Here is a 144179-nt window from a genome sequence, read left to right as displayed (position 1 = left end):
TGAACCCGGTTTAGCAAGTAAAGACATTGATTCATAGATGACAAATCAGGAATCACAGTTAATCTAGGTATTTTATGTGCTCATGACTACTTTCAGTGTATGCGAACCATTAGTGACAGGTTGACATCTTGATATTTTTTTATTTCTTCATTACTTCTTTATGATATTAGGAGCAGGCTTTTGATTTTACCCTGTACATATTTCTCAAATTTGTCCTCTTATGTCATTGCCCAACTCAAGCCTTAGCTGTCCTCTCAGATTTTTGCAGTACAATCTTACCCTGTATTTCTTCTTCTACTCTTGAGTTCCTTCCCCACTAACTCCACACCACAGCCAGCATGGTCCCTTGAAACCAAATCTCTCCACATCAGTTCAGTCACCCTCAGTGTGCTCTATCAGAAGGGGGACAAAGGCCACCCTCTCAGCAAGATAGACAAAACCCACCATGTTCTGGCCTCAGCTCATACATTGTTCCCACTTTCTGTCAACCTTCCCACACACTTGATGTTCTAATAACATTTTCCTGCTGGATAGTTCTCTGTACACCCTAATTTTTCATGCATCTCTTCAAGCAGTTAATTTTTCTTGTGATATCTATCCTTCAATGTGTCTTTGCATAGATAATTTTGATTCATTTTTTTAAAAATAGTTCAGGTGTTGTCTTTTTCAGAAGCTCTTTCCTTGACTGCAGGTTAGGTGAAGGCTCTTCTATGTTCATGTGGGGTGTGTGTGTGTGTTTAGGTGTGTGCACCTGTGCTATCTTCCCTCCTCTAATAAAATCAGCAGTATTCAATCATGGGGATCCACCATGCCTACTTCCATCAAGTCAATCATCTTAATGTTTTGAACTAACTTGGATTAAGGGTTCTCCACTGGTGTGTAAATTCCTTGATGGTAGGGAACATGTTTTAGTTATCTCTGTGTTGCCGGTGTCTGGCAGGTAGTGAGTATTTTATTTAGGTCTCCTGACCTGATGTGAACTTTGTTGAATAAATAAGTGAATTTCTTGTTTCATGGGTCATTTCTATTTTTTCGTGACTTTTTTCTAAATGCTTATCTCAATTTTGTCACTCTAATTTGCAACTAATGTCTTTCTAGAACTTCATAGGAAGAAACCTTTTCATAATATTTATGAGGGTGGATCAAACATGATCTTAGGATGAAAAATGATAACTGAAATTTTGTGGTATTTCTTAAAGGAGTCATAATGGCCTTGGGCTAAAAATGCTTTCAGATTGTTGAGTGTCAAGCTGATATCACCTCTTTTTATGTTTATAGTTACTTGTGGATCAGACCTTTACCCACTTTAAAATTATATAAAAATATTCATTACTATAATTACCATTTTCATTTGTCAAGTATTTACTACATGCCAGACTTATATAAGGATTTTCACATTTATTATACTTAAATGTCCTGCTAAAAGATTCAGGAGGAATTATTCTCATTTTAAATATTGAAAGACTAGATCTCAGAGAGGTTAAGTAAGTTGTCTAAAGTTACACAACTTTGAGCTGCATAGTTAGGAGAAGCTACCCAGAGGAGGAGGAGGAGCGCAGTGGGTCACTTGGACTCAGAGCGGCCGCACCAGAGCTCCGGGCAGCTGTTGGGAGGAGGAGGTGCGCAGTGAGTTGCTTGGACTCGTGGTGACCGCACCAGAACTCCGGTGGCTGCCTGGAGGAGGAGGAGGTGCGGGCGGGTCACTTGGACTTGGAGTGACTGTACGGGGCTCCAGGTGGCTGCTCAGAGGAGGGGCCACATAGCCAGGCAATTAGGTGCAGAGCAGGGTCCCATGACCTAGGTGGCTTCTTGGTGGAAGAACCGCACAGAGACAAGCTGAGGGGCAGAGTGAAGGTTCAGGACTGCGGGCAGCTTCTCTGAGGAGGGGCAGCCTAAGGAGACTCCTCTGCGAAGGGCAAGGCTCCCAGGCCCAGGAAGGTAGGTCTGGGCCCCTGAGAATGTTGCAGAGGAAAGGTGCCCAGCACAGGTGGTAGTTGGGGATTGAGGGGAACCTCTAGGAGGGGAACTGACCAGCGGGACCTCCCCACTGGGTGAGTTTTCCCTGCCAGGTAAGGTTTTCCCACAAGGACGGTAAAACCAGAGACTCAGGCCCAAACAGGCCTTGCCTCAGCTCACAGCCTAGTTCCCCTTTGGATGACCATTGGTCAAAAAGTGGAGGCACCTCTGCCCACTATCAGGGAATATACCCCACCTGAAGGCCACCACCCCCTAGAGAGGCAGCTTCCTTGTGGAGCACCGCATTATCAACTTCCTCCAAGACTTCAGGCTACTGAAGGCTAAGAGGGGATATACTAGAAATCTTCAGGGACATTATAAGTCAATAGAGGAAATCTGCAATATCTCAGCAGTCCACTGATACCTGGACAATATGAGAAAACAAGGGAAGAAAATGTCCCTAACAAATCTAGATGTTACATCAATAAAATCCAATGACAGCATGGCAGAAGAAATGACAGAAAAGGAATTCAGAATGTACATAATTATAATGATCAGGGAAGCAAACAATGAGATGAAAGAGCAAATACAGGCATTGAATGATGAGATGAAAGAGCAAATGCAGGCATTGAATGATCGCACCAATCGACAGTTAAAAGAGCAAATACAGGAAGCAAAAGAGCATTTCAATAAAGAGTTAGAGATATTGAAAAAAAAAAAAAACCAAACAGAAATCCTTGAAATGAAGGAAGCAATAAACCAAGTTAAAAACTCCATAGAAAGCATAACCAATAGGTTAGAACACCTGGAAGACAGAACCTCAGATATTGAAGACACAATATTTAACCTTGAAAACAAAGTTGAACAAACAGAGAAGATGGTAAGAAATCATGAACAGAATCTACAAGAACTATGGGATATCATGAAAAGGTCAAATTTAAGAATTGTTGGGATTGAGGAAGGCTTAGAGAAACAAACCAAAGGAATGAACCATCTATTCAATGAAATAATATCAGAAAATTTCCCAAATCTGAAGAATGAAATGGAAAACCAAGTACAAGAGGCTTATAGGACTCCAAAGACCCACACCAAGGCACATTATTATGAAAATACCTAACATACAAAATAAAGACAGAATTTTAAAGGCTGTGAGAGAAAAGAACCAAATTACATTCAGGGGGAAACCAATACGGATATCAGCAGATTTTTCAATCCAAACCCTAAAAGCTAGGAGGGCCTGGAGCAACATTTTTCAAGCCCTGAAAGAAAATGGATGCCAACCAAGAATCTTATACCCAGCAAAACTTACCTTCAAATTTGACGATGAAATAAAATCCTTCCATGATAATCAAAAGCTAAAAGAATTTACAAAAAGAAAGCCAGCATTACAGAACATTCTCAGCAAAATATTCCATGAGGAAGAGATGAAAACAAAGAAGCAAATCAGCAAAGGGAGGAACTAGCCTAAAGGAATTGTCAAATAAAGGAGGAACCAAGTCGTGTCATAAATAAATAAATAAATAAATAAATAAATAAATAAATAAATAAATAAATAAAATGAGCCAAATGACCGGGAATACAAATCATATCTCAATAATAACCCTGAATATTAATGGCCTGAACTCATCAATCAAAAGATATAGACTGGCAGATTGGATTAAAAAGAAAGATCCAACAATATGTTGCCTGCAAGAGACTCACCTCATAGAAAGAGATACCCATAGACTAAAGGTGAAAGGATGGGGAAAAACATACCATGCACGTGGACTCAGCAAAAAAGCTGGGGTATTCATCGTCATTTCAGATAATGAGGACTTCAAGCCAAAACTAGTCAGAAGGGATAAAGAAGGACATTTCATACTGCTTAAGGGAAGCATAAATCAGCGAGACATAACAATCATAAATATCTATGCCCCAAACATTGGCTCATCCATGTATGTCAAACAAATCCTTCTCAATTTCAGAAACCAAATAGACCACCACACAATAATACTAGGTGATTTTAACACGCCTCTCTCAACTGGACAGATATTCCAAACAAAAATTGAACAAAGAAACCATAGATCTCAATAACACAATCAATAATTTAGACCTAATGGACATTTACAGAATATACCATCCAACCAAGAGCGAATACACTTTCTTCTCAGCAGCACATGGATCCTTCTCTAGAATAGACCATGTTTTATGCCACAAAGCTAATGTTAGCAAATACAAGAAGATAGAGACACTACCTTGTATTCTATCAGTGCAGATCTGGGGTATTGCAGATTTGCCCCTATAGGCTTATAGTGGCCCTATAGGTTTCCAAAACCCTTTCCTTAAGGGGAGATCAATATCAGCAGTGCCCAATTCAGACACTATGCAATCCTAGACCAAATAGCCCCTATGAGGATAATAACAAAATTGTCATAAATGACATAGAGAAACAAACCAAAGGAATGAACAATCTATTCAATGAAATAATATCAGAAAATTTCCCAAATCTGAAGAATGAAATGGAAAATCAAGTACAAGAGGCTTATAGGTCTCCAAAGACACAAAATTACAACAGACCGACACCAAGGCACATTATAATGAAAATACCTAACATACAAAATAAAGACAGAATTTTAAAGGCTGTGAGAGAAAAGAACCAAATTATATTCAGGGGGAAACCAATATGGATATCAGCAGGTTTTTCAATCCAGACCCTAAATCCAGACCCAGACATAGAATGAGTTAAAATATTATCGTCAATAAAACAAACAGATTTGCAATAAGGTCTGTAGTTTCTCATGGAGGACAAAGAGGATGCAGAGGGATGTAGAATGTGCTGTTAATGGAATAAGAAAAGAATATACAGAAGTTCTAGATAATAGAAAGGGTGAGAGTGCAATCAAAAGAAATTGGATGTTAGCATGCAAAAAAGGGAGAAAGAGACTCTGAGGGAACAGGTAAACAAAAGGAAAAGAGAGCAGGAAAAGTAAAGAAATAAAAACTTAAATTTTTTCAATAAGGAGAAAAAAGAAAATCTACAGTATAACAGTCATATAGTAATGAAACCTCCCAGTGTTCAGTAGCCTGATGCATGAGAGGTACCTGCCAATGAGCTTCAAGCCTCCAGCATGCGTCTCAGGATAGGATTTGCCCCACCTAAAGATCGGAACTACAGCTTCCGGAATTATCCAAGATGGCCGCTCTGTCTTTGAAATGGGTTGGCAAATGGGGAGCTGCAGCTCAGGGAGTGGACGTGGTCAGCTGGAGGTCCTGGAGGTGGGATGTGGTTGGTCAGGCAGGGGTCCTGGAGGTCCAGTGTGTTTGATGTGGTTGTGCGATCCTGGAGGCCAGGTGCAATCCGTCAGTCTGGGGTCCCGGTGATAGGGCGCAGTCAGTTGGTCTGGGGGTCCTGGTGGCAGGGAGCAGTCAGTCGATGTGAGGGCCCCAGAGGTAGGTAGTGATCGGTCGGGCTGAGGGATCCTAGAGACGGGGCTCAGTCAGTCCGGCCACGTGTCCTATGGGGCCTGGCTGTTGTCTCAAAATGGCGGCAGCCACGTGTAACCAAACCTGCAGGTACTGTGACAGAGAACTTCTAGGCAACAGCAGGCAGCTGGTGCTCCACTGGCGGTCAGCGATCAGTTTGCTGACTGCTGTCGGACGATCGGGAGGTGAACCTTGTGCCTTGGGTGATGGATAGGTGTAAAGCAGGCGATGGACAGGTGACAGGCAAGCAAATGGCGGATGATAGGTGCCTGACAGTGAGCAATCTGCACTCAAAAAAGATGTCGATATGCTGGCAGACTGCCGGTCATCACAGCAGACAAATGGGGTAAACAGCAGGGAATCGATAAGCAGCAAAAACTGCCTCACCTAGAAACAGATATCCACTGCTTGAAACCGGAGTTATGGAGCGACAAGGAACGCAGCCTCCCTCTAGTCCTCCATTCCATTGTATTCTATCAGATCATAATGGATTGAAATTAGAAATAAATGAAAGAGTAAAAAACAGAAACTACTCCAATACCTGGAGATTAAACAATATGCTATTATATGATGAATGGATAACAGAAGATATTAGGAAGGAAATTAAAAAATTCTTAGAGGTAAATGAGAACAAAGAAACATCATATCAAAATCTCTGGGACACTATGAAAGCAGTACTTAGAGGAAAATTTATTTCATGGAGTGCATTCAATAAAAGAAGTAAAAATCAACAAATAAACGACCTAACACCGTAGCTCAAAGCCCTAGAAAAAGAACAACAGACCAACACCAAAAGTAGTAGAAGACAGGAAATAGTTAAACTCAGAGCTCAACAAAATTGAAACAAAAGAAACAATACAAAAAATTGACAAAATAAATAGTTGGTTCTTTGAAAAAATAAACAAAATTGATAAACCCTTAGCCACACTAACAAAGAGAAGACGAGAGAAAACCCAAATCACTAAAATTTGGAATGAACAAGGAAATATCACAACAGACAGGATTGAAATACAAAACATAATTAGAAGCTATTTTGAAAATCTATACTCCAACAAAATAGAAAATTTCGAAGGCATCAACAGGTTTCTAGAGACATATGAATTGCCTAAACTGAACGAGGAGGACATATACAATTTAAATAGACCAATTTCAAGTAATGAAATAGAAGAAGTCATCAAAAGCCTACCAACAAAGAAAAGTCCAGGACCAGATGGGTTCTCAGCCGAGTTCTACAAAACCTTTAAAGAAGAGCTCATTCCAATACTCCTCAAAGTATTCCATGAAATAGAAGAGGAGGGAACCCTTCCAAACTAATTCTATGAAGCCAATATCACCCTGATACCTAAACCAGACAGAGACACATGGAGGAAAGAAAATTTGAGACCAATATCCTTAATGAACATTGATGCAAAAATTCTCAACAAAATTTTAGCAAATTGCATACAAAAACATATGTAAAAGATAGTGCACCATGATCAAGTGGGTTTCATCCCAGAGATGCAAGGTTGGTTCAACATCAGGAAATCAATAAATGTAATTCACCATATCAATAGACTTAAAGTCAAGAATCACATGATTATTTCAATAGATGCAGAAAAAGCATTTGACAAAATACAGCACCCCTTCATGCTCAAAACACTAGAAAAAATAGGGATAGTGGGAACATTTCTTAACATTGTAAAGGCCATCTATGTTAAGCCCATGACTAATAACATTCTAAATGGTGAAAAACTGAAAACATTCCCCCTAAAAACTGGAACAAGGCAGGGATGCCCTCTTTCACCACTTCTATTCAACTTCGTCCTTGAAACTCTAGCCAGAGCAATTAGACAGACCAAAGAAATTAAAGGGATATGAATAGGAAAAGAAGAACTTAAACTATTCCTATTTGCTGATGATATGATTATATACTTAGAGGAACCAGGAAATTTCACCAGAAAACTTTTAGAACTCATAAGTGAATTCAGTAAGGTAGCAGGATATAAAATCAGTGTTCATAAATCTAATGCATTTTTATACATAAGTGATTAGTCTTTGGAAAGAAAAATTAGGAAAACTACCCCATTCATAATAGCCTCAAAAAAATAAAATAGTTGGGAATCAATCTCACAAAAGAGGTGACAGACCTCTACAATGAGAACTACAGAACACTAAAGAAAGAAATTAAAGAAAACCTTAGAAGATGGAAAGATCTTCCATGTTCTTGGATAGGGAGAATTAATATTGTCAAAATGGCCATACTACCAAAAGTGCTACACAGATTCAATGCAATTCCAATTAAAATCCCAATGACGTACCTCACAGAAATAGAGCAAGCAATTATGAAATTCATCTGGAAGAATAAGAAACCCACAATAGCTAAAGCAATCCTTCACAGGAAAAAGGAAGCTGGGGGTATCGCAATACCAGAACTTCAGCTATACTACAAAGCAATAGTAACAAAAACGGCATGGTATTGGTACCAAGATAGAAAGGTAGATCAATGGTACAGAATAGAGGACATGGACACAAACCCAAATAAATACAATTTTCTCATACTAGACAAAGGTGCCAAAAATATGCAATGGAGAAAAGATAGCCTCTTCAACAAATGGTGCTGGGAAAACTGGAAATCCATATGCAACAGAATGAAACTAAACCCATAATTCTCACCGTGCATGAAGCTAAACTCATAATGGATTAAGGACCTCAGAATCAGACCAGAGACCCTTCATCTTAAAGAAGAAAAAGTAGGTCCAAATGTTCAACATGTCGGCTTAGGATCAGACTTCCTTAACAGGACTCCCATAAGCACAAGAAATAAAAGCAAGAATCAATAACTGGGATAGATTCAAACTAAAAAGTTTTCTCCCTTAGCAAAGGAAACTATCAGCAATGTGAAGAAAGAGCCTACAGAGTGGGAGAAAATCTTTGCCAATTATACTTCAGATAGAGCACTAGTCTCCAGAATCTATAAAGAACTCAAAAAACTCTACACCAAGAATACAAATCATCCAATCAACAAATGGACTAAGGAAATGAACAGACACTTCACAGAAGATCTACAAGCAATCAACAAACATATGAAAAAATGTTCCACATCTCTAGTAATAAGAGAAATGCAAATCAAAACCACCCTAAGATTCCATCTCACCTTAATTAGAATGGCGATTATCAAGAACACAAGGAACAACAGGTGTTGGCTAGGATGTGGGGAGAAAGGTACACTCATACATTGCTGGTGGGGTTGCAAATTAGTGCAGCCACTCTGGAAAGCAGTGTTGAGATTCCTTAGAAAACTTGGAATGGCAACACCATTTCACCCAGCTATCCCACTCCTTGGCCTATATCCAAAGGACTTAAAATCAGCATATTACCAAGATACAGCCACATCAATGTTCATAGCTGCTCAATTCACAATAGCCAGATTGTGGAACCAACCTAGATGTCCTTCAATTGATGAATGGATAAAGAAACTGTGGTATATATATACAATGGACTATTACTCAGCCATAAAGAATGGAAAAATTATGGCATTTGCAGGCAAATGGATGAAATTGGAGAATATCATGCTCAGTGAGATAAGCCAATCTCAAAAAACCAAAGGACGAATGATCTCGCTGATAAGTGGATGATGACACATAAGGAGGGGTGGGAGGGGTTAGTGTTAGGGATAGAGTTAGGGTTAGGGAGGGGGGAAAGAATGGAGGAAGGAAGGATTGTATAGAGGGAAAAGAGGGGTGGGAGGGGTTGGGGGAAGGGAAAAATAACAGAATGAATCAAACAACATTACCTTATGTAAATTTATGATTACACAAATGGTATGCCTTTATCCACGTACAAACAGAGAAACAACATGTATCCCATTTGTTTACAATAAAAAAAATACAATGGAAAACAAGACTAATAAAAGGCTTATATAAAATTGGAGATGAAAAAGGAGAGCTTACAACTAATAACACAGAAAAACAAAGAGTCATTAGGATTTATTAGCAACAGTATATGCTAACAAATTGGAAAACCTAGAACAAATGGATAAATTTCTGTATATATAACCCAATGAAAGAGAATCATAAAGACAGAAAACCCAAGCAGAAAATAACAGTGATGAGATTGAATTAATACAGAAAGTCTCCCAACAAAGAAAGGTCCAAGACTGGATGGCTACATTGCTGAATTATACCAAACTTTTAATAATGCCAATTCTTCTCAAACTTGCCAAAAAAATTAAAAGGAAGAGAATTCTTCCAAACACGTTCTATGAGACCAGCATTACCCTGATACCAAAACCAGACAAGGACACAACATGAAAAAACAATGTAAGACAATATTTCTAATGAACACAGATGCAAAAATTCTTAGTAAAACACTAGCAAATTGAATGAAAAAAATCATTCATCATAGACAAATAGGATTTTTACTGGACATGAAGAATGGTTCAACATGCATAATATCAACAAAATAAAAGGCAAAATTATGTAATTTCTCAATAGATACAGAACAAATATTCAAAAAATTTCAACATACTTTCATGATAAAATCTAAAAACGTTAGGTATAGAAGGCATATGTTTCAACACAATAAAGGATATATGTAACAATCCAGCAGATAATATCATACTGAGATCACATACTAAGATCTGGAACAAAAGAAGAATGTCCTCTCTTACCACTTTTTATTCAACATAGTTCTGGGAGTCTTAGCCAGAGCAATTAGGCAAGAGAAAGAAGTAAATGACATACAAATAGGAAGGAAGGAATTCATTGTCTCTGTTTGCAGATGATATGATTCTACATGTAGAAAAACCCATTGCTGGTAGAGTTGCAAATTGGTGCAGCCACTCTAGAAAGCAGTGTGGAGAATCCTCAGAAAACTTGGAATGGACCCACCTTTTCACCCAGTTATCCCACTCCTTGGTTTATACCCAAAGAACTTAAAATTAGCATACTACAGTAATGCAGCTACATCAATGTTTAAAGCAGCTCAATTCACAACAGCTAGATTGTGGAACCAACCTCGATGCCCTTCAACAGATGAATAGATAAAAAAACTGTGGTATATATATGCAATGGAATATTATTCAGCCATAAAGAAGAATAATATTAGAGCATTTGCAGAAAAATGGATGGAACTGGAGAATATCATGCTAAGTGAAATAAGACAATCCCAAAAAACCAAAGGCTGAATGTTTTCCCTGATAAGTGGATGATGATATATAATGGTGGTAAGGGGTGTGTGAAGTGAGAGAAGAATGGAGGAACTTTAAGTTACTTAGAGGGAAATGAAAGGAAGGAGGGGGAAGGGTTATGAAAGATGGTGAAATGAGACAGACATCTTTACCCTATGTACATGTATGATTACAAGAATGATATGATTCTACATCATGCACGACCACAGAAATGAAATGATGTATCCCATTTTTGTACAATGCATCAAAATACAGTCTGTAAAAATTAAAAAAAAAAATTGATTCCACTAAGACTATTAAAACCGATAAGTTCAGTAAAGTTGTGGAATATAAAACCATACACAAAGTCAGTAGCATTTTCACATACCAATAAAGAGACTGCTGAGAAGTAATCTATGAAAGGGATGCTATTCACAATAGCTACAAAACCAAGCCAGCTCTAGGAATAGATTTAATCAAGGAAGTGAAAGACCTTTACAATGAAAATGGCAGAACTCTGGTAGAAGAAATTGAGAGCATAAAAATTGGAAAGACCTCCCATTGTCACGATTGTAATAGTATTTTAAATGTTCATAATACCCCAAATGACTTACAGATTCAATGCAATCCCTATCAAAATTCCAATGACCTTTACAGAACTATAAATATTCTAAAATTCATATGGAAACACAAAAGACCTCAAAGAGCCAAAGCAATCTTGAGCAAAAGAACAAAGTTGGCAGTATCACACCACGTGATTTCAAATGTACTACAAAACATTAAAGATAAAACAGCATTGACATTTGCATAAGAACAGACACACAGATCAATGGAGCAGAATAGAGTGCGTTGACAACCAAGTGATTCTTGCCAAAAGCACCGAAAACAAACAAACAAACAAACAAACAAACAAAAAAAACAAAACCAAAACCAAAACCAAAAGCAACAACAAAAATAAACACAAACCCTAAAGAAAGGATAACCTTGTCAACAAATGGTGCTGGGAAAACTGGATATCCACACACCAGAAGTTGAAATTTGACCCTGGGGTTGAGGGCTTACCTAACATGTGTGAGGCACTGGGTTCAATCCTCAGCACCACATAAAATAAATAAATAAAAAGGAAGGTATTAAAAAAGAAAAGAAACTTGACCCTTATCTCTCACTCTGTACAAAAAGCAATACAAAGTACATCACAGACCCAAATATAAAACTTACAACTATGAAGCTGTTAGAAGAAAGCATAAAGAAAACCTTTGAAGACATTGGTATAGGCAATGATTGTTTTGGATAAGACCCCAAGGCACAGGAAATAAAAGCAAAATAGACAAATGAGATTATATCCAACTGAGAAATTTTGCACAGCAATGGAACAAAAAGAGTGAAGAGACACAGAATAGGATTTTTTTTTCAAACTATTCATCTGACAAAGGGTTAATTCCAGGGTTTGTAAAGAAATTAAAACATGCACTAAACAAATATCCCAAATAGTCCAATAAAAATGAGCAAAGGATAAGAACAGATACTTTTCAAAAGAGGAAATTTAAAGAGTCAACATTATGAAAAAATGCTCAACTTTATTAGTTGTCAGGTAAGTGCAAGTCAAAATTGCAATGAGATGTCATCTCACTCCAGTTAGAATGGCTATTATCAAAAGACAAAGCATAACGAATGCTGGTGAGTATGTACAGAAAAGACAACTCTCACACACTGTTGGGGAGAATGTAAATTAGTAGTCATTATGGGGAGCAGTATATGGAAGTTCTTTAAGAAATCAAATATAGATTTATCACACAATCTCATTGTCCACTACTGGGTATTTATCCAAAGGAAATGAAATCCACATATCAACGAGACACCTGCATGTTTCAAAATAGCTAAGATGTGAAATCAACATAGATGCTCATCAACAGATGAATGGATAAAGAAAACATGTATACACACACACACACACATATACAATGGAATATTGTTTAGCCATAAAGAGAATGTTATGCTCTTGTTTGCAGCAAAATGGACAGAGGTGGAGGAAATTATGTTCAGTGAAATTAGTAGAGGCAAAAAAAAAAAAAAAAAAAATTCCGCATGTTCTTTCTTATAAGTGGATGTTAAAGTTTATTGGAATTTATAATAGTGATTACCAGAGGCTGGGAAGGTCTCAGGAGGGGAGATAGTGTGAGGTTAGATAACTAGTACTCAAAACCAATTAGATAGATGTAGTAAGTTCTAGTGTTCTACAGAGTAGTGTGGTGACTATAGTTCACAATTACCTATTATATATTTTATGAATAATTGGGAGAGAGGAATTTGAAGGCTCCAAACACAAAGTAATGATAAAGAGATAGAAATATTGCCTTGATTTGATCAGTACATATTATATACATTTATTGAAATATCACACTATGTCCCATAATATGTACAGTTATGACTTGTTAATTGGAAAGTTTTAAATGTGGGACTGGGGTTGTGGCTCAGTGGTACAGTGCTCACCTAGCATGTGTGAGACCCTGAGTTAGATCCTCAGCACCACATAAAAATAAAATAAAGGATTGTGTCCACCTACAACTAAAACAAAATATATTAAAATAAAGAAAATTTTAAATGTGTTTAAGGAAATGGAAATGTTAACTACTCTGATTTAATCATTACACATTGTATACATGTGGTAAATTATCATGATGTACACCATACATTTGTATAACTAAAATAATAATTTAAAAATAAAATAAAAATTAAAATAAATAATTTGTGAAAGTTGTTTTATGACTTGGTTCTAGAATTTTTTCTTTCTGGTACTAAATTAAGTTTCCGGTTGTTGAGTTTCTGTCCAATGTGAGGGAAAATTTGAATGAATGATCCTTTTGAAATTTGAAAATTGATAGGTATATTGATAAACTGTGTTTGGGAAAAAACATTGACTAAAATGGTGAATTACAATTTTAAAATAAGACCTAATTGCCATATATGTGTGTGTATTATATATACACATACAGAAAATTATACTCAAGCATAACCTTTTGCCTTTAGAAACATCTCTATATATAATAGTACATTTAAGTATAGTTTATTTTAAAATGAGACAAAATTTAAAAGTTTGACAAAGGAAAATTGAACAATGGGGAGGATGAACTTCCTTTGACCTGGGATAAATGAGAAAGTGATTTCAACCAAAAATAACGTTTCTCCCTGCAGAGCAGGAAGGTAATATATGGAGATACCTTTGCAGCATTCCGACGTGTGCTTTCGGGATGCTGCCAGATGTTATATGTGCTCCAGGAGACCTCGCAGAATTGGGTAGGAAGCGTGGAATATGCTGCCTGAGCCACCGACGAGGGGGGACCGTGGGCCAATAAGGAGAGATTGCTATATAAATCAAGCACACACAAAGTTGCTGTAGGGGGGAGGCCAGGAGCCCCCAGATGCTTGCGTTAGTTCACACCGTCAAACAGGAGGCAAGGTTAGTTGGGGTGGGAAGAACCAGGTTCAAAACTGATTCCTAATTCCTTCCTTGTCCGCCTCCCTGAGGATGTTGGAGAGGACAGGCAAGGAAGCAGTTCAGATGGCCCTGCATTCAATTCAACTAAGTTTCCGACCTTAATGACATGACTGCATGGTTAGGAATCTGTTATATGCCATTCCTTTTTTAGTATTTATTATAAATGGGTTTATTTTTTCATTCCTTTTCTCCTCCTTCCCTCCTTTCCTACCTTCCTTTCTTTAGCTGTCAAACATGAATTTGCATTATCATTTTACTATGAGCCAGTGATGAAATAAGTGTCTTAGTCCACAAGGGACACGTGAATGGAGGTTAACATGCACAGCTTGTGGAATTCAGTCTAATGGGGAATAGAGTCAGTGTTTAAGTAAATGAAAAAAAAAAAAAAACTAACTGTATTATTACACATTGACTGATTGCTGTGCAAGAAGCTAACAACGTACAATGGTAGACAGAAGTGCCAAGGAGAAAACTATTTAGCGTGGTCAGGGACAACAGCTTTTAGGAGGAGATGTCAAAGTTCAAACTGATGATGAGGAAGGACCAGCCATTCAGAGAGGGAGCAGAAGATTCAAGCACAGGAAAGAGCATTAGCAAAGACTTTGAGGTCTGAACTCTTCAAGGTGCAAAGGAGCTTGGTATTTCAAGGTAACAGAAAGAAAAGGATTTTCTTACACAACTGGAAATTTTGTGAGCAAGGCAGAGAGTGTCACAAACTGGGAGGGTGGGTAGGTGCTTGTCGGATTATGCAGGGTCTTTTAAGGTGAGACAAGGAGCTTGGATTTTCTTTGAAATGAAATGGGAAGCCCTTCAAGGAGCTTAGGCAGGTGGGAAATATAAACTTTATATGGTTTGAAAAGAATGCTGGGGCTGCTGTTTGAGGAATAGGGGCAGGAGAAGCAAGGGGAGGGGAAAGAGGCTCTGCTTTGGTCTGGGTGAAGGACAGGGGCTGTGCACAGGGCGGAGGGGAGGATCTGTTTTCTTCCTGTCCTTCCCCCCACATCCGGTGAGCCCTCTGCCTCACTGACTACCTGGTTCAACAGTGATTGGAAATCATTGATCTACAGAGGGTAGGAAGAAATTGGATTGAAAATTTCAGGCACAAAAGAATGATTTGGCTGAACTGATCACATTCCTTAGTAGTTGGACCTGTACTTCTTCTAAAGTTAAAATTCTAGTTTGCCATATTCAAAAGACAATTTTTGATAATGGCAGTGTGTTTATTTAAGGTAGATAAAACTGTTTGCCACATGTTTTATTTAAAGCATTCCATGGAGGAAATAATTTCTAAATCCTTGACTTTCAATCTCCTGATCAACATCTCATGATTGAAAGTCAAGATGGAGGGGACAATACAGCAAGAGAAAAAGGACACGAGGAGCAAGAAAGAGCAAGGTGGATAAAGCCAATGATCAATGGCACAAAAATGAAAATAAATCATGTCCCTGTGCTTGATCTCAATTTGTTTTTAAACTATACCCTTTCTCTCAATGAAATATTTGGAAGGTGAAGACAATGGTCCTGTGCTTTTCAGGCCTTAGGCAGGGTGTGCTTCTGTATTTAATTTGCGGCAGTAACACATGCCCTGGTGGAGCACAGGCTTGATTATTGTAATTCTCTTTTAGTAGGACTTCCAGCAGGGCTTTTCTGTCACTTGCTGCTCATGCAGAATGCAGCAGCACATCTGCTGGCTGATTTGAGAATGGGCAATCATATTACCCCATCCTGTATAATTTGATATGTGTGGGTCACCAAGGACTCCGGCAATGTTTCTTTGTTTCTCTCTCTCTCTCTCTCTCTCTCTCTCTCTCTCTCCCTCTCTCTCTTTTTAAAGGAAGAAAATTACATTTCCTCTGTATCCACGCCTATCTATTTTTCACAATCATTTATCTTTTCTTAGGGAGAATTGGGTGGCATTTTACCCACTCTCAAGTCACATGTCATTTTAGGCTAAAGGTATCAATGCTGTTTGTAACTTGAAGGGCAAGAGAAAAGAGTGTGGGGAGGAGGAGTAAGGTTGTGAAGCATTGTTTTAATACATTTTATTTCTATTTAGTCAAACAGGATTATAGTCCACGAAATGAGGAAGACCTATTCTATCTTATCCTGTCCTGCCCTATATCCTGTCCTGTCCTGTCCCATTCTGTTCTTTTCCATTCTGTCCTCTGGCTCACTGATTCTCAAGTCTGACCGCAGCCTGCAAAGCAGAGCCAGCCGTTCCTGATGCAGCTTTGCGTGTGGTTTTGACTCACGTGACTAATGCGTACTGGGAAAAGTCGTGGATGCAGAGGCAGAGAAGTCAGGAACCATGAACCTGCAGACCTCTTTGGACCTCCAGGTGCCTCTCTGGAGCTCCAGATGGCTATTGGGCCTATGGTTTCCTTCACTGGCAAGTGCACTGAGGTTCAATTGGGCATGGGGGAAGAGTGGCAGGTGGCTCAAATGGAGGTATCACCCCCCCAGTACCCCAGGAGGTTGAGGTGGTTTAGAATGAATATTTCGAGGGGCTTCAATCATAACTATTTTCCGAACACTCAGTATTTCTCTATGGCCTCCTATGCATTTACCCTGCTTATTCTTTTGGTACTTTCAGTTGCTAGCGTCAATGCTAGTCTAACTTTTCAAAAGTCAACAACAAATTTTAGGGAGGAAAGAGAGCCCATGGGGAAATTGTAATTTTCGTTGTTAGAGGTTGGTGTAATTTACTCAAGGTAAATTCTTCATTTGGATGACTAACCATCCAAAGGGGAACCAGGGTGCAGGCTGGGGTGAAAACCCTAAACTTGAGACTTGAAGCACAACTCTAATTCTCATTAGTGTCTTTGTAGGTAGGTGATTTTGCATCTGTGATCTTTAGTTTCTTTGTGTTTAAAGTATTGAATTCTATCTATTTGGAAACCCTCCCTGACTAACCACATCCACAATTGTGGTGCTTATTTCTTACGTATTGCTATACGTTACTAGTTAAATTTATCTTTTATCTTTTTAACTAGTCAAGATAGTTTTTAAAGTCTTTGTGAGCATAGCACATAGATTCTATCTTTTGGTGCAGGCTGTTAAATTTGATATGGTGAATTGTACATGAGCCACACTTATCAGAGATTTGAACATTGATAACTGGAGGGGCCAGCTGACCTTCTTAATTGAGTAGCTCCCCTAATGATATTTGTAGGGAACCCTATATAAATCACTGTGCAATGTATACAGGCTTTCTCCAAAGGATTCAGCATTTCTCCAGGAGACTGGAACCAATTACGTACTTGGGAGAATTTACCTGCCACAAAAGTTGGCAACAGAGAGCAAGAAGCTGTGGGGAAGAATTTCCTTGGAGGATTTTCTCTAACACAGCCCTCCCTTTGACAGTTCTGCTTTCAACTGTAGCATGACTTAATAATGACAACGATGATGACAGTGGTAATAGTCATAGTAATAGTAACGGGGGTGACTGGCACTTAAAATCCTTACTGCAAGGCAGAACTGGGTCAGAAAATTTACAAATGCTATCTCATATGATCCTCACAACAACCCTATAAGCTAGGAATAATTATAATCCTTTAATAGATGAGGAAACTGAGGTTCAGAGACATTTAAGTTATTGTCAAGGTCACAAGTAACTTTCTTGGGGTCCCAGAGCTGGTGGATCTCGGTGTGGAGGAAATGTGAAGGATGACTCCAGTGTCTTGCTTTGGATTGCGCCTATGCTGTAACAAGCATACTGGAATGTAGAAAATAAAATATATACACTCATACATAAATGCGTGCATTTGTATACACATATATTTTGGGTACGGCTATTTTGTGATAATCTAGAAGGAAGGAAACTGATCATTAATTTTTGATATATTTAATTCTATCCATAGAATAAATTTTAAACTCATTATTATTTTTTCTATTCTTCGTGTTTGACCTTTCTCTTTCATGACATAGTTTGGTCCTTCCTCCCTCCTTCTTTCCTTCCTTCTGTCCTCCCTTCTAATAATTTGTCAAAGCAGGTAGAGGAATACCTTTGTAATTTGTATAGAGACCAGATCAGTGATTGTATCATTTTAGCAAACTAATCAATTTCTATGAGAAAATTGCAAATTGTTCACTTTAAGATTGTTTTGTCTTTTAAAACATTAAAGTGCTATATCTGAAGATATAGCTTATTCAAATACATTGAAAGCAATGTGTAAGCAACTAACAAAGACGTCATTAGAGTAAGGTTTAAGAAAATGCAAAGAAGGAGGAATCTAAGAAATAGGCATTTAAATAGATGTATAGTCCCACTGAGATCAGAGTGGTTCATAGAAAAAGTCGGAGAGCTATAATTAGTGCTAGATGCAAATAGTTAACACAAGGAAGTCTTATTTCATACAGCAGTGAAAGCCCATTCTTGCTGTGCAAATATCATTTGGGCTGAAAAACTATACAATGTCAGTCTCAGGTTGGTGATTGGAGAACATAATTCTTGGGACACTTCTCAACCAAGGAGTACTAAAGCTTTCAGATAGTGTGACTGTTCAAGGCAGCCCTTGGCTTCACAGACTTATAATGATATATTGCTGGGCTCCGTTAGGTAATAGAATTGGTTACTGGCTTTGGAGGCATTTCCCTTTGAATTTGGAATCTCCGAGACAGGAGTGTCACACTATTCTCACCATTCATTAAGAAATAAACAAGCCTCCAGTGTCAAGAGTCTACAGGGGCAGAGTGACCTTCAGTGAAGCCCTTGCTTCTTGTAGGGGACAGACATATGGCAATAAGACACTATTTTACAGTAGTTTGTTAAACAGTTAGATGAAACTGCCCTAGGATATATACTTGGAAGCAATAAAATATTTTGAAGGCATATACTAGAATCAGTCATTTTATGAATACTATGTTGGTTAAAAATACTGTGCAATACCCCAGCTTGTGACTTCTGCAGGGCATTTCCACAAGGGGGTCTGCACAGGTAGCATCTGGTAGATGCTGCTTCCCACAAGGGAGATATTTACCAAAATCAAACTTGAAGGCAAAAGCAGACTGCGTGTGAAGGAACTTGAGGAAATTGTTCTCTTCTTTGAGATCTGGAAGGGCAAGATCAGGGAAGATTGGACCTGAGACTTGGAAGGGAAGGTTGAGTTCAGAAGTATCCTATACAAATATACACAATGGAATATTACTCAGCCACAAAGAAGAATGAAATTATGGCATTTGCTGGTAAATGGACGAAACTAGAGACTATTATGCTAAGTGAAATAAGCCAATCCCCCAAAAAGCACAGGCCAAATGTTCTCTCTGATATGTGATTGCTAACGCATAATAAGGCAGGGGGAAGGAAGAATAGAAGTTCATTGGATTGGACAAAGGGGAATGAAAGGAAGGGAGAAGTGTGGGAATAGGAAAGACAATAGAATGAAATGGACATCACTTTCCTGTGTTCATATTCGAATGCACGACCAGTGTAACTCCACAACATGCACAACCACAAGAATGGAAAGTTATTCTCCATGTGTGTACGATATGTCAAAATACATTCTACTGTCATGTATATCTAAAAAAGAATAAAAGAAAAGAAGTATCCTATACAAGTTTTTAGATCCTTGTGGTTAATAGATGCCCTGTTTTTACAAAATAGCCTGTGAAAATCTCCAGGGAAATTTGTGTAGACCACACAGTGGGGCAGAAGTGTTCTGACAAATAGGATTGACAAATTTTCTTCTAATTCTTGATATCCCAGGTGACTCAAGACTAGAAAAGTTTTCAGCCCAGTAGAAGCTTTTAGAAAGAGCTACACTCAGAATTTTTGTTTTGCGATCTTATGGTTATTTTTCACATGTGATTAATTTTATTTTCTTCGAAAATTGTTTTTCAGTGTGCATGTGTGTGTTATCATTTAGGGAGATGGCCAACAACCTCACTGAAAAAGAAAATGTACAAAATGACTTGGATTTTAGCTCAGTTCTGACCTGGCCTTCTGTGGCTGTGGGCAAGTCACTTCCCTTCTTTAGTCCTCAATGACTTCCTCTGTAGAATGAGAGAGCTGATACAGTTCTTGGATTTGTAGGGATATATATAAAATACAGCATGCTGCATGTGTGTAAATATGCTTTGTTGTACATGGACTATTACGTTTCTACTCATCACTACGAGGTACCTACTTACGCAGGGCAGCGGGATGGAGTGTGGATCAGGGAAGAGGGGAAATTATATAATAGAGAGAACACTGCAAACTGAGGATAACTATGCACTGCGAATGAGGGGGTTATCAAGTCTCTTCACCTGTGACCCCCCAAATTACAAAAAAGAAAGAGAAAGAGAGTAGGGCCAAGCTAGTGGTTCCCAATTTTTTAACTTCATCAACTAGTTATGTTTCAAAAACTATGTTTGGGAATTGACAAAATTGTATTTATTAAGGACATTTTAAAATCAAGTATTTTTTACCTTTATTTTATAAGTAAAATGACATTTGAATGCATTAAAGTATAAAAAGCACATATTATCAAAATGAGTTCTTTTTAAAATTCAATCCACTCACTGTTTGGAACACTCATCTCATTGTTCTTTTTTTTTTTTTTTTTTTTTTGTTTCTTTGGGTTGATTAAATTAAAAAAAAGTCATCTCCAATGGTCACAAGTCCAGTGAGTCTTTTCCAGAATTACGTTCTATGATTCTTGTTTATATTTTCTGGGAGAGAACTGTCAGGTCAGTACTCTCCTAGGCTTGCTTGATATCCCGAGAGCTTAATGTCCAGTGTGCCATGGATCCAGGGCTGGAGGGGAAGAGGAGCTGGCTCCCCAGTGTCTTTCCAGAGGACCAGCTGAGCCGCCCGCTGTGTCTGGAAGGAGAGCAAGGAGGAAGAGTGCCTGTGCCTTTGGAAACAGGCAGTGGCAAGCACTGGGACTGAAACTTCGTCACCCTGCTGGGAATATCATCTCTAGATTGAGTTTTACAATTAGAATGGTATGAATAACATAAATAAACTGATGGTGATTTACCTTGCTTTTTAATTTCACTTCCTGGAGTTTTACGACTTGAGTTTTGTGAAAATCTCTATTACCAGTCGGCGGGTAGTCCACCCATCTAAAATTATTTGTTGATTATCTGAGAAATAATTTCTCCCCAAGGAAGTCCGGCAATGACATAGTGCCGATTTAATTGTTAAACAATTCTGCTTTTTTTTTTTTTTTCATAGCTTTGTGACCACGCATCCCCTTTCTATGTTCTGAGAGGGCTCAGTGACTGGAGCTAGCAGGCTAGCGCTGCCTGTGTGAATCAGTCTGCGCTTGAGTGGGAAAGCCTGTTTTCTGAGACTCACTTTTCTCCTTTGTGTTTGGGAGTATGATAACAACCACAGTTACCTCCTGGAGGGATAGATAAGAGCCTCTTTCTGCCCTATCATGATTCTCAAAAGTAATTGGGCTCACTAGCAATGTATATTTACAGTATGAGCTTCCATTAGCTGAAACCATAATTTTTTATGCAGAGTTGTAATACATATAGTGGCATAATAATAAATGTCCCTTAAGAGGGAACTAGAAAGCACCTTACATTATTCCTTTTAGCATATGTGAATCCTCTAAGCTTTGGGTTTTTTCTTGTCAGTCCATTTTGCCAGGCAAGAGGCCAAAGTTAGTCTTGGCCCAAAGGTACACCACAGCGGGAAAAGTTTGGGTAAGGAACATGTCTCCCTTTGTTTAAAGTCACATAGGGACCTTAAAAGGCAGTCCTCTGATGTTTATACCAGCTTACTTTTTCCCCTCAAAGTGGCATGTTAAGTCCATTATGTGGAAATTTCATTCTACTTATTTCATATGAATGAATCATTGTACCTCTTGTCTTTTTATCTTTTGAAAGTCCTGTCCTGGTAATGCAGCGGTTTTGAGAAATTGCCTCTTCATTCTTTGAAGAAAGGACCCATCAAGGGTGAAAACACAATGAAAGGGTTCAATAAAGAGTGAGAAAGTAGCAGCGTAGAAAACGTGATGTACGTTGGTTCAGCCGGGAGTTCCGCTCTCTGCTCTTAGGGTGTTTCTTCTTCTTCCTATGAAAGGAAGCTTGGTTTCACCAGAACTCTGCCAATGAAGCATCTTCATTTTGTCAATTCCTAGGTCTTAATTGATGAGATCATGTAATTTAAGTCATCCACAGCAAAAATTTTAAACCATTTAAAAAAATCTATTTAATATGCTTTTGTATGCCATTTGCTAAAATTTTGTTGAGAATTTTTGCATCGATGTTCATTAAGGATATTGGTCTCAAATTTTCTTTCCTCCATGTGTCTCTGTCTGGTTTAGGTATCAGGGTGATATTGGCTTCATAGAATGAGTTTGGGAGGGTTCCCTCCTCTTCTATTTTATGGAATACTTTGAGAAGTATTGGAATGAGCTCTTCTTTAAAGGTTTTGTAGAACTCGGCTGAGAACCCATCTGGTCCCGGACTTTTCTTTGCTGGTAGGCTTTTGATGACCTCTTCTATTTCATTACTTGAAATTGGTCTATTTAAATTGTGTATGTCCTCCTCGTTCAGTTTAGGCAATTCATATGTCTCTAGAAACCTTTTGATGTCTTTGAGATTTTCTATTTTGTTGGAGTATAGATTTTCAAAATAGCTTCTAATTATGTTTTGTATTTCAATCGTGTCTGTTGTGATATTTCCTTGTTCATTCCAAATTTTAGTGATTTGGGTTTTCTCTCGTCTTCTCTTTGTTAGTGTGGCTAAAGGTTAGAGTTAGGGATAGGGAGGGGGGCAAGAATGGAGGAAGGAAGGACTGTATAGAGGGAAAAGAGGGGTGAGAGGGGTGTGGGGAAGGGAAAAAAATAACAGAATGAATCAAACAACATTACCCTATGTAAATTTATGATTACACAAATGGTATGCCTTTATGCCATGTACAAACGGAGAAACAACATGTATCCCATTTGCTTACAATAAAAAAAAAAAAAAAACCTATTCTCTGCTCTTGACTTTTCACTTTCAATCACTCACCAGTTGTATGAGATTTTCTTTTTGAAATGTTTCTCTCCATTCTCAACATAACTAATACAGGCCCCTATTACTTCCTTCCTGGGCGTTAGCATGGTCCTCCTAGCTTGCTTCCTTGACCCCAGTCTCTTGGCCCTTCCTGTCTATTCTATGTACTTGAACTTAGAAAAAAGTACCCAATGCATCAAGTGTCAACTCTAGGACTTGGGTTTCTCCATGACTCATCTACTCCACATGCACTTATTGAGTATCAGCAATGCATTGGGCATGGTGCTAGGGCTTGGTTATAAGGAGAAGATACAAGCCAAAGTTTCAATGATTATTGATTATTGTAGAAGAGAGAGATACATAGCATACAAGGAGGTTCTGGGGTTGGGGAAGCCTTCATGAAGGATGTGATCTTAGAACCTGGTCTTGAGGAAGTGGGATTTGACATATAAAAGGGATTTTCAAGAAGGAAGTGTGCAAAGATAGACGAAAGAGCACCGGTTGAGAACTGGCGTTAATTCTCAGGTCATTCTGGATCACTTGAGTAGGAGTGGCTGCAAGTGGCTTGTGGGTAGAAGAGAGGCAGGTGGTAGTTGCCAGCCTCTCAGCAGAGGGCCTCAGGCCCAGCTCCTCCAGGTTCCTTCCTGTTCCGGGCCCTCACTCACAGGTTTCCCTCGCTTGGAATATGCCGTTTCCCTAGACCCTCTAAGGAACTGTCCTAGTTCTTTTGCCCTCTTCACAGGGCTCCATGTTTCTGAACTTTTTTTTTTTTTTTTTTAGTAAAATATATCCAACAAGGCTTAACCATTTTAGCCTTTTAAAATGTACAGTCCAGTGCCACTGAGTTCATTCCTAATTGTGCCCTTACCACCACCATTTATCTCAGAACCTTTTCACCTTTCCCTGCTGAATCCCTGAGCCCATTAAACTCTAACTCCTTGGTCCACCTCCCTCAGCCCCTGGTGACCACTATTCTGATTTCTCTCTTTACCAATTTGAAAACGCTAAGTGTCTAATATGAGTGGAATCATATTTGCCCTTTTGTGATTGGCTTTTTCGTTTAGTATAAAGTTTTAAAATTTCATCCATGTTGTAGTGTTCATCAAAATTCCTTTTTTTAGAGGTTGAGTATATCCTTTTGTATATATGTCCTACCTTTTGTTTATCCTTCATTTGTTGATGAATACTTGGGTTTCTTCCACCTATTTTGTGAATAATGCTGCTGTGAACATGGACGTAGAAATACCTATTTAAGTCCTTGCCTTCACTTCTTTGGGAGTGTTTCTAAACATATAAAAGATCATTTTGGTCTATGTTACACAATTTGTTATAGAGTCATTTATCATCTTCTGTTTTGCTGAAAATATTTTAAAAGATGAACACCTACAACGTGTGGGTGTGGGACAGGCAATTCATGTATAGCAACAACCATAATCACTAACATTTATTGTGCACTTAGTATATACTAGGCACTATTTTGCATTCTTTACGTAAGGTGACACATCTAATCCTTAGAATAACCTCATGAAAATGACGTTTATTAGCTCCATTTTACAGATGAAGAGGTGAAGGCATTGAGCAGTTATGCAATGCACCCAAGAACACCCAGCTAATGAGAGGTGCATATTATTAACTTTCCCAGCAACTCAGAAAAGCAGATACTATATTTATACTTATTCAGATGAGAAAATTATTTTTTGGAGCTATTAAATGGCACACCTAATATCACACAGTTAAAAAATAGCTGAGTTCAAATAAAACTTTGGTTTACCTGACTCCAATTCCCATGCTCTTTACATTGCAAAGTGTATTTTATTTTATTACTAGATCACACATTCTTGAGGAAGAAGATTTCCTTCTGATTACTGTAAATTTCTGAGCACAGAGTGGTCACTAAATACTTGATTTTTCATTGTTAGATTCCATAAGGGGATGAATATGTGGGATTCAAGGAAAGGATAGGGAGATTTGAGTTCGAGGATGTGGAATGGAAAGAAATAATTTTAAATAAACTTTAACAAATAAATTAGTGCCCAATTACCATTGTTTCTTAGAATCTAAAAGTATGTCATAATACATGGAAAGCAGTGTTAAATATGCTGCATGAAATGCATAAAAAGTCCCCATTGATTATTCACAAGAATTACATTGCTCTCTTGAATTATTAAAATTTGCTAATGAGATGAGAAGCAGACTGAAACTCCCATCAGGCTGCTGTTTCTGTCCCTGCCATGGAGGGATCTTTCTGGTAAAAGAAGAGAGCTTTGGGGGGAGTCAGGTGGGGAGGGATGTCTGAAAGGGAGCGTCAGTCAGTGTGAAGATGGACAGCCCCACTGGGAGGAGGATACACGTGAATTGAGAAGTAGGATCCATCCATTATATAAAAATAAACAATAAGCAACTTTTGAATCACAGTGCTGTATTTCCTTCTGGGATTCAAATGACTACACAAACCACTTGAGCTTCATTTTTATGGTTTATGAAGCTCAAGGGAATTATATGCTCATAATTTATAGTTGCTGGTTCCACGCAGTGTTTATAGCTCCGTATGCTATGTATGATGATATCGTGTGCATGCTGGTACACAGGGTTTAATTAATGACCTAGAGATTATCCTTGGCCTGACTTATTGATGTCTGTGTGTTGGAAAATATGTGCTCACATGCTGAAAACGAAGAGCAGTTTAGGGATGAGAGCAGTAGCCATGGAATTTGGAGTGAAATTTCATGCCACTTCATGGTTATACTAGTTGCAGATTTGGTCTTTGGAATTCTGCATGTGTTTTTCACCTTTCCAGCTCATCCCTTATGCTTTTGCAATAAGTGAAGCAATTAAAAGTTAAATTAGATTTTTTGAGTCCCTTCAATTTCTTTCCTGTATTTTTTGGAGAGTGCAATGGGTATAAATACAATTGACTTTTTTTTTTTTTTTTAGTTACTCTTTCTTTCAGAAGCAATTATCCTTCTCCATTTCCTGCAGTTGTGGTGAATCCTGCCATGGACCTGTGCAAGGTTGTCGTTGGGATGTGAAGAGAAGGTCAGGGTTTCAGGTTGCAATCTTTAAACATTTTTTTTTTTTCTTTTGAGTAGTTTTTACTGGAAGTAGATTTTAGAATACTAAACTGAAAAGTGATTAAGTGACAAATGGGGTACATCATTTCGTTTCTGTGGTTGTACACAATGTAGATTCATACCATTCGTGTAATCATACATGTACATAGGGTAATGATGTCCTTCTTTTCAGACAGACTTTCGTAGAAGCCTTTCTGTAACAATCAGGAGCTGCCCTTGTCCCTCTGACCAGCTGAGAGGCAGTGTGGAGCAGTCATTAAAAGGGTAAACTGTGGTGTAGACGGCTTGGGTTCAGATCCCAAGCTTTCCTACTTACTAGATGAGCAAGTTACTTAAGCTCTTTGTGCTTTAATCTCTCCATCTATGAGATGGGAATAATAAGAATAGATCCTACCTCATAGGATTATCATGAGGATTAGAGAAAGGAACTGTAAGGTCAGCACGCAGGATAGTCCCTTGCATGTATTCTTTCCCTCAGCTACTGGAACTGCTATTTGACCTATTCAGGCTCAGTGAAGCAACTTGAAAACCTCTGAGTTATGCAGATATTTTGTGAATACCTACTATGTGCCAGGCACAGTTGTAAGTCCTGGGGAGGTGGTTGTGAGTAAAACTAAGTTTCTGCTTTTCTGGATCTTATATTCTGGTTGTCGAGCACAGAAATGGCAACCTGTATCTGCAGAGGGCCAGATAGTAAGTCTTTTAGGTTCTTTGGCTGCCTTGAGATGGAGGGCAGAGGCAGACCTGTTAGGAGGTCACTGTGTTGATCCAGATGAGAGGGGATGTTGGTTCAGGCCACAGCATGGTGGTAGTGATAGATGGTGGAGGGAGAGCGAGGAGGACAGATTCTGGATATATACTTTGAAGGTGGTGCCAATGGGCAACCCCAGCAGTCTGCAGGTGATGTATGAAGAATGACAAGAATCAAGGACACTGTCTGCCCATAGGGCTCATGGGATTCCTAAGGCTGATCACTCAGCCCAAGAGCCTTCTTGGGAGAAGGGAGGTATGGAAAATGACTTACTCCAGTCCTGGCAGCAAGGGGTGTCTGCACCTGGTCTAGGAGGCACAGCGTTATCTCTCTTTTCCATTCGTGGTCATTTGTCTTCCTCTTGGATTAAGAACTTTTTCTTCAGTATTGGGGATTGAACCCAGGGCCTTGCAAAACCAGGGCCTTGCAAATACTAGGCAAGCACTCTACCACTGAGCTACAACCCTAGCTCTTGGGCTAATCTTTCTCCTCCTCTGACTCCACAGAGCTAAGTGCCCCTCCTTGCGACGCTTTCTGCATCGTCCTATTTTTACTTCCCCATCACAAATTTCCCTCACTCTTTTATAATTGCCTGTTTTCTGTCCTGCCACAGGAGAGCTCTTTGAGGACTCCTTGCAAAGTGCTTGGCACCTAGTAGGTGTTTAGTGAATATTTATTGTATAAAGAAATAACCAAAGCTTTTAAAACAATCTTTCTTCTAATGTTGGCCATTTGAAAATCTCATTGTTGTTCCTTGATAGTTTTTCTTCTTTCACTGATTTGCCATTCATATATATATGCCCTCCCCCTCCTTTTTAAAATCTTAGACTCTTTACTTGAGTTTGTTTCATGTTTTCTGTGCAAGAGTTTCCCCAGAAATTGCTCATTGAATGGAAAAGTCCTTTGATTTTCATTTTAAATTACATCTGTTAAACAGCCACTCATCAGGCATTTGATATTTTCAGCCCCTCTTTTTACTTCTTTCCATTTCTCCACAGGTCTCTTGGGGGGCATACAAGTTCAGAGCATCTTGAAATCCTGCCAGGTATGTGGCACGGGGACAGCAGTGTGTATTATAGCTGAGAGTGTGGAGTCCAGCTGGATAACAGGGTTTGCCTGTGCCCACAGCGTAAAGCGTCTGTATAGACCCAGTCCTCTCTTTTGCCATTACTCTCAGTTGAACATGTGCTACAAAACCACCAGGTGACAGCAATCTAGGCAACCATGCCCTGACTAAATCTCTTCAGGCTGAGGGTGCACCTGCCAGAAGCAACTTCAAGAACCGCTAGTCGCTGAAGCTGCAAATTCACATAACCGTTGCTTTTAGCTAAATTATTGCTCCAACTCCTATAAGTTCCAAAAGAAAGAAAGAAAGAAAGAAAAAAAGACAAAGTTGGGTTAGCTATATAATGGTTACAATATTTCTTACTTACTATGACCTGAAAGATGTTTTTATTCTTATTTAATCTGTAGCATGTTCCTTTTTGAGGGATATATAAGTCTTTTTGTTGTGAAGGGCTGTGAGCTAGCAGTAGATTATTTGTTGTTGTATTTTTGGATTTAAGATTCATCGATCATGGCCTCATTCTCCTGAATTCATTGAGGAAAACAATAGACAGTATTTATCGTCTGACATTGTGCTATTTTATATTTGATCTTTTATTTCATTCTCAAAATATTGAAGAATAGTACTGAGATAATTTCCATTATATAGATGAAAATGAAGTTAAATAACTGGTCCTGTGGTGATTAATTTTATGTATCAACTTGACTAGGCACAAGGACAGTCAGCTGGTGAAACCTTATTTCTAAATGTGTTCAGGAGGGTGTGTCTAGAAGGGGTTAACATTTGAACTGGTAGATTGAGTACAGAGAGGAACCCTCACCTTTGTGGGCAGGCACCATCCAGTCCAAGGGTGCATTTGCTCTCTCTGAGTGAGTTGGAACATCCTCATCCATTTTCTCTTGCTCTTGGACCTTGGATCTTTGGACTTGAAGTAGGATTTACCTCATTGGCTCTCCTGGTTTTCAGGTCTGTGGGCTTGAACTGGAACAATTCCACTGGCTTTTCTGTTTCTCCAGTTTGCAGATAGCAGTCCATAGGACTTCTGAGCTTCCACAGTCATTGGGCTGATTCTCTTTCTTTAAATCCATTTATGTCACCTCTCAGTTCTGTTTCTCTGGAGAACCCTGACTGCTATAAGCCCAGGACAAGATCTGTATAGCACAGGACATATTTGTAATATTCAAATGGTATTTCTCCATATCAAGAAACTGGGAAACAACAAGGATATAAACTTTGGTTTCCAAAGCCACAATTTGTAGGTCCGACATCTTTTAGGATATGATTCAGTGCACTTAAAAGGAATGTACTAATACTTATCTTTGTGGCCTCTAAAGTGTAGACACCATAACCTTTACCACCATTTTATCTACCATCAAAAGTATATTTAAATGCATTTTATTTTAGTTTGTGGGAACCTATCTTATCATTCCCTGCTTAATTGCTTCTCATTGCTTAGGCAGAAGACCAAACTTTGTTAAATTTAAGAGCATTTCTTTAACTCTTATCATGTATCAGACATTGTTCTAAGAACTTTACACCTCGACCCATTTAACTGTCCCAGGAAGGTACTCTTATCATCACCACATTTTTCAGATTGGTACACTGAGATGCAGACAGGCTAAATAACCTGTGTGCTCAAGAACAGTGAGTCCTCATGGTCTGGCCCCTGCCCACCCATCGACTTGGCCTCATCTCTCCCTGTCATATTTTCTCTCCCCTGGTCTCTTTTTCTTTCTATTTTTTTTTTCTTTTCCTTTTTGGTGTCTCAAATGTATGCAGTCTTCTTTGTGCCCTATGGTCTTTGTCTAAGCACACCTAGGTTGAAGGCATTCTTTTCTGTTCTCTACTGTTGAGTTCCCAGTGGTGACAATATTACGATATGAATGTACTTGAGTGTGGCAAGTTCTCATGACCACAATTCCGTGGCACGAGGGAGATGATGACCCTTCATGCAAAGGCCTGCAGGGGTGTTTGTCCCCATCCCTCCATACCTGAAGCTTCCTGAGTTATTCCCATTTCTGTTCGATGGAGGACGGGCACCCATCCAAGTGTCCAGGCCTGCCGCCCTGGAGCTTCCTGGACTCCTCTCTTGCTCCCACATCCCACGTCCCCTCCCCCATACTTTCCATCAGTGCTACTGGACAGCCCATCTTGAGTCTAAACACTTCTCTTCTCCGTTTCTGAGTTGGTCCAAGCCCCTCTTTCCTTTTGCCTGGACCTTTGAAACAACCTCCTTTTCTTGTTCTTTTCAACATGTTCAGAATGATGATGTCACTCCCCGTGCCCATCTCCAATGGCTTTTTGCTTCCTTCAGAACAGAACCCGGTGTCTTATCACAGCCACAGAAGTTCCTTGGGCCCGCAGCTCTCTGTGTCTTCATTTTCTTTATCTCACTGTCCCACTTGCTGCCTTCAGGTCTGCTGGTCCCCTTCCTTCTGCTCCAAGTGCAGCCACACAACCTCTCCCTGCAGAGACTCCTGTCTTCTTTGATTTTCTCTCATCAAGAACATTTCCCACAGCTGCTCATGGCTGTTCCTTCTTGTTCATGTCTCTACTCAAATTTTATCTCCTTGGAGAGGCTTGTCCTGCCCTTCTTGTTCTCTGTTCCCTAACTCCATTTTCCTTCAAGACACCTACAGTTTGTTTTTTTTTTACCTCATATTTATTGGCTTTCTGTTCTCTCTCTAGAATGCAGGCTCCACAACATTAAGAATTCATCGCCTAGGAAAATACCTGGCCTATGTTGAGGATTTGTTGAATACTAGGAATGAATGAGTGAATAAATGATTGACGAATTAAAAATGAATATACAAGAAAGTAGGATGTTTCCAAATTAAAAAAAAAAATGACTTCTAGTGAGAGAAGCATAGGATAGTAGGAAGTCTGTCTATGCAAACAGGAAACAAAGTGAGCCTGCGGTGAATGAGTCCTATTCACCCCCTTTTGTTGTCCACTGATGGGACCCTTCCTAATCCTATTGGTTGGAGGTTTAGGAAAAGCACCTACTTGGTCATTATTGAGCAGAGAAGCTGTGGTTTTCTACATTTCCCCTGTGCTTAGGATCTCGCTGGGGATGGATTTTATAGAAACGTGGAATGTTATTCTCTTCCTGGGAGTGTTTAGAAGGCATCAAGAACCTATTTGTCCACTAGGGAGTAAAGTCTCTCAGGAGAAGCTTAGTACTTTGGCTGACTAGTACAGCCTTTCTTAAAGAAACTCTCCAAGGAATTTCTGCTCAGGTCTCACAGGGTAGAACAGTGATTTGTAGTAGTTTTTGGTCTCTTTTATTCTAGTTCCATCTCCCCCCATTGATTTTGCCATTTGTGGCTTATAATGGAAATGAGGATAGCTGGTACAGATGGAGCAGTTATTAGACGCTTCTATCTTGTAGTTGGGGGTACTCCTGGGGAATTAGCTGAATGGGTATTTGCTTTTTTAACTCTTCTCTGGATTTCAGCAAGTTGGGGTCTCCTGGAAGGTGATCATCAATTCTGTGGATTGGTTCATATTGTACAATGTGAAAACATATGAGTTTGAACCATTCCCAATGCAAGAACTTCAAGGGGAATATAAATTTATGAATTATGACAATTTACAGCTTTAGAAATACACTTTGCTAAGACAGGATGAAAAATATGTTAGATTCCCTCCACCTAATTCTTTAAAAATTTTTTTTTTTTTACTTTTATGGACTGCATTTTGATTCATTGTACACAAATGGGGTACATCTTTTTGTTTCTAAGGTTGTGCACGATGTAGATTCATACCTGTAATCTTGTAATCATACATGTACATAGGGTAATGATGTCTGTCTCATTCTACCATCTTTCATAACCCCCCTCCCTCTCATTTCCCTCTTTGAAATTTAAAGTTCCTCTATTCTTCTCTAACCCCCACCCCCATTATATATCATCATCCACTTATCAGGGAAAACATTTGGCCTTTGGTTTTTTGGGATTGGCTTATTTCACTTAGCATGATATTCTCCAGTTCCGTTTATCTGCAAATGCCATAATATTCTTCTTCTTTATGGCTGAATAATATTCCATTATGTATATATACCACAGTTTTTCTATCCATTCATCTGTTGAAGGACATCTAGGTTGGTTCCACAATCTAGCTACTATGAATTGAGCTGCTATAAACATTGATGTGACTGTGGACAGACACTTAATAGAAGAAGATATACAGGCGATTAATAAACATATGAAAAAGTATTTAACATCTCTAGTAATTAGAGAAATGCAAATTAAAACAACTCTAAGAATTCATCTTATTCCAATTAGAAAGGTTATTATCAAGAACACAACTAATAATAGATATAGTTGTGGATGTGGGGGGGAAAGGCACACTTTTACATAGCTAGTGGAGTTGCAAGTTGGTACAGTCACTTTGGAAAGCAGTGTGAAGGATCCTCAGAAAACTTGGAATGGACCCACCTTTTGACCCAATTATCTCACTCCTTGGTTTATACCCAAAGGACTTAAAATTAGCATACTGCAGTAACACAGCCCTCTACCTAATGCTTAAGGAGCAATGAATGAATGTTAATTTCGCTGAACTTTGATCATGACAGAGGTGTCATAAAGAATACTGCTATTTATTTTGCCTGAAGAGAACCCAAGTCATATGTGATAGCATCTCATGCATAAGAGTTGGTCTGGAATGTGACTTTGATGTAGAAAAGTAAGTGAAAAAGTCCTGTGGAGTTATAAAGCAAGAGACTCAAGCAGAAACCTGCATTAAAGTCAGGCTCTTTAACATTTTCTAAGATCCTCACTGATTTCTATTTAGTATTCTGTTCTTGACATCTTCAGTTGTCTTGTTTCCAGAGCAGTTAAGAAGCAGCAAACTGGAAGAGGACAGAGGAGGTTGCAAGTCAAAGTCACACTGGTGGAAGGAGGGAAATGACAGCTGACAGGTTGACAGCTGAGGAGGTAACAGCAAGCTTAATCAGAAGAGCAGGATGTGGGACTCCTGCCACTATCTAGGAATTGTCAAGTTTTGTCTGTAAGGCCAGGATACACTCAGTGGGGAATTGCTTGCAGGTGTGACACACAGGAGGTGGACATTGGAGAGAATGGCTTGAACTCGGAAGATGTGAGTATCTAGAAGTTGCATAAATTTGCCAAGTCCAAGTGCTACACCTGGGGAGGAAGCTAAGATACAAAATGGAGCAAATATTGCTTTGTTGAAGCCAGATGCTGGAAGATAAGGAGACATGGTTTCCAAGGTGGGTGAGCATAACTGAAAATGTAGAGAGGTGGACTAAGGGGCATGTGATGGTTAGGTTGTTCAGAAACTAAATGAGAAGAGTTTGGGTGATCAGGTTCTTTTAAATAGCTATTTCAACAATCTGGGGTAGACTAGTATTTTCAGGGTGGACAATGTACCCTCGAGGAGGGAACATGATGATCTTAGAGTATGTGATTTGCATAGTATATATGCCTTTTTATACAAATAGAGAAAGTAATTAAACTTCAGTCAAATAAAGGTTGACAGATATTTGGGGTTGTGCTCAAATCAAGTACGAAGTAAACAGTGTTTGGAAATGAGCGACCTACAGAATAATATGGGCCCATCAGTCTGCGTGAATTCTTTCAGTTTCCTGCTGCCAGATCCTCTGCAGACTTATCTCTATCCACAGCCTGTTTTCATTTTCAGTTCTACTGCCACAGAAAAGAAGATATCTTCCAGTGGGAGGAGTGACCTTCTTGCCCTCTTTCAAAGGTGGTTCTTCCTCCTGTATTCAGGGTCCCAATTCCACCAGTTAATTTTGAAAACTTTCTTCCTACATCTGTTTTCTCTCCCTCACTCACATATTTTTTTCCCCTGCTCAACTTATGTATAGTTTTACAATCTAAGAAATATTAGTTTTCCACCTTAAGAAATATTCTCCAACTCCCCATTCTAAATCTGTAATCTTCTTTTAAAAAATATTTTTGTTGTAGATGGACACAATACCTTTATTATACTTATTTCTATATGGTGCTGAGGATTGAACCCAGTGCATCACATGTGCTAGGCAAGCGCTTTACCACTGAGCTACAACTCCAGCTCCTAAATCTGTTATCTTTTTTCCCTATCACACCCTGTTCATCCCAAGTTTTTGCAAGAAAATGCCAGGCTGTCTTTCCTTTCTCCCTTCCCTTCACTTTCCCTGTTATCTCAATACTGTCTCAGTGTTCTATGGAAGCTGCCCTGGCTTTAAACTCGGGTCCTAATTACCAACAATCACTTTATAGCAAACCCAGGGTACACATTTTAGTTAATTTCTCTTCAGCAACTGAGCCATCCCCTTATTTTTGGATGCCTTCTCTTAGTCCACCACTATTTGTTAGCACTTATGACCTAGACCTACTTTGGAAACAATCTCAAGTCAAAAAATGACAAACGTCATCTTCGTTCTAAATTGGTTCCTCCAACTATATCTCCCTACCTTCTTTTATTTTATTTTATTTTTAATTATTTTTTGATTCATTATACACATTTTTTGATTCATTATACACTTTTCATTTCTCTGGTTGTACAGGAAGTAGAATCACACTGTTTGTGTAATCATACATGTATACAGGGTAATGGTGCTTATCTCATTCCACTATCTTTCCTTCCCTCTGTCCCCCCCTCCCCACTCCTCATTTCCCTCTACACAATCCATCTTTCCTCCATTCTTCCCTTCCCATTTGACGCCCCCCCCCCTATTATGTATAATCATCCACTATTAGAGAAAACATTTGGCCTTTGGTTTTTTGGGATTGGCTTATCTCACTTAGCACGATATTCTCCAACTTCATCTATTTACCTGCAAATGCCATAATTTTATTATTCTTTATGGCTGAATAATATTCCATTTTGTATATATACCACAGCTTCTTTATCCACTCATCAATTGAAGGGCATCTAGGTTGGTTCCACAGTCTGGCTATTGTGAATTGAGCAGCTATGAACATTGATGTGGCTGTATCTCTGTAGTATGCTGATTTTAAGTCCTTTGGGTATAGGCCAAGGAGTGGGATAGCTGGGTCAAATGGAGGGTCCATTCCAAGTTTTCTAAGGAATCTCCACACTGCTTTTTAGAATGGCTACACCAATTTGCCATCCTACCAGCAATGTATGAATGTACCTTTTCCCCACATCCTCGCCAACACCTATTGTTGCTTCTATTCTTGATAATCGCTATTCTAATTGGGGTGAGATGAACTCTTAGGGTAGTTTTGATTTGAATTTCTCTTATTACTAGAGATGTTGAATATTTTTTCATAGATCTGTTGATTGCTTGTAAATCTTCTGTGAAGGGTCTGCTCAGTTCCTTAGCCTATTTATTGATTGGGTTATTTGTATTCTTGGGGTAAAGTTTTTTGAGTTCTTTATAAATTTGGGAGATTAGTGCTCTATCTGAAGTGTGTGTGACAAAGATTTTCTCCCACTCTGTAGGCTCTCTCTTCACATTATTGATTGTTTCCTTTGCTGAGAAAAAGCTTTTTAGCTTGACTCTATACCATTTATTGGTTCCTGCTTCCTCCCTACCTTCTTGAAGGCTGGCACCATCTATCTGGTCTATCACTTGGGAGTGAAACTCAGCCCTTTCTACTAATGAGCCAGTTGAAGGCATTCCTTATTTCTGTTACTGTGTTTTTGATTTCTAGTGCTTCCTTTTAATTCTTAGAGTTTTCCACTTTCTACATACATTGCCTAACTCTTCTTACATGTTGTCTACCTACTTTTTCCTTTAGATCTCTTAACATATCAATCATAGTTAAATTTCACTTATGGCAATTCCAACATCTATGTCATATGAGTCTGATTCAGATGAGGGCTTTTTCTCTTTAAACTTGTGATTTTTCTTGCCCTTTTGGAATGCCTTGTAATACTTTGTTGAAAGCAGGACATTGAGAAATAGGAACTGAGGTCTCAGGGAGAGGATTTATGTTAATCTGGGTAGGAGTGAGTTGTGTTTGATTTAATTTTAGTTGTAGGTGTCAAAGGCAACAGTATGCTCTTGTCTTTGATTTTGTTCTCTTTCTCTTGGCTTTGAGGCTTCTCTATATACTGTTCCTTGGAGAAAATCTGGGTCTTATACCTTTTTCAGCTGTAATCCACAGTTACTACATTGGATCCTGTTGGTGTGGCAGTAGGGTGTGTGGGCATGAATGCATGTGTGTGTGTGTGTGTGCGTGTGTGTGTTTAGACATGGAATTCCATAATCTTCTGATGAAATCTCAGCCTTTTAGAGAGCCTGTATCTTGAGGCTGTGTCCCTCACATATGTTTCTGTCTCTCCTCCAGTGGTATAGCCTTTTCTCCCTTGTTGCCTATTAATCCCTGGCTGCAACTTTCCTAATCTATTTCCGTAAAGCCCTGTTTCTTGATGACTCTGGAATTCTTTTTCTCCCTTAAGTGAGACGGAAAGACTGGAAATTGCTGGAGAGAGGAGGAATTCCTCTCCTCCAAGTGATATAAGGGTTTGGAATTACACACAGGTGAAGTCTTTCCCCCTGGAGAATAGGCCTGTGTTTTGGTGAAGGCCCTGGGTGGGTTTCAAAATGGTTATTCTTCCTCTCCTCGTGCGAGGGCTACGACAGATCTTTCTCAAATCCTCACTGTGAAAAACTGGTGGGATTCCTGAGGGAATGCCCAGGAAAACCACTGTCCCTAGGACTGCAACCCCAGGAGTTTGTCACTCTTATACTAGTCTGTACTCAGTCTCCAGCAATTCATCAAAATAACCATCTAGGCTTTCTTACCAGTTTGTGGCGCTCCTGAAGCTTTCTGTTCAAGAAAACAGACCTCAGCTGTGGCATCCCCTTGGGATGTGCCTCTTTCTAGACTTCAGGGAGTTTCCCTTGGTGGGATGATGGGTACAAGAAAAGTTGTTGATTTTCAGTTTGTCTAGTCTTTTCTTGCTGCAGGGATAGGAGTGATTAACTCCAAGATCTTTGCATGTCAGAGCTGAGAATTAAGTCTGCCGTAGCTCCTAGTCCCTCATCTTCCATATTCAAGTTCTACTTCCAAAACATCTCTTGAAACATCCTCAGCTTTATCTCAGGCATCATGGTTTCTTGTTTGCATAATTGCAGTGGGTTCTTGGCAATATCCTCACCTCCAGTGGTGTGCTTTATGTTTCATCCTGGTATGGTCCTTGTGAACATCTTCTGATGATCCAGCCCCATGATGTAGAATACAACATCCTCCTGCTGCCCCTTCCCTTGAGCTCTTGATAATCTAGTAGAGGAGATCAAAGTTTCAGATCGGGAGACAAGGTTGTGGATGTATTTTGCGAGAGCTTTAAATTAATCAATCCTCTAGTTTCCATTGCTTTGATTAAATGATCCCTATAAACTGGAAAATGTTTAAAGAAGTTAAAAAAAAAAACCAATCACAGAGAAATAAAATTGAAGTAGATGAATTTTAATACAGTATACATATTTTCCATTTATTGATATAAAATATATGTTTATGATCACTCTGACATACTCATGATATTCAGTAGTTGCATGGAGGAAGGGAATGGATTGAAACCTCTTTTATTTTGACCAGAACTGCAGTAAAATTCTGAGGGCTCTGACATGACATATACTGTCTGTACATCCACGAGCCTGGATACAGGTAAGGCCCACGGTATAAGCATTTGACCTATTTGCGACCTCAAACACTCCTAATTCACTTCTGAAGACCAAATGAAGTGATAACCATAAAGCATCAACAGTCCAGAATTTAGTTGGCCCTGGAGACATTGCATTAGTGTCCTATGGGTGAAGTCTAAATGAGATGGCAGTCAGGTATGTACACAGGAGTGGTCATTACTGCGGGCAGATGTGCACAGCTAATGGCTGGCAGTGGGGATTGCTGCAGGGGGAATTCCTTGATAAAAATGAGTTAAAATGAGACAATGGATTATCCAGAAGGGTGCATTTCTATAGACCACACTTTTATTGGTGAAGGCAATCAAAGGAAAAATATTGAGTCATTAAAAATGAGAGCTGCTATAATGTATTTATTTAATATCATCAAAGAAGCACACAACTATATGCTTACATATAATTTTTTCTCTTCATCTGAGTAAATTCCCCCCAAATAAATGTAGATGGGAGGCTGGTACATTAAGACAATGTCGTAGGAACCTGATGTACAGGGGCAGAGGGACTACTTGCAAAAGAGTTAAATCTTTATGCATGTAAACCAAACTGCCCATGATCTCATTACACCACAGAGAGCTTGCAAGCATTGCTCCCAAATCACAAAGAAAAATCAGTGCACAAGTGACCTGTGTATTAGCATCTCTGCAAATCTCAGACAGGAGCTGAGATTTATATACACTTTACACACCCCTGAGGAAATACCCATTTTATGCCATTGATAGGCCAGATGTATTTTCCTCTGTGAAATGTGATCGGAATGTAATTAGAAGAAAATGCACTGTGTATTCAAAAACAAATAGACAGTATTCTTTAAAACTCCTTGGTAATTTAAATTGGGCAGCAATATCCAATTAGAAGAGTTGTGTGGAAGGGTTATTATTGTGTGATTGGGCCTCTGCGGTTATATTTGCTACAGTGAACTGATTTAGTTGTATAACCATTGAGCTGAATTGAAAATCTCACATGTAAAAAAACCTCTTTCTCTGAATATGATTACTAATGTGATAAAACGTCTCACATTAGAGAGTGTGATTCCTCGAAAATGACAATGTGGATTTCAGCCTTTTTGTTTTTTCAGAATCCATTTTATAGGAAAGGAAAAATATGAAGATAGCTTTGGGGGAAGAATACACACATTTCTAATAGAACTTGCTAGAGCAGTCACACAGACTGCTGTTATTCCACTGCATCTGTGCATTTTACTGTAACAAAGTGATTAATATGCCTCAAAATGCGAACTTATGGACTCAACTATTTTAGTGTCATATCATCAAAATACACAAAACCCTGACACATCTAATTTCTATGTAATACCAAGTACTATAAAATTATATGTGTATTTATAATGTTAAGGCATTTGAATAGATTGTGTGACATAAGCATGGACAATTATATACAGGAACATGAATAAAACATGTTCAAATGCATAAACAAGGTAGGCACCAGCCAAAAAGAATTGTACGTGTGCATGATGTATATGTGCAAGATGAAAGTTATTTCTTTAATCTATTCTAGACTTTGGATCACAATATTTTTTATAATACTAAATACAGGAAATAACTTGGGGAGAGAGGGCATAATTTGTAACCTCTGTACTACAAGGACCTTAGTCCTTAGGGGTATTTGTTCTGTTTTGTGGTGCTGGGGATTGAACCCAGGGCTTTGCACATGCTAGACAACCACTCTATAAATGAGCTACACATCCCCAGACCTAATTCTTGGTTTTTTGGGAATTAAAGATATGAGTAAAACATTGTTAATGTTTTTAAACTTCTCTAAAGAGGTCCAAAGAGAGATGAGTTGGAAGCAAAGAATTTAAAAACAGTATAAACAAGGGTTGTGTCTGAATTGAAGACATTAGGAACTAATTTTATCAAGCAGTGTATTTTCACAAGCAGATTTGGACCTCATTTGGGGCTCTTGCAGACTTTCAAGTACCTAACAACCCAAAATCTTGCTCTGGTATTTGTCTGGTATTTGCTCTGCTTTCACAAGTATGAAGAATATCTAGAGAAAAGGAAGAGTTTGTGGGTGCACATTAAAAATTGAAACAAGACATGCAGCAGTTTACAAAATACAGCCTGCAAGTCTCTGATCTTCCCACTGAAAGGAGATCTTTTCTTTTGAATCTAGGTGTTTTGTCACTGCTTCCACAGAATGCAGAAATAATGCCATGGGATTCTGAGACTTGGTTGGAAGAGGCTATGCAGCTTTCACCAGTTCTCTTGGGCTGCTCACTGGAAGAAGTCAGCCACCATGTAGGGAAATTTCATCACCATGAGACCCCCAGGCTGGCGTGGCCACCTGCTGGTGCTCTGGTTGGCGAGTGTAGCACCTGCCAGCACCTGAGTGAGCCATGTGCTACTGATGTCCTGTTGACCCTTCAGATGGCTACATCTCCAGTCTCTGCAAAGAGCCAGGCACTGAGGAGCACAGACAGACCATGCTTCCCTTTTCCTTATGTCTGACCCACAAGGACTGTGAGGATAACAAAGTTACTACACCTTAAGTTTTGGGGTGCTTGGCTCAGGACTAATAACTGGGACAAGCCAGTGTTTCCAAAGCTTATCTATTTTTATCACTCGGGAGCACATTAAAAACAGTTCTCATATTTCACCTGTGGATATTCTGATATAACATATCTGGGGAGGGGGATGAAGGTGGAGAAAGCTTTTTTTTTTTTTTTTTAACAAACAATATGAAAGGTTAACTGTACTCAAACAATGCCAAGATTCCACATGATTTGTTGGCCAATTTTGATATGTGAATTTTTCATGACAAACATTTTTTAAGTACATGGCATGGACTCAGACCCATCATTTCCCTTATTTTATGGTAGTGAAACACAACTCTTACAGGGAAGTCTGTCTTTCTAGCTCCACTTATGAAAATGTAATGAACAAGACAAGGCCCTCGATTTAGTGCTGAGTCCAAGTAGTGACAGGGAGGCCAGTGAAGTTTGGGGTAGGAGGCAAGTTTGTGAAAGAAGTGGGACCAGAACGAGGCCTTTGATGCCGACGACCCTGCAGCTGAGCCAGGTGGAAGGTGTCACAGTTGGAGGGAAGGCAGAAAACGAACGGTGAGGCTGCCTGGCCAGGGAGAGCCTTAGGAGCAGGGCAGAGATGCCTGGTAGGGTAGGTCAGACGCAGCCCGGGAGGAGTCCTTCCCCCTGAGGGCTCCTATTCCATCATAGCTCCAGAGGCACTTTATTACAGTTGTGTATTATTACTGTTGCCTCTAATAACAGTGATGACAGCAACCCTGACCACCTTTTAGTGAGTGTTTGTTGTGTGTGTGTGTGTTGCTCACATCTGTTTCCTGCCTTTTTAGAGCCAGAATCACACCTCACTCCCCTTTGTATCCTATGATTAGCCGGGTGCCTGGTACCCGGTATTCAGGCCCATACATGTTTGTGACCTAATGGTAAGAGAAAATGGTGAGAGTTAATATTTATGAGACACTTTTTGTGTGCCAAGGCTGTGTGCTAAGAACTTTAGGTAGATTATCCTATTTGTTAGTTCTAACAGCAGGGTATGATGATTATCCCAAATTTACTGAGATGAGAACAAAGACAGATTTGTGACTGGCCCAGAATCATGCAGACTATGAATGAGGGGATCCCTGTATTCTGACCTAGGCAATTGGATGTCAGAACTTGACTCCAAATGAGTTAATAAATCTGTGAAGGAGGAAAGTGACGTCTGTCACTCCTCTCTCTCTCTCTCTCTCTTAAGGGAGAAGAGGGAAAGAATAGATATTCAGTAGTTTAGACAAAGGGGATGAAGTATATCACTCTTGATTCCTCTATTTACTTACCTTGCCTGGCACCTCCTCTCACCCTTCCTTGTGTTTCTGATACATACTTATCTTGTACTGTTTTGACCTCAACTTTGTGGGGGCCTCTGCGTGACAGAGAGACTGAACTGTCCTTCCCCTGACCCTCCCCCTCAACCTCCTCTTTTAATCCACTGAAGTTTAATGTCTGTCCTTGCTAGACAGGAAGAATCACGAGGAAAGGGCTCAGGTCTCTTATTCTCTCACCACAGACTTCTCAGAGCCCAGCACAGGGGCAGTGTATGGCAGGCCCCCAGTGCAGTCTTACAGATGAATATCCTTCCTGTGGTAGAGTGCATACGTACTGCCTGTGAACAGTCCACTGTGTCCTATGTTTTAATGCACACATTTAGGTGTTGAGATACAGATACTAGGAAGACAGACTTCTATTTTCAGAGAGCTCAGTGTTTAAGAGACTGACAAATAAACCAACAGGTGTAAAGCCCCAGAGTGTAAAGCCGCCAGGAGTGGGTGTGCATCGTCAGGAAATGTAGCCACGATAGACTCTTGAGTTGCCCTTATAGGTTGAGTACAAATGAGTCATGTGAGTGGGGAAAGCAGGAGCTGGGCATCCTAGGCAGAGTTAGAATGAGGGTACGGGGTGTGAACCCACAAGGCACAATTGTGCAAGGCACACAGGTTAGAGATGATGAAAGCAAGGAAACAGAGCCATCATAGGCAATAAGGCCACCACGGCAATGAGACAAGCCATGAAGGACTGGATCAAGTGTTGTTAGGTCTCAACTCCATCCTTACAGAAAAGGGAGAGTCATCAGATGTAACCCATTCCACCAATTAGAATGTGCTCTTAAATAGGGGCTTGAGGAATACGTGGGAGTGTCCGGGGAGGTACACTGGACAGCACCTCTGATTGGGTGGGGACAGGAATTATGTTAAGTGTGCCGCACTGCATGGAACAATTTTATACACCATCCTTTTAGATCCCCAGCTGGAAACACTGCATAACACTAACTGAAAGCTTAAAAGCTCCCCAAGTCCAGGCAATGAATATTTACCAAATTTTATTGGTAAGGGAAGAAACTATTTCTTCATGACCCTCTGGAAATGCCAAACTTACAGGGAACAATTTATTTATGGACTGAGTCCATAGAATTCTAAAATAGTAGCATTTAAAATTTTGAGTTTGAATCAAGGAATTTTCACCTTATGTCTCTTCATAAAGTTCATTTGCTTATTCACCTTATTGTTCATTTAGTCAAGAAATATATATTGAACAATTTTTAAGGGTAAAAGACTGTTCTAGTCAAGATAGGTCAAGACCCTGCCCTTGTGCAAGAGAGAGTTTACAACCTCAAGATTCCAAAAGGGGATTAACTATGAGGAAGATGACTTGATTGCTTCTTTTGCAGGCAAGAATTATTTATGTGAGATCTCTGAAAATATAACTAGGGCCACATTTCTTCATAACTAGACAAGCTTGTATTCCCAAGGGTGTATGCACTGTCCGTGCCTTACGAGAGGTAGATGTAGACAATGTCATTAAAGCCAATAGCTAACACATACCCAGGACTGTTTCGGGACTAAGAGAATTGAGGATTTATTTAAAACTGGGAAAAGAAAAGAGCTGGCACCTACAGGAAATCTTGCAGATACAGTTACTCTAACTGTCTTAGATATTTCAGTGAAATCAATTGTTAAGAGGACATTAGCACTGACTTAATTGGCTTCAAGTAAGGCAAAACTCAGACTGTCCAGAATCCTTCTACAGCAGAATTAGCTTCACTATTTTTCACCTTATTTTCCTGTATCTCTTCATTGGAGATGGCCAGGCAGGAAGAAAAAAATATAGATAGGATAGAAATAAGATGTTAATTGACATCATATCATCATCATTATCAGTGTGTGTGTGTGTGTGTGTGTATGTACCAGGGGTAGATCCCAGAGGTGCTTAACCACTGAGCAATATCCCCAGTCCTTATTTATTTGTTTGTTTTTATTTTTGAGATAGAGTCTTGCTAAGTTCCTTAGGTTCTCACTAAGATGCTGAGGCTGGTCTCTAACTTGCAATACTCTTGTCTCAGCCTCCTGAGTCAAGGAATATATGTTTTATGAGGTATGTCAAAATAATCTTCTCTGATGGACCAGAAAAGAACTAGAAGAATTTCCTTTCCAATAACTTGGTAAAATTGTGCAAGAGACCAAGAGAATTATTTCTTATCTGCATCTAAAGCCAAAGATACAAAAAACGGGCAAAGATACCACTAGCAGGAAAAGTTAACGACAATTAATCTTGTGGTGTGCATATTGCTCTGGCAGGATAATTTTTTGAGTTAGAAACTGTGTTCTGTTTCTGCAGTGTTTAAAAAGGGCATGGCCATTCCTTGGGGTCCACTTGCCTCAGGGAAGGTTTGGATCAGAAGGCAATCTTTGGTGAAAGCCTGAACTTGCTGAGGTGGTATACTAAAGTGCCTTGGGTGTCAGGAGAATGAGATAAGAAGATGGGTTAAAAAAAAGAACAGGAGAAGACAGAGATCCTTCAAGATCTTGGAGTGGTAGATATCTGTGCACTGTTCTCTCACAATGGACCCATGGGTGACAGGACCTCAGGGAGAAATGTCAATATAGAAGATTGGATCCTAAATACAGAGTTTGCTAGTCAAGATAAAGACTTCACTGTCTATTTTGATTGAAGGTCATTGGGGTCAATATCACTGTGTTAGCCAGCTTTGCATCACTCTGACCAAAATACTGACCAGAACTACTTAGAGGAGGAGAAGTTTCTTTGAGCTCACAATTTCAGATGTGTAGTCCATGGTTGGCCAACTGCATTGATCTGGTCTTGAGGGGAGGTGGAACATCATGGCAGAAATGCATGGTAGAAGAAAGCTGCTCATCTCATGACATCCAGGAAGTAGGGATAGAACATGGGGAACCAGGGACAAGATATATAATTCTCAAGGGAACACCCCAGTGACCTACTTCCTCCAGCCATGTCCTACCCAGTTAGCCTTTCAATTGATTAATCTATCAAATAGATTAATCCACGCATTATAACCCTTATAATTAATCATTTTACCTTCTGCATGAACATAGGAGCTTTTGGGGGACACCTCATATGCAAACCATAACAGTCTCTTAATGGGCAAAGTGGGCCCATAAAGATCCAGATGTATTATGTAAATGGACAATTGTGGGTCTATCTTAGCTTTCTGGGTATCATTTGAGCCTCCCAGGTTTCTGTGCAATTCAAGAGCCATCCATGAAGGGTGTGAGAGCTTACTCTATCTTTAATTTAATATTTTTTCATAGGTCTGGCATATGCAGTGGGTTGCTTTATAGGAGAGGAAACCTGCCCAGATATAACAGGCTTTAACCATGCTTGCTCTTTGCTCCAAGAGATACACTGTGTCTATATTCCGAGACTGTTTGCTAGAGCAGTAGCTTTAAAAAGATAGTCTAGAACAAAGTGCAGTCAGTGCCTCTTCTTATAACATGTGCAGAAACATCAAAGACAGGGAGAAATGTCTCCCAGTGAAGGGGATGTTCAATATGGTACTGATTGAGAATGAAATCCTATTATGAAATAGGGACTTTAAGTCAGATTTAACTTGATTTAAAGAAAATAAAGAAGGATATTTCCTTAAAACAGAGTCTGTGGAAAAAGTCTTATACCGACTACATGCTTCACATGATTTATTTCACTTAAGAGCATGGATTTTAGAGTCAGATCTGGGCTCACATTCCAGTTACCACTTCCTGGCCAAGTTGTTTATCTCTTAAGTCTCAGTTTGTTTATCTATAAAATGGGAATAATAATTTCTGTCCCAAAGTTGATTTGAGGAATGAATGAGGTAATGCATGTAAAGAGTTTGACACATTGCCTGACATAGGGTAGGTGCCAAATATTTATGACCTATTGATATTCAAAGGTGCAGAATGGAATAATAATAAATGATGTGGTAAACAGGGTACCTGAAGGTAGGAAAAGAGAAAGCTTACTTTTCAAGTACTCTGCCTTATATCTGAAGTTCTCAAATTTTTGAATTTTTGAAAAGTTTTTGAAATTTCTGAAGGTTTTTTTTTTATTGGTTATTTTAGTTATACAAAACATCAGGATTCATTTTTGACATAATTATAAAAGCTTGTAATTTGTTTTAATTTATTCCCCAGTACTTGCCTTTCCTTCCCCTCCTCCCTTCCTTCATTCCCTTTCTTCTACTGCACTGATCTTTCTGCTATTAACTTACAGATCTTTTTAAATTAGTGTGTCTTGTGGATATACATGATGGTGAGATTCACTGTGTTATATTCATATATGTACATAGGAAAGTTAGGTCAGATTCATTCTACTGTCTTTTCCTATTCCATCCCTCCCCCCCTTCCCATCATTTCCCTTTGTCTACTTTACCAATCTTTCTTTTATTTTTTAAATTCTCTATTATTTTGGATTAGCTTCCTCATATCAGAGAAAACATTTAAAATTTGACTTTTGGGGACTGGCTTATTTCACTTAACATGATAGTCTCTAATTCCACCCATTTACTGGCAAATGCTATAATGTCATTCTTCTTTATGACTGAGTAATACTCTGTTGTGTATATATACCACATTTTCTTTATTCCATTCATCTGTGGCAGGACACCTAGAGCTTGACTATTGTGAATTGTGCTGCTATAAACATTTATGTGTCTGTGTTACATGCTGATTTTAAATCTTTTGGATATATACCTAGGAGTGGGAAGCTGGGTCATATGCTGGTTTCATCCCTAGTGTTTTGAACAATCTCCATACTGTGGAAAGATTTTTTTTGACTGGTTAGTTTAGATTAGAAAAATATATTTTCCATACCTGCATCCCTCATCCCTTTCTTTGAGTTAATAGGCCATATAGAAATATTAATCCTTTTCAGAGAAAGTCAGGGACAAAGGACAAGAAGGCCTGACAGGTTGACTCAAGAGCAAGTAATTAGAACAATGACCCCGGGCTAGAGGTCAGCTAACATGTTAAGGCAGGGTGGTCCGAGGATCAGCCTGTAGGCTGGCCATTAGAAGGTTATCAGTGTACTGTAGGAATGGTACCCTTAGCACAGGGGTGGCTAAAGAAGGGCTCAAGTCCACTGGAGTCCCCTTCCTAGGACACTCACCTCTGACTGGGAATAGCTCAACAATTAAGGACAAATCTTATAATGTATGTGCTATAATGTAAAAAAGGCTGGGAAGCACTGATTTAAGGATGGAGAATTTTCAGTCCACAATGAGCAAGATTGTTGATGAAGTTAGCAAGAGATGGGATAAAAGTATTATTAAAAAGTTCAGAATGTACTCAAGATTTTTCATGCTCAAGCAGGGCCAGGATCAGTGAATTCCAGAATTCTAGGAAGACAAATTATTTACCAGAGTTGTCCAATTGGTAAATAATATACACTGAATATACAATGAGGAGATCCTGCAGGAATCTAGCTGTCAGGTCACATGACTCTTGGCATTTGGAGGTGGTCATTCTACTGTTCAGTGGGGTTGGGGTAGGACTTATCCCTAGAATAGTCACTATCACTGGGTTACAAAGCAAAAGTCCATTTATCTGGGAATTAGGGTACCAATGTCAGAGTGACCCTGAAAACCAGAATAAAGTCCTATGAAGTGTCCAGGCTAGTGCCTTAAGACTCCTTGTGCTTCTCCAACTTAGGGCGGGAGAGCAAGCTTGGTACCAGCATCTGGAACAAGGCCAGATTTTAAAGTAAAGCCTTAAGTGTATTTAGACTTGATATCCCGAGGGAAGCCAGGCAGGGAGCTAAGCAGACCACAAAAACCAACCTTTGTTTTGGGCACTTGTGACTGTGCCCTAGTTGTGGATTCTAGGCACTAGCTGGCCATCTCCCACATCATGGGATATCCATGAACCCATATCAGTGAATCGCTTTGTTCCTCCTGAAGTTCAAGAAAATTTGTCTGTTCTGCAACTTCAGATCACGGGAAGTTTTTTAAATTGAGTAGACTAACTAATGAACTCAGATAATCATGCTCAGCCCTTGTGTCACCATTTGAGTCATTTATTAATGCAGGGACATTAATCTGCTCTATTATAAATATAGGATAATTACCCAGATGATGTGTGAATCTCTTTCTAAATTTCTTTTCTTTATTTAGTCTAACATAGAGCTTAATATATGGTGACTTTACCATGGGTACTTGTAGATGAGGTTTGACCAGTTATGAAAAAAGCAAAAACTGATTGATTTTGAGGATCAATCAGTCAATACATACGTTAAGGTCTTCTTCTGTAACTGGGACATGTATTAGGAGCATGAGGACAGAAGAAATGAAAACTGGGCACTATTCTCACAGGGTTTCCAATCTAGCAGGGAGGGAAGGTTAAGCTACAGGGGTCAATGAGGGCGGATGAAAACTTGGAAACCCTTAGAAACCTGGAGACTGCCATGAAGAGGTGCTTGGTAACGTCTACCACATGCTGGAGGTAGGTAGGTACCAACCAAAATCATAGTTGACAACTCTGATTTGCTTCTTCAGCTTGGAGGAGGGGAGGGGTCTTTAAAACAAAATGAGTTCAATCAAGTATGGGTGGGCCATTGTGCAAAGTGGTGATTTTGAGCTTCATTCTTTAGAGAAACAGCAAAACAAAGGCAACTCTGATTAACTAAGCTTGATGCCACTTGAGAAAGAAAGCCAGGATGGTAGATCTAACATCCATGCTAAGGCTCTGTAACATTTCTTATCCTTTTTAGCTTCTTTCCTCCACAGTGAATATGTTCTGGAGAAGGATCTTGGTAGATAGCTGGCTGTTATGACAGGAATTCTAATACTAAGTGTGGAGCTATTGTCTCTGCTGGATGTTCCTCTGTCACTCCCAAAAGCCCTCCCCCACATTACAGTACGTTGGTGACAGTTTGCAGGACAGTAGAAAGGAACAGGGAGCCCCATCCCACCGTGAAGCTGTGGGCTAGAGAGAGGAGAATGAAGGAGGCAGGGAGACACAGTGGGAGAGTGAACTGTCCACCAGATATGTTTCATTGGCACATTTTGAGTTGCTTTTTCACAGAATCTACAGACCTCCACAGAAATGGGAATGACTCATAAAAGCTGTCCTTTTGTAACAAAAAAATCTGCATTTATCTACATTGGTAAAGTAAGTAGCAAAGGCAGACAGAAGCTTTTCTTCTCTGATAATCCCCGCTTAAGGTTACTAGGAGAAAGAGATTGGCTGTTTGACACCTGACCCAGGTAGAGATTACAGCAGGTGGCTGTCACCTGGGTGACTGCATCTGCATAAGACCACCTTTGCTTACGGTGTACATCTTCTCCCAACCATGGACAGCCTGTGCCACCTCCGTTCCATCCAGGAGCCTGAGACCCCATTCCTTCAACATTAGGGTCAACTGTTTTGCCTCTGAGTCTGATTCTTCCACGTCTCAGGCATGGGATTAAAATATGTGTGTTTTTGAAATGGAGGGAAGACTTAAGTAAATCCTATAGATTTAATGCACTTACTTTTGACATTAAAAATCACCAATTTTAGAGGTCAGGTAGTTAAGCAATATACTATTAGACTCCATTAGTATTGCTAAAGATACTACCTCTGATGTGCAGGTCATGTAAGGGCTGGGTGCAGAAGTTGTTTTTCAGGACCTTGGAGGCCACTTTTGTATAGATCAAATTGGTTGGAAACACTGACCTTTCACTCTGGCCTGTGCAAGTGTCCACTGGGTGATTTTTGACATCAGAGGGCGAACACTCCACCCTTAGAACATGTTAATACTGCCATTTTCTGAACACGCATCCTATGAACAGTCATGAAGTTTGCCCACTTGCAGACTGCTGATCACTTCACCTTTCCTTCCTCCAGTCACCTTTCCCAGGCCTTCTACCACTCTGCTTCTACGTCCCATATAAAGACTCCTAAACCCTATCCGTGGGAGGCAGGTTTGAGGCTTCCTCTCCTCTCTCTACTCTCAGCTGCCTCTTTCTCTTTTGAAAAACCCTTTCTCTTTTGAAAAACTCTTCCTTTCAGTGATGGGCATACTGTGTGACAGGCAAAACAGCCTGATGCAGTAACATTCTTCTTAAAGTTCATTTTATGAATTAAAGTCATCCAAACATTGGATGGAAAAGAAGAAATTTGAAACATTCTTACAACAAAATAAAGATAGGGATCTCACATTGAAAGGCATGAGGGCTCTCTCATTGACTAGGGGCAGGTAAATAAACAGAATTATCCTGGGAGTCCTGAGATATTAGGGTGATGTTGATTCATGCTTGAACATTTTAAAAAAGGAGCCGGAAGCTGTCCCACCACCCTTGCTGCACAGCGCCAGGGAGTTGGTACTGGGACATGCAGGTGGTTGACACTAGGGTTATAAAGGCTCTGGTATATTCCTTTGGGACAGCAAGGAAGAGGTGGTGTATATTCTGAAAATTGCATCCAACTCTACGACGTACCTTGAAAGAAGGAAAACCTCCATGGAGTGAGAGCAGGAAGGCAGACCTTCTGTCACTGTGACTTGCAATGGGGAAGGAAGGAAGCCTGTCCACCTGGCTAGCTGGGTAGCTTCCGCAGAGTGAAGGCCGGCTTGTGCCATCTACACCTAAGGAAGGCATCATCATCTGATGTATGCAGTGTACAGCCAAAGGAGGGACTGAGCAGAGCCCCTGAGGCTTCCTGGAAGAGAACTGGCTTCAGTTTGATTTTAAAATGGGAAGGGATCTGGCTAGGCAAAGAGAAGGAATCATTTAAAGATAGCTCCCATTCTAAGTATTTCTCATCTTACCAGCTGAGTATTTTATATGCTCTTCCATTTAATGCTTGGAAGCCTTACTTAACAAAGGAGAAAAATGAGGTTTAGAGAGACAAAGTGCATTTTCTGAGAGGTGGTGGAGGTGCATTTTGTATCTAAGAGCCCCAGAGGCTCACCGTATTTTTACTTACTATACCCTGTGGTCTCCACAGACCTTGTGGCATGGTTTTAAGCTGGGGTGGGGTGGGGGCAAGGCTGCCCTCCTAGAGGGCAAGTGAAAAGTGAGGGAGGGTGGAGTTTGGGGATTTCACATGAACTGGGGGATTCTCTCAGTCCTTAGTGGGAAGGACTCGGTGCAAAACATTCTTCAATACGACATCATTGCTGCAATATCAAGAGTTGCCCCAAATTCTATTAGTTGAAAAACACTGGAGGAAACAACATAAATATAATAGGTGAGGTGATGGGAAATAAGAACCACTAGTGTTAGGGTACCTAAAAAAGAGAGCCGGAGATGAGTCTCATCAATGCAAAGACAGACTCTGGGGGAGAAAAGTCTGGGGAAGAAAACCCGTTTGCTTCTCGAACATTTCCAAGTCCATTCCCACTTCTACGGGTAGCTCCCTTAACCTAGGCTCTCTTTGCATAACTCATTTTTACCCTCTAGAACTTAGAGCAGATATGAACTCCTTAAGTATGTCTTTTCAAACTGCTGTCTGGTTTAATTCAGCATCTATTGCTATTGTATCTATTGCTGTGTAACACATTGCCCCCAGACTCAGCAGATAGAGCAACAAGATCTCTTGCCTCGTGTTTTCTGTGTGACAGAAGCTTGGAACTAGTGGTTCTGACTCAGGATCTCTCCTGAGGCTTCAGTCAAGCAGTCAGCTGAGGCTTTGGTCATCTTTGGTTTGGAGAATGCATGTCTAAGACTATCACCTTGATGTTGGCAGGCCTTGGTTCCTTGCTGGCTGTCACATGGGGCTCTCTATAAGCTGTTTGTGTCCCCAGAGGGAGACAGGGCGTGAAAGTGACCCATAGTATCTTTTGGAACCAAATCTTAAAAGTGACATACCGTTGCTTCTGCCATTTTCTGTTTGTCAGTCAGACCAATTCTGTACAGGTGGAAGGGGACTTGAGGGAATGGGGTCCTGGGGAACCATCTTGGAGGCCGGTAACCACAGTCCTGCTTAACTTCTTCATAGCTCATATCCAAGTCTCTGATTCTCTTCTTGGTTTACTTGTTGACTGTTGATCACATCCCTACTCAAATGAAACTTGTGCTAGGACAAAGATATTTATCTCTCATTCTCACAGTAAACATTGTTGAAATAATAAACATGTGAGTGAACCAAATGTTAAATTATGGAAGTTACTAATTGACATCTACTTCTAAATTTATTTTCTTCGTGGTTTGTGATTGAGGGTTGGCTTAGAACATCACTCACTGAATAAGGGGGCAGGAACATGAAATTGATGTCTGCTTTCATTTTTTTAACTTGGTGAATGATTTAACACGAATTATGTATATTCTTAGACTTTCTTTTACATTTTGTCAAGTTAAGGTTGTAATAAAAATAGTCTGGCCTAATACATCATAGTTTCAAAATTGCTTTCACATTGTATGCTTCATTTGATCATAACAAGGCCATTTATGTTGACAGGACTTATATTTATAGATAAAATATTGGAGACTTGGAGAGGTCAGTGACTTGCCAAAGGGAGACATTTAGTGGGTAATATGGGAACCTAAACAAAGCCTCTGTCCAATGAAGATCCTATCCCTGAGCCTGGACCGACTTTACTCCATGTTTGCATAATACTTGTCTCATAATAATTTGTAATAATTTTATATAAAATGCTATTCTCACAATAACTTATTTTCTTTCATAGCATGGACTGTTTCCTGTACACAGAGAAATTGTGGGCTTTGAATGGACTTTGACTTCTTTATTTAATTTCTTTTAGTTATCATGTGATTGCCCCCTGGGTACCAGAATAGTCTAGGTGCTGCATGTCAGAAAAGGTGCTTTGAGGGCTGGAATGTAGGTAAGTGGTACAGTCCTTGCCCAACACACATGAAGCCCGAGGTTTGATTCCCAGCAAAACACACACACACACACACACACACAGGGTATATTATAAGCCCTGATTTTAAAGAATGATACTCCCTGAGGTTTTTTTTTTTTTCTTTTCCTAATTCTAGAAGGGACTTAGATATTTTTCTGAATACTTGAAAAGCAGAAATATATAAAAAAGAACACTTGAAAATCTATTTATTTATAATTCAGCCTCTAAATGTAGACTCGTGTTAGCCATTTGGAGCATTTCCTCCCAGGGTTTCATATATATGCATATATAAGAGATTTTGTATTTGACAGCTCCTAGGGAGTTGCTCCATGATACCCTCACATAAGAAAAAAAATCACATTTACAAAAGTTTTTGTTTGTTTGTTTATTTTGGCATTTCATTAAATCTGACCTAGTCTTAACTAATTTGGTTTTGGGTTAGCCTACTGCTCTTATGAGATTGTAAAAGTCTCTTCTTCTCCAAATCTTGTTTTGAAATTTAATTGCCACTGTGCCAATACTGGGAGGTGAGGCCTTTCAAAGGTGATTAGATAATGGGGATTCTGTTCTCATGAATGGATTAATGTCCTTATCCTGGGAATGGATTAATTATTAAGGGGAATGACTTTATTACTCCTTCTTCCCACTTCTCTTCCGGCCTTCCCCACTATGCTTTCTCACCCTTTTCCCTGGTATGGCACAGCAAGAAGGCCCTCACCAGATGTTGGCAACTTGATATTAGACTTCCTAGCCTACAAAACTGTGAGAAATAAGTTTCTTTACAAATTACCCAGTAATTTTTTTTTAATAAATTACCTAATCTGTGGTATTCTGTTATAGCAGCAAAAAAAAAAAAAAAAAAAAAAAAAAAAAAAAAAAAAAATAAAATATACCCTAAGAGCTTGTACCATCTGGGAAAATTGGGAAAGCTTCTGCTTTTTGGTCATCATCATGGTAGAACTTATGGATCACTTAGTTACAGAGGTCTCTGGGTCTCATAGTTTACCAGGAACTCTGTTCAGGTGTTGCCGCCCGCAGCAACAATCCCGTGGGAAGGAATCGGAGGTGGACTGGGAATGAACTATTTCTATTTCTGAGCTGCTTCCTTGCTTCTTTGCTTGTTCATTAGTTTATAGAGGAAGAGAGGCTTTGCTTAGAGGAAGAGAGGTTTTGCTTAGAGGAAGAGAGACTTTGCTTAGAGGAAGAGAAGCTTTGCTTAGTTTTAGAGGTAATACGCTTTCAGAGAGGCTACACTTATCAGAGAGGCTATGCATATCAGAGAGGCTATGCTTTCAGAGGTGCTACTTCTTAGAGTTCTGCTTCTTCTTCTTAGAGGTGTGTCCTGCATCCTACATCCTAAAGGTGAGTGCTAGAGGTGCGTGCTAGAGGTGCTAGAGGTGTGTTCTTAGTCCCGCTTTCTGCGATCTGCAACCTGTGACCTGCGACCTAGAGGTGTGTGCTTAGTCCTGCGTCCTGCAATCTGGAGGTGTGTTCTTCGTGCTGCGTTCTGCGATCTCCTCCCAGGTGAAGAGAATGTCTTATATACACTAAGGCAGCCAATCAGCTTAGGATTAAGTAGCACGGTTGGAGCATGCGCCATGGTACCAATCAAGAAAGAATGAGGAACATCTGTTGACCACTAGCGCAGAGGAGACATTAACTAATCAGGCAAAAGGTCATAAGAGATCACACCGTGTTAACACTAATTAAGCGGCCACCTCTTGGCCCAATGCCAGCCGCCATCTTAGAGCTGCTTAAACATGTCTCTGCATTCAGATACCAGTTCTCCATGGACCATGCTTACCTTTGGGATACATCAAAGAGAGCCAGAGAGTAACAACTTATCACCAGACTCTTGCATCTCCCCAGTCTTACAGAATCCAACTCTCTCCCTGAGTCTAGGGCCATGGCTCTCATTACCTTTAAATCATCTCTGTCCCATGAAGGTCCAGCTTGTTCACTCTTGCTGTGATTGAAAGACTAAAGTCATGAACTCCATTTTGGAGAAACAGAGTCTGCAACCTTTCAGGCCTTGCTGTTCTCCAGTAGTGGGGGAGCAGGAGGGAAAAATTACATTTCTATGATCTTATTAATGATTACTCAGCAGAATGGAAAGTAAGACATGAATTAATTTATTAATTACCCTTTCTACTGTTTCTCTCTACCTATATTTAAATGAAACTGAACATGGTTTTGTATCCTGTTTTGTAACCCAATGTCATGTGAACATACTGTGCATTATTAAATATTTTATAAGAAACATGATTTTCCTACTTTTTGATGTTATAAAGAATTCTGAAATCAACATTCTTGAGTATGAATCTTTGTTACGAACTTACGATCTTTTTTTTTTTTTTTACAGTGAATGACATTTTCTGCTTTTGAAGATTTTACATCCGGTTGGGGAGTAAGAGTCAGGCAGGGAGACAATGAGAGAAATAATTTTTGTGCAGGTGGTGGATAGGATAATAGAGATAGAATTCCAGGTGCAAAGGTGGCCCAAATGGGAGAGGCAACAGCAGCAATGATAGATTTGCAAAGATGGGCTCAGATAACTCTCCCTTAAGTCAGTGGCATCTATTTTAATTCTGACCCGAAAGAGTGATGAAGGTCTTACTATTCAAAGTCTGGCCTCAGACCAGAAGCATCAGCAACCTGGAAATTGTTACAGATGCAGAATCTCAACCCCATTCCAGACCTTGATAAATTGTAGATAACATCACCCTCATCTCATCCTAAGTCTTTGTGTTCTAACCAGCTGATAAGCCAGCAGTTTTAGCTTACAGCCTAATTTCCCTTTCCATCAACACAGAGCCCATGTTTGAAAATGCATGAGCAGTTATTGCTATTACGATGATAACTATTATTACTATTGCCTTGATTTTATAGTGTATATTTTCTTTTAAGAGCTGAGAAGTCTTAAGAAACGTAGTATCACTAATCCTTACAATATCACTGTGAAATAGGTAGGTGGCAAATATAAACAAGTATCAATATTATGCTAAATCATACTTAAGTATATGGTATGAAATCCTGAGCAATCTAATGAAAGCAATATACTTTTGCTTCTGGTGAAGTATTTTATGTTTATATTTCTCATGGTAAATCTTGAGGGATAGGGCTAGGTGACCTATTATGGGTTTCTCTCTCTCAACAATTTAGATAATGTTCCTTTTGCATTTAAATGAAATAGGTTTAGGTATATGTTTTATAAATTCTCGATCTGAAAGAGATTTTACAAACATGACCTTGACAATGCCTCTTCAGCACCACACATTTAAGGAAAACAGAGACAGAATCGCCAAATTGAATTGAAACCAGAGACTGGAATTTAATGCATTCAGCTTCTAAATTGAGGCATTTCTGAACTGAGACCAACTCATCTTTCCATCTTGCCAATTCCAATATCGTGTTATGTCTTCCCAAACTTTGAGGCATTTGCCCATCACATTCATCAATTCTATTATCTATCTTTAAAAATAGATTTTTTTAAAAAAGTGTCTATTTTTTGAAGCAATTGTTTCTGTTGATATTATTTCCCCCACTTTTTTACTGAGTCATAATATCTATACATCTTCATGGGGTACGGTATACATGTATACAAAGTGTAAAGATCCAGTCAGGATAATGAGCACTTCCATTTCCTTAAACATTTATCATTTCTATCTGCTGGGAACTTTTGGGCTGTTCTAGTTATTTTGAAATTACCATAAATTATTGTAACCAAAATTTACCCTAATGTGCTTTATGGAACCAGAAATAATTCCTCCTAACTATAAAACCGCTAATTTTTAAAATTTTAAGTACATTTCCCTTTCAAAGGAAATTTTATATTACCTCTCTAAATGGAAGACCATGAAGTTCTACTTGGTATAAAATGAAGTATTTTGTTATATTAAAAACAAACACTGTGAAAAGAAACAATTTAAACCTTGAGGCTGGTGTTCTCTTTGTTAAAATGAGGGATTTAGCAGGTACTGTAGTGGTGCTAAAGCCATATTGGCACCAAACTGAGACTGTCTTCTTGAGGCAATTAAGAGAATTAACAGAATTGCTAAGGGATTATTTTTCTGATGTTGCAATTTAATGTTATTTACTGTCTACATGTGTATTACCCTCAATTCAATTTTTCTTAACTTCTGTAGTTTTGGACATTGATTCTCAGCTGCAACCAGAGTGATCTACCCACAATATTTCCCATTACTCCTCCGTCCTCCCATTGAATTCTTCTGCTCTGAGCCTTTGTAAATCTTCTTCCACTTGATGTGAATTCTCTTCTTCTACCATCTGAACCTGTTAAGGCTTCAAGATGGATCTCAAATTCCTCTTGGAGAGATTCCTTGATTACCTGGAACTATGGGAATCTCACCATGCTTTAAATTCCTCTTTCAGTACTCAGTGCGTATTTATCATACACCAACTTAATGGTTGAGAATCTTCTTGAGGGAAAAAATCTGTCCTCATGACAGGCTAGGTGGTAAGTTTTCTAAGGGTAGTTTGGGAGCTTGCTATCTCCTTCTCTGTATGGTGCTTGCAGGAATTCAGTAAGTGACTATTGCTTGTTTGAGGCAAAATTTCTCTGTCCCTGCTACATATTTTTGGTATGAAAATCCATTTTCTAACTGGGGCTGTATCTACAGTAGACTGATAGCTCTGAGAGTTCCCATTTGACCTTGTCACTCTCTTCAGTGTCATTATAGCAGAAGTAGAAACTTGCAGCAGCCTGTAAGTGAGAACAATAAATTCCAATTTATTTCTGCTCTGACCTGGAAGTTATGGTTTGTGCTATTTGTAACTGTGAGCTTCCTTAGTAACCTTAGAAAAGCCTTGTCTAACTCAGAGAAGGTAAATTAAATCAAATTGAAACTTTAGGTTTGGATTCAATCGAGTAGCCCAATCATCTAGAATTCAGAGAAATCATTCCTGGAAGAGAGAAGGAAACTATCTTAAACCACCTGATACAGTTTTCATTATTCAGGCTATCGGATCAGACTTCTGTCTTCAGAGTCAATGTATTTCAGAGTCTTCCTACCATAATATGATTGCTTTTCAGTTTAGCCCTTCCTTTCGGGCTCTGTTTGCCAGGTTAATTAATTACATATGCTCCATATCCTGAAAGGTAATTGTTTCTAGTATTTGGATGCAATAGTCCCCAATAGATCACCAAATTTACAAACAAGTTGTTACTGCTGAAATCTTGATATTTCACTTGGGTAAAATTGAGAGTACCAAGATCATTATCTAAATACTGATAAGCTTTTCTTTCTTGTTTGAAATCTTTGCGTGTGGTCGTACTTCATATAAGATAATTGATTCCTGTAAGGAGTGTTTCTCCAGGAGTATATTCTTTTGCAGAGGACTTCTTTTCACCTAGGAAACTTCTAGAAAACGGCTAGAGCACATTTTAAACAACATAGAAAATTTTTGTGAAAGATTGGAATTTACATGCGATCTAGGGAAATCAAAGCTAAGCAAGCAAATTCATAGCTCCTTTTTGTTATTTTTGGTTAGAGATGTTGAGATTGCATTTTCACGGCCTTTACAAAATTGTCAGGTTGTGTAGGAATGCTAAAGGGTTAATTCATTTCATTTACTTAAATATTCCAAGCCACGATGAAAACATTTTTGCACCTAAGAGGAAAGATTGTGGGTGAAAAACTGAAGATACATGATTTATCACTCCCCTCACAAATAAAATTTATTCATTGCATCCACCAGCCATCACACAGATGGTCAGAAAATTGGCTTTGTGTAGGGATGTGGATTCAGGCATGAATATTAATATGAGACAGATGTAAACGCATATTAATATGCATTTGCTTTGCATGGACTGACATTACAATATTTTCATTAAAGAAACTGCATTTGAAAAGAAAGTACAGGTCACCTTTTACAAAGCATAAAATTGTATAGTGGAATGAATTTGTCGGCTCTAGAAAACTGCTGTCGATAAGAAATGGAAATATTAATGTTGAATCTATGGTTGGATGTTTACGTGTTTCATGGCAGTGGAGACATCAGACCGATTTTGTCTCTCTGGATTACAATTAGGCTGTATTTTCGAACTTTAACCACACTGGGTACAGCCTGCCATTTGAGCAATCTAGGAAGCAAAGTCCTGTTTGGATATAATACATGGACAAGTATAAATTATGAGTCTGAGAGAAATTATTTAGAAAGATCAATTCACAGCTAAGACACAAATTTTCAGTATGAGGTTTTTGTAATAGCAGTGATTCATAAAAATATAAGATTTATGCAGGCATGGTAGTTTGGAATTTTTTTTTTTTTTTTTTTGGTGTTGGGGCAGCATTTACGCTGACATCAGCACCTGCATCTGTGCTCCGTTAGTATCTGCTTATGGTAGCATTGTGCTTCCTTCCCAAGTGGAAGGAGAGAACGTGATATTGTAAAAAGCTGTTCACGTGCTCACTGCTTTGTACCCACAAACCATTCACAGGGTGTTTTGCCACTAAAATATTGCTTACTGGAGAGAACAGCAGCTTTCTTCTGTTTGTGAATCCCTTTAAAATTGCTGTGTTAGCTCTTCAGACAAACGTGATTACTTCCTAGTCCATGAATGTGCAAGTTAATAATTATAAATGATCTGTTATTGGTTATTCACTTCAGTGACTTCACTAATCCTTACAAAACCTCCAGGAAGCTTCTGAATTCCATTCTCTAACCCCAGTTTTCCCCTCAGACTTCATCACATCTTTCCAGCCGCCCATTGAACAAATCCATCTGGAGGTCCAGCAATGAGTCCAGAAACAGAGCTGGCACCCTCTCTCCACCTCCTCACTAGAATGGTGTAATGCAGGGAGCATGAACTCCAAAGTCAGAAAGCTTTGGGTTCAAATCCTGCTTCTGCTTCTAACTAGCCATATGACTCAGGCAATAATCTTACTATCTGAGCCTGTTTCTTGTTGGGTAAACAATGGGATCATTTTATCAGTTTCCATGGTTGTGTTTAAGTGATTGTTTGGTATATTGAATGTGAAAACTTATGGGAAAGTGCTCAGTGTGTTTGGTATGTAGTAAGTTTTCAGATTCACTTCCATAATTTTCTGCATCTTTAACTGGCCCTGCCATTTCTCCAATCTCTCTCTGTACTCAGTTATTACTCATGTCTGTCTCATTCATTTTCACTATCACCATTCCTCCTTGGTCTTTACTACATCCCTCCTGGTCTTTTATTATATAGTAGTTTTACAACTGGCTTCCCCATCTCCTCATCAAAACCATTAGGCAGGGTGACTTTCCCCAAGCATAGCAGGCACTAATCGGATTCTCCTTCACTCCGAATCAGTGGTGCAGCGTTACTCATCAAGTGAAACCTCATCTCTCAGTTGGCAGGCACTTATTTGTTAAGCCTGCAACCTATACCTTCAGGCCAGTGTCTGTCTTCTTGGGGCAAAATTCCAGGGTGACAGTCAAGTTGGCTTGACCACGTTTCCCTAAACCTGCTCTCACTTTCCTGTCTTGGCCATTGCCTGGATTCCGTCTGAGAGTGCCCCTCCACATCACCACCTGGTAGATTCCTATCTATTCAAAAGATGAAGGGGATCAAGGGGAGGAAGGAGGAGAAGGAAAGGGGAGGTACTCAGGAATGAAACTGATGAAATTATGTTATGTGCATATATGAAAGTAGCACAATGAATCCACTTTTATGAATAATTATAATGTACCAATGAAAAATGTAAATAGGAGATCAGAAGAACAGAGAGAGAGGATCAGGGGAGGAAAGAGGGAAGAGAAAGTGGAAGTACTGGGAAATGATATGGAGCAAATTATGTTATGTGCATGTATGAATATGTTGCAATGAACCCCAATATTATGTATAATTATATTGAACTAAAAATATATAAAATATGAACTATAAAAGAACAACAAATAATCCTCCTTTAGGAATATTTTTCCCCTGTATATCCATAGCAAATGATTTCAGTCCAACTAATATGTGATAGTTAATTTCATATGTCCACTCAACTGGATCATGGGGTGCCCAAATATCTGACTGACTACACATTATTATTTCTGGCTGTGTCTGTGAGATTTTTTTCTATCTCTGAGGTTGTTTCCAGGTTGTTTCTGGAGGAGATTAATATTTGAATTGGTTGCCCTCTTCAATGTGGGCAAGCATCACACAATTTCTTGTGGGCCCAAGTAGAACCAAAGGCTTAAGAAAGTTGTATTTTTTCTTTCTAATTGCTTGAGCTAGGATGCTAGTCTTCTCTAACTGTTGAACTAGGACTTACACCATTAACTCCCTGGCACTGAGTTCTCCACCAGGTTTCCTGGGTCTCCAAGCTTGCTGATGGCAGGTCATAGGATTTCTCAAGTCTCCATAATCATGTGAGTCAATTACTTATATTAAATCTCTTTCTCTATATAACTTATTGCTTCTGTTTCTCTGCGAACCCTGACTAAAGTAAAATATTTGATGAAAGTTTGACAGCACTTTATTGCACTCCAATTTGTTCAGCCTTATTTTACCTCTGTCCTGCATTGACTATACAGATGAGGAAACTGAGTTACCAGAGTTAGGTAACTGCCTTGGTCATGCGGCTCTTAAGTGGCACATTTAGGCTCCAATCTAGGAAGTCTGGATACAGAATCAGTATTATTCTCCACATGTGTTCTTCATCCTGATTCTCAACTTTAACATTTTAATACTTCATGTGTCTTCTCTCCAGGCTTGTGGTGCTGTTAATGTGCTATTGCAGTTCTCTATCAAGACAACCGTTAAAAAATAGTAACAATAAGATATCATTTGGTTGTATTATTGAATCATTTACCTTTTTGGGACCATGTTTAGGTAAGAAGACTTAAAGGATTCTGTATGAAATATTTGATGGTTGAATATGTGTGTGTACAATAAAATGCATATAAAATACCAGATAAAACAATAAAATGTATATATCAGGTCTTTCTTCTATATTTGGTTGGGATACATCCTTTAAAATTTGGTATAATAAGATAGTTTGACTCTGGTTCTGTAGTCTGTATAGCCTTTATATACGTACGTAGTTCCCACACAGAAGATTTTCCAACCATATGAGACATCTTGCATTAATCAGAACAAAAATATTTGCATGCTTCTACTGGGTGAAAAACAAGTCTGATTTTTCTCAATGCTTTATTTCCAGTGTATAGCATATTTCCCAGAATATGGCTAGTAAACAAATGCTCCAAGAATCATTCTATTTCCTCATGTTGTTCTAAGTACTCTTAGTAATAAGTTATTTATATGTTAATGTGTTCTTTCATGTTTGTTATGATCACCCTTGGTGTGGCTTCTAAAGTTGTAATACAGAGTTTCCCATCTAGTCACTTCCAGAGAAACAAAGGAATGAATCTTTATTTCCCACTTGAGGGCAGCTGAGCGTCACAGCAAATGGAGCCCGGGGTAATTACGACTATGTTTAATAGGTCCCCTGGTCCTACTTCTCTCTACTAGTGTAGGAATCCAGTTTTTCAAAGCAGGGACTCCTAGTCAGGGGGACACACACCCTTCAGGAGATCCATGTTGGGCTTTGGGGTCCATAAGACTGCTAAAGTTGAATATAGAATTTTTTGGTGGGGGAGAGATTCACAGGTTTTTTTAAGAAGAATTTTTTTTTTTTTTTTTGGTGGCTTGGGAGGCTGAGGCAGGAGAATTGCAAGTTCAAAGCCAGTCTCAGTAACTTAGCTAGACCCTGTCACAAAATAAAATAAATAAATAAATAAAAAAGGCTGGAGATGTGGTTAAGTGCCCCCCATTATTAGTTTTCTGTCTTCATTTGCCTTTTTAAATGATAAAAGTAATATGTGTATATTACAAAGATTTCAAATGTATAGAAAAGAATGAAGTAGAAAAATTCAATAGCACTGAAGTATATCAAGTAAAAAGAATTCTTTTTTCTTTACTTTTTACTTTTGGTATCCTTAATTCCTTCCTCATAAGGAGATCATATCATAATTCTATTTGGCAACCAACCATAATAATGTAAGTATATATCTCCATATCATTGTATCTGTACTGACCTGCCTTTTTAATGAACTTTATTTTGAGATAATTATAGATTTATCATAGGAAATTGGAAACAACAAAACAAACAAAAAACAGATTCAGGGAGGTCCTGTGTTTCCCCCAAGGGTAACATCTTGCATAACTATAGTACAACATCAAACCTAGGAAACTGACATTGGTACAATTCACTTTATTGAGATTTCACCAGTTTCACTTGTGTGTGTGTGTGTGTGTGTGTAGTTCTATGCAACTATGTTATAGGCAGATTTGTGTAACCACCACTACAATTAAGGCACAGAATTATAATTGTTATAATTGTTTTATAACTACATGGATCCTTCCTATTACCCTTTTTGTAACACATTCACCTTCTTCCCTGCTATCTCTAATCTGTGATAACCACTACTCTGGTCTTCATCCTACAATTCTGTTATTTCAAGAATGTTATAGAAATGATTTGTCATCTTTAAAGATCTGCTTTTTATTTTTTCCACTCAGAATAAGTCCCTGGAGATTCATCCAAGGCATTCTGTGAATCCATAGTTCACTCCTTTTGTTACTGAGTGATATTCCACAGTGGGGTGTACCTCTGTTTGTTTAGCCATTTGCTCACTGAAGGACACCCATGTTATTTCCAGTTTTGGAATATTATGAAGAAAGCTCCTTTGAACAGTGAATATAGTTTTGATTCCTTTAGGATAAATGCTCAATGGAGTGATTAGGTCATATGGTGAACATAGCTTTACAAGATGTAGCAAAACTATTTTGGGCTCCCAGCTTTTTTTGCAGGTTATTAAAGAGAACTGTGACTCTAAGAAAGTTGAACCAAATTGATATGACCCAAATTTGGCCTGGGGCCCACTTGATTTGCTTCACATCGTGATCTAAGGAAGTTTCTCTTTTCTCATTCTTTCTGCTGCTATGCATAGCCATTTCATACTGCACTGTGAACAATAGTTCTTTGATTACATTTCTTTATTATTTACAATCCTCGTCCTAGAACTCCCCTCACTTCTATTTATCCTCAGTTTTCTTGATATTGATTATCCACAAAAGAAATCAGCTTCAACTCTTGCCATCAATGATTTTGAATGAATTTGTCAAACTGTCATTAGTTATGAGCATTGTTGATATTTTCTCTACTGATTATTAGTGACCCTTCTGCTAATTCCGTGTTTTCTAGAAAGTTAGCCTCTTTCTTCTGACTCTGGCATTGCATTCTTCTTTCTGGATAGTACTTTCAGTTTGCTGTAGCTGATTTTTACCTGATCCTCATCTTTGCAGATCTAATTTCAGCCTGACAGCAAGTCCTCAATATCTAGACTGTCTGCCTGGTCTTGGCTGAACCTGGAGTAAATTCTAAAGATCACAAGGAAGTAGCAGAAAGGGTCTTTATCATTTTGTTATTTTCTCCTTCTTCCTTTTTAGCTAATGTTTATCGAGAGCTAAGTAAGTGTCAAGCATTGTGATGAGCATTTTTCATGCGTTGCCACAATTAATATTTATACCAACCTCATGCACTTAGCTTATGGCTATCTTTTCTGAAGCTTTCCATCCCTCTGAAGCATGTTGATTAGTATTCACAGCACATTGGGTGCTCAAGGCCAGCGGGTTAGTCTCTTCTCTGGTATGCTGAACTCTCCAGCTTCCTTCAGCTGGGGGATATGCTCAGAGGGTCAGTTGATTTGTTCTCAAACCTATTTTTCAGGTGTGTTTGTTTTTGAAAGTATACAAGTTTGCGGAATATTGTGTAAAATGATGACATATGGATGAGAAAGAAAGAGGAATTGCTTTCATAAAAACTAAGTTGAACGATTAGAATGTCTTGATAAGAAAAGTCACTAAACAAGTTGCTCTTTAGTGTGGAACGAAATTAAGAAGATCAGAAGGATTATGCACTTGCACTGTTTCACAGGTGTCTGTATATTCTTGTTCCTCTTTCAAAGAAGTACAACTGGGAATTGTAGATATGTTGTGGAGGCAGTTGATGGAAGAGAAGATGACCCTGCAAGTATAATGATAAGATTATTTTCTTTTTCTTTCTTTTCCTTTGGTTCTGGGGATTGAACCTAGAACCTCATATATGTTAAGTACAGGCTCTACTGAGCTACACCCCCAGCCTCTAAAAGCTTCTTATAAAAACAAGCAACAACAACAACAAAAATGCCTTCACACTTACAGAAGTTTGTTGAATGTTAGTTCACCTGTTTTACATTATGTAAAAGGTTTAAGGGGTATATTTGTATCATTTCAATACTCTTCTTTGTAACTGATATTTTGTCTATAAAACTAATTCCATGGCTGAATTATGCAGGAAATGGGGTCTGCAGTACTAGTATTACATTTTATAGATGGAGAAACGGAAGATTAAAGAGGTTATGTAGCTTGTTTTCTTTTACCAGACAATTCCATGATATCCCATGAAATATTACAAAACTAAAATTGGCTATATATCCTGTAAAAGTCAGGAAATTGCTTGATCCCGTATAAATTTTTTTAATCTCTTAAAATTTTGACCTATAATATGCATGTTGTTACTTAAAAATATTTTCAATGATGATGAATCTAGAAATTATAATATTATAATTAAAATAGGAATACTTGGAAAACAGGCTATAAATAGTATATATAAAGTAAATACAATTTTTGGAGGATTATATGTATATATGCATTCAATTTTATGGAGAATTATATATTTTATGTAATTTTATGCACATAAATATATTAGAATGATCATCATTAGCTACATATATTTTCACATATAATAGACCAAAAGATTTATATTCAGTGTTAACAATTATTTCTATTTTTGAGTTATTAGAGAAATTCTTTTTGGGGGGACATTTTTTATTTTTCAGTATTTTCTCTGTATGCACAAAATATTTTTGTAATCACTTGGAATTTTTGAAAAAGCCAACCACAGGCTGTATATTTTTCCTTTCCCCTCCACCCTACACAAAAAAATTGTGCTGTGCAGCCTATTATTACAATCATCTTAAAATATTATTGTTATTTTCCCTTTGTCTGGACTTCTGGACAATCTGCTTTTAAAAACAGGCTTCTATTCCAACCTGCTTTTCTGTGATACCTGACAATTCATCTCCAGCGTTTCTCTCCTGGGTCCACCAATGCCTTATAGCACGGCATTCTGAAGAATTGAATGCAGTATGAGTTGATTTAACAGGGCTTCTGTCATCGCAGATCTCTATTATGTGTAAGATTATAAGAAGTCTCCTGTCTGGTGACCTGGAATGGCCCAACTAGAATGAATAATTCACCATACATTCTTCTTCAGTCACCTATTTGTCCCTCACCTTTTTAAAATAGAAATTTCCTAACAAATGAAAAAAAAATGGGTAAACAAGTTTCAGATTTCATTTCTTATATACCTTCAGCAGATTCCTGAGCTATATAAATGTGCAAATGAAAGCTGCTGTCTCTCCTTATCTGCTTGGTTTTCTCTGTGCACTTCATTTAGTTATGTCTCCGTCTTTTCTTTTTGATGTAACAATTGCTGATGTGAGAATGAATTGTAATATTACTTGTCTAGAATCTTGATTGAGATGTGTTTGAGGGATGCATTGATTAGGGTGTGTGTGGGGTGTTTCTATTGGAAAAAAAAAACATTTAAAAGAATCAGACTTTGTGGAAAAATTCTCAGTCAGTACAAGGATCTTTTAGTTAAAAACCAAGTCCTAAGTTACCATTTTCCACAGGAACACGATAAATGATAATAATTCATTAAACTTTAACAATTTAATCAAGGAGTTAGTAATGGTAGGAGGTCTCTGTGTGAAGCACAGAAAAAAAATCTCTCTGAGGTTTGATGCAATTTTCTTGCTTTTAATCTGGAGCTCAGAGTGTTTCCAATCATCCTGCTTCACAGTTGGGAGTTTTCCTTGGAGTTCTCATAGATTGAAGGAGGAATGATAAAACAGCTGTTATCAGGCTGTGTGAGGATCTCTCTCTTACCTCACTACACTAAGACGGTGAGGTACAGCTGTTGTTTAATAAGGAATTTAAGAGGTGGGTCAGCCTGCCCAGCCTGGGTGAACACAGGCAGTAATTGCTCCAGTGGGAGACATGTGTGGTACCCCAGAGGGTGTCACATGGCTTTACTAGCTGAGACCTCTGAGAGGCTGGAATAATGATGTCTGTGTGTCTAAAATGATGTGTGTTTGGGTATAAACAGAGAAGGTGGCAGGTGGCAGATTTGAGCATCACAAAATGTTTTAACTTTTCTTTTTGTCTTCTGAACTTAAGACACTTATGGCATAAGAATAGTCCTGAGAGGTCAGTCTTTGACTTTGCTTGAACAGCTCAATTCTCACTGCTAATCCACCTGCCAATCAACAGTGTGGAAGTAAATGGGAAATATTTGGAGATGAACCAAATACCTTGTTCATTATAGAGTTTTCATGGGTGGAGAATAATTGTGCGCTCAGATGATCTCTTAGGACAGCATTCAAGAACTTCTACTTGCAATAATCTGATGCACAGACATTTGATATTATTCTGGATTTAGCAGAGGGCAAAGCCTTCCCAGTTGCCCAGGTTCAAAACTTGATCCTTGCAATGAACGAACACTTGTCACTTAACTTCAGTGAGCAAACAAATCACATTAGTGTAATAAGAACTCTGAGGAGAAGGATTGCAGGAGATGACAAAAGTCTCGTTTTCATGAAGTACCATCACTTTTATCTATCTTTTTAATGATAAAAGTGAAATATATTTAATACAAAACACTTAAAAACCTGAAAATAAGAGATATAAAGTGTTTCTGAATTATAATGTCATCATCTGATGGTAATTCTCATTAACATTTTGCATGTATTTTTCCATATTGTTTCTTATGCATATGTAAACTTCCCCCTTACGTGTACACTTATATTTTTTATAATAATTGAATAATCACAGTCATGTTGTTTAATTATCTGCTACTTTCACTTGACAATACACCATGGTTATTATTTTGTGTCAATACATTAAACATATGTCATCATTTTAATAGTCTCATAGTATTCAGTGTATAGATTTATCATTAGTTATTTGGCTGTTTCTCTAAAGATGGACATACAGTGTGTTTCAGCTATTTTGCTATTATTATAAATTATATAATGAATATCTTTTAATATCTTTACATATTTGCCAATTATGTCCAGAAATAGAATTTCTGGAAAAAAATTGATTCTATAGCCAAACTGTCACCTAAAGATATTAAATCAATTTATATTTCCACCAGTAGTTTATGCAAATGTGTTCTCTGAAGCCATCATTAATATTAGGTTGTGTATGTCTTTAAAAAACATGTTTGTTGGATTAAAATATTATAAGTTTGTTATCCTTATTTGCATTTATTTTATTAATAATGAGATGGTACAAGTTTTATATTTGTATACCATTTGTATTTTTTTCTGTTACTTGCTTCTTTCTAACTTTTGTTTTTCTGCTGGAGTGTGTATATTTTCCTTATTGATTTTTAAGTTCTTTATGTATTAAACTTATTAATTATTTTGTCATGAATCCCCCCTCTTTTTTAGTTGTCTATTTAAAATTTAATTACAATTTTAGGTCAAATAGAAACTTTCAAAATTTTATATGTTTAAATCTATTCATTTCTTCCCTTTGTAAGTTCTATATTTGGTATAATTTCAAGGCCATGATTATATTAATCTTACTTATATTTTCTTCCAATACTTTCATTCTTTACTTACTCCCATTTGAGTCCTTAAGTGAAATGTTTCATGGTATACAACATGAGCTAGGCGCTCCTTAGTGATTCTCCATTATCACTTATTGAATTTTCTATTGTTTCACTATTGTTTTGAGATGCTTCATCAGATTATAAATTCTGATACATACTGGGTCTATTACTGAATTTTCTTTCCTTGGAATCAAACTTCTTTGTTACTAGTACCATGCCTGTTCAGAAACTTTAACAGAAAATGTAACTAGGAGGCATATCCTTTAGTCTATTTAGCCATTGCATCATATCACATTTTTGCAGAAGTGATGAACATGAGTTTAGGGGTTAAGATTGCCTAGACTTGAATCCAATCCCATCACTTGCAAAATATATACTCATAGGCCAATTTTCCAGCTCTCTCTTAAATAACGCATGCATTTGATTTCTTCCTGCATACAATGAAGAAAGGAATACTCAGCTCACAGAGTTGCTGTGACAAGTGAAATAATCCAGGTAAAGCTTTTAGTGCAGAACTTGGAATACAGTATATGTTACACAGTAACTGTGGTTTATACTAGAAATATGTGTAGGACATGTTGCCTCTCATGACTTGCTTATGACTTCACTGGAGAGATTAAATACAGGCATAAAGGGGAAATTATATATACTGTAAGATAAACATTCACATTCCAACCTTTCCTTCTAGGAGGTGGGAGGCTGATGCAGCCTGCTGTGGCAGGTACAGAATCTAGTGTGGCTACTGTTCAAACCAGACATTTCAGGGCTGTAGTGCCTTTTTTTCCTGTTATCGCTTCCTTATACTTGTTCTCAAATACCGTTGATTAGGGTACAACTTTCATCCCCTACATTATCACCCTTGGCTGTTGGTCTTGGTGAGTTCCTAAGTCTGACATGCCACTTGTTCATAAGTCTGTCACTGAATATGCCAAACCCTCATATGCTGACCTTTACTATGTTTAGTGCTAGCAGATAGTTTTTTCCTGTCTCTCCAAATTGGAGGGTGTAGATACTTGAGTACAGCGCCCAATAAGCAATGACTTTTATTTTTATGCAATGGAAAGGAATCATGTGCTCTCAGTCTGGTTCTATTTTCTTGGGGTGACATAGACAAGGGACTTCAAGTTTTCACATCTAATGTTATCCATCCATACCATCATAATAGGCTTTATTGTTCTAAACTGCTGTATAAAGACACAACCACTCCTGAGTCATTACCTGTATACATTTTTATCACCCACTATTCATTATAATGTCTTTGTGTTCTGTCAGTGTTCTTAGAGGCAACTAGTATTTATTAGGCATCCATAGGATGTGTGACATTGGGATAGGTGCTGCCAAGGGCACTTACTTAGAAAGAAGCATTACAAGGGAAGACTGACTATTTGTATCTATAGTCAAACACTCTGCCTTTCACTGTGGCTTAGACCACCATGTTGGTCAAATTATGCATTTTGTCTCATTGATTCTGCTGAGATTTCCTAGAAATATGAGTGCATTTGTCATGTGTTTCAGGTGGGCTCACTGCAGTATATTCTCTGGGTAAATTTACAAATAAGAAAAGGTAGTATCTCCCATGATATTTAAACTCTAACACATAGTGAAAAGCAAGAAATGTTCAAATCTTGCACCAGCTATTTCATTTCATTGGAAATTAGCAAAGCTTTCTGAGGAAGGAGAAAGAACTTATGTGAATATGTCGTGTGTGTGCTTATTTTAGTTGACATGAAAACTTTGAATTTCAATATGCATGCTATTAAACAACAATATTCTTATAAACATTTTAGATGCATCTGCTGAAAAATTTATTGCATATGATATCCTGGGATTTCTGGGGAGGGCTTAATGTTCTTTTCTAGGAGCAGACTCTCCCTTCTTGGCTTCCCATCAATATGGATTTCGCACTCCCAATTTTCTTAGTTTTTGGATTCCCCAATCACCTTAAGTCTCACAGTGAAGGTGTAACTGCAGTTTATAACCATACTATTGGGTGGTAACCCTTGTGGATCTGAGACATCCATCCAAGTCAGCACATATGGCTTTGATCCTATTCTTTCTTGGTTTCTGGTTATTTGTTGTTATAGTTTGGAGTTTGCTAGGTACTTATAAGTGACAAATCTACCACGATGTCTGTTTTGGTTTGGATAAGTGTTTCCAAAAGGCCCATGTGGTCAAGGCTTGGTCCTCAGGATGGTGCTATTGAGAGGTGGTAGACCTTTAAGAGATGGGCCCTAATCAAAGGTATTTAGGTCATTGTGGATGTGACTTAGAAGGGAATAATAGGTTGCTGGCCTCCTCCACACTCTTTTGCTTCCTAGACATTAGGTAAGTGGCTTTGCTCTGCTATGTACTTCTGCCATAATGTACTGCCTTGCCACAGGTCACTGTTAACACTGTGAGAAAATATCTACCTTTTTTCCTTACAAGTGAATTTTTTCAGGTATTTTGATATAGCAGCAGAAAGTTGGAAAGCACCATCTCTTTTATGTTTTCCATTTTTTATTTTGAGTATGTTGAGTTACAAGTCATTTCTTATACCCTGCTCAAAGTTTCTTAGCAGAATCAGCACCTTTTCAGGTAGAAGGTTGACACAACATATTCTTGAACATCGAAAGAGATTTACATTGCGTCAAATAGAGAAGGGGGATAAGCCATTGAACAAGACATTTTGGTGCAATGGAACCCTTTTGGACTATCATGGATATATGATAGCTATTATTATCACTAATAGACATATTGACAAAAAATGTCATGGACTGTCAGTGCGTGGAATTCCACCATTTTATATAGTATACAGTTTTTTTAGTCTTTTGTTTGCATGATGTTGTGTGTTTTTGTGTTTGCCCTTTTATTCATCATAGGCAAAGTAGATGCTGTTGCCTTATTGAGGAGGCATTATGGGTTATTGGAAAGAGCAAGTAATTAAGAACTAGACAGATTTCAGGTGGTATTTCACCTCAGTTCCTCCAATTTACTCAGTAGTGAATGTAAGTAACTGAATTAGGGGTTATATCAATTAGGTTCCAATTAGGAGACAGCAAGTAGTATATAATACCAGTTTTATTAACAGAGAGAATTTAATATTGAATTGTTAACCAGGTATGGGAGAAATGAAACAACAGAAACCAACACCTAGATATCATGAAGGTGATAAAGCAGGAAGCAGCCACCACCCATTCATCTGGGGAAACAAGGGAAGACATTGGAAAGACTAAAGCTAAGAAGAGTAGGGGCCCTGAAGAGCTGGAAGCAGACTTCTGAGGAGGACGTACTGGCTGACTGGGCTGGTGCTGCTGAGGGGTAGCGCAATGAGACCAGGTCTGTGAATGTTAGGAAAATGTATACTTGATCACTGTTGCTACTGGAATGAAAACTTGCTACTGCAAGCTGGAACGAACTTGCTGTCAGGGCTGAGAAGTGTTGCTGAGATGATGCTGACAAGAACAGGAAGTAAAACAGGATCATATCCCTTGTCCTCCTCCAGCCTGCAGTCTCTCTCTCTCTCTCTCTCTCTCTCTCTCTCTCTCTCTCTCTCTTTGGTGCCCCGTATTGGCAGAGCCTAATAGGGAGCCACAGGCAAAGTGGAAATGTGGTCTGCAGGATCCCAGCCCCTGTGTCACCTGCACAGAGCAGAGAAGGGGGATTTGAAACTGAGGAAACAATGGCTAGTAACCAGTCTGAAATTACCTACTCCACCAATTGGTTATAATTTTAATCATCATCATCATCATTATTAAAATTTATATAAAGAATCTAGTATGGTGACTGTCTCAAAGTAAGGGCTAAAACTCATTAGTTCTTTTCAAATTTTGTTAGTTTACAAAATCTTCTAATTGCCAGTTGTAATTGTTGAGGATGGGTACTTCCACTTTGCACTCCTTTTCCTCCATTTTGACCTCAACTCTAGACTAGTAGTAGTCATACATAAGGGTTAGTTGTGTTGGTTCTGGAATTCATTTATTATTATCATGAACTTTTGGCAAGTTAATCAAGTTTCTTAAACCTCAGAGTATATTGCATGTGATAACATGTATTCAATTCTTAACCCAAATCCTAGCAAATATATGTTTAATAATGTTAGCTGCTCTTAACCACCACCACCACCACCACCACTACCATCATCACTAGCATTTAATAAATATGGAGAAATAGCAACAAAATGGTCTGGACTTAAGATGCAACATTTGAGAAGCCAACCCTGTCCCAAATCACAAATGATTACCTTGGCTCTCTGCAGTTCAATCTTTGTAATGAAAAGTAAACACGGTCCTTTTTCCTCTAGTCCTCATTCTCATTTTTGGTTCCTCGAAAGACTCCCATTTTTCTAATCTTCTAACTGATATCCTGAAAGAAGGCAATATTGCCAATTTTGTTTTGCATTAAGGGGATATTGAAATCTGAAGTCTCTTTGAGACTTTCCATGAGTCATGAATGTGCTTGTAAAAAGACCTGGAAGGGATTCAAGAATCCATCATTCTGCTATCAGGGACTCTTGAATTCTGAAGCATTCCTGGCTCCCACTTGCTCAGGGATATGGAGACTGTCACTAAAAATTCAGAATGAGTGTTCTGCATGGTAATGTGGTACATCATTGCTAGGTCCTGAGGCAAGCTGAGGACATCCCAGTTTTATGCATTATGCATGAGAGGGTGTAAGAAATAAAGGATCAATCATCTTCTCCCTCAGATAACATTGATCATTTGCTACACGTTATTTGGCTGGGCTCTGTGCAGATTTATTTTCTCCAATGAGAACGAGAAGCAGATTGCCTGTTTTCTTAATGAGCAATGGCATCAATCTAGCCAAATCTATCTAATGCATTGGATGGTGCTTTCTCTCTCTCTCTCTTCTCCCTCCCCCTCTCTCCCTCTCTCTCTCCTCATTCCTCTCTGTCATAGTTAGAAGGAACATGGACAGCTTCTGAAGAGTATGCCAGCTCCCGTGAGGGTGGTGACAGAGTGGGAAAATTGGGTCTAATTCCGGGTGATGAAAAGACTCTTTCTTTGCTTTTTTTTTTTTTTTTAAATTTAAAGCAGTGCTTCACTTCATTTTTCCAGATGGTGTATTCTGAGGATCTGATCTGCAGAAAAGGCCAAGCAAAAAGTCACCCAATGATGGGGAAAAAAAAAGAGGATGATGGCATGTAGATGGCATGACTAGGTAATGGTATAGGATTTGGAGCAGGTGGCAATGGCACTGCCCTGGAAAAACAGCAAATGCCAATCAAAGAATGTTATTATGAGTACTCCTTAGCCAACACAAATGATATTTAATAGCAAGAATAAACATGTGACATCCAACGAGCAATTGGAGTTGAAGTTGTGTTTTGATGATAGAGTCATTGGGGTAGCCAATAAGCAGTAACAGATTTTTGGAGGGAATGGTGTGCTCCAGGGTTTGAGAGGAGAGTGAGGTGACTTACTGGGGCAAGCTCCCTCCCTGATTGAGACAAGTGTCTACTGAGGAAGGCTGGTGCTTTGGGACACTGACTGGCTGGAGTTGAAAAAGTTGGGAATTGATGGAGCAGACTATTTAGGCAAGTTTTGGCAGAACTGACCTCACTGTGGGCTCAGCTTTCAGGGAAGTACTAAATCTAAAGGGGAATGGGGAATTGCAGGCCCCAGTCCAGGCAGAGAGCGACAAAAGCAATACCACCTTTATGGTCAATTTTATGTGTCAACTTGACTGATCCAAGGGATGCCCAGATAGCTGATATCGCCTTATTTCTGGGAGTGTCTGTGAGGGTGTTTTGGATAAGATTAGCATTTGAATCCGTCGAGTAAGTAAAGATCTTCACTAATATGGATAGGCATCATTCAATCTGTTGGGGGAAGGGCTGACTAGAACAAAAATGCAGGAAGGGTGAATTCTCTTCTCTCTGCTTCAGCTGGGACATCCATCTTCTCCTGCCTTCAGGCATCATTGATCCTGATTCTTGGGTCTTTGAACTCATATTGGGACTCACACTATCAGTTCCCTTGGTTCTTAGACCTTTTGACTTGGACTGAATTACACCACCAACTTTCCTGTTTCTCCAACCTACAGATGGTAGATTGTGGAACTTCTCAGCCTTCATAATTATGTAAGCCAATTCCTATGACAGATTTTCTATCTATCTATCTATCTATCTATCTATCTATCTATCTATCTATCTATCTATCTAATCTCTTTCTCACTCTCTTTATCCATTTGTCCTATTGGTCTGTTTCTCTGAACAACTCTGGTTAATACACCAAAGAGGAGGGAAATGTGCCAATGGTGGTTGAAACACAGGGGCAGGCAGCATCCAGGGGGTCCTGCCAACAAATGACAGTAGCTTGGGCCCAGGAAGGAAGAGTTGTGAGAACAAGACTGGACACACATCCTGGCAGAGGTGACAGTGTCTCCCACATCATAAACTTCCCATGTACATCTCAGAGTCTCAAAGTCACAGAGAAACATTTTGACAAGGTTAGAAACTAATTAATCATGAATCATGAAAACACATGGAATCAATGATGTAAACTGTGAATCATAAACCTTGGTTCTATTCATGTTTTAGAAGTATGGAAGAATTTTCACCAACCTAAAAATTAAGAACAAGGAAGCCCAGGAGGGACTTGTCATGAACTGTCATGCCACCACTTTAGGCTTGGTCCCAGCCTGAAGGCACTGAGGCAGCATATCAGAATTGAACTGTTAGGAGTGGATCTGAGGGAGACCCGGTTACAGGAGCGAGCTTTAGGTGACGGGGGTGGTAGGATGGGGGGAGGTGTGACTGGGAGAGTTCAGAGGCTTAGCTGCAATTATAGCTCACTGTGTGCCAGACACTGTGTGAAGACTATGAGGATTTTTCCAGAAATGGGATACAATTCTTTTGGCTTTGGCTTGCCTGCTCTCTCTCTCTCTCTCGCTCTCTCTCTCTCTCTCTCTCTCTCTCTTTCTCTCCAAATGAGGAAACTATAATGCAGAGAAGAAAACCAGCTTTCCCAAGGTCACACCGCTGGCAGGTAGAGAACTGATCCATGAGAGCCTGTCTCCTCAGCACTGTGTGGGAACCTGATCTGGGATGTCTCATCTGAGTCAGACCCTGCTGTGGGGGCCGCCGGGGGGCGCTGCCCTACACCAATCATCACCTTCCTCATTCTAGACACTCTGGTTTATTGATTCATCCTGAGATCAACTTACTGTTTGGGGAGTTCAACCACAGTGCTGTGTTGATGTTATTAACTTGTAATTGGCTCCTAAACTGTCTTTTTATTTTGTACCCAAATGTAGATCTTTATATTGTAGATTTTACTCAAAGTCATCTTAGTGTATTTAGCCTATTGCTCTAGCCTGTCAAGAGCTCTTTAAATCCGGATGAACAACAAATTCTTTTTTTTTTTTTTTTTTTTCATTTTCTTTTTTAAAATCCAATACAACATGAAACGAAAACCACAACTCTTCTAAAAGCCCTCCTGTTCCCGAAAGCTCTGACACATTCAGCAAAGATCTATTCCTCCGTGTCTGTCTGTGCAGTGTTTATTTCCTGCTTTGCCGATTCGTGGAGTATAACTGTACCCAAATGTGCCTTTAGACAGCAAACTCTTAGGGGCAAGGGCTCTGCTCTTTGTTTTGGCACATGCTACCTATTATAGAGCTCAGTGTACACCTGGGGCTCTAGATAAATGTAACAATCCAGGAGTATTTCTCACTTGGAAAGCTGCATGGGCTCTTACGGGCAGCATGTTAGCTTTCTTTAAAGAACATCCAAGTGACCGATTTCACCTTGACATTGAAGGTGCCCATCTCTCTGCACCTGTTCCACCTGCTACCCGGCTGGTCTCTGCTTCTTTATTGTTTGTGGCTTCTGTGCTGCCCCTAGGAACCATTCCCGAGAAGTAGCGCTTGGGCTTGCAGATGATGCTTGCCTTTATGAATGCTTTGATTCTGACCCCAGTCACACAGCCTCCTCTTTTCCACGCCTCAACATAAAACCCTCCCCTCCCTGCCCCACTTTCGTGCTGAAGTGTGGATCCCAGATGACTTCCAGAGGACGGAAGCCAGAGCAAGAGGAGGTAAAGGGTGGGAGGGGGTAGACACTTGATTTCTGGCAGTAAAACAACTAACCAAAGCCTGACTTTCACAGATTGGAGTGAAAGAGACCTTGATTTTCGTTTATTTCAGTTTCTTTATCACAGGAGAGGGTGGGGAGAAGGGATTGCATCTTTTGTGGACTTTGAAAAGAGTAGTTTAAATATGGCTAACATACAAGTTATTGTCTGCAAAATATAGAAAGAAAGGAATCCCAGGTGATGCCAGTGGATTTGAGAGCAAACTTGCATGCTTTGGTTACGGTCAGATTAAATCACTATCATTCTCTCAAGGGGCACTTTTGCCAACAATTAACGTGGATCTGGAAGGGTCAGTTTAGAGATGTCTTATGCCCACACATCAACTATATTTTCTTTCAGATTTTGAGCAAATAATTTAATCATCCCCCCGATCCAGCTGCTGTTGAATAAGGAGCAGTTGCTTTTTAATAGGCTTCAAGGTCTTGGATTACCTGTCTCAATCTCTTCTAATCCCTTTTGGCAAACCAAATCCAATAATTTAATTCCTCTATCAAATGGTCCTTTTCAACTGTCCTTTCTGTCATGCCCCCATCTCATTTACTCACCTCCAAAGTAGTCAGGCAATAAATTGCAGTGGGAAACTCCTATGCTACCCTGTAGGGTCTGACATATACCTGTAACTTTAATTAGCTGTATGGTCACACATTTTTATTCCAAAAAGTAATTTGATTTCTAGACTGACTTTAAATTCTGCCCCTGAGTCTTTAACCTGTTTTCAAATTAAACCAGTCCTGTGAACTAATTTCTTGATCAAGATCTATAAGATGGACGTAGTCCAGCTCAGTTCAATGAGTTCAGTTCGACTGTTGACTGTTTCTCCACTCAAAGTTTCTTCCTCTCCCTTTCTTCTGATCTAACTGTAATTATTCTGAGGGGAGGGGAAATTACTTCCATGATGTTGAAGGAAGAGAGAAGTCACATCTACTTTCTCTTCTGCTGATGTTCTTGTAGTCTGCTCTCCTGCCCTGGATGATTCCTGGAAGAATCACTCACCAAGGCAACCACCCCTCTTCTCTCACTACAGGTGGCTACACTTTCCTTCCCTTTTGGGGATTTCTCCCTAGGATTCCTCATTGACTCATCCTGGCTTTGGGCCCATGGGATCCTTGCAGGTCTCTATGCCTGGAGCTGGTGATGGCAGTCGGGGCCATCTGTCACATCTTTGTGCATGTGCCACCCACAGTCCCACTCTTGTTTCCCTCAAGTCTCACGGGGCTGGATGTGTTTGCAGACTGCTACTCTCCAGCTCTATCTGAAAAGTATATCAGCAGTTTTTTTTCTTCTCTTCCTGCTCCTCTATCTTCTTCTTTTAGATTTTGTTCAACATCACAGGAAATCCTCTGTGCCCCTCCCTCAAGTCCCTAGTAGGGCTGGAAGTGGAAAAGAGTAAAAAACTTCCCCACTGCTCATTTCTAAAAAAATAGTTCCATCTTAGTTGGATTTCTATGAATCACCTCATATGCGCAAACCCTTGTGGACTGGCAGCAGAAGAAGGGGATGGTGTGAGGTAGAGACCAGCTTCCCTTGCTTTGAAACTATGAGCCAATTTCTTCTCTCTCATATCTGAGGCCTTTTACCTCAAAGTCAAGACTTGGGTATTTCTTCTTCCTCTTCCTTTAAATATATGATTCTATTGCTTTGTTCTAGAAAACCTGAAAGCTGAGAAGAAGGTATATTCGCTCTTTGTTGGATGGTATATTCTATATATGTCCGTTAAGTCTAAATTATTGATTGTGTTATTGAGATCTATGCTTTCTTTATTCAGTTTTTGTTTGGAAGATATTTCCAGTGGTGAGAGAGGTGTGTTAAAATTGCCTAGTATTATTGTGTTGTGGTCTATTTGATTTTTGGAATTGAGAAGGATTGTTTGATGTACATGGATGAGCCACTGTTTGGGGCATAGATATTTATGATTGTTATGTCTTGCTGATTTATCCTTTCCTTAAGTAGTATGAAATGTCCTTTATCCCTTATGACTAACTTTGGCTTGAAGTCCACATTATCTGAAATGAGGATGGATATTCCAGCTTTTTTGCTGTTTCCATGTGCATGGTATGCTTTTCCCCATCCTTTCACCTTTAGTCTATGGGTATCTCTTTCTATGAGATGAGTCTCTTGCAGGCAGCATATTGTTGGATTTTTCTTTTTAATCCAATCTGCCAGTCTATGTCTTTTGATTGATGAGTTCAGGCCATTAACATTCAGGGTTATTATTGAAATATGATTTGTATTTCCAGTCATTTGGCTCATTTTTGTTTTTTGATACGACTTGGTTTCTCCTTTATTTAGCTATTCCTTTATGCTAGTTCCTCCTTTTGCTGATTTGCATCATTGTTTTCCATCTCTTCCTCATGGAATATTTTGCTGAGAATGTTCTGTAATGCCAGCTTTCTTAAGACCTCTACAATGAGAACTACAGAACACTAAAGAAAGGAATTAAAGAAAACCTTAGAAGATGGAAAGATCTCGCATGTTCTTGGATAGGCAGAATTAATATTGTCAAAATGGCCGTACTACCAAAGTTGCTATATAGATTCAATGCAATTCCAATTAAAATCCCAATGATGTACCTTACAGAAATAGAACAAGCAATCATGAAATTCATCTGGAAGAATAAGAAACCCAGAATAGCTAAAGCAATCCTTAGCAGGAAGAGTGAAGCAGGGGGTATCACAATACCAGATCTTCAACTACACTACAGAGCAATAGTAACAAAAACGGCATGGTATTGGTACCAAGATAGACAGGTAGATCAATGGTATAGAATAGAGGACACGGACACAAACCCAAATAAATACAATTTTCTCATACTAGACAAAGGTGCCAAAAATATGCAATGGAGAAAAGATAGCCTCTTCAACAAATGGTGCTGGGAAAACTGGAAATCCATATGCAACAGAATGAAATTAAACCCTTATCTCTCATCCTGCACAAAAATCAGCTCAAAATGGGTCAAGGACCTCGGAATCAGACCAGAGACCCTTCATCTTATAGAAGAAAAAGTAGGACCAAATCTTCAACATGTCAGCCCAGGATCAGACTTCCTTAACAGGACTCCCATAGCACAAGAAATAAAAGCAAGAATCAGTAACTGGGATAGATTCAAACTAAAAACTTTCTCTCAGCAAAGGAAACTATCAGCAATGTGAAGAGAGAGCCTACAGAGTGGGAGAAATCTTTGCCACCCATATTTCAGATATAGCACTAATCTCCAGAATCTATAAAGAACTCAAAAAACTCTACACCAAGAATATAAATAACCCAATCAACAAATGAGCTAAGGAAATGAATAGACACGTCACAGAAGAAGCTCTACAAGCAATCAACAGACATATGAAAAAATGTTCAACTTCTCTAGTAATAAGAGAAATGCAAATCAAAACCACCCTAAGATTCCATCTCACCCCAATTAGAATGGCAATTATCAAGAATACAAGCAACAATAGGTGTTGGCTAGGATGTGGGGAAAAAGGCACACTCATACATTGCTGGTGGGGTTGCAAATTAGTGCAGCCACTCTGGAAAGCAGTGTGGAGATTCCTCAGAAAGCTTGGAATGGACCCACCATTTGACCTGGCTATCCCACTCCTTGGCCTATACCCAAAGGACTTAAAAGCAGAATACTACAAAGATGCAGCCATATCAATGTTCATAGCTGCTCAATTCACAATAGCCAGATTGTGGAACCAACCAACCTAGATGCCCTTCAATTGATGAATGGATAAAGAAACTGTGGTATATTTATACAATGGAATATTACTGAGCCATAAAGAATAATAAAATTATGGTATTTGCAGGTAAATGGATGCAGTTGGAGAATAACATGCTAAGTGAGATAAGCCAATCTCAAAAAACCAAAGGAGGAATGATCTCACTGATAAGCGGATGATGACACATAATGGGGGGGAGAGGGCAAGAATAGAGGAAGGAGAGACTGTATAGAGGGCAAAGAGGGGTGGGAGGGGAGGGAGGGTAGGGAAAAAATAACAGAATGAATCAAAGAACATTACCCTATGTAAATGTATGATTACACAAATGGTATGCTGTTACTCCATGTACAGAGAATCAACATGTATCCCATTTGTTTTCAATTAAAAAAAAAAACCTGAAAGCAAGATGATACTCTTTCTCTCATGCTAGTCACACTATTCTGAACCTAGGGGGAGATGTGGATGAGATGCAGGCATGGTGGTCTGTTGGTCAAGAGCAGATGGCACACAGGGATGACCTCATCTACATTGGACATGGTTTATCTCTCTTATAGATTATCTATGGAAAATATAGTGTTCCAAGATGGCTTTCTCTACCATGCAGAATAGGGTTGGCCTCTTTTCCATACAGTCAGTTGGTGTGTGGTAAAGGAATTAAATTTAATTCCCCTGTTCATGACATTTCACTCAATCCTTCCACATCCATTCTCTAGATGCCAGGCAAAGGAATCTAGAATGCAAAACTGGTCCAGTCGAGTCACCCTTTCACTGAAAATTCTGCAGCATCTTCCCACAATTCTCAAAATAAATAAAAATTCCTTTTCTCAGTTATCAAGTCCTCATTTGGTCTGGCCTCTCCTAGCTTCACTCATCAATCTCTTACTGCAGCTTTCTCTTCTCTTCCACCGTTTTCTTCCCCTTGCTCTCTCCTACTTGACCCTTCCAAACACGCAACCATTGCAAATGGTACTTCATTTGCTCAGTGAACTCCTTTCCTTTCTTCTTGTAGTTTCAGTCTTGTGTGATGTCTAATGCCTGAGTTTCACACTGAATTTTGAGCACTGTGTGCCAGTTCTGCTGATAACTGTATCACCAGGGCCAAGTGCAGTGCCTGACATGTGGCTGGCTGGGATTCACAGAATGAATGCATGAGTGAATGAATGAATCCGGGAAAGGTGACCATCAACCTGGATCCTGATGGATGAATAGGAGTTCATCATAGGGTTCAGGAGAAGGGCATTCCAGAAAGGAAGCAACAATACAAATAAACTGGATAAAGGGTGGGGATAAATTGATACATCCTGAGGCTTAACTGAGGATGCTGGGAGGGAGAGTGGCTATGAATGAGGCTGGACATGTTTTCTGGGATGGACTGTGAAAGACTTTGAATTTCTTTTGGTAAACTGGGACTTTATCCCAAAGTAATGGGCCCACTAAATGGAGCAAGAGAATAACCTAATGAGATGAGAATTCAGCTTGTTTGATGATGTGAAAAAGGAATTGGTAGCGGGGAGCCCAGTGAGGAAGCTGGTGCTTAAGTGCAAGGAAGAGACGATGGAGTTTTGCCTGAGGAGGTAACTGTGGGAATGCAGAGGAAGAGACTGGAAATGAACGGGGCTTGGCGATTAACTAGGAAACATTAATTGAGGGAGGAAACACAAAGGAGGACAGTTGCACTCTGAGGACAACTTGCATAAAAGACTTCCAATAATCTACAACTTCCTTCTACTTAACACCAGAATGGGAAACACAGTTAACTGTGGTAGTGAAGGGGGAAAGGAGGGAGAGTGAGGACGACAGAAGGAGAAGGACTGAGAATGGGCACACTAGACAATAGACTGTGGGAAGGAAAAGACATGAATACCCACGTGCAGCCCAACAATGGAGGTGGCTAAATGCTGCCTTTGCTGCTTGAGACCCAGTAGTAACTCTTGTCAACCTGGAACATCCTAACCCAGAGGTTTTTGGATATGGTGCCTGCCTCTATGTGTCTCTTTTAGAATCTGGCTCTGCCTTTGTCTGGTAGTGGGGAGTTGCTCTGAATTCTGGTAGCACCTGGTGTCCTCAGTGATACTTTCTGAGCAGTCTGTTTGCTTTGATAATTTGAAATGACATATTATTCTTGAGATTTTTGGGGAAAACATTTGGGGGTAGTTCACTGACTCACTGGATGACTGACTTATGACTAACATCTCGAGGAGAAAATGCAGAAGTTGAAATATATGGCATAGAGTCTTGAATTTAATCCAAGGATTTTGGACCAAGAGAAAGGTTCTGCCAGTTAGAACTGAAACTGGCATGAGGAGTGTGCAGGAATGAAACATGACTTTGGAAATGTGTGATGGGATCCTGCTACATTTTGAATATGAAGTATCCCCCAAAGACTCACGTGTTGAAAACTTGTGCCTCAATATAGCCATGTCCACCTCTGAATCTTGGGAACCTTGGGATCTTGGAAAATGATTGGATCACGAGGGCTCTGAGTTCATAGTGGATTAATACATTGATTGCTGAATGGAGTACTGGAGACAATGGAAACTTCTATTGTTTCCACTGTCTCCAGTACTCAATAGAAGATGGGACCTGGTTGAAGGAAGGAAGCCACTGGGATTGTGCTCTGCAAGGTTATTTCCTGTTTTCCCAACCCTTGCTGCCATGAACTGAGATTTCTTCTGCTATTTTCTTCGGCCATGGTGTTCTGCCTCACCTCCAGTCCAAAGCAATGAAGGTGACTGACCATGGACTGAAACTTCTGAAACTGTGACCCCAAAATAAACCTTTCCTCTTTAAAGTCGTTCCTGTCAGGAATTTTGATCACAGAGATGAAAAGCTAACACAGATTCTAAAGCGATAGATCATAGGCTGAGCACACAGGGACAAGTCTTTTAAACTCACGAAGGACTGAACCATGATTTCTCTTTATTCATTTCTCAGGCCTCAATCTTGTTTTGACTCTCAAAGTTATATTGTTACTCAAAAATGTAAAGTATTAAAGTTTAAGAATATGATGTAGGACTATAATCAGGGGACCCCTATAAAGAAAAACTATCAAAAATTAAATCATTTTAAAGTTTTTGTTTTATATGAAAACATCATATAATAAGTATATCTATATTTGAAATTAAAATGATTATAGTGTATGTATATACATATTTCCATATATATACATTTATTTCATTTTTTATAATTTCAGTGGCATTTTGATCAACCAAGCATCTGGTTCCAGTCGTATGTTGTTTAGGGCAGAATCAAATGGAAAACTGCACACTTAATCTTTGTAATCAACCTTGTGTAGGACAGGGATGTGGAAACCCAGTTGACTGAGGCAATGGCAGACTCTGCTTTTCCTTATCATATTCATTTTAGAGCTCTGCTCATTGATTGAGTGGAATGGTTAATAATGGTTACATAATTTAGACTATTTTTTTCTCTTGTGCTTGTGCGTACTCTTATTTCCTGTCTTTTGCTGAGATCTTAGAGTCAAATTTGCATTAATTAAGTGCCCATTTACACTTTATTGTTATCTCCTTTTCACAGATGAAGAAATTGAATCTTAGAACAGTTGAGAAAGTTGACAGCTTCTCCAAGCTTTCACATCTGAGCTTTTGAAAGAAAGCCCTGGGGAATGTTTAGGCTAGAGACAGAGGCTGGGAGGGTTTTCTCTCCCTTTGTTTCTTATTCATTACCACCCAACTATTTGCTCAAATTAAAGTATAGTAGTTATTCTTGATTTCCCCCTTTTCATCCTCCGTGTAGTAAATAAAGTCTATTCATTTCCTTAGTGTAAACTACCGTCATCTTTCACATGGATATTAATATGAATAGGATAACAGCAAATGCATGCATCCATGCAAAGCATTTACCACATGCCGACGACTGTACCTAGAACCTATCCCCTTATCTATATTAACTATAGGTAATATATCTAATTCTCAGTTACCCCTTGAGTTTCTCATTTTAAACAAGAGTTACACTTAGAGAAATAAATGATGAATAGCATCCTACTTGATTCTCCTATCTTATTTTCGTCGTCTTCAATTATCCACAATGTAGCTAGAGCTTTCACACACACACACACACACACACACACACACACACACACACACACACACTCGCACACATCTTATTATATTTCTCATAGAGAGTTAAAATCTTTTCCTCTCTTCCTGGTTTTTCACTTTCAAGTTGGAAGCATATAACTTGTATCTTTTTCCCATGAGATCTTACCTATATAAGAAGAGTAACGGATGGACAATGAATGGTGGAAGTTGAGCACTGTGTCTGGTTTAGGGGAGGACTCCCTTTGGACCAGTACTTTCTTGGTGTTTTTGGCAGACTATATGTTCCAACATTGGCTAGAGCAATATCTCCTATCCTACAGGCTCTTTTTTCAATGTTGTGTTCTGAAAGAAGAGGTTTATGTTTCTTCCTCTTGAATCTGGGTAGGCTCATAAATTCTGGTCACTCTATTATGGGACTTCTGAGGCTAGGTCATTAAAAGTGATGTGACATTTCTGTAGATAACTGGAATACTTGCTCTGGATCCTTAAGCAATCAAAACTGCCCTGAGGCCAATGTGCTATGTGGAAACTGACTTAGCCCAGGTGAAGAGCTACATGGAGAAGCATTGAGACTACATGAGTGCGAAGACGCCCGGTTGCTCTAGCTCCAGCCATCCTGTGACTATAAACTCAGGGGTGACATTGAGCTGACACAAGCATCCAAGGACTTCCAAAATAATGATCCAGAGAAACTGTGAGAGATAATAAAATAATAACTGCTGTTTTAAGCCACTAATACTTGGGCTGAATTGCTACATAGCAATACATAACTGTGTTTAGACCACTTGGGAACTGTTACTGTAGGCTCTAGGAGGACATCTTCAGTGCTTTAATCCCTGGTTTGTGCTGGGATTGTTCACCCTCCCAGACTTCCAAGCTTGTGGAATGCATACCTATTGCTGGACTACGACCTTGAGCCTGCCATTCCTGTTTTATACACTTGAATTGTGTTTCTTACTGAGCTGTTAGCGTGTCGGAGTGTCCCAGGTGGTGAAACACACATTTTGTTAGTTGATGGCCCTGGTGACTGTCTCCTGCCCTGTCAGGTGGCTTAGTGGCGAGCTAGCTCATGAGAAGGTGACAGGGTCACTAGGTATAGCTATGCCAAGACTAGAAGCTCCTTTGTCAGGTAGTCTACACATGCTCTATACTCTCCCCTTCTATTTCTTGATAAATATTTCTGGACATATAAGGGTACAAATCCCACTTCTGGAGCACATTCCATGGAATATCCATTGTGCTGAGTCAACCACACTGTTATGAGAGTATAGGGAATTCTATGGAACCCTTTTGCTGCTCTACTTGCAAGTTTTTCTCAACAAACCTCCCTTGAGACTTACAGTATCTGCTGTTTGAGTTGTCTTGCAGTGTATGCCTGTGCTTCTTACAAGAGCAAGATATGGTTCAGCTGCATATTCTGCAATTTAACCAGCCTAAGCTGGACTAATCATGACTGAAAAGTGTGGTCCCCTTCAATGTTAGCTATAAGAATACTTCTTCAAAGACATCTTTCTGAATTTTTATGTCTCTGTCTAATATTCCACTGATAGAGATTTATCCAGTTAATATTTTTTGAGAGCTCACTCTCTGAGAGACTCTGTAATGGGTACTGGGGATATAAAGCTGAATAAAATAGTCTCTCTTTTTAAAGGATCCTAGACTTTAGAAGGGAGATAGACAGGGAATCTGGCAACTGAAATTGAGGATAAATACCAGGGTAGGAGTACGCACATAGGATCATGAGAAGGAGACAGACCTAGGGTGGGCTGGGGCAGCCAGGGTTGTGTCAGCAAAGGAAAGATGTTGTGACTGAGATCTGAAGATTACAATGGAGTTTGCTGAGTGAAAAGTGAGAGAAGTGCTGTCCCATTCTAGCAATTGAGAAACCACTCTCTGCTGCTGCTAGAAATTGTGGGAATGGGTGTCACTGGTAGAGTAGAGAGTGGATTTTCAAGATGGAGCTGAAGAAGGTTGGAGTAAGAAGAGCCTTGAAATCATGCAGGGAACTTGAATCTGCTTCAAGGGCAAGAAGGAGCTACTTACTAATTTTTTTTTTTTTTAGAAGACAGGAAAGATAGAATTTATCTTAGGAATTTCATTCTGTAGAGACGATTAGATCAAAAGGGACTACTAAGGTCATCCAGAGGAGAGATAGTGGTGGCCTTAATGAGGATAGTGGCATAGGAGATGAAACAAGTTGACAACATTTAACATACTTTTAAGCATGAGTCTGGAATATATTTTGTAACCTCATCCTATATTATTCCCAATCACCCCCACATGAACATTTTGCTCCACCTTGCTGGTCTTTAGTAATGTTAGCTCTTCAGTAGTGTTGACCATCTTGGTTTTCTTTTTCTTCTTTTGTTGTCTGCATTTGGCAAACTCTAGTCCTTTTTCAAGACCCATCTTCTCTCTGTTTCTCCTAATTTTCCCAGGGAATATTATTGCTCTTTCCTTAATACTTCAATAGATCTTTACCATTTCTTCCACTGTTGTCCATGCCTGGATGCTTCTGTTGGAACTCCAGATCCATTGTCTCTTACCTTCCACTTTGCTTACCTGAATGGATCAGATCAACCTGAAAGGGTATTAATGAACTCTAGTGACCTCTGGCTTCTGATTGGGTTTGGGCATTGTCAAGAGAAGTTAGGGAATAAGAAAAATAATTTTGGGGAGCTTATTTTTCTATTTCCATTGTGTGGGGTTCCTGGAATTGTTCCTACAACAAAGGTTGCATTTGTGGATGAGCTGGTAAATGGTAAACGATCCTCTTAGGGGTTGGGGAAGTCCTGATTTGTAGTGTTGCCAATTTCTGAGGTATAAGTCTTATATCCTAACCAATTTTAGGCTATCAATATGATGTCACTCAAGATGGAGCTGGGAGGAGATGCACAGTGTGCTCTCTCAAGCTGGCAAGAGTCAGCCCAGCACTGTTCCATTCTTCCCTTCTAGATGCTTGTACTCGCTCTTCCCCTAGCTTTTCTGGTCTGTCTGTGCCACACTATTTTCAGCTTGAAGACACTGCACTCGCTCCTGTGGTTTTTCTCACTTCTCACACCTTTGTAAATAGTCCCTTTATTAGCTCCTCCTCAAATTATCCAATTTGAGGTACCATCTGTTTCCTGGTGAGATACTAATTGTTTCACCAAGTTATACTATGAGGAAATCAGTCATTTAGAAATCTTTTCTCCTGCTGTATTTGTAAATACCTAGAGTTCAGGGATTATGAATTATTAATTTATGTATTTCCAACACTTACCCAATAAAGGGTCTGGGATGGGACAAAAGAAGGAACTCATTTTGATTAAATATCTATTATATACCAGATAATATATCAGATACCTTTGAAATGTTTTCTCTTTAATTCTAACACATCAAATTAATTCTAGGTACTAAGATTTCCACTTTGCAGATGAAGAACCTGAAGTTCAAAGTGGTTGAGGACCTTTTCTCAGGTTATACAGTTATGAAGTGACTGAATTGGAAACGTGTCTGGCTCTAAAAAACCCTTCTCTTTTGCATTGTAGTCTCAATTTAGTTTTAGTGAATGAATGGATGTTTTAGTCAACAGAGAAGATGAATTACCACTGAGCTGCCTGTTAGGGGAGAAGGAAGTTGACTTTCTTCTGTCCCTTGGAGTGAAGTTTTTAGTAATCTAGTTGTTTATGAAATGTAAACTGTCCATGGATAAGCATTCCTGTTAAAAGGATATTTTGGATAACATCAGGCAATTCACATATTGGTTATACATCTGGAAGATTTTTTATTGGTAATTTGACATATTTCATACCTTATAATAGTACTGGGCAGCCTCTAATTTTCTTAAGGATTAAAAATAGCTTAATTCTCTAAGATGAGGAAAACCATGTCCCTATGATGAGGAAGGCTGCTAACATGACCAATTACAGGAGAAATTTTGTAAAAGAAAATACCTTGACCATCATTACATCGCAAATTTCATGTTCTAACCCTTCCATCTAGAAGGTACTGGTGACCTTGGTAAAAACTTGGAAGGATCTGTGGGAGTTACCTTAAAGAAGCACCTGTAATGTATTTCTGCTCCCTTAAAAGGCTGTAAAGCAACTAATGCTTTGTTATAATAATGAGAAATATTTTCTGGAAAAATTGATGTTTTGGATTTGGTGATTTCAGTGTCACAAAATGGAGCACAACAAGTTGAACGCACCTGTTAGGAACTTGAGTTAGAACACCCGAGTCTAGTTCTGGCTTTATCCCTCTAGTTTTAGAATCATAGGTAAGTCAGTTAAATTCTCTGGGCATCTGTCTTTTTACAGATGAAATGTGCAGTTGTATTAGATGTAGACCGATTTACTTTCCTAGCTTTAGCAAGTTTTTAAAATGCTTAAGAATACTTCTGTCTTTTTAAAAAATATTTTTAGTTGTAGCTGGGCACAATGCCTTTATTTAATTTATTTATTTTTAGGTGGGTGCTGAGGATCGAACCCAGTGCCTCACACATGCGAGGCAAGCGCTCTACCACTGAGCTCAAGCCCAGCCCAATATTCCTTTCTTTTAAGTAATGCCACTAGAATTCTATATTTGCTAGAGCTGTGATCTTAAGTGCCCCTGAAAGGACCATATGTTAAAGGCTTGGTCTCCAACCTGGGAGGTGGTAGACCTTCTAAGAGGAGAGACCTGGTGGGAGCTCTTTAGGTTCCAGGGGACGTGCCCTTGAAGGGGATGGTGGGACCCTGACCACCTCCTCCTCCTCCTCCTCCTCCTCCTCCTCCTCCTCCTCCTCCTTCTTCTTCTTTTTCTTCTTCTTCTCTCTCTCTCTCTCTCTCTCTCTCTCTCTCTCTCTCTCTCTCTCCCTCTCTCTGTCTCAATTCCCGACCATGAGGTGAGTGATTTTATTCTGCCACTCATTCCCCACCATGATGTGCCGCCAACAGGTCCAAAACAATGGACCAGTCACTTATGGGTTGGAACTTCCAAAATTGTGGGCCAAAATAAAACTTTTCTCTTTGTAAGTTATGTCAATATTTGTTATAGTGATAGAAATCTGACAAACACATTTTTAGCTACTATGTGCTTTAATTCCAATTTTTTTTACTTATTTTCATTGATAGTAATACTTTTGTTATTTATATATTTCTTTTTACTACCTATTATTACTTACTATCTATATATTTATAATTACTAAAGAGAAAGGCTGCCCAATGAAATAATCACTATATTGCTTAGCTTTCTTTCCTTAAGATGTTTTGTATACATGTGAGTGCATATATATGTATATAAACATATATGTGTACATTTATATGCATATATAAATGTGTGTGTGTGTGTGTGTGCGTGTGTGTGTTTGCAGTGGTGGTCTGGTAAGCAATTACCAGAAAACTCTCCTGAAAAAAATCTGATTTATAGTGTTTGCCAATTTCTGTGGTGTAATTACTGTCATCATGACCAATTTCAGGCTACTCACATTAAGTAACTGAACATGGAGCTGAGAGAAATTGGCTATTGCAAGCTAGTTCCAAAATACCACTGAATATAAGCAGACTATTGGGTGCTAATTTCTCTTTTTCATGCAAAAACACCTATTTTAATATTCATTTTGGGAACTGAATACTGTATATAATAGTAAGAATACAAAACATGTGCTTTCTATTTTGTTTCTGTTAATTATGGTCTTTACTCTGAGTTATTTTTAATAACTCTCTCACTCATACCAAATATATAATACACAAGATATATGTGTATAGACAGCTATCTAAATTCTATTAATTTTTTTGATGGTGTCTATGATGCATTATGTGTTTATATCTCAGTAGACAATGTTAAAATATTGTGCACATTTGGTCTTTATTAAGTCACCTACCTTTTCAAATTTGAAGTGAGAAGGGTTTACCCAAATATCTATATTTCTTAAGGGTTCTTAACTTTTAAGCTCTTCCTCATGAGTGCATCTGTATTTGTACTCAATATTTTCACTGACTAGTTATTTATCAAAGGAGTTAGGGCTGGAAAAATCCCCAAACTATTAGATCATCAAGTTTGGAAGTGATATAAATTTGATAAACTCAGAAATCCAAAAAGCTGCACATAGTAATTTGGTATTTAGTCAATCACAGAAAGGCTACAATGCGTTAACTGTTGACTGAATGATGAGCATCAAACATAGAGTGTAATTAACACAGACAGAAGCTTACTGCCAACAACAGTTTGAAACAATTTTAGTCCTCTATTTCCTGCCAACTTTGATATATAAAGAACCCTTCATTGCATGATTGAGAAAATTTGTTTTTGCAGGGGGAATTCAGCTTGTCCCCCCAGAGTTTCCAGAATAGTGGCTTTCGTAGGGTAGAAACTTAATGGTTATTTGTTGGACTGAACCAGATCTACATTTTAAAAACTTGGTCCTCAGACACCACAGTTCTTGTAAGTAAATTCTCATTGAATTTCATGAACTGGTGGTGATACGTTCTCTGTACCCTAATGCAGTGAGCCAGTAAGCCTTTTCCAAGGGAAAAAAGACAATGATGAATCTTATCCAATCAGAGCAAAACTTTTACAAAAATGTTCATTGGGGAATTTGAAGCATGTGCTGATCCAGTAATTGATTTGTGTTGATTAAATGTGCAAGAAGGAATATCAGCTCTAAGTTGTCCATTAAGTTTTTCTGCTACTCCTGGAAACACATTTGCCCTGAGAGCTCACTGAGCCCTGGGCAACTGGCTTGAATTTTAGCTGAGAGTAGGGACTTGACTTGGAAAAGAGAGTGTGCCTGAGTAATCTGTAAGGAGGCATGTGTATGAATGTCAAACATGAAAACGTGTTCATTTATCCACACTAATATAGAAAATTGTCAGAATATAACTATTATCTGTAGCCTTTGATTGTCTATAGGCTAAAATTTAAAGTCATGAGCTGTTCCTGTGAGTCTTTCTGGCCCCATATCTTGCCACTTCTTTTCTTCTCCCCACAGACCAGTCTCACTGAGTTACTCAGAGTTCCCTCAGTCAGACTTCCTACACCTCTCTACCGCAAGAGAGGCTCTACTGCTAGATACCAGCCTCTTCCCATCCCAGACTTCACCACTTTAACTTGTTCTTCTAAATCTAGTTCAGATATCTCATGCACAGGATGTCACGCTAATCTACATTAACTGCCTATCTTGTGAGGTGCATTGCACCCAGTAATACATTTATCAGCATCTTTATTGCCTGTAGACTCTACATTTCTTGAGGGAGAAATTGATCCTTATATCTTTGCACAGTATTTGGCAAAGGATAGGTAATCTATTTTTTTAGTACTTCAATATACAAATAAATTAATGACAAAATGATTTCTCAGTGGAGTATTCATATATTCAAACTTGATCTGCTTTTTGTTAATTAAGATCTTTAAGAGACAGAGTGATGAATGAAGCTAAATATTTGGAAGAGTGTCAGTTCAAACGATGTGCTCAGCAATTGTCAGATACTCTCACTATTTTCCAGGATCCTTCTCTGGTGCTGTGTGAACTTTTGGTTGGTTCTTTAAATTCCCTGCATATTTTACAGATTTTAAAATGATCATGTTTGTCCTTAATGTGAGATATTCCAAGAAACTGTATGAGAGTTTGGGGCAGGGACTGTAGGTACATCCATTTATAGTAATTGAGAATTTTCCTTTGCACATAGCAAGAAATGAAGATGTTTAATCTGTTTAACCAAAAAGATGAGGAGTTGGTTTTGTATTTATTAGAATGTAAGATTTTATGAAAAAAGCTGAACAGTGATGGATAAACATCTTTTGTTGCCGTAGAAAGATGACTCAAATTCACTTTAGGAAAAATAAGCATTTATCAGTTCAAATGACTGAGATTCTCAGGGGAAGGTGTGTGTAAGCTATAGGTATATTGGATTCAGATATCAGAAGACCCCATCAGAAATCTGTCTCTCCCCATGTCTCCTTCTTTTCCCCTGTAGGATGTTTTGAACCCAGCAAAGGCTCTCCATGTAATTAGAAAAGATGGTCATGGTAACTCAAGGCTTACCTAGTTCAGCATAGCTCACATGTATACCAGTCCATCCCAAATCACTACTCTTGGCTCTACTTGGGTTCTACCCTGAGCCTTGGACCTGTAACTGTGTCCAGGGTGATGGGACAGTCTGTTTGGTCAGTTTAGGTCAAATGTAAGCACTTGTGAAAAGTAGGACTCCTTAATTGAAAACTTCCCCAGGGATAGTTTACTAATGAAAGTGATACGGGAATTCAAAAATAGAAAAGGTTTCTCTGTACTATTACTGGTTTTATCATGCGATCAACCAATATGTATTTTTAAAAGGTGTCCAGGTCAGTTGAACATCTTCATGCGTCTTTTTCAGATGCACCAAGTCTGGCATAAAATTTATCTTTTATGCTCAATTTTCAGGTACTCAGATTCTGAACTTAGGTGTATAACTCTATGCCTGTACCTTAGTTATTATTTTTGAAAAAAAAAACCACTTTTTAAATAGTTTAGGTTTATAGACAAGTTGCACAGATAGCAAAAAGAATTCTCATGCCACCCAGTTGTCCCTGTTGTTAATCTTATATTACCATGTTACATTTGTCACAACTAAGTCATCAACATTGGTGCAATACTAATTAACCAATCTCTGTGGTTTATTTGGATTTCACTAATTTTCCTCTAATGCCCCTTTTCTGTTCTAGGATCCCATTCAAATTACCACATTGTATTTAGCTGTCTTCTTTGCTTCTGTCTGTCTGATAGTTTCTCAGGCTTTCCTTCATTTAGCAAATGTACCTTGACACTTTTTGAGTAAGGCTGGCCAAATATTTTATATGTATGTCCCTCAGTTGGATTTTGTATGATGTTTTTTCTCATTATGAGACTGGGGTTGTTAGTTTTGGGGAGGAAGAGCACAGATGTTAATACCCTCCTCATGTCACGGTGCACACTGGTAACTTGACTTACCACTCACTGTTGATCGGGCCTCAATCACCTGGATGAGGTAGTGTTTGCCAGGTTTCTCCATTCTCAACTTACTTTCCATGCTCTTCCCATGCTCTGCTCTTTGGAAACATGTCACCAAGCACAGATTACACACACAAAAAAATGGGGAGCTGAGCTTCACCTCCCAGAGGGGAAGAGTATCTACAGAAATTACTTGGAACTGTCCTATGTGGGACATTTCTCTCTCCCCCCTTTATTTATTTGTTCACTCATTTACTTACGTTAGTATGGACCCATGGGTGCTGACTTTATATTGTGGGTTATAATTTGGTACTGAAATACTTCTTTTGTTCCTCACATTATTCCAGTTTGGAAATTTTGAGCTCTTTTTGTTTGTTTCTCTGTCCCTTTGTTATGCTCCTGCCACCCCCCCCCCCCCATTTTGAGTACTTCTTTAATTTCTGGCTTTGTGAGTCATTCTTCTCTTTTTTTATTCTTCTTTGTCCCAGTTCTAGAATTAGCCATTTCTCTAAAGAGCCCTAGTTCCTTTTATTGGAGAATAACACTAGAAACAAATACCTGGGTGCTGGTTGACTTGTTGATGCTCCTTATTTCTAGGTCCTCTGGCAGATGGAGCCAGGAAATACACGTATACATACTAATTCACTTCTTCCTTTTTTTTTTTTTTTTTTTTTTCCTGGTACTAGGGATAGAATCCAGGACATCAAGCACATTAGGCAAATGCTCTACCATTGAACTACAATGCTCAGACCCCTTTGTAAAAAATTTTATCTTGAGACAGGGCCTCGCTAAGTTGCCTGGACCCAGACTGGCCTCACACATTCAGTCCTCTGGGCTCAGCTTTCAGAGTAGATGGGATTACAGGAGTGTACCATTTCCTTTTAATTTTCTTCATTACTGACCTTGTGCTGTATTATTTATTCATGAATTTGCTTTGTCCTCCAATTTGGTACATAATTTGTTTCTTCCTGGTTTCCAAATTTGGCTCTATTTCTTGGTTATGCTTTCATTGCATTTTCTCCTTTATTCAGTAATTATGATGCAAGAACTAATGCATTCAGTTTGTTCCAGCTTCTAGAATGTCCACTCCTTTGCTTTGTCCTCATAGACTACATGTTTGGTCCAGAAATTGTGAGTGATGCTCAGATGCTACAGAATATGTAGAGAAGGTTTTCTTTCTGAATCTTGTTTCAAGAAATTTATAACAAAATTATGCTTCTCTGTAAAAAAATACATATTCTATCTGAGTACCCAATTTAACTATGCACTAAAATGATAAAATAAGTATTTTTGTGTCAGAGAGTTGGGTGAGAATTTCTAGACATTGTTTGGAAACTATGCTTTCTTTGGGAAAGAGGATGAGCTATCTGAAGGCACACAGGAAGATCATCTCAGAGTTAGAAATGCACTTTTAAAATTTCTTCATAGTTTCCTTCCTTCCTTGCTTGCTTGCTTGCTTTCCCTTTTCCTCTCTCTCTCTGCTATGGTTATGAAAATTACTTATGAAGTCTCAAGTGGAATTAAAGCATAAAGACATGATAACAATTTTGTGAGGAAGAAAGTGAGGTTTATTCTTGGAGAAAATGGATTGAAGGTAAACCGTTGAAATGAAGGAGGGAAATGAACCAATTGCTAGCAGTCTCACCCTATCCTTTGGGGCAACATCAGCAGAGAACACACACACACACACACACACACACACACACACGCACACGCGCGCACACACACACACAACTCTGACTTAAAATGATTCAGGTTATATTTGCATAGGTCTGGAAGATAAAAGCAGAATTAGGGTAAGTTATTTCTGGGTAAATTTGGCAGGTAAATCATAAATCATCCATAATTTTACTACATATTTATTTGTTGCATTACTTCTTAAAATAATGACAAAATTAGTTATCAGTATTTGTTTTATACTGATATGGTGAGATTTCCTTACACATATTTTCTTTTTAAAATTTTTTCTTTTTTCTTTTTTGGTTATACATGACAATAGAGTGTATTTTGATTTACATATATGGAGTATAACTTCTCATTCTTGTGGTTGTACATGATGTGGAGTTTCACTGGTCGTGTATTCATATATGAACATAGGAAAGTGATGTCCCATCCATTCCACTGTCTTTCCCATTCCCATTCTCCCTTTCTTTTCTCCACTTCTCCCTGTCCAATCCAGTGAACCTCCCTTCCCACCACCTATTTATTGTGAGTCAGCACCCTCATATCAAAGATACATTCAACCTTTGGTTTTTGGAATTGACTTATTTCAATTAGCATGATAGTCTCCAATTCCATCCATTTACCAACAAATGCCATAATTTCATCCTTTGTTATGGCTGAGTGATATTCCATTGTGTATATGTAACACATTTTCTTTATCCATTCATCTGTTGAAGGGCACCTGGGTTGGTTCCATAGCTTAGTTATTATGAATTGAGCTGCTATAAATTGTGACTGTATCACTGCAGTATGCTGATTTTAAGTTCTTTGGGTATAGACTGAGGAGTGGGATAGCTGGGTCAAATAGTGGTTCCATTCCAAGCTTTCTGAGGAATCTCCATACTGCTTTCCAGAGTGGCTGCACTAATTCGCAATCCTACCAGCAATGTCCTCACACATATTTTCTAGAAAAAATATGAGTAAGGCATAGTCCACACTCTCATTCATACCTCTTGGTGCAGTTGTGGTTCATTTGAGTCGCTCGTGACCTTGCTCAGTCATCAATTATTTATTGAGCACTAATGAGCCAGGCATTATTTGTAACCTTGAGGATAGTTTAGAGTGAGCTACATTCCTTATCTCCATCGCTCATCTCCAAGTGTTTGGAATCTAAAGAAGAACATCATGTAAGGAATAAAAATATTAGGATAGGGGTTATGATAGGGGTTAGGACAGAGGTAAGACAAAACTATAGCTGGGGAAAAGGAGAATCATCAGCCGGTTGTAACTTAGCAGCTTTCCTGGTGGCAGGCGCAGTGCTTGAGAAGGAAATCAAAACCTACCTATTAAATCCTGAAAACCCAAACCCAAAAACAAGAGCAAAAGGAGTCTGACTGCCCTGTGTCCCTTACATCACCATCCTCTCTCCCACTTCTACTTGCCCCTTGCCAGCAAGGCAAAGAGTCTTCACGTTTCAAAGTACTAGCATAATTGAGCATTTTATAAGTTCTCCTGGGGGAGGGTGTCTTTCGAGCCCAAGCAGGGAATGAAAATGGGTCAGGAGTCTAGGATTTATGATGGGCTGGGGATGGGGGGGCGGGGATGGGACGAGGTGTGCAGGAAAGGGACCAGGAAAATATGATACTCATTACCCAGCATGAGGGAAGGGGATGATGACTGTCACCAGGCTGAACATGCTACAATTGAGAGACATAGAACATAGCAGCCATTCAACAGAGGTGGAATGGCCAGAGGGCATGGGTTCGAAATTAAAAATTCCTACACAGGTTAGGTGTGCAGGGTAATTGTAGTTACTTTATGTGAGGACTATGTGAGCCAATATCCATAAAATCCTGAGTGCTGAGTGCATATTCAGTGTCACACGGTTAAATATTGACACTGATTATTTTAATATATGAAGACCTATATGTAAAATGTTCTATGAAATACTAAATGCTATGAAAAGTTTCCAGGTATAGCTCCACCCACAGTCTATATGAACAAGTAGGAGGAACCCTTCTCCATTGGATTATTAATTTTTTAATAGTTCAACATTTTGCTATCCCTGTAAGAAAATAATCTCCTTTTCCCATACATTTTTCCTCTATTTGCAGCATTTCCTATTAGGTACCACATCTGGCTATTCATTAAACTTGGAAGTATGTGTAGCTCTGTGAAAAAACTGACTTGGAGGGTAAATATCATCTGAGCCAGTGGTACTTGGAGAATAAAGAAGCTGGTTTATTTTCCCAGAAGGGAGTGAATTATGTGCTATTTTTCAGTAGCAATATCTTCAGATGCTCTGAGGGTCTTTAATTATGATTGCCAATAGTTAAACCAAACTAACACAAGCATGCTTCGCACATAAAGACAGTCATTTAGACTATACTATGAACAGACCATCCATGATGTAGCATTAAAAAAATGAACTATTTTAATTGAACATACCATTAGAAAATAATGAAAAAGTTCTGACGGTTTAATCCAAAAAGAGTGGCCACTTACTACTTGCCTGAGTTTATGTACTAGGATTGTAAATCCAGGACTGTCAACAAGCTTTAGGCTAACTTTGTGGGTCTGCGCCATCAATTAATGTCTTTCTGTGGTGTTAAAGGAGAAAAAAAAAAAAAAACCAAAATCATTATATTTCTACTTTTCAATGATACTATGAAGTTAAATGAGATAATCTTTTGAGGTTTTTCTGAGACCTCAGGTATCAATAGGTAAAGTTAAATTAAAACTTTAGTATCTGAGTTAGTAAGCTAAAAGGATAATCATTGCAGTTAAAAAGCACACACTTGCAATCTACATCCGCTAAAGGGAGAATCTAGAAAAGAACTTATAGCTTTAGATAAAAATTGATATCTTTGAAAAGTTCAAGAATAAATGTTTTTGTCTTAATTCCAAATTAGTGGATAAAAAGACATTGGGGGATCTGAAATATAAGGAATTCTTTGCATTTTAAAGACTTTTATGTTGTCAAGACATTTTAATAATAGAAATACCACTACAAAGTTTTTTTTCATGGTTCTTGATTTCACAAAAAGGAATCAAAGTATTATCTTTATAAGGTTTAGTTTTGGGGTACAATCTTTAGGAAATTTGATAAGGCATCAGGAGTTTTCACAGACCTCTCTCATCCTGAACTCTCCTTGCTTCTTATAGACTTTCGGTGGCCTTAGTTGTCAAATGAATTCAGGCATTTGAAGTCAGTTGGACCCTCTGCGCTTGAATAATTAAGTGAATACTATTAAAGAAAGGCTGCACATCAGTAACTTGGAGAATCCAGGGTGAATGAGCCACTTTTCAGAACCTGCATGACAATTTTGAAAATTAAACCCAGTTAATAGAAAAAAATGCTAAATCAATGGCTATAAAATTTAATGGGTTTATAGCAGCCTTAACACAGTAGGACTGAATTATCATGTTAATTTAATTTCCATTTCTAAATGAACCAGAAGGCACAATAAAGGTCAATTAACCAGCTACCTTCCCTGTCTTCTTTTTCTTTTATTGCCGGTTTTAAATCACATTCAGCCCCAAAGCACTCACACTGCTCCTGGAAACTCATTAGTTTTTCTTGAAATTAAAACAAAAAAGAAAAAAAAAAGAAGAAGAAACAAAAACTAATAACTAACCATGTGCTGAGTGAGACAACCACTGAGTGTGTTCCACAGTTATGGGGATATATGTATTCTATGGAAAGTCTTTACCTTTGTCACATTGAGGACATCAACTCAGTTGCACCAAGCCTAAGGAAACATACGAGTTGAAGGTCTCAATTATTTTGTGTACTCAGTGTTCATCTACAGTGAAAAAGCTGTGTGTGCTGCTCTTAACATTTATGAGGCAGAGGAGCAAGGGACTCCACCTGTGTAGTGTGGGACCTCTATGAGTATAGGTGAGAACCCTACGCTCTGCACAGCCTGCAGTTTAATATTGAAATGTGTCATTTTATATGAGTGGGTTTTTAAAATTACTTAAAAAAATTCATTTGATAGAGGTAAAAGGAAGTCAGATTCCCTTTCCCTCATGGGCAAAAATTCAGTTCTTGTTTTGGGTGTAATTCTTTTATTGCTGCAATGGATTGCCTGTAATTTGATGCAATAGCAATCAAAATTTTCAAATCTGGTGATTTCTAGTGATACAATCAATATCAGGGGACTAACTTGGGGAACAAATTATATTTTTATAAAACTTTTAGTTCCCAAAATTGATTTCTTTCTTTTCTTTTTAAATTTTTTTTTTTGAGTACTGGGAATTGAACCTAGGGCACTTAACCACTGAATCACATCCCCAGCACTTTTAAATATTTTATTTTTAGACAGGATCTCCCTGAGTTGCTTAGAGCCTCTCTAAGTTGGTTTTGAACTCAAGTACCTCCTGCCTCAGCTTTCCAGGCTGCTGGGATTATAGGTGTGCAGTACTGCACCAGGCTTCAAAATTGATTTCTAATCCCAATGTTTGCCATAATTTGAAAAGTGATTGGATGATATTGGAAAAAAAAAATCAGAATTTTTATTTCAATTACTTGGAAACATCTCTAAAACCCACTAGCGTAGGTAAAGTTTTACAAGGAGCTACATAGCTTTCGTTTAATGCTAATCTTCTTTATCTTTTTCTTCTTCAATGTAATGTAGAAGAATGAAATATTCATTGGTTTACTTGTTCGAAATTATTTCATAGAATTATAGAACTTTAAAAGAACAATGACATCAATACTTTTGTTTATACAGTTTTTATAACAAAGACACTGAATTTAGGTGTCAGAAGTCTAACGGTTTTTCTAAATGGCTAAAATCTGTTTTGTGTGTGTGTGTGTGTGTGTGTGTGTGTGTGTGTGTGTGAAATAAAAAAATTACTTCTTTCATTTAATACAATAAAATCTTCCCCTTTGCTTGCCTTCACTTTGCAATTAAAACTTATTCTATCTGTATGTCTATCTATCTGTCTATCTATCCTCTATCTATCTATCTCTCACATAAGTAGAATTTAATGATCTCATGACTACTTCTGGACTAAAGTTAAAAAACCTTGCATGCAGAAACATAAAAGTAGAAGCATACATTCACAATGTTTGGATTTGGCAAGTAAGTAAGCACTTATGTGACTGAATTTGAGACACATCATGCATCTTGTTTTTTCTTCTTCGTCTGAAAATTTTGTAGACTAGTGACAACATTAGATTGTACTATGTTTGATCCACTTTTGAAGTTTCTGTAACAGAATAAAAAATGTAAAATTTTGTGAATAACTTCTTTAAACACCCGATGATTATGCTAATTGCTTGTGACTGTGAGTAGGGTGTCTCTGAGGTAGGAGGGATCTATGGTGCACTTAGACTCTGGCCCTTTCTTCAGGTTGACACTGAGGTTTCACATTTTAAGTGCTTCATATAAAGTAGCTCCTCAGTGGATACTGATGTCTTCCTCTACCCTCTGACACCACCCCGCCCCCCGACTTCAGGGCTGTCTGTGAGTTCCAGAGAAGCATGAGCCAAGTGCCTGTTGTGGCCTTTTATGACTTGTTAACAGTTTTCTATAATGACTAGGACATCCTGTTATAGTAGAGTCTTAAAAATTATTGCCGATAAGTAGAATGATATGATATGATGTAATGATCCTGCCCCATCTAATTCTCCTACCTGATTTTCAGACCAAGGAGGTTGTTTTGAACATTTGACCATTGCATCATGAATTATATCACTGAACTATTGATAGGATTTAGCTGTTAGAATCCCAGAAGTCACTGGACTATGACTGACCACGTGCAGTCAGGGATTGTTAGATAGTTTGGGAATGGGGTAGGAAGAGGAGAAGAAAGAATGCAAATGGTAGCAAATGGAAAAAGGGAAGAAGGAAAAGATAAGAACAGGAGAAAGCTGGGAAAGTGGATTCCGCTCAGGGCTGCATTCAGGAGGCAGAATTACCCATTCCACATTTGCAAAGCTCTGCCTGTACATACACGCACCTGCTAACTAACCCCTGCCAGTGTCATTGCTGGTATAACTTGTCATGATCAGGTCCAAAGTTTGGAACTTTCTAGCTTGGCAGGTTTGAGGAACTTTCTCCCAGTTGTAAGATCGACTGGTATCTCTCCCTACCATTAGCTAGTACTTCATAAGCTCCTTTTCCCCAGGAGTTGTATTATCAGAATATATGAATGCATATCATAGCTCTTCTGCCATTTGGTTGTGTGGCTTTGAGGAGTGCCTTCACTTTTCTGGGCCCTAGATCCCTCAGTGGTGAGGAAGGAGTTTGACCTTGATCCTGAAGGAACCTCTAGATTCAACACTGTTTCTCTGAAGTCTCATTTCAAGCATCTGGCAAGACTGTAAGGCAGGAACAAAATACCAGAGCTTCCCCCTTTTTCTGTAGTCTACCTGTCTTGTTCAAAGTTAATTTTCAGTTCATTATAAACTGATTTTTCCTAGAAAACTCTGTGTGTGTACATGCACATATAAATGTGAATACATATGCATTTGTACATTGTGTGTGTATGTGTGTATTCTACAGAAGTTTGAAATTTTACTCATAGAGGTTAATATTTTTGAGGAAGAAATTGAATGTTGTCTAAAAAAAAGACCATAAGAAGAGAAAAAGTTCTGAGGAGTCTTCTTTTAGAGAAGTCATTTAGCCTTCTCTAGAATGTTTGGAACTGCCAATTATATTCTTTTATTGAGATGCGTCTAGTGTATGCAGAGATGTGTGTTTGTTTTTAGTCTCTGCCTGTCAGGAAACTGGAGAAAAATGGTACTCATTACCCACTAAGAAACATCTGTCCATTTTTGTAGCACAGTACGTATATCTTTTTATTGACGATATTTGATATTATACTTAGACCTCCCCAAGTAAACTCAAGCCATTACAGGGGAGGGAGTCTCATGCTTTACAGAAAGTGGACTAAATCACTTACGGATAGAGGAAAACACATGGATTTAGTACACGGTGGGTTGAGTTTACCTTATTAAAAGCATGTTTGTTAAGAATGTAGACTGGTAGGAAAATTCTTGGATTGTTTTCTGACCCCTTCCCCTTTTGTACATTTGGAATGAATGAATAAATTCGTTATGTTAAACAGCTTGAGTGGGTGTTCTCCTTCACATCATAGGGACACCGTGAGGGGGAGGAACCGTGACTAACAAAAAGAGGGCAGGCGGGAGGCACAAGGCTCTCTTCAAGGACAAGAGCTATTGGCTTCCTCTGGGCTCCCTCCCATCCTGGCCATGGCAACCAGAGCAGAGATGCAGGTGACAACGCCGGCCGAGGGTCCCCTATTTTTATTTCTCAGCTAAGGGTTGAATGCTCTCCTTTTACTGCCACTTGTCCTTTTTTCAACTGTGAGAAGAGAGATGATTTCTACCTCCAACTCTATGATTTGTATTTCTTGATTTTTGTTCTAGAAAGAGAAGAAAAGCAAAACATTAGAGATATTTCTCTGAGAAGTTTCTTACATTAAGAAAACTGCCTGTGACCATGGCTGAATGCTTCACCACGTCGGGGGTCACAGCCTGGTCCACTACCGCGTGGTATTTAGAGAGGCTGCCAGGATGCCAGCAGCCTGGGCACCAGATAGGTGAAGGGGTGGCTCAGACAGGCATGAAAAGCCGGGCCTGAGAAAAAAGTAAATAATCCTTAACCTCTGGGCACCACCTCCTTATTCTTAGTGAAAGAAAGGCTGGGGCTTTCAGCCATCTATCCATCTACCCAGCCATTCAGTCCTCATATTTCCAGTGAATCAATGTGCACTTGACAACATTTGTCTTGGTAATAGGCACAGATGCCCTGTTGGTAAATTGCCTATTAATGAGAGCTTTGATCTGTTAATATTTACGATTTGCCAGGCATTGTACTAAGCTCTTTACATGCATCACTTTTTAAAATCTTTATGACCCCATTTTTCAGATTAGGAAACTTAGACTGAGTCTCCCAGGGACTTGCTTAAGATCGTAAAGCTGGCTAGTGATGGATCCAGATCTGAACTCAGAACTGTCTTTCTCTGGAACTTCCCATGAAGAGGTCTTTGCTCTAGATAATGATAAATGCCACCATGGAGACATGCCTGGGGGACCATGGAATCAGACAACATGGGTTGGACCCACCCTTTGGGTTCAGGGAAGGCACATTGGAGAGAGTATTTGTTGAGTTTAATGTTAAGCAATAGAATTGAAATTTTAGGCAGAGGGATAACTTGTGAAACAAGTGTGTAAAGAATTGTAAGTGCTTGGATGCTTCTGAAACACTGAATGCAGAGCAAGGTGTAGTGAGAGATAAGCCTGGAGAGGTGGAGTGTGGCTGGATCATGGCATATCTTCTAGAATCTTCCATGGAACATGATGAGCTTGGAGTCTGTGCAGTGGTCTAGGAGAAAGGTGATTGGGCTGGACATGGGGTAGGCATAGTAGGGTGGAACGAGGAGAAGACAAGGAAGACGCGAAGACTGAAGGAAATAAGAGACATGGAAAAAGTACAGGATGCCTCCCAGATTTTTAGTTTGACTTTTGGATAAATGGAAATGCCAACAATTGATAAAAAAAGACCCAGGAAGAGAGGTGGTTTAGATAAAAGATGCTGAGCAATTTTATTCTTCACCAATCTACAAGAATAACCACACATTTTCCATTTGTGAGCATTTTTATTTACCAGAGAATAGTTCAATTAGAAAAGCAACCTACAAATAACGATAATACTATTAAATACTGCACTTCTTTCTGATATACAAAAAATAGTTTATATGCTGTATTGATACCTTTCCTTAACTTGATACTGCATGCTCAGTGATATAACCACATATTTAATTTTCTATGGCAGGTCAAAATGGCAATGCATAGATTTCACAATTACTATGATTGATAGTTAATTACTAACTTATAACTTCATAGATAAAAAGCATCTTTCTTGCCTAGGGAAAATGAAATACACTTTGTATAATCTCAAAAATAAGAGTTAAGTAAGCCATAATTTTGTGAACACTAATCATAACGATAACCATGTACCAAGCACACACGTGGTCTCTCTGTTGTTCTATGTACTTCACCTACATTAATTCCATTTCTTTTCCTCCAGTATTTTTTTTACTTTTTAAAACCTAAGTGGCTTCCACCCTGGGGTCTTCTCACATCTTACTGTGGATGTAGGCCTAGGGGTGGGTGTTTTCTAGGGTGAGTTTGGGCATGGCATAAACATCAAAGCCTAGTGACTGAGGCCCAGGAAAATAACTTTGTGAAAATAAATTAGAGAAGACTATTTTACAAGTTGCACCAAGATGAAATTTGTACTTTTTTTCAGACTAAGCTTGTGTTCTAGCTAAACTAATTAGAAACTGTATGATCTATAGATGTTTATGGCAGTATTATTCATCATATAAAAAACCTGGAAACTGGGCAAGGTGGTACACCTCTGTGATCCCAATAAGTCAGGAGGCTGAGGCAAGAGGATTTCCAATTGAAAGCCAGCCTCGTCATTTTAGTGAGAACTTCAGCAACTTGGTGAGACCCTATCTTAAAACAATTAAAAAAACTAAAAATTACTAGGGCTGTAGCTCAGTGGGAAAGCACTTCTGGGTTCAATCTTCAGTACTAAAAAAAAAAAAAAAAAAAGACCAAAATAAACCAAAAACAAGACAAAACAAAACAACAGCAACAGCAACAACAACAACAACAACAACAACAAAAATAAAAAAATAAAAACTGAGAACAACCTAGCTGTCTATCTACCCATAAAGAGGTCATCACAACTCATAGACATTCAAATGAATACTATTTAGCACTATAAAGGAAGACACTGTTGGCATGTGCTACTTCATGAATGAGCCTCAAAAACATCATCCTAAGTGAAAGAAGCCAAACACAAAAGAGACCATATTTTACATACTTCCACTTATATGGAATATCCTGAAAAGACAAATTTATAGAGAAAAGAAGTAGGTTAGTGTTGTTGGAGGCTGGCGATAGGAACAGGGATTAACTGTAAGTGAATGTGACAGATCTTATTGGGAGAAAATGCTCTTAAACTGATTGATGGTGATTGCGTTAGCTTTGCATCACTATGACAAAACTTCAGTGATAAACACCTTAAAAGGAGAAAAGATTTATTTTGGGTCATGGTTTCAGAGGTTTCAATCCATGATTGGCTATTGCTATTGGTTTTGGGTCTGTGATAAGGCAGAACATCGTGGTAGGGAGCATAGGGTGGGGTCAAGCTGCTCATCTGATGTAAGCCAGGAAGCAGAGAGAGAGAGAGAGAGAGAGAGAGAGAGACAGAGAGAGAGACAGAGAAAGCTAAGGGGACAGGTACCCAATATCCCCTTCAAGGGTGCCCTTGTGACCTAACTTCCTTCCACTAGGCTCTCCCTCCTAAAGTTTCTGCCATCTCCCAAGAGTCTCATAGACTGGCAACCAAATCTTTAACATGTGAGACTTTGATGGACACTCCAGATCAAAAATATAATAGTAGTAGTTACAACGAATTGTTAAAGTTACTAAGACATAATTTGATTGTACATGTGAAATGGGTAAATTTTATGATATATAAAATATACCTCAATAAAGTCATTTAAAATAAGATAATAAGAATATGACTTTGGCTAGGACATTGAATCCCTTTTTGTTTCATCTTCCTTATCTGTAAAATGGGGTGACCAACTTTCAGTTCTTATATAAATCTCCAGTAGCATTCGCTTCTGCTTAATCTTCACTTCTCTATCCCTTCACTTATTTGGGGAATACTTTCTTCACTTGATTCGATTTCTCTGGCACTGAACTCTCCTGATTTTCTTCACAGCTGGCTCAATGGTTTCACTCTGCAGAGAAGTATCCATCTCTAAGCCTGTGTCATTCACCCTCATCCAGTCTCTATGGTTTCTGATGCTGGGTTCCGAAGAAGTCCTGGAATGTAGTCTGGACCTCGCTTGGGATATATCTCTGACTCTTGAATATCTTTTCAGATTCCTCATCTCTATTGAGCATTATTGTTGATGTCTTGCCATCAGTTTATTCCAGAAATTCTAACTTAAGTTTTGCAAGAAATACTTCTCCTGATATTCCTAAGCAACTACAAGTTGAATTTCATTTTTATATTTTGCTACTACTTCGATAGGATTTTGGAAGGAAGGATGTAGTGGATTTATGATGTGCTGTCTACGTCCCATTCATAACTGGAGGCTTATTCCTCCAGCTGCCCGAGGTTGACTCCCTCTCTGGGAGAGTCATCACTCAATGACTTGACAAAAGTTTAGCCTTCCTGCATGGCTTGATTCAACTCTGAAGGATCGTCCACCCAACTTCAGAGCTTCCTATGGGGTTGGCAGAGGACTTCACTGAGAAACCATCCAGGCTCACTTCTCCTCTCGTCCATTTTTTTCTCTCTTCTCTGGCCTTTCACATGTGTTGATCCCAAGGGTATGGTAACCTCCATCTTAGTCTGCTTCCTGTACACCCTAAACTGTGAGGAAGTTAAAGAGTGGGTGAGCTAGGACATTTGCATCATTTGGGATTGCAACCTGCTCTGCCAAGAGCCCATTCTCCATCCGTTTTGTTCTCCTTTGATTATTTACAGTTAAGGCTATGAAGGACTATTGCAAGATTCAATAGATGTCAATACATGCGTTTTTGTATAGCCATCTTCCTGACATATTACATGATTTTCTATTTTGTTTATTTTGAAATCATGAACCTTTTTAATAAGATGAAGTAAAATTAATTTCCCTTCCCAACTCTGATTCCCTCCTCTTGGCTTTTGATCAGAGACATCAGGCTCAGTCTGGGTCCCTACTCCTCTTCCTCCTCTCCCCATAGCTGGTACCATGTAACTCTCATTGTGAGCTCAGTCTCCTATTTCCTACTGCCAAACCTAATCCTGGGTGGAAAATTCTTGGCCATTTGTGTTATGTCATGTTCTCTTGAGGCAGACCCTAAGACAAAGGTCTGTGTTTACGTGTTCCATTAAGGAATTGTCTTCAGAAGAAATGGAGGAGAAGCAAGACGAGAAAGGGAAGAAATCCAGCCACGGGTCAGACCTCCAGCAGCGTCCCTTGGAGGACCGCGCTGCCTGATCAGCAGAATAACCTAAGGGATAAATTAACATCATGATTTTCTCACTGCAGATAGGGGAGTCGAACTTTTATCCTCTTATACTCAAGTCCGATTGATAGACAATGAGTTTTCATGGTGGGAGCTGGGATCAAAACTCCCAGGCACTCCTGGCCTCATGGTCCTGCAGGGCAAAGCCATCCCCAGTGGCATGAGAGTTGTCCACCAAAGAACACATACACATCCTGGGTCTTAAAAGCCAAAGCAAGAAACTAGTGAAAGGAACTTACAAGCAGCAGGAAGGGGACACTTACAAGGGGATTTGGGTGGGACAAGGACACTGCTGCATAGTTCCACTGCAGCCATCCTGATCTTGGTACCATGATCCAATTTCAATAGTGAGTTCTGACATGAGCCTTTTGAAAACCAGTCTAACCAGCAGTTTGATTCAGCCACAGGAGAACCTGTAGACTATTTAAATTTGTATTGGACTGCATTCTTATGAGCCTGTTTGGATGAATTAGTTGCAAAATGTCCCATTAGAAAATGAAATGAGTTAATCTTTTTTATAGAGTTGCTGTGTATTTGCTATCTAAATGCTGCAGTGTTTGCCAAAAGAAGCAATCCTGGTACAGGTCTAATTGATATTGAGCTGTTCCTCAGAGTAATAATTGCTCAATAAGCTTAGTTGCTCTTGAGGCCACTCAGAGTGATAATAGGAATATGACATCAGCATAAAGCAGGATGCTATGACAGAAGGTCATGAATCCAGGTTATCAAAAGATGTATCAAATGGGCTGGGAGGAAATTAAAGAGTAGGTAAGTTAGGACATTTGTACCATTTGGGATTGCAATCTGCTCTGTCAAGAGCCCATTTCCCATCCATTTTGATCCCTTTTTGGTGTTACAGTAAAGGCTCCAGAGGGCCATTAAAAGCCAGGGATCAATATCGAGATCATGCAACTTGGCCTATAAATGGTTTCTATCTATAAAATCAAAGGCTGACAATAGAGTACTAAATGCCACAAGCCTCAAATTATTTTTAAACATTTTCTCTAATAGAAGTTGAGCGTAGTAATCGTCTACAACAGAAAAGCTAGCTCTAAGGCATTTGCCCTATTCCTGTAGGATATTACATTGAGGGATTCAGGCAGGCAGCTGTGGAAGAGTAACCTAGTACAGATATCTGAAAGGATATTCTGAAGGTTACAGGGTGGTAAGAAAGGATAAAAGGCTGCTATTTTCTTTTTTTACTAACAGCAGACAATTCCTTGTCTATTTTGCAGAAATTATGTTATGGGTAATTGTCATTAATTTTACATAGACTGGCACCTACCATTTAGAATAGTATTTGTGCTGTATAGATTCACTTAGAGTTGTTATTTGAATCAAATCTAATGAATATAGACCCTGAATTTGTGTTAGAGAAAGTTCTAGTGTATTTAAAGCATGGGACCAATGTGGTAGAGTTCTAATAGTAAGAGAAAGCAACAATTACTGAATTCCTTCAGTGACAGGAGTATGTGTGTACTGAGATATGTGTGCTGAGAGCTAAAGACAGGGCAAGGATAAGAGGGAGAGATGTAGACAGACATTGGTTGTTAGAGAATGTGCAGGTAAAAACAGGAGAACTAAGCTCAGTCATCAAGTTCAAGAAAAAGTGCAAGACTGAAAGAAATGGAGACAGACGCAAGAACCAAGAAACCGTCACTTAAGAACTCCAATATTATTACATCAACATGTCAAAAAAATCTTGATGGATGCTGAGTCGTCATTCACATTCATTCCTAATAATTTCTCATTTCAACTATAAATAGAACATGTTTCCTTAACATGATAAAGAGTGTCTGAAATCAATAAATAGCCAAGCTATATTTAGGGGAAATACTTGAGGTGTTCACTTCGAATTTGAAAAGTCAGAGAAAGATGTCTGCTATTTTTTTTTAATTGTAAACAAATGGGATTCATGTTGTTTCTCTGTTTGTACATGGCGTAAGGCATACCATTTGTGTCATCATAAATTTACATAGGGTAATGTTGTTTGATTCATTCTGTTATTTTTTTCCCTTCCCCCCACCCCTCCCACCCTTCTTTACCCTCTATACAGTACTTCCTTCCTCCATACTTGCCCCCCTCCCTAACCCTAACTCTAACCCTAACACTAACCCTTCCCACCCCCCATTATGTGTCATCCTCCACTTATTAGCGATATCATTCGTCCTTTGGCTTTTTGAGATTGGCTTATCTCACTTAGCATGATATTCTCCAATTTCATCCATTTGCCTGCAAATGCCATCATTTTATCATTCTTTATGGCTGAGTAATATTCCATTGTATATATATACCACAGTTTCTTTATCCACTCATCAATTGAAGGGCATCTAGGTTGGTTCCACAGTCTGGCTATTGTGAATTGAGCAGCTATGAACATTGATGTGGCTGTATCTCTGTAGTATGCTGATTTTAAGTCCTTTGGGTCTAGGCCAAGGAGTGGGATAGCTGGTTCAAATGGAGGGTCCATTCCAAGTTTTCTAAGGAATCGCCACACTGCTTTCCAGAGTGGCTGCACTAATTTGCAGCCCCACCAGCAATGTATGAGTGTACCTTTCCCCCCACATCCTCGCCAACACCTGTTGTTGCTCGTATTCTTGATAATCGCCATTCTAATTGGGGTGAGATGGAATCTTAGGGTGGTTTTGATTTGCATTTCTCTTATTACTAGAGATGTTGAACATTTTTCCATATGTTTGTTGATTGCTTGTAGATCTTCTTCTGTGAAGTGTCTATTCATTTCCTTAGCCCATTTGTCGATTGGATTATTTGAATTCTTGGAGTAGAGTTTTTTGACTTCTTTATAGATTCTGGAGATTAGTGCTCTATCTGAAGTATGATTGGCAAAGATATTCTCCCACTCTGTAGGCTCTTTCTTTGCATTGCTGATAGTTTCCTTTGCTGAGAGAAAGCTTTTTAGTTTGAATCTATCCCAGTGGTTGATTCTAGCTTTTATTTCTTGTGCTATGGGAGTCCTGTTAAGGAAGTCTGATCCTAGACCAACAAGGTGAAGATTTGGACCTACTTTTTCTTCTATAACCTGCAGGGTCTCTGGTCTGATTCCGAGGTCCTTAATCCATTGTGAGTTTAGTTTCGTGCATGGTGAGAGATATGGGTTTATTTTCATTCTGTTGCATATGGATTTCCAATTCTCCCAGCACCATTTGTTGAAGAGGCTATCTTTTCTCCATTGCATATTTTTGGCCCCTTTGTCTAGTATGAGAAAATTGTATTTATTTGGGTTTGTGTCCGTGTCCTCTATTCTGTACCATTGATCTACCTTTCTATTTTGGTACCAATACCATGCCGTTTTTGTTACTATTGCTTTGTAGTAGAGTTGAAGATCTGGTATTGCAATACCCCCTGTTTCACTCTTCCTGCTAAGGATTGCTTTAGCTATTCTGGGTTTCTTATTCTTCCAGATGAATTTCATAATTGCTTGCTCTATTTCTGTAAGGTATGTCATTGGGATTTTAATTGGAATTGCATTGAATTTGTATAGCACTTTAGGTAGTATGGCCATTTTGACAATATTAATTCTTCCTATCCAAGAACATGGAAGATCTTTCCATCTTCTAAGGTGTTCTTTAATTTCTTTCTTTAGTGTTGTATAGTTCTCATTGTAGAGGTCTTTCACCTCTTTTGTGAGATTGATTCCCAAGTATTTTATTTTTTTCGAGGATACTGTGAATGGGGTAGTTTTCCTAATTTCTCTTTCTGAAGATTCATCACTTATGTATAAAAATGTGTTGGATTTATGGGCATTGATCTTGTAACCTGCTACTTTACTGAATTCACTTATGAGTTCTAAGAGTTTTCTGGTGGAATTTGCAGGTTCCTCTAAATATATAATCATGTCATCAGCAAACAGGGATAGTTTGAGTTCTTCTTTTCCAATTCGTATCCCTTTAATTTCTTTGGTTTGTCTAATTGCTCTGGCCAGAGTCTCAAGAACGATGTTCAATAGAAGTGGTGAAAGAGGGCATCCCTGCCTTGTTCCAGTTTTTAGGGGGAATGCTTTCAGTTTTTCACCATTTAGAATGATATTAGCCATGGGCTTAGCATAAATGGCCTTTACAATGTTAAGGAATGTTCCCACTATCCCTATTTTTTCTAGTGTTTTGAGCATGAAGAGGTGCTGTATTTTATCAAATGCTTTTTCTGCATCTATTGAAATAATCATGTGATTCTTGACTTTAAGTCTATTAATATGGTGAATTACGTTTATTGATTTCCTGATGTTGAACCAACCTTGCATCCCTGGGATGAAACCCACTTGATCATGGTGCACTATCTTTTTAATATGTTTTTGTATGCGATTTGCTAAAATTTTGTTGAGAATTTTTGCGTTGATGTTCATTAAGGATATTGGTCTGAAATTTTCTTTCCTTGATGAGTCTCTGTCTGGTTTAGGTATCAGTGTGATATTGGCTTCATAGAATGAGTTTGGGAGGGTTCCCTCCTCTTCTATTTTATGGAATACTTTGAGAAGTATTGGAATGAGCTCTTCCTTAAAGGTTTTGTAGAACTCGGCTGAGAACCCATCTGGTCCCGGACTTTTCTTTGTTGGTAGGCTTTTGATGACTTCTTCTATTTCAGTACTTGAAATTGGTCTATTTAAATTGTTTATGTCCTCCTCGTTCAGTTTAGGCAATTCATATGTCTCTAGAAACCTGTTGATGTCTTCGAAATTTTCTATTTTGTTGGAGTATAGATTTTCAAAATAGCTTCTAATTATGTTTTGTATTTCAATCCTGTCTGTTGTGATATTTCCTTGTCCATTCCAAATTTTAGTGATTTGGGTTTTCTCTTGTCTTCTCTTTGTTAGTGTGGCTAAAGGTTTATCAATTTTGTTTATTTTTTCGAAGAACCAACTCTTTATTTTGTCAATTTTTTGTATTGTTTCTTTTGTTTCAATTTCATTGATTTCAGCTCTGATTTTAACTATTTCCTGTCTTCTACTACTTTTGGTGCTGTTCTGTTCTTCTTTTTCTAGGGTTTTGAGCTGTAGTGTTAGGTCGTTTATTTGTTGAGTTTTACTTCTTTTATTAAATGCGCTCCATGAAATAAATTTCCCTCTAAGTACTGCTTTCATAGTGTCCCAGAGATTTTGATATGATGTTTCTTTGTTCTCATTTACCTCTAAGAATTTTTTAATTTCCTTCCTAATATCTTCTGTTATCCATTCATCATATAATAGCATATTGTTTAATCTCCAGATGTTGGAATAGTTTCTGTGTTTTACTTTTTCATTTATTTCTAACTTCAATCCATTATGATCTGATAGAATACATGGTAGTGTCTCTATCTTCTTGTATTTGCTAACATTAGCTTTGTGGCCTAATATATGGTCTATTTTAGAGAAGGATCCATGTGCTGCTGAGAAGAAAGTGTATTCGCTCTTGGTTGGATGGTATATTCTATAAATGTCCGTTAAGTCTAAATTATTGATAGTGTTATTGAGATCTATGGTTTCTTTGTTCAATTTTTGTCTGGATGATCTGTCCAGTGATGAGAGAGGCGTGTTACAATCACCTAGTATTATTGTGTTATGGTCTATTTGGTTTCTGAAATTGAGAAGGATTTGTTTGACATACATGGATGAGCCACTGTTTGGGGCATAGATGTTTATGATTGTTATATCTTGCTGATTTATGCTTCCCTTATGCAGTATGAAATGACCTTCTTTATCTCTTCTGACTAACTTTGGCTTGAAGTCCACATTATCGGAAATGAGGATGGATACTCCAGCTTTTTTGCTGAGTCCATGTGCATGATATGTTTTTCCCCATCCTTTCACCTTTAGTCTATGGGCATCCTTTTCTATGAGGTGAGTCTCTTGCAGGCAACATATTGTTGGATCTTTGTTTTTAATCCAATCTGCCAGTCTATGTCTTTTGATTGATGAATTCAGGCCATTAACATTCAGGGTTATTATAGAGATATGATTTGGTTTCCCGGTCATTTGGTTCATTTTTTAAATTTTATTTATTTATTTGTTTGGCACAACTTGTTTCCTCCTTTATTTGACAATTCCTTTAGGATAATTCCTCCCTTTGCTGATTTGCTTCTTTGTTTTTCATCTCTTCCTCATGGAATATTTTGCTGAGAATGTTCTGTAATGCTGGCTTTCCTTTTGTAAATTCTTTTAGCTTTTGTTTATCATGGAAGGATTTTATTTCATCATCAAATTTGAAGGTAAGTTTTGCTGGGTATAAGATTCTTGGTTGGCATCCATTTTCTTTCAGGGCTTGAAAAATGTTGTTCCAGGCCCTTCTAGCTTTTAGGGTCTGGATTGAAAAATCTGCTGATATGCGTATTGGTTTCCCCCTGAATGTAATTTGGTTCTTTTCTCTCACAGCCTTTAAAATTCTGTCTTTATTTTGTATGTTAGGTATTTTCATTATAATGTGCCTTGGTGTGGGTCTGTTGTAATTTTGTGTATTTGGAGTCCTATAAGCCTCTTGAACTTGATTTTCCATTTCATTCTTCAGATTTGGGGAATTTTCTGATATTATTTCATTGAATAAATTGTTCTTTCCTTTGGCTTGTTTCTCTAGACCTTCCTCAATCCCAATAATTCTTAAATTTGGCCTTTTCATGATATCCCATAGTTCTTGTAGATTCTGTTCATGATTTCTTACCATCTTCTCTGTTTGTTCAACTTTGTTTTCAAGGTTAAATATTTTGTCTTCAATGTCTGAGGTTCTGTCTTCCAGGTGTTCTATCCTATTGGATATGCTTTCTATGGAGTTCTTAATTTGGTTTATTGTTTCCTTCATGTCAAGGATTTCTGTTTGGTTTTTTTTCAATATCTCTAACTCTTTATTGAAATGATCTTTTGCTTCCTGTATTTGCGCTTTTAACTGTCGATTGGTGCGATCATTCAATTTTTGCATTTGCTCTTTCATCTCATCGTTTGCTTCTCTGATCATTTTAATTATGTACATTCTGAACTCCTTTTCTGTCATTTCTTCTGCCATGCTGTCATTGGGTTTTATTGATGTAACATCTAGATTTGTTTGCAGCATTTTCTTTCCTTGTTTTCTCATATTGTTCTGGTATCAGTGGACCGCTGAGATATTGCAGATTTCCTCTATTGACTTACAATGTCCCTGAAGATTTCTATATATATCCCCCCTTAGCCTTCAGTAGGCTGAAGTCTTGGAGGAAGTTAATAATGTGGTGCTCCACAAGGAAGCTGCCTCTCTAGGAGTGGTGGCCTTCAGGTGGGGTATAATCCCTGCTAGTGGGCAGAGGGTGCCTCCACTTGTTGACCAATGGTCATCCAAAGGGGACCTAGGCTGCGGGCTGAGGCAAGGCCTGTTTGGACCTGAGTCTCTGGTTTTACCGTTCTTGTGGGGAAACCTCACCCGGCAGGGAAGACTCACCCGGTGGGGAGGTCTCGCTGGTCAGTTCCCTCCTAGAGGTTCCCCTCAATTCACAGCTACCGCCTGGGCTGGGCTGCCTTCCTCTGCAAAGTTCCCAGGGGCCCGGCCCTACCTCCTGGGCCTGGGAGCCTCACCCTTGGCAGATGAATCTCCTTAGGCTGCCCCTCCTCAGAGAATCTGCCCGCAGGCCTGGAACCTTCGCTCCTCCCTAAGCCTGTCTCTGTGCGGCTCTTCCACCAAGAAGCCTCCTAGATCCTGGGACCCTGCTCTGCACCTAATCGCCTGGCTATGCGGCCCCTCCTCTGAGCAGCCACCTGGGGCCCCAAACAATCGCTCTGAGTCCCAGAGACCCGCCACAGGCCTCTTCCTCCAGACAGCTGCCCAGTATTCCGGTGCGGACACTTGGAGTCCAAGAAACTCACTTCGTGCCTCCTCCTCCCACCAACCACCCGTAGCCCTGGGCAATCAATCACTCCGAGTCGAAGTGACCCTCCCCGTTCCTCCTCCTTCTCCAGATAACCCCCCGGGTGTTCAGGAGCGGTCGCTCTGAGTGGCTCTGAATCCACGTGACCCGCTGCACGGGTCCTCTGGTCTACTGCCCGGAGCTCTGGTGCGGCCACTCAAGACCAAGCGACCCACCACACTTCTCCTCCAGGCAGCCCCCCTGTGTTCAGGAGCTGTCACTTTAAGTCCAAACAACTCACCACTCGCCTTCTCCTCTGAGCAGCCGCCTGGAGCGCTAATGCAGTCACTGCGAGTCCAAACGACCCGCCGCGCTCCTCCTCCTCCTCCTCCTACTCCTCCGGGCAGGCCCCGGCGTTCAGAAGTGGTCTGAGTCCAAACAGCTCGCTGCGCCGCTCCTCCTTTGGCAACTGCCTGTAGCTCTGGTGTAGTCACTCCGAATCCAAGTGGCCACGTTCTTCCTCCTCCTCCTCAGGGCAGGCCCCAGTGTTCTGAGTCCACACAGCTCTCCTCGCCACTCCTCCCCTGGGCAACTGCCGGAGCCCCAGTGGTTGCTCCGAGTCCCAGCGCTGTGCCGAGCGGCCTCCTTTACGGCGCTCCCAGTTGTCCGAGTTCACTGCTCCAGCGGGGGGAGGGGCGTCTCGCCGGCAGCTCTACTTCACAAAGTTTCCCTCGTTCCGGGTCCACCGTCCCATCCGGGATGCCTCCCCAACCGGAGAGAGTCACCCGGCTGCTTTGAGTTGGTCCCAAGTGTCTCAATATCTCCTCTTTTGAATCCTGAGTCCTGGAGCAACATGGAATGCAGCCACCCTCTAGGCTGCCATCTTGAAACCAAGATGTCTGCTATTAACCAGCATTTGTCTGGAAGTCATGATCCACAAAGTCAAACAAAAGAAAGCATCTGTGACTTGGATGATGTGGCAGCCATGTTTCTTGGATGGCTGTTGATATTTGATCAGATGCTGACCATTTCCAGTTTAACGACATCAGACTTACCTCAGCTTCCTAGCCAATGACTTGTGCTCAATGTGGAACTTTTGTAATGGGCCTCCCCTTACACCCCTTTCCAGCACATCTAATTGGGTTTACTAAGACTTTGTTATTCTACATCATAGTTAGACTTTTCATGCTCAGTTTTTCTTCTTTCTCCCTTCAAATTTTCACAGGTTTTACACTTACACACTTCGTGCATTTTAACTCTATCTCAGTGTCTGCTTCTCAGAAGACCCAACCTTTTTTTTTGGTAGCAGGAATGACCCAAGAATGCAGGTGGTAAGAAGGGGGTGGGCATTGGACCATTCTCTGCCTGTCTGACAATGAGATGTGGGGCACGGATATTATGGCACAAACTGGGAGTTCAGCTGCTAAATCTGGTACAATTGCCTTGTTGTTAGTCAGTTGCATTGGTGCCCTACATGGGAATAAGAAAGGTTGAGGGAAGTTAACAAACAACTGAACATTGACAGAGGCTCTTTTTGGAGGTTTTCAGAGTCTCTTATTGCCTGCCCTGTGTGAGCCGAAGAGGCTGAAAAGTAAATTTGACATTTAATATAGTTGTCAAGCTTTGAAGATTAAATAGTCAATAAAAGATCTGTTATACCAAGACTAGGGTCCTGACCCATGAGATGGGGGCATTTTGATTGATACCCCAAAAAGTTTTGGTTTCTTAGACTCTGTTGAACAGTCAGAATTTCAGAGGTCACCCACTTACTCCTATTAAGAGTTTAGCACTCTCCCTAGGTGGAAGCACAGCTGTAGAGGCAGCCTTCTTGCAAGGCGGTAGGTCTCTGCCTGAGGATCTGCCCTCACCTCTTCTCCTGACCACCAGGTTGATAACTACGATTAAATTGAAGCAAAACCCAGAGAGGGTTATGGAAGAAAGGGAGCTGCAAGAATTAGCAATTGGTAGGAGCTGGGGATGGTTCAAGGGTCTGGATGTGAAGTTGTTTGATCAGGAAATCTGGAACTTGATACTGGATGAGAGTGAGTTTATTAACTTGGGGATATTCTTTCACAGATATGGAGTTCAATACCCTGGCAAAGACCCGGAAAGCCTGCCAAAAACAATGGCCCACAGTTGAAATGCCTGAATTACTGTGGCAGATGATGCAAGAGGGGATTAAGAGGTTCATGGAAGTACACATTCTGGAGTAGACGAGTTATAAGTCTGAAAGCCATACAGGAAATATGTTCCATAGAACCAGCCGGAGAACTCACCAAGCCCAGGAAAGAGAATGCTAACATCATTAAGAAGTTCAATGTTATCTGAGAGACTGAGTAGATAAATGGACGGTGGTTGTAGTTTCCGCTACAAACAGCCTGGGAAGCCAAACCACAGACTTCACAGCACTTTTTTTTCCCCCAGAATGATCAGGACTTAGCTACAATAGCTAGCTTCCTCATTTTTGCTTCTGATTCTAACTCAGGACCAATTGCCAGTCAAATTTGCTCCTAAAACAATCTTGTAAGAAGCCCCACTTTCACTTAGCCTGCTTCCAGCTTCTTGATGCCAAAAGTTTCTCATTAGAACATACTTAAAACTTCCCTTACTTTTCACTATCAGGCTTTTTTCTCTCCTGCCTGCCTTTGAGTCTATGCCAAACACAAGTGATGGTGACTGACTCCCTTGTTTAGCAAGCTCTGAGCCAACAGCCTCTGTTTATGATCATTTGGGTGGTCCTCGTCTCTTTCCACATGGCTCTCCTCCACAGGCAGAAGCCGATGGTGGAAGAGGCTGTCACAGGCCTCACTGATACTAATGAGGATTATGGAGCGCCAAAGCTATAGAGGCCAGGTGGTGGCACTTAACTGCCAGAAGCCAGGAGGTTGTAATTTTTGGGAAAACTGCCAGGTTGAGTGGCAGCCAAGGAGGCTAAATCTACAGAGAGCTATGGAGAGATAGTTAATAGAATATAAATAACATTGCTAGCGGTAAAATAGAGAAGAAGTCGAAGTATTTCTCAATGCACTGCATCTTCTTAATCAAAGAAAATAGTCATGGAAGGGTAGGAAACTGAGGGCATCACCCAATATAAAGTCAATCCCATTTTTAGTTCTTGGACCTGGACCAGGTTTTACATCCAAAACTCTGTGCCTAAAGAGGTTTCTGGGTTTCAGTGGGGGTTTCGTGGTATCCCCATGGCAAGTATATAAAGTACTAATTCTCCCAGCTTTCCAAAACAGGACTTACAGTTATTTACTTGAGTGATTATGCAATGAACTCATTGAACTTGCTGGCTTGCACTGTGACCTCATGAAGTTGTCTTTTTCCCAGTTCCTAAGTACCTAATTGGAATTGATGAACTTGGGATTTTAACCTATGAAGTAAGAACTATGATAATGAGGAGGGCTGAGAGGAAGCCTTTGAAACTGCCTGCCCACATTCCTTGCCAAGATAGGATGTGAAGAGCAATATCACGCTGTGGGAGGGAAGGTGGAGATTAGCCCTGCTTATGCATCTCAAGGATGTAGGTAGGAGTGTTGTTCTTTATCATATTTCCATTTAATTAGCCAGTCTGATCCCTGCAGAAACAGATGGATTCTAGAAAATGAGTGTGGACTACCACAGACTTAATCAAGTCATAGCTTTGATTCAGTGACTCTGACCGAGTGGAACTAGTTAGTGTAGATGAATAATGCTCGATACACCACAACCATTGATTTGGTGATGGGGCTTTTATTCTTGCCCTATTAGGGAAGATGTTGGAGAAAGGATGGAAAACAATATACACTTATAGTTTTGGCCTAAGATTATTTTTAAGTGTCCCTTACTGTGCTGTGGCTGAAAAAATCTACACTGTTTGGACAGCTTGCAGGATATCATTGATTCATGACACTGATGACAGCCAGCTGGTCAGGATATGCAAGAGGGGTTAGCATTCTGAGGGCCTTGGTGTTTAGTTCATAGGATGACAGATAAATTCCACTAATACCTAAGGACATTTGGTAAAATATTTGGGGTTCCATTGGTCTTGGGGGCATGTTGGGACATTCTCCTCCAAAGTATAAGACAGTTTGTTTCATTTTTCATTCATTGTCACAGAGAGGAAACACATGCCTACTAGGCCATTTCAGGTATTGGAGGAAGACATTTCACATCTAGGAATATTGTTCCAACTCATATATCATGTGACCCCAAAGGCCATCAGTTTTGAGAGAGTACTGGAATAGGAAAGAGCTCTGTAACATCAGACTGTGGTGCAAGTAGCTCTTTCATGTGGGTATATTGTATTACACAGTTCAGTGTGCTCAGTATAATAGTATATGCAAGACCAAGGCCAAAAGGGCATGAGCATCCCAGATCACCAGTCACTCATCACTCTGTTCCATGAGTTCAAACCTATGGCCATATGGGGAAAGGATAAGGTGTAAAGGGGTATACATCTGACCAGTTAAAGGAGAAACAATTCTGAGCCTGATTTGTAAATGGGTTGGCTTGGCATACGATTGCAGACTGAAAACGGGCAGTAGCAGCAATACAGCCCTATGCAGGGAGGCCTTGAAAGGTAATGTGAGGAAAAAATCTTCCCATAGTAGAGTTTTGAGCTTTGTACCTGGCTGTCTGCATTGTGAGGGAGAAGAAGAGGCCCAAGGTGATAATATATCCAAGCTTTATGCAATGATGAATGGGCGGATCAAGAGCCTGGTTGTGAGCCTGAGAGGAAGGAAAAGATTTGAAGACTAAAGATGGGTCTGGGGTAGATAAATGTGGATGGACATGTGGAAACTAGAAGTATAATATTTTCATCATATGTGTTAATTAATGTTTGCCAGAAGGCATATACCATTAAAATGGCAGTAAAACAATCAACTAGACAAAATACTTCAGATAAGTTACTGTTAGTTGGCCTTTGTCATTAACCCCTTTAAAATGGTATTTGAATGAAGAGGCTGCTGAGGCAAAGATGAAGGCCACAGGAGAGTGGAATAGGATGGATTCTCACTTTCGAAGGCCAATGCTGCTATTGTCAACTCTGAAAGTCCAATCTGTCAGCAGCAGATACCAGGCAAAGCCTGTGGTTTATCTCAGAGTAGCTGAGGCCTATCAACTACTTGATGGCAAGTTGACTTCACTGGACCCATTTTGTCCTGGAAACACCAGGAATAAATTCTAAAAAGAATCTCACAGTAATGAACATCTATCCCAGATATGACTTTGCCTTTTATGCTTATAGAACCTATTATAGTTTGAATGTGAGATGTCCCCCAAAAGCTCACATGTGAGACAATGTAAGAAGGTTCAGAGAGAAATGATTGGGTTTTGAGAGTCTTAATCTATTCAGTGAATTAATCCTTGATGGGATAACTGAGTGGTAACTGGAGGCAGGTAGGGTGTGGCTGGAGGAGGTGGGAATTGGGGCATGGCTTTAGGTATATATATTTGTATCTGGCGAGTGGAGTCTCTCTCTGCTTTCTGATGATGAGAGCTGCTTCCTTCTTCCGTACTCTTCCGCCATGATGTTCAGCATCATCTTGAGCCCCAAGGAATGGAGTCAGCCTTTTATGGACTAAGATCTCTGGAACTGTGAGCCCTTGATTAACCTTTCCTCCTCTGTAATTGTGCTGGTCGGATCATTTAGTCACACAGCAGCGAAAGAGCTGACTAAACAGAGCCTCAGTCAGCAATGATACCTTCTTCTCTGATTCATAGTGTTTGAACAATGAAGGAAATGGGTCCATTATCTTGAGTTCTACTGATATGTTTCATGCTGTTTACCCCAGATGCTGCCAGCCTAACAGAGCATAAAAGTGACTCACCGAGGATACCTCTAAAAGGGTCACGTTGGGGGCAATACTCTGCATGCATGTGGACCTTGATTGTATGTGTGAGGGAAGATTCTTGGTTGCTATTTCACTCATTCTTAAGGGAAAGAACCACATTATCTCTCCTCTGGAATAAGGTTTCCCTTTTAAAATGTAATATGATATACATCAAAATTAATAAGATTTCTTCACATTCAATGATAATACCAAAGTCAAGCTGAGGTACTGGTACACAGTGACGTCATGCTCCGTCAGAAACACCTCTATGACAGCAGATTCCTCAGAACTTTTTCTCTTGTTACTGCTCCAGGTATGACCAGGTTACAACACATATAGTTCAAATTAGCTTGTGAACAGCATTAAAAATTATGACATGATTTTCAGCTTTAGGTTCACTCCCAGGTACTCAGAACATAAAAATTATATTTGCCAAAGTTAAGGTTCTATTGAATTGAGTTGCGGTTGTGAATTGTTTTGATTAAACAGGGGCCCTGTCAATTGCAGAGTTTTCCTCCGAGCCTCAAGACTCTTTCAGCTCAGCTGTTCCATGCATTCCATTTGGAAGAATCATTTCCCATCTTTTCCTTCAGGTTGCTTGCAATCTTGTCTTTTAGAGGATAAAATAAATACATGAGATACAAATAACAACAAGTCAGGACAATGTTTTTCATATATAAAAATTTAACGGTGCATCCTATGTAATCAGAAGGTCAGTCCTTTGTAAGCCTGGTCTCCTCAGGAGACTTCCCATTGTTTGCAACCTCCAAGAGTCCACATATTAGCTTCTGAATATGGAGTCATTGATACTGTTAACATTTAAGATTATTGAGGATTAATATTAGAACAAAGTACAGTGTCTTAAGGTATTCAAATACTTTGAGGTGACAGTGTTAAGAATTTAATGGTTATTTTAAGATTTCCTACCCTTCCACCTCGTTCTATCTGGTTTTCTAGCTTTTTGTTTTAGGACTTCTAATTATCCTTGCCTTTAGCCTTTTAAAAAGCAGTTCCTCCTCAATACTCATATTCTCCATTCCTTCCATGTAAAAGTTAGACAACTTGAATATTCATTTAAAAAAATTTTTTTTTGTTCTAATTGGTAAGATATTCAAATCAAAGACATTGCTTATTACTCTGGAGAATCTGAAAAAGAAGGGAAGGTCTGGATGTATTATTTGTCTTGGATATCATCAAGAAAGTATGACTGCCTAAAAGATGGTCATTACAAAGTACACCAACTGCTACCTCTCTCTGGTATCAGAGACATCTCTAAGGCCACGCCAGAGCCCATGCCTTTAAAGCAGTGGGACATGTTTCATTTCCTCCCATCAAAGAGGCCTTGACATATTGAATTTACTGCCACCAGCTTGGGCTTTGTCTTTCTTAGTCATTCTGGAACCTCAAAGAGGCCAGTTCTCCTAGAGGGAGGAACCTAGCACCCCAGCAAATATTCCTGACTATATTCTCCTTTCAGGTGCACCACACATTGCTGTGTTTACTAGTCAGGTCCCAGTGGCAGAATCAGAGTGACTGATTCACATCTTTCATGTTTTCTTTGACTTTTGGATATTAATGAGTTCCCAGGGTTGTGAGGTCTCAGATCTCAGTTATTCGTTTAGCCCAGAGGTTTTCAATCCCAGGTGCACTTTGGAATCACCTGGGAAACTTTGAAAAATCTAGATGCCCAGGCCACACACAGATGGACTACATCAGAGTTTCTGGGCGTGGGTCTCAGGTTTCAATGCTCTTTTGGGGCTCTTGGCATTTTCAGTGTGCCGCGGGATGGAGAGTCAATGAGCCAGTCCATTCTTCACTTCAAGTTCCGAGTTCTCTACCTTTAATGTTGAGATGCTCTCAGTCTTTGTTCTTCTGTGCTTTCGGGTAGGAAGGAATAGATTATACACAGAAGACTTCTACTCAAGACCCTCTTTCTCTACTTTTCCCATTCATGATAAAAAGTCTCACTTCTCCCCCCTCATTGCTATTAGTCAAAGAATACAAGTTTTCTGTTTGAATGAGAAGTATGGGACTTATATTCAAACCACTGCTATCCCAGAAGAAAGTCTTAAAGTCTTTCAAACCTTGGGTACAATAAAATTAAAACTTGAAATTTTCTCCACTCATAGCAAGTACATTATCCAATTGTGTCTCTATGTTCTGAAAGTTTGTGACTTTCCTGGACTGAATGGAACCATTTTATTTTTCCTGACAGTCTTACTCCACTTATTCAGTATCATGATACTTAGTCCTCTGTGACCTCTTAAGCTCTAAGGATGTTTTCAGGATGAACAGAATATTATTTTGGTAGGAAGTTGTAGGTATGTATCTGGGCCAGGGGAAGGGATGGTGACACTTGGTCCTATATATCTCTTTGACATGAAAAGAGTTTGGTTTATTTTGCTCCTACTTTTCCCCCTTAGGATTCAGAAAGAATACCCATAAGGAAAAAGGGTATTATTTCACTCTGAGGGTTCACAGTGATACAAGCTTGGAAATGAAAACAAGTGTGTGTAGATACACAGGTCATGAATTTTAAAGTCTGAAATACCTCTGTTTTATTCATCCAAAAGGAAAATATTCTTTAATCATTAAAATATTATTTATGACTTATTTGGGGAAAATTTATCTTAAACCCAGATATAGGTTTTGGAAAGAAACCAGAATCCTGGACAGTTAAATTCACTAGAGGTCAAAAGCAGAATTATTAGAAGATCAAGGTTTTTATTATTAAGCCTGTAATATTCATATTTGGAGAATATAGATGGCATAACTTAAAATATCTTCCTAGAAGTAACTGTATATTATTGACTTTAGATGAAAAAACTAGAAATTGGCTTCATTTGAAGGAATAATTGTTCACCTCTCCAGAGTTTGCTTAAATGACTTCAAGGACCAAATTTACCAGTTCTATCATGTTCTATTAAATTCTTTTTGGCAAAATCTGTTCAAGTAGGACTACTTATATTTCTGCTTGTTTATTTATTTGGCATGCTCTTTTTGAGTGCCCAGAATATGCCAGATACTCTTAGGTCCTGAAATTGCACTGATGGACAAGATGGTTCCTGTCCTCATGAAACTTATAGTTTAGCAAGGAAGATAGTCATTTAACAATAGGTGGTCCATATAATGATTTAATTTCAGATGTTATAAATGCAACAAGAGGAAAATTATAGTGTGAAATGGAAATCATTAACATGAGAAGTGACTTGCCTGGGGGTCTAGGATGTTCTTCCTGAGGAGACAATATTTTGGCTGGTTATAGGAGGTTTAATAGGCATTAGTTCACATGTTATTTTGAAATAGTACATTTTCATAAAACTATTGAAAGCTGATATGTGCAAAGGAATCAGTTCTGGGTGACCAGGTACCTAAAATGCACATGTAAAATTTAATCTAGAAATATCAGTAACTGTATATTCATAGAAGACAAAGGTAAGCTACCAAAGCAGCAAACATGACTCAAAAAATTATCTCCATTTACTCTACAAATATCTACCCTGGGGATATATCAAGGAACAAAACAGAAACTGCTGCCCTTGTGAAGCTCACACTATAGTGGAGCAGACGATCATAAACAAGATTAGTAAGTGGCATAGATAGCATGTTATTCATAACTGATATGAAGAAAATACAAAGCAGATAGGGAGTTAGGGAGTATTGGTGTTTGCCAACTCATCACAACCTGCTTTAGCAAAATGCTCTTGGAAGAAGAATGTCTTCTGAGCCTCTTGCAGACCAGTAACTTGGATTTCAGTTAGCCTGGGCTCCTTCCGTGTTCGAATGCTCACTGAAATTCTTCAGAGTTGTTGTCTTTACATTGTTGTGAGGAGACACTAATGTCGTTTTTCTCATGACTTCTGATTTGAGGACATCAGGACAGGAAAATTGCTGGCGGAGAAGTCCTTGCATGCAATGAGGCAAGAGCCTCTACTACTGCCTGAGTCCCTTTGTGTGTCTCCAGAGTGGAGGGAGTGCAGTGAGATATGGTGGAGAGACTGGGCCATGGCCTGATACATCTTAGGTCAAATCCTAGCTTTGTGATTCATAAGCTCTATGATTCCTGGGAAATGAGTGCACCTCTCTGATCCTTAGTTTCCTCTTTGTAAAATAAATGACTGGACTAGATCTCTAAAACTCTTTCAAACCTAAAGACTTCCTAAGTTGAAGACCCAGGGATGCACACTGGGGCTTATGAAAGCATCCTCCTCATTCCACCCATACAATACATTACCCATATTGGCCAGTGACCTTTCTTCCAGGAAGCTAAAGAATATATTGCACTTGAATTAATGTCATTTTCTTTAATTAATTAATTAATTGATTTTTTTTTTTAGTTGTCAATGGACCTTTATTTTTTACTTATTTATATGTGGTGCTGAGAATCAAACCCAGTGCCTCACATATGCCAGGCAGGCACTTTACCACGGAACCAAAACCTCAGCCCTGAATTAATGTCATTTTAATAAAAAAATAATTTTTTATGTTACAAGCTAGGTACCAGTTGCATTTCTCAGTCTCTTATCTACAATACTCATAGCAACCTTAAAAGATGAATGTTATTATTATGTTTTCTTAATTTATTGTAAACAAATGGGATACATGTTGTTTCTCTGTTGTTATTATAGTTTATATTTTACAAATGACAAAGAGAGTAAGTAAATTGCCTGAGGTCACACAGGTAGCAAGGGGAAGGATTAGGAATCAAATCCAGGCAGACTGTGTACTGGTCTTCGAGCATGCTTTTGAATAAATGTCCTGTTAATAAAATAATTTTGATTACTCATTCCAATCAGTTTATTTATTGATTTAAAATTAATATTAATTAATATTAATGTTATAATAGGTACAGACATTATAAAACACATAAAATAGAAACTAAAAATAGTGATCAAAGGTTAAAATATTTAAAAAACACATTTTACAGCTTTATTAATAGTACAATGTTATGTTTTCATAAATGATATTGAATATGCTTTATTATTTTTTGTTTTGAATTATGGCCAACAGTGTACGATTCACCTATTCAAAGATCTGTTTCTAAGTTCTAACTGAAAAAGATGCTTCACAAAGATGTTTGGATCCTTATGGTAGATGTATGTCATTAGCTGCCCTCAAGTGCGATATGCATTTGTAAATCATTAATCCTTTATATAAGGCTTTTTAAATTGTTATTTCCTTTTCTTTCTTTTCCTTTTTCTTTTTGGGCCCTGGGTATGGAGCCCTGGGATGCTCTACCACTGAGGTGCAGACCCAGCCTTTTTAACTTATTTTTGAGACAGGGTCTTGTTAAGTTGCTCAGGTTGAGCTTGAGGTTGTGACCCTCCTCCCACAGCCTCCTGAGTCCAAGGGATTAAAGGTGTGTGCCATTGTGCCTGGTGTTCAGAGTATATTTTAAAAAATTCTCTTCATTCCTGATTTGATCAAATGTCCCTGCAAACTTCCTGGAAGGGGAGGTATATTTTTACATCTGTAACAGTTAAGATTAAAACCAACTAATAATGTTATTCTGAGGATGTTGAAGCTGGATTGAATAAACTGTTACAACATTTTTTTTTTCTTTTTGACACTGATTGAGGAGATTTTATATAGCTCATTCCACCTTAGCCTGGTTTCCCCAGAAAGCAGGATCTGATTTTTACTGAGGAATATACAGTTCTTAGGGAAACAGGAGGGAAGGACAGGAGAGGAGGGCCTGTTGAGGATACATTATGGAGCTGGTCACCATCTTGTATAGAACATGAGCATTGCTCGGTATCGAGAGATGGTCTTTCTGTAGCCCCAAGATGACTACTTTCAGGACAGTCTCCAGGGAAAGGCATGCTCCCTATCTCCCATCCTCCATTGTTCAAAACTTCACTCCACTTTTGGGTTACATGTGTGTATACTCAGGGGAGCCACCACGGTCGTTTTTCTCCCCTCCTAGGTGACAGGAAAGACCTGGGCTGGGAGGAAAGAGTCACCCTGCAGGTCTGGGGCAGGGATCTGTCAGCTTGCGTCTGCTTGACAGAGCTCAGAGCCCATGCATCATACACAGCTGCACAGGGGAGAGGTGGGGCTGAGAGCTGAAGTGACACCAGAAAGGCGATTGGTAGACACATTTAAATAATGTCTTTGACAGCAGAAATCACAGAACTATGTCAACATTTTCAAAGAACCATAATCAAAATGCTCTTTTAAACATCTTTTTAAGAAATTAAAAAAAAAAAAATCTATCCTTGCCTTACAACAGCACACGCAGCATGCGTGTAAACTGAGGTCTGAACCATTCGAATGGGTGAATCCCTTTCTTTCCCCAGGATATGGAAGGACCCAGCAAAGACACTGACTCTTGCACTGAACTCAACCTGTTTGTTAAATATTGGCATAGCAATTTCTTATTTTTTTGAAAATGAATAGAAGTTCTAAAATATTTTCTAAAGAAGTTTTACTATTTTATTCCCTCAAAACAGTGGACTGTCTTGCTCCATACTTTGAAGATCAGTAGTCCAGATTTTTCTAAAACATTAAGAAAACTAAGACAGTTACATTACTGGATGCGTGAATACATTAACCGATGTCTCTCGTGACCAGTCTCGTGACCAGTGCGACCAACTCTCATGCCAGCAAACTCTCTGGTCCCATGAGGGGCGAAGGGGGATTGGAAAATAAAGATTCACACACACAGATCTTGAAGATTTAGCTGTGATCAGTTGGAGCTCTGTTCTCTGATGGAGATGCAGATCTAAAGAGTTACACCAGCAATCTTTATTTATATATGTCTCATTATCAGGTTAAAGACTATGCAACCATTATTCTTTGTATTCAGGAAAGTTACAGAAACTAGGACATGTATGTAGCTTTTGTATGTTTGCAATCCACAGTTGCAAAGTGCAATGTTAGGAGCTTTATGTAGCTCTCAAGAAAGTCCATTGTTTAAAGTTACCTTAAAGGGGGCAGGAACCAGGGAATTTTAGCTGGTGAAACATTGTGGTTGTCTAGCATAAGAATTTCTTCCTTCCTAGGAGCTGTGTGCCTGAGATCACGGTCAGAGCTGGTAGGACTCTTGCACAGAGCCTTCTCATGCAGGGCATTGCCACAGCAGCTAAGCATCCTGTGCCCTTGCACAGACACCTTCCCAGGCACTGGGCATGCCACAGCCATGAGGTCATCAGAGATGCCCAATCTCAGTCACTGTTCTCCCATCCTCTGTCACCACTCTCCACAGGTGTCTGTAGTAAAATAATGGGCTTTGCAGTCAGCAGGCTTGGGTTTCAGTTTTGCCCCTCCTGTTTACTGCTTTGTGTAGCCTTGGCCAAGCTACTTATCCTCACTTTCCTCATCTGAAAATGAAAATAATGACACCTCTCTCCTATTTGGCACATAGTAAATTCTCAATAAAAGACAGATATCTTTATATTAGCAGTAGTTGACATAACAAGAGGAAAGAGGACCAGTATGTAGTAGACTGCTGTGATTGCTCCCACCCTAACTCAAGGTTTACAAGGTAAGAGGGAGTGAATTTTCTGCTATCTCCCACTCTTCTAAAGACTCCTTCCTAGCATAATACTGTTGGGTAGGACAGTAGGCAAGAATTCATGCACATGAAACTACATGATTTATTATCTACACTACCTTAGCTCAGAAGCTCTGGAATATAGAGCTCAAATTCTTTTCCATACTGATCTTATTCTTTATCATAAGACTCCTTCCAGAGTTCCTACTCAAACCTTCCCTCAGATAAAGAAAATCAGAATCTATTTTCTTCTGTTGATAAATTACTATTCATTTAAAATGTTTATTGCTGTTTCATTAGAATAATCTAACCAGTATGGGGGAAGAATCCTGCTTTCTGAGGCAAACTTTGGGGCAGGAACTGTTCCTCCCTTATCGGAGCTACTTTACTTGATCACCCTTGAACACTGATAGTGACTGATTTTGTTCATTTTGTGTTCCCAAGAATGAAGCATTTCCCACACTTCGGCCCTCAGCTTCTCTCTGGCTTGTGTCTCTTTGGTCTCTCTGAACCAAAGAGTATACTTTCAATTGACCATTTTATATCTACTAATCTTGGTAAACTTTACCTTTTCCCTATTCAGTGACTTCAACCCTTGATTTTTTCCTCTGATTGATTGGGTCCATGCAATAATAAAAATGTCCAAATAGAAATTCTCCAAATAAGTGACAACTTCCCTTTTATAATCTTTTCTAACGTAACACAATTTAATATTCTGCTTCAACTAATGAGAAGAAATGATATTGCAATACATCTGAGAGTTTGGTTTCTAAGTTCCATATGTGCTCATCCAATCTGGCCTAAAATCCCAGTTTCCTGCACAGGTGAGCAAAGGTAATGCTACAGACTAGAGTTTGCATGAAAATGTGAGCCAAAGGCCACAGCTGAGTGTCTGGTTGGAATGAATCCTTTTTGCATTGCCAGTGCCCTCCAGGCAGCACCAGCTCCCAGGTGGGCTAGCATGCCCACCTTTCTGCCTAATTGTATCTCTTAGGCTCTGGTCTTTATTTTAGGCAGGGGACAGAGAGAAGGTATTGAAGTAGCTCAGGATTTGTGAAGAATTGGGAATGGTAGCTCTCTGGCAGCATGCTTATGACTAGTGTCTCCAGGTGTCTTATGGCAGTGTCCAATTATGATGTGTGTGTGTGTGTGTGTGTGTGTGTGTGTGTGTGTGTGTGTGTGTAGGGAGAAAGAGAGAGAGAGAGAGAGAGAGAGAGAGAGAGAGAGAGAGAGAGATGCTTTACAAGGAGGCACTGCTGCTACCGGTAGTTGAGGGCTTGGCGGCTATTCAGTGGGGCTGGGGCTGGGGGAAGTTGCTGTACAGCTTTGACACTGACTGGGTGAAAACTGACCATCTGCCTCTTGGGAATTATGTGGAGTCTGGTTGAATCTTTTTGTTTTTTGAAAAATTTCTAGTTGAAAACATAAATCCATTCAACCATCCATCTATCCACCCATCCATTCTAGAACTTCAAAAAGAACTTCTCACAGTAAGCTTACATTAAAATTCTTTGAACCTCATGATTTTTTTCAGAAAGATCTTTTGTATGTAGATCACACTCCCTAGTGCCATAGCACTGTATTTTTTCTGCATAGGTTTGTCATTCTTCACTCTATTTGCTTATTTTTTTATCCATCTTTGCTACCAGTCTGTGAGCGGCTTATTCAGCAATATGTTGCTGAGGGGCCAGCCCTGTGCTTGACATTCAATCTGGCTGCATTAGCCTGGTCATATACAAACAGTGCTTTGTGTATGTTTTTCATATATTGAGAAAGTTCTTCAGATTTATTCCTCAACAACTGCCTTAATGCACATTGCTTTTTATCATGCTGCATAATGATTTCATCTTTAATATTACGGGTGTTTAAGAATGTACAAAGATCTGAAGCCTACCTAGATGCATACTGAATATGCTCTACTTCCCTGACTGCCTTCCAAGAAACAGAACAAGCAAGTATGTAAATTTTTATTTCTTCTGGATTTCAGCCACACACATTTCCACATAGTTTCAACTGAGGCAGGCACTAGCATGGTAATTTCAGAGGTTTTGATGACAACTTTGGTCTACAGAGCTCATTCATCTTCAGGGTTTGCATCTCCATCTGCCAGGCTGAGGTGATTTTTCCAAGAAGCATTCAAATATGCTGAACATGTGTTTGGGTTTGTGGAATTTGTGTGTCAGACTAATACTCTGAACTGATGCCTCAATAACAAAGGAGGGCTGAGCAGAGCTCTAAGGCAGATGTGCCAGAGCGGGACACTCTCAAGAGGAGCCCTGACATTTCTGACGAAGGGAAACAAACTTCACTCATACTCTGCAGCTTCTCCCTTAAGATATTTTGGCAAGAGGCATGGAAAGGGTTGAAGCTTGAGAGCCATGCTTGCTTGTAACTGTGGGGACAGAGCCAGTTGTTCGAAGCTATGTGGAAGCCTATGCATTTCTTGAAGGATCTGCATTTGACTGGAGGACTACAAGAATAATTGCTTTCTGTTTTCTTCATTTTCCTTCTTATCTAATTACTTCTCTTTTCCCTTCATTTGACGAAGAGAAGGCAAAAGGATATTGAACTTTTCCCTTTGGTCTCAATTTGTATATAAGAGAAGAAGAGAAACTTAACAAATATGACCAATAATGTGTTAATGAAACCACTTGGTTAGTGGTTGGAGTCAGAGGTGATATCACTCGAGAGCAGAGCTAGGGAGCCTACCCAGCTTTCAACACAGCACAGTTTTAAACTCAAGGAAAACATCTTCAGTAAAAACCCCCTTAGGAGATTGGCAAATAAAAGACCTACTCTAGACCTTGCTTAAACACTCACTGTCATGGTTGACTTCAGTGTTGGTTGGAGGTCCACCTTTGACTCTTTGCATGCCAATATTTTAAGAGGATCAAAGCAGGAAAGCCAGCCTGGGAAACTCATTCACCATATGATGGATGCAGAGCACACACATCCTGCTTCGACTGCTGTGTCGAGCCTCTGTTTGTTTGCACAAATCCTCTAAACTCTTGAGTCCCATGCAGGTCATGGAAAGTACCTTGGAAAGCAATTTACGTTCTTCAGCTTGGGTTCTGGTATCATTGTGTTTACATTTCTGGATTTTTAAAATATCAGAGCGTACAGCTTCTTTATGATTCATGAAGGACTTATACCACACAGGATATGTCTGCGTATGATTCTCAGATCTTAGAGATCATTTTTTTCCTCATCATGGCAGCATCAATGTAGACCTTGTATTGTAAAAGTAATTCTGAGGTGCAAAACTTCAACACCTGTGTACCAGCAGCTCCTCCTGTTGTGGGTCAAGCACTGATTCCAGATTGTTGCAATCTCACTGCTAGAAGTCATGTTGGAGGTAATGGTCACAGAGGGACAGAGTGGATGAAGTTCTTGTGACTGTTCTAGGCCCTCAGCTGTTTCTAATAACTTGGTGAGAAGAACATTAATACTGTTTGTTACAAAGCTTTGTAGATCACCCATGGATTTGGCTTTAGCAACTTTAGGGAAGAGGATTAGTTAGAAGATATTAAATAAAACAGAAAATGAGGAAGGTCACTAAGATAGAAACGTGGCCAAGTAGATTGTGTTGGCATTAACTTAAATGTGGTTCTCCTCTCCCCTTCCCTTCTCTCTTTTCATCCTATTTCATTCTCTATTTCAATCTTCTCCAAATGGAAAAAAAGATCTGGGCATGTACCACAGCCCTCTCTTTTGACCATTTTCTCTGCCCATTATTTATTTAGTATTCTATATTTCTTGGAGGCATATATTACATCTAGTAATACTAAAAATTGATAAAACTAAGTTAAGTGGAGCCTTGATTTAAAACATGTGGGAGAAACTTAAAAATTCTGGGGCTATGTAAGGCTGGTGTGTTGTTGCACAATAATCATTATCATTTACTAAATCCCTTCCCTGTGTCAGGATATTGTTAAGCATTAAGGATTCGTGGTAGAAAAGATTATCCTAAAGTAACTCATTGTCCAGTGAAGGGGAGGACACACATGAAAATTTCAGTGTTACAAATGCCATAATAATGAATATAAGGATAAGGCATAATTTGAACTGTTAAAGAAGGAGTTTGAAGTTTGGGGAAAACCAAGAAATAAACTTTTAGCTGAAAACTGAAGTAAAAGTTTTGGCAAAGTGAGAACCACATACAAAGGAAATTGTGAGGAGTTTGATGTGGACAGAGGATGAGTTGCAAAGCTGGAAAAGAGCAAGAGTCAATAAGTGGGCAAAAAGGAGATCACGACAGGTGCTGTGTATCATACTTCATACTTCTTCCCCTGAGCAAGGGGAGACATGGAAGAATTTTAAGCAATGGAGAAATGATCTCTGAGTTAGTTTTTTCTTTTTGCCTGGGAAAAAAGATTTTATTCCAGAAATATAAAAATATTTCAGTGTTAGGAATTATGACTGTAATTCTTAAATCAATAGGTAAAGTTTTAAAAAATAATAATCTCAACAGATAATGAAAATGTACCTAAATTTCAACACCCATTCTTGATTTAAAAGTCTAAACACTAAGATTATAAAAATACCCCCTTAATAGTATAAAAATAAGCCATAGTATCACTGATATTCTTGATATTCTTTGTTTTTTAAAATTTGTATATTTACTCATGAAACAAAATTTTGCAAGTGAAGGAGAAGATATAATTATCATTGTATTTGGTACAATTATCTTCCCAGAAAAATGAGGGAATCAGCTGAAAGCAGATTGGAGAGTAAGATACTAGATGCATGATATTTTTTCCAATCAATAGTTCATAGTAGAAACATTTAGAGAGAAAAGATCCTAATTTCTAATAGTCCCAAAAAGTAAAATATATTTTATAAACTTCAACAAGATTGAATAGAATCCATTTAAAGGAAAACTTAGAATTTTATTGAAAAACATTTTAAAAAGATCTGACTATATCCATAGCACTAATGCATTATTTCTGGGTGGAAAATGTGAATGTTATAAAGATGCCAATTTTACCCAATTAATTAATAAGTTGAATGAACATGCAATCCCAAAATGGGCTTATTTAGTTGTTTATCACCATGAATCTGAAATTCATCAGGAAAAAGAAATAGTTGTGAATGACTTTTAACTGGTTGAAAAATAGAATGGAGGAGGACTTGACCCATCAGAAATTAAAGTCTATTATGAAACGGTAATAAGGGGAGCACTCTAGTTCTGGGACAGGGATTGGCAGGCACAACAATGGAACAGTGAGACCTTGAAACAGATCCTAGACTATAGATCCCTGTATGTGTATGGGTAGATGTGAGCGCATGCATGAGTTCACCACCCACACACACGTATTAAAGAACTGAAAGGAAATACATTAGAGTTCATGGGGTTTGTTTGGGTGGTAGGATTGCATGTTTTTTTTTCTTGCCCCTTCACCCCTCATTATGTGTTATTATCTGCTTATCAGTGAGATCATTCGTCTTTTGGATTTTTGAGATTGTCTTATCTCACTGAGCATGATATTCTCCAATTTCATCCATTTGCCTGCAAATGCCATAATTTTATTATTCTTTATGGCTGAGTAATATTCCATTGTGTGTGTGTATATATATATACCACAGTTGCTTTATCCATTCATCAATTGAAGGGCATCGAGATTGGTTCCACAGTCTAGCTATTGTGAATTGAGCAGCTATGAACATAGATGTGGCTGTATCTCTGTAGTATGCTGATTTTAAGTCCTTTGGGTATAGGCCAAGGAGTGGATAGCCAGGTCAAATGGTGGGTCCATTCCAAGTTTTCTAAGGAATTTCCACACTGCTTTCCAGAGTGGCTGCACTAATTTGCAGTCCCACTAGCAATGTATGAGTGTACCTTTTTTCCCACATCCTCTCCAACACCTATTGTTGCTTGTATTCTTGATAATCGCCATTCTAATTGGGGTGAGATGGAATCTTAGTGTAATTTTGATTTGCATTTCTCTTATTACTAAAGATGGTGAACATTTTTTCATATGTTTGTTGATTGCTTGTAGATCTTCTTCTGTGAAGTATCTGTTCATATCCTTAGCCCATTTGTTGATTGGGTTATTTGTATTCTTGGTGTAGAGTTTTTTTGAGTTCTTTATATATTCTGGAAATTAGTGCTCTATCTGAAGTATGAGTGGCAAAGATATTCTCCCACTCTGTAGGCTCTCTCTTCACATTGCTGATAGTTTCCTTTGCTGAGAGAAAGTTTTTAGTTTGAATCTATCCCAGTTATTGATTCTTGCTTTTATTATTTTTGTGCTATGGGAGTCCTGTTAAGGAAGTCTGATCCTAAGCCGAAAAGATTTGGACCTACTTTTTCTTCTTTAAGATGAAGGGTCTCTGGTCTGATTTCTAGGTCCTTGATGCATTGTGAGTTGATTTTTGTGCAGGGTGAGAGATAAGGGTTTAATTTCATTCTGTTGTATATGGATTTCCAGTTTTCCCAGCACCATTTGTTGAAGAGGCTATCTTTTCTCCATTGCATATTTTTGGTACCTTTGTCTAGTATGAGAAAATTGTATTTATTTGGGTTTGTGTCCGTGTCCTCTATTCTGTACCATTGATCTACCTGTCTATTTTAGTGCCAATACCATGTCATTTTTGTCACTATTGCTTTGTAGTATAGTCGAAGTTCTGGTATTGCAATACCCCCTGTTTCATTCTTCCTGCTAAGGATTGCTTTAGCTATTCTGGGTTTCTTATTCTTCCAGATGACTTTCATGATTGCTTGCTCTATTTCTGTAAGGTACATCATTGGGATTTTAATTGGAATTGCATTAAATCTGTATGGCCATTTTGACAATGTTAATTCTGCCTATCCAAGAACATGAGAGATCTTTCCATCTTCTAAGGTCTTCCTCAATTTCTTTCTTCAATGTTTTGTAGTTTTCGTTGTAGAGATCTTTTACCTCTTTGGTTAGATTGATGCCCAAGTATTTTATTTTTTTGAGGCTATTGCAAATGAAGTTGTTTTCCTCATTTCCCTTTCAGCTGTTTCGTTGCTTGCGTATAAAAATGCTTTAGATTTATGTGTGTTGATTTTATAGCCTGCTATTTTGCTGAATTCATTGATGAGGTCTAGAAGTTTTCTGGAGGAGTTTTTTGGATCCTCTAAATAGAGAATCATGTCATCAGCAAATAGTGACAGCTTAACTTCCTCTTTTCCTATTTGTATCCCTTTAATTTCTTTAGTCTGCCTAATTGCTGTGGCTAGAGTTTCAAGGACAATGTTGAATAGAAGTGGTGAAAGAGGACATCCCTGTCTTGTTCCTGTTTTTAAAGGGAATGGTTTCAGTTTTTCTCTATTAAGAATGATGTAGGCCATGGGCTTAGCATAAATAGCCTTTATAATGTTCAGGTATGTTCCTACTATCCCTATTTTTTCTAGTGTTTTGAGCATGAAGGGGTGTTGTATTTTGTCGAACGCTTTTTCTGTGTCAATTGAAATAACCATATGATTCTTATCCTTAAATCTATTGACATGATGGATTACGTTTATTGATTTACAGATGTTAAACCATCCTTGCATTCCAGGGATGAACCCCACTTGATTGTGGTGCACAATTTTCTTAATGTTTTTGGATATGGTTTGCCAATATTTTGTTAATGATCTTTGCATCTATATTCATCAAGGATATTGGTCTAAAATTTTCTTTCCTTGATGTGTCTTTGCCTGGTTTGGGTATGAGGGTAATATTAGCTTCAGAGAATGAGTTTGGTAGGGTGCCCTCTTTTTCTATTTCCTGGAATACTTTGAGAAGTATTGGAATGAGATCTTCTTTGAAGGTCTTGTAGAACTCGGCTGAGAATCCGTCTGGTCCTGGGCTTTTCTTGGATGGTAGGTTTTTAATGGTTTCTTCTATTTCATTGCTTGATATTGATCTGTTTAAATTGTGTATCTCCTCCTGGTTCAGTTTGGGAGGAGTATATGTCTTAGAAATTTGTCAATATCATCAGTAGTTTCTATTTTGTTGGAATACAGATTTTCAAAGTAGCTTCTCATTATGTTCTGTATCTCAGTGGTGTCTGTCATGGTATTTCCTTTTTCATCATGATTTTTAGTAATTTGAGTTTTCTCTCTACTTCTCTTTGTTAGTGTGGCTAAGGGTTTGTCTATTTTGTTTACTTTCTCAAAGAACCAACTTTTTGTATTGTCAATTTTTTGTATAGTTTCTTTTGTTTCAATTTCATTGATTTCAGCTCTGATTTTAATTATTTCCTGTCTTCTACTACTTTTGCTGTTATTCTGTTCTTCTTTTTCTAGGGCTTTGAGCTGTAATGTTAAGTCATTTAGTTGTTGACTTTTCATTCTTTTCTGGAATGTGCTCCATGCAATGAATTTTCCTCTTAGTACCACACTCATAGTGTCCCAGAGATTTTGATATGTTGTATCATCATTCTCATTGACTCTAAGAATTATTTTATCTCCTCCCTGATGTTTTCTGTTATCCATGTTTCATTCAATAGCATATTATTTAGTCTCCAGGTGTTGGAGTAATTTCCATTCTTTATTTTGTCATTGATTTCTACTCTCAGTTCATTATGATCTGCTAGAACACAATGCAGTATCTCAATTTTTTTGCATTTCCTAAGGGCTGGTTTGTGGCATAACAGGTCTATTTTCGAGTAGGTTCCATGTGCTGCTGAGAAGAAAGTGAATCTGCTCATTGATGGATGGAATATTCTACATATGTCAATTAGGTCTAGGTTATTAGGTTATTGATTGTGTTATTGAGCTCTATGGATTCTTTGTTTGGTTTCTGTTCGGAAGATCTACCTAGTGGTGACAGTGGTGCATTAAAGTCACCCAGAATTATTGTTTTGTGGTCTATATGATTACTGGAATTGAGAAGGATTTGTTTGATGTTCAGGGATGCACAATTGTTTGGGGCATAAATATTTACTATCGTTATGTCTTCCTGATTTATGGTTCCCTTAAGCAGTATGAAATGTCCTTCTTTATCCCTTCTGAATAACTTTGGCTTGAAGTCCACTTTATCTGATATAAGGATGGAAACCCCCGCTTTTTTACTGAGTCCATGTGCATGGTAGGTTTTTTCCCATCCTTTCACCTTTAGTCTGTGGATGTCTTTTTCTATGAGATGAGTCTCTTGCAGGCAGCATATTGTTGGGTCTTTCTTTTTAATCCATTCTGCCAGTCTATGTCTTTTGATTGATGAGTTTAGGCCATTAACATTCAGGGTTATTATTGAGATATGATTTGTATTCCCAGTCATTTGGCTTATTTTTGGTTTTTAAGTTGGCTTGGTTTCTCCTTTAGTCATTTTTCTCTAAGGTAATTCCTCCCTTTGCTGACCTACTATTGTTTTTCATTTCCTCCTCATGGAATATTTTGTTGAGAACATTCTGTAGTGCAAGCTTTCTATTTGTAAATTCTTTTAACTTTTGTTTATCGTGGAAGGATCTTATTTCATCTTCAAATCCGAAGGTTAGTTTTTCTGGGTACAGGATTCTTGGTTGGCAATCATGTTCTTTCAGAGCTAGAAATATGTTGGTCCAGGCCCTTCTAGCTTTTAGAGTGTGGGTTGAGAAGTTGGCTGCTATTCCTATTGGTCTCCCCCTATATGTAATCTGATGCTTTTCTCTTGCGGCCTTCAAAATCCTATCTTTATTTTGAATGTTAGGCATTTTCATTATAATGTGTCTTGGTGTGGATCTGTTGTGATTCTGTGCATTTGGTGTTCTGTAAGCCTCTTGTATTTGATTTTCCATTTCATTTTTCAGGTTTGGGAAATTTTCTGATATTATTTCATTGAATAGTTTGTTCATTCCTTTGGTTTGTATCTCTGTGCCTTCCTCAATCCCAATAATTCTTAAATTTGGTCTTTTCATGATGTCCCATAGTTCTTGGAGATTCTGTTCATGATTTCTTACCATCTTCTCTGTTTGGGCCACTTTATTTTCAAGATTAAATATTTTGTTGTCATTGTCGAGGTTCTGTCTTCCAAATGGTCTAGTCTGTTGGTGATGCCTTCCATTGAGTTTTTTATTTGGTTTATTGTTTCCTTCATTTCAAGGATTTCTGTTTTTTTTTTTTTTTTAAGAATCTCTATCTCTTTGTTGAAATGATCTTTTGCTTCCTGCAGGTGCTCTTTCAGCTTATTGATATTATCATTCATTGCCTGCATTTGCTCTCTTATCTCATCCTTTGCTTTGTGAATCATCTTAATCATGTATAATCTGAAGTCATTTTCTGACATTTCTTCTAACATACTGTCATTGGATTCTATTAATATAGAATCTAGATTTGTTTGGATCATTTTTTCCCCTTGTTTTTTCATGTTGTTCATGTATCTTCCCCTCTAGCAGTGAAGATCTGAGGTATTGCAGATTTCCCCCTATAGGCTTATAGTGGACCTATAGGTTTCCAAAATCCTTTCTTTAAGGGGAGATCAATATCAGCAGTGCCCAATTCAGACACTATGTAATCCTAGCCCAAATAGCCCCTATGAGGACAATAACAAAATTTTCATAATAAAGAGAATGAGTTCAAATATTATCTTAAGTAAAACAAACAGATTTGCAATAAGGTCTGCAGTTTCTAATGGAGGACAAAGAGGATGCAGAGGGATGTAGAATGTGGCTGTTAATGGGATAAGAAAAGAATATACAGATGTTCTAGATAATAGAAAGGGTGAGAGTGTAATCAAAAGAAATTGGAAGTTAGCATGCAAAAAAGGGAGAAAGAGACTCTGAGGGAACAGGTAAACAAAAGGAAAAGAGAGCAAGAAAAGTAAAGAAATAAAAACTTAAATTTTCTCAATAAGGAGAAAAAAGAAAATCTACAGTATAACAGTCATATAGTAATGAAACCTCCCAGTGTTCATTAGTCTGATGCATGAGAGGTACCTGCCAATGAGCTTCAAGCCTCCAGCAGGCATCTCAGGATGGGATTTGCCCCATCTAATGATCAGAGCTATGGCTTCCAGGATTATCCAAGATGACCGCTCTGGCTTCCAAGTGTGTTGGCAAATGGGGAGCTGCAGCTCAGGGAGTGGACATGGTCAGCTGGAGGTCCTGGAGGCGGGATGCAGTTGGTCAGGCAGGGGTCCTGGAGGTCTGGTGTGTTTGGTGTGGTTGTGGGATCCTGGAGGCCGGTTGCAATCAGTCGGTCTGGGGTCCCGGTGATAGGATGCAGTCAGTTGGTCTGGGGGTCCTGGCAGCAGGGGGCAGTCAATCGATGTGAGGGCTCCAGGGGCAGGGAGTGATTGGTCAGGCTGAGGGATCCTGGAGACGGGGCTCAGTCAGTCCAGCCAGGGGTCCTATGGGGCCTGCCTGTTGTGTCAAAATGGCGGCAGCCACGTGTAATCAAACCTGCAGGTACTGTGACAGAGAACTTCCAGGCAACAGCAGGCAGCTGACTGGTGGTCAGCGATCAGTTTGCCGACTATTATGGGACGATCGGGAGGTGAACCTCGTGTGTTGGGTGATGGATAGGTATAAGGCAGGTGATGGACAGGCCAGAGTCAGGCAAATGGCGGATGATAGGTGCCTGACAGTGAGCAATCTGCACTCAAAAAAGGTGTTGATATGCTGGCAGACTGCAGGTCATCACAGCAAACAAATGGCGTATCGATAAGCAGTAAAAACTGCCTCACCAAGAAACAAATATCCTCTGCTTGAGTTCCGGAGTGACAAGGAACACAGTCTCCCTCTAGTCCGCCATCTTGGATCCCCCCTGAGTTGGGTTTTAAAATATCTTACGTATAAGTTGGAATGGGAAGAGGATACCCTGGGAGCAGAAAGAACATTTAAAGTGTATGACAATAACTCCAGTAAGAAAGAGTTGCATCTAAACCAGGACAGTGTTTTGGCAAAAAGGAAGGTATGGTTTTCAGAGAGATTAAACAATATGTATTGGACTTATTAGGTAATTGGATATAGAATGTGTCTTCTAAGACAACTTGAGATTTTGATTTGAGAGACACATAGATAGTAGTATTTATTCATTTGATACACATTTTTAATATATTCTATAGGTTCCAAGAAAAATGGTGAGCACTGAGTATATCTAGATGGAACTACATAGGATCTGCCTCTAAGGAGTTGACATTGTACAATGAAAGACAGACACCTCAATGGGTAATAGGGCATGATGGAGTTTTGGTGGTTGCTTTCAATAAAGAGCTTAGTAAGGGGTTGTAGATGATGCCTTCATTTACAGGTATGCTGATCTTAAGGAACCTGTGAGACATCCAATACAGATGCAGTGGACACCTGGTGATAGAGGACCACAACTCAGAACACACATTTTGGAATAGTCAAGGTAGTTTGCAGTCAACATTTTATGAGATTGGATCACAAATGAGACTGGGTGGTGTCATAAGAGAAAATGGGTAAGTGAAGAAGCAAATTTTAAGAGGCAACAGAGGAAGAAATGTCAATGAATAATACTGAGAAGACACTGTCAGAGTTACAATAGGGGAACATTTGCATATTATCTGCCATCACTCTTGAAAGTCATGCTTTGGTAGTATATAGCACAGGAAGCATCTTTATTATTTCCAGGATCTACTTTGGTTCCTACTGTAAAGCAGATACTAAATAATACGTTGCTTTAATAAAATTCGATATAGGCTTTAGGAAATTAACTCTATTCTAAAAGTGTGATGAAGTAAATAGACATAATAAAATATGTGAAACTTGAAAAGAGTTGAACTTGGTATTTACTAATTTTGTGATCAGGGGAATTGTAGTTCTAGACTTCATCACCAACTGTGGGGCAAGTTACTTGTACTCCTGTAGTGTACTTGATCTATGCACTTCAGGATCCTCTTAGTAAAATCAGGAGATTGAGTTAAGAGACAGTCCTTTTTGGTTTTAAAAGTCAGAATTTGCAGACACAATTAAAGGGTCAAGCTGGAGGGATGATGTATTATCAAATGGTAGTATCCTGTCAGCTTTCACTGATATATTATCTTATAAAGCATTGGGACATTAAATATTTGAGAATGGAACTCTGGATATTGATTTTTTCCCCCAGTCGTAAATGGCCTTTGCTTCTGAAGAATGGAAGGCATTGCAGAGTTGTTTATACCAGTAGATTGCATCCCTGCAAAACGAATGTCAAACAGTGCATCTGGGTATTGTCTTGATAAATTACATGACTCAGTGATCACTGACCCACATTTTGTAATATGATTTTATAAAACCCGTGTGACAATGCTAATGGAGATAGATGCACTGTGGTTCCTATACAGTAGAAGCCAACAATGTTCCTGGAAAAAAAAATGAAAATAGGAAATGTAATTACAGATTTTCTATTATAAGATTTCATATAAAGAAATAATGTTAGGTGGGTAGATACTTTATACAGGGTAGTTGTTAGAATTTCAAACAAGTTTACCCAATGCTAACCAATAATACTGCTTTGTCAAAATAACTGTTTATTTCTATGCTTCTAGAATCTCCACTGGCATAGCACCAGGTGTGAAATAACAGGCTTGCATCCTGTACATATGCTGGAGTGCATGATACTTTGGCTTATGCAGTCTTGTTTTGGGATTTCTGTTTTATGACTTCATTTTTGTAGTGGCAGCCTGCATCTGAGGATTCACAACAGAGAAAAGAGTCTGACCTTATCAATGAAGTCTTTAGCCTCACTCATGAAAGGAAGAAGGGTACCTCCAATGACAAATTCACCTGTGTCTACAGAAAAAAAACCAGTAAGACAATTATAAATATTTTTTCCCTGAAACATAGCAGCTTATATTGTTTTGTCATATAACCTGCTACGAAAGAAAGAGAAATTTAGTGAACTTCAGAATACAAGACTTGCTCACAAAATTCCTTTCTAAACATATGAATTCCCCCAGTGGCGTTTGTCTGACTGCTCCAGTCCAGGGTTGAATTTTTGCTAATTGAAAAAAATTCAATTATGGAGTGGCAACTGCACATAATCAGAGTCACTCTTCTGATTTCAGTTCTTAAGTTTTATTTATTTTTAAAGGTTTACTTGACTTTTAATTGAACATCATAATTCTACATTTGGTTTGCAGCGAGATGTTTCAATACATGTATATATTCTGTAATAGCCAAGTTAGGGCAATTAACATACCTATAATTGCATTCTTAAAATAACTGAAGGAATCTAAAGAAATACTTACTCAATCTTTAATCACTTTTGGTGGATGGAGTTGATAGTTTTTACTTGCCAAACATAACAATATTCCATTATTTTGCATCTTAGTCACACACTGTCAGAATCAAAGCAAGAATAGAAAGATGAAGCCAAGTAAGAAAGTCAGGTAATTCAGGGTCATGAAAGAACTTTTCCTCTCAATTTTTTTTGAGGGTTGAGGACGAGGAAAATGATGAGGTGAGCGTTGGTCAGTTGGAAGTTCCGAGCACCAGCATATGCAAGCAGAGATGCCAGCCCAGGGGCCAGATGTCAACATCTGTGCTGACTGTAGTTTGTGTGTGGATGAGATTGCTCAAGGGAGGGCTTGAGGAGTGAGATAAGTAAAGCTCTGAGTGTAAAATCTTGGTAAAGATCAGTTTTTAAGTGGCTGGTGGAGAGAGACAAGGAAAGTCAAAAAGAAGAGTCAGGCAGTCATGAGGAAAATCTTGGAGCTTAAGGCAGAAGATAATTTCAAAAAGAAGGGAATGGTCGGCAATGACAACTGCCACAGGGAGATAAAGTAATAATTGAACTGGAACGCATCCATTGTGTTTGTCAACCAGTGGGATGTTGCTGACCATTGTGAAAGCAAGTTTAGTGGAATAGTCACAGAAGAAAGAGACTGCAATGAATTGAGGAGTAAATCCGAAAAGAACAAATAAAATAAGCATATAGCCTTTCCTCTGTAAAGGACCTAGTTTTTCTTCAATTAAGTTGTAGAATTGCATTTGTGCATATATATGGGGGCGATGTGGATTAAGATTTTAAGGAAAGAGAAGGATTTCGGAGTGTAGTAATGCTGGAAGTCTGCTGTGATCTGAGTGGAGGCCAGTGTGGGGATTTCATCAAGGTAAAGCAATTTGGCAGAACATGTTGGTAGGGTAAATTAGTTGCAGGATTATTCAGTAAACTTTCTTGGAAGAACATGGAAGGCGAGCAAGGAAACAGAAAGAGGAAGGCAAGGGGAAGGACTGAGGTGATTCAGAAAGTCCTTTAGAAATAGTGATCGAAGATCACAGCCCATAGCATAGTGGAATCCCAAGGTCATGGGTGTGGGGTTATCATCCTCAGCTAAAAGTAAAGTTGGTGAGACGCTTTCAGGCCTGACAATTTTTCAAACAAAGGAAATTCCAATGGTGACAGACTGTAAAGGTGGAAAAGGTATAGTTCATAGTTGTGGAGGTTGGGAAAGAGGTGGCCCTGAAGAATGTGTGAGAGATACCAGTGGCTGTGCTTGAACTTGCCCTCCATGTGGGAGGTCAGATGTAAGTAAGAGTCATTCTTAGATTTGTTTCTTAAGAAGTTTATTATACAGTGGCTTTACCAAGTGTAAGACGATGCTACTCATAGTTCATAACTAAAAATAGACAAAAAGGTTCTTATGTCAGAATTCCTTAGGAGAAACCCATTCAAAAAAACTTTGATATCTTCATCTGTGATTATTCATGCCACATCTGTCAGATTGGGGTGTCAGGAGTGCTAAGGAGACAAAAAGTAATGAAGACATGTTTGAGATTCTTTAGAGGAATGACCAATAACAATTCCTGAAACTTCAAAAACTCCATTAAAAAAGGCGAGGATAGCTGGGTGCAGTGGCTCAGGAGGCTGAGGCAGGAGGATCCCGAGTCCAAAACCAGCCTCAGCAAAAGTGAGGAGCTAAGAAACTCAGTGAAACCCTGTTTCTAAATAAAAATACAAAATAGGGCTGGGGATGTGACTCATTGTCGAGTGCTCCCAAGTACAATCCAACTCAAAAAAAAAAAAAAGGCAAGAATGAAACCAGTTGCAAAATCAGCATGAAGTAGAGTTATTCTCCTCTGGTCCTTGTGATACAGAGGTAGGCAGAGTTATGATGAATTCTTCAATGATGCCTGAAAGTGGGAAAATCCCATCTTCTTTTCTAATGTAAAAATTCCCTTCTAAATACCACTTCCCCAAATTGTGTGAGCATTTCCAGCGTTTCAAGTTCATTATTTAGACATGCTCATCTTCAGTGAACATCTCCAAGAGATGGTGCAAACATCTTCCATTATGATCTTCTGTGGGTAAGAAGATCACATAGAAGTTCACCTCTTCCTCTCATGGGCTTTGAATTCACTGTCACCCAGTGCCTCACAGTCAATTTCCCCAACCTCCAAATAAGTTTTTCTAAAAATGTCTACCTTATGTAGAGATTTTACTCAGTGACCCTATTTCAATCCTGCAGATACTCCTTTAAAAAAATCAAAAGCCTCTGTTCTTTTCCAGTTCTATGATTTTCCCATTTTATTTTAATATCATATGTAGCTTCTAATTCTTCAAATATCTTGAAATTGGGTGTCTGAACCCAATTCAGTGGATACAGTTCTCCAAATGTGGGTTAGTGGCATTTAGTTTGACCATTGCCCACTTTGAACCAAACACAATGAAACCACTGAGTCTTTGTGTGTGTGTGTGTGTGTGTGTGTGTGTGTGTGTGTGTGTGTGTGTGTAATCCTAGCAAAGCGGTCACATGACCCACTAATGTAACAGTCTTTGATCTTTGAGAGTTTATATGTTTTACATGTGTGGC

The sequence above is a fragment of the Sciurus vulgaris genome (genome assembly GCF_902686455.1).
Source record: "Sciurus vulgaris genome assembly, chromosome: 1".
Lineage (NCBI taxonomy): Eukaryota > Metazoa > Chordata > Mammalia > Rodentia > Sciuridae > Sciurus > Sciurus vulgaris.
Note: the sequence above shows the minus strand (reverse complement) of the source record.